We start from the raw sequence: 138,906 nt of genomic DNA, 5'->3' as shown, positions 1-138,906 counted from the left end.
AACTTTGGACACGTTGGTTACACATTAACACAATAGAGCAGGTCAGCCACTATCCCTGGTCCAACTGGGCTTAAGACCTTTGCCAGCCATGGGATTTGAACCCACAACCTCCCGGCTGTGACCACAGACCCCTAAGCTTAACACACTGTGGAATACACCGCTCCAGAATGTAAGAATGCAATCTAGATAACTGTGTGCAATCCCCTCATGATTATAAAATGCACTACTATGTATGGTAATTTTATTACACAGCTTATTAAGGATTTTAATAACCATTAAATTCAACACTGTTTTGTGCATTGAGCCCCTAATGACCACAATAAAAAAAAAAAGTTAATGAAAAAAACCGAAGTGCAAGTCAGCTTTTAAAGAGAACGGCCCTTTTCCCCGAGTCAGGACAGATTAAATTTACGTATTCTTAAGGGCCCTAAATACAGTATGCTCCATATTCAGAGACTACATACTTTCAGGTTTCTGGTCATTGAAACAGCCATAAAACTCAAACATATGAACTTGCTGAACTGACAATTAATATCTTATAGAGGTATTAGTTTGAGGGTGGGAAGGAAATGCACACTTGTGGTAAACACAATGCTTTTATCTTGACCTATCTGACAGGTCTGATAAGGCAGTAACACACAGGAGAGCCCACTGAGAGGGGCTCACTCAGGCTAATCTGACACGTCAGCGAGACAGAATTACCGCGGCTCGTTTTAGCTGCTGACCTTTGACCTCCTCTTAATCCCTCCTCCCTCCCTCACACTCTGAGCACCTACGCGTCTCCCAGGAGACGGCGGGGGCAGTGACCCTGTCCCCACACATTAACCATGACTACACAGCGCACGTATGTGGCATGAGAGTGTGCCATCTATGCCCATACCTTGGCCCCCCGGGTACATGCAGCGGAAGGCCCGGCCCAGTTCTTCAGCCTGTACCCGTCCCGTGGGGGTCAGCTCCCCCCCCCACTTCAGCACCAGGAGAAGAGAGGGTCCGTCCTTCCTCGTGTCTGGGTGAAAGACGGAGGGGCAGACTCAGACAGGCAGAGAGACGCACGCTGAATTTCTAAAGGAGCGATTATGACACATTAAGTTAATATTCCATACAACAGACGCATTTAAATGCGCAGCAAGCTGTCAAAACACAAGGGTCTGACTGAACACTGTGACACGTCACCTTCCTCCTCGCTGGAGGTCTTGGGCTGGCCGTGGGGAAGGTAGGTGAGCTGCACTTTCCTGTTTATTCCTGAGAAATGGCCGTACCTGCAGAGAAGACGACAAAAAAAGTCTGAAGATCTGAAGGTGTCCTTAGTACACGTGTGCCAATGACCTTCCGGAGGTGTCCTTACAACGGACTATGAAAGGGGACACAGCAGAGGGGAATGAGGTCTCTGCCACAGCACAAGTTTTTTAAGAGTTTAAATCTTAGCCCTAACAGTGATACCAACGGTACGGTCACAGTGGGGTGACTGACATCCGTCAGCTAGATCCCACTGAAATGCACCGACACAGTAGCCTGAATGACTAGCCTGGCATATGACCAAAATCACACGCGTCATGCATATCAGTGACGAAAGTCAACACAAAAACTGGTGCAGAGCCAGGGGGATGTCACCCAACACGCAGTGAGGGTTTTACCCGACCGATTCACTGGAGAAGCACCTCACAAAAATAAAAGATCCTCCTGGGACAGGGCCCGGTGACCTGCGTGGAACCATAACCATGCCACCTGCTGCCCTACTTGCAGAGCGCCCCCTTGGGGCCACGTGGTGCCATTTCTGGCTCGGCCGTCAGTGTGCAGCTCACATCTCCAGGACGGTTTTCAGCTGCTCTAGTTTGGACTTCTTCTCCTCGATCTCGCAGTCGTTGTGCTGTCCCAGTTCTGCCAGCAGCTCCCGGGCTATGTCCAGTACCTCCTGGGGAAGGGGGCCCAGGGGCAAAGAGGCACTTTTTAACGTAATACGTGTCAACCGCGGCCCAGTACTGACAGAATCTTATTTACTCAGGAGCGATCAGTGATTTATACCATTTGGTATTGATACAGTGCGTTTCTGAGCCTCACTTCATTAATTAACAAATAATTTTGCACCAATTACTGCCTGGTGCAGCCCACCCCACCGGTCGGTTATTTAATTGGCTCTGATTGGGCGACACTGTGATTGACAGCACGTGGGAAACCACCCCATCAGGGGTGTTAAAGTGTCATTTCTCCCACCATGACAAATGCTGCATAAAAACATTAATCCCTTAGAAATGCTGAGCCTACACTCGCAGGTTGCATGGCCTAACATTCACACTTTGGATAAAAACGTCCAGTAGATAAAAATAGGGTTGTAATGTTCACGCATCGTCAGTCGTACCCACCTGCAACTGCTTCGGTTTTTTGAGTTTCAGCTTCCCGGTCTTGTAGCCGCCATATTTTTCAAACATAACAAAAAACCTGGGGAAAAAAAAAACAGAAATGAAAAGGACCATTTGCAGAAATATATGCGCGTATTACACGTGAATGCAGACGGCGGGACTCACATGGGATTCCTCACTTCCATCTTCATTTTCTGCTTAGGGGTTCGATCGCCATGCCGGATGACAGCGATCACGCAACGGAGCTCCATCCTGACAGAGCAGACAGATGGAGCCTTTACCAGCCCTGACAAGCAGTTACCTTTTACCACAGCCGACAGCTGTACTGCCCTTGAAAGACACACTGACTACTGTTGGCTTTTCAGACAAATCAAAATATATTATTTCAAGGGAGAGGACGCTTTTACACGTTGTGATAGCGTAATTCCCCAAACACGCCTGTAGGGGGCAGTAGAGCAGCAGTTCTCTCACATTGTTCCTGACGTAGTCGGCACAATGGGAATATCCTCAGCTTCTGTCGGGATTGACCAAGGGATGTGGAGCTGGGGAGCCAGCTCCCGCATCACTATGTTCCTTAAAATGGGGGGGGGGGGGGGGGGGGAACGACAATAAGACCACAGTTTTCAGGGGAATACGGAGAATGGAAGCAGCGGGCAGGCCTAACCCCAGGATTTTGGCGCAGTCGTCGTAGTACTTCATGGAATTCTTGACAAAACTGAAACCGTTGACGTCACAGACGAAGGAGTGTCCATTGGCCCGGAGGAGGTCGAACCCGCACACGGTTTGCTGTGTGGGGACGGAGTAGTGCATCAGAACAATGTCTGTGCTGCCGTCGCAGGCCTATTTGTCCGCAGCACCCACCTTGAAGGCCAGGCAGACTTTGCGAGCGACCAGCTTCTCCATGGCGGTCAGCATCACAGGGTAGCGGATCTCCTTGCCCTCGCTGTCACGCTCCACCTTCCCGTCCAGGGCGGGCGACTTCCGAGCTTCGGCGTGGGCGTAGTCGGGACCCACTGTGTACACCTGCACTCAGGAAGGGATGCACACAAGCACACACACACACACACACACACATTTGTATTCATATCATTGTGGGGACCATCCTTGCATTACACTCAAATTCAACCTTAACTCCTACCCAGCCCTAACCTAACCATAAGTAACCAAACAAAATACAAGACCTTTGACATTCTTAGATTTTTGACTGCTGTCACATTTTTATAAAAAGTTTCCCCTTGCGGGTACTGAAAAAAAGGTTCCCACAACATCAGAATAATTGGTCCCCACAATGTACTATATACACATGTCCCACACACACACACACACACACACACACACAGTGAGTCAGCCGACGCCCTCATGTACCTTAACATCCGTTCCGTCGGTGGGCATGAACTCCTCGTAGATGTAAGACCCCGTCTTGCGCACGCTGCTCTCCGGGGAATAAACACTACTGCGACTGCCAATCTGGGGGGGGGGGGGGGGGGGGGCACACCGTCACACTCACATGCTACGCCGGATCAGCCCCTTACTGAACGGCCAGCCGTGTGGACTGCAGGTACTTACCACTCAGCTGACACGAATGACACTAGCAGTAAAAATACTCAGTAAGATCAGTAAGATCCATTAGAAACACTTTACTTAAAGCAGTCATGAAAATGTTGTATAGATACCTTTATAATGCATTATAATGGTCAGTATAAGTCATTAAATGCATGATGAAGGTATTTATAGTGCATTATAGATGAGAGCATCATAGAGCATTAATAATGCATAATAATGTGTTATACAAATGGCTATAACTATTTTTTTAAAGGCATAATACTTTCTGAAGTCATTATAATACATTATGAAGGTCTATAATGCATTATACGCAGGTGCTTTAAGTAAAGTGATCTGGTAAACCCAAAGAGAATGCACTGTTCTTCAAATTTACTTTTTTGCATCATAAATACTACAATAAACTGTGCTTAGGTTGGCCTGCTCTGTGACTGACTTTGAACTTTTCTGCAAATACACACACAAAAAAACCCTTTTAAACAGGAGCAGCAGGTCAGGCAGGGTTGCGTCCCAAGGAGGAGACACACAGCAGACTTCTGAGCAGGCACACGCTGGGACAGCCCCTCGGGCGAGCACGCTAACGGTTACACAGGGCAGAGCTAAAGCGCCAGACAGAAGCAGCGTTTCCCCTTTTGTGGGAATAAATCACTTTGGCAACTTAAAACGATTCCTGCCCCACATCCTCAAGACAGATAAAGAACAGACTTAGGCATGCCTAGATCTACGCCCCAAGTGCTAACCGACACGTATCGTGTCTTTCACCAGAATTCACCTGTAATTTAAGGGCCTGAACGACGTATTGTGTACTATTAAAGTCAGATCCCACCTTGGCTTTTACAGCTTTGGAAGTATAGATGAATCAAAACTCAAATTCAGTTGCGTAATACTAACCATTACATTAATCACTTCATGTTATGTTGCGTTTTTCTAAACGACGGCAGGCGGTACCTTCCGGAAAAGCCGCTGACTGCCTCCCCCGGCTGATGTCGGATAATAGATGTACACATTGTGGTCCTCAGCGCATACAGGCTTTTCTACAAATGGCTTCTGGAAGATTTCCCCGGTCACCTCGACGTGATCTTCACCTTCCACCAGGTTGCACTCTGACAGAAGGTAGAGCAGATGAGGGAGGGGGATGGTTAGAGCCCCAGTTAGGGAAAATCCTGGGGGCACAAATTCAAAACATGTAGGATAAGAGAGTTCACTGTTAATCCATGGACTGTAAACACTGAAGTACAAGATCCTTCCCAGTCAGTTTATTAGGGCTGTTACTATCGATTATATCTGGATTGGGGAACCTGTCCCATGGAGGGCCAGTGTGGGTGCGGGTTTTTGGGATGGCCTCTCAATCAGCCAATAATAGTGGGAGTTGAACACCACTGTTTTATTATTGGCTGATTGAGAGGCCATCCCAAAAACCAGCACCCTCACTGGCCCACCATGGGACAGGTTCCCCACCCCTGAATTTGATCAAAAACTGAGCAATGTACCGGTCAGTCCGACAAATCATCAAGTAATCATTCATATATAACATAACATAAACATAAAATTTACACATAAAACACAACACAACATAACACAACATAACACATAACATAAGCACAATGTAGGAATCAACCAAGCCCACTCAGTGGCGGATCTGATCAGTCTAAGCACACTAGTTCACTTAAGCTGCATGTTTTTGGATGGTGGAAGGAAAGCAGAGGATCCACAGAAAAGCCAAACGCAGAGTGAACATGCAAACTCCACACACACAGCGGCGGGGAGGCAACACTGCGACCCACAGCACCATTCTGCCACCCTGACAGGCTTGCACAATGTATGATATTAATATCAACATGGCATTTCATGCACATACAACGGTCACATCTCAAGGACCGTGAAAGTCTGCTGGCTTCAAGTTTCAATAGGCTTTGCAATACTTAGACGACTGCATTTTAATTCACTTTTAATGTGAATGAAATTATTTGGACCCTCATAGGCTCTGTGCAACTCTGCTAATTTGCTGAGTAATCCAGAAGGAAAACTTTAACTGATGCTTTTTAGTAATCCAGTAATTGAGTTTAATCGAATAATCGTGAAAAAATGAGAAGCTGGGAGAGATTTATAAAAAATAGTGTCTCTGTGTTCCTACAGCAGGTACACACTCACCCAGAGTGTCAGGGAGAAGAGTCCCGTAAACAACACCCGGGTGTCTGTTTACATTCGTTTCCCCAGGGAAAAATCTGAGCCAACGCTGGCGGTCCGTGTGTGAAAACACGGCTGCTTCAGTCACATTGGACACCTCAGAAAAAGCACGCAGGACAGAACGCAGTGACACGACACCCACCCTCCGGTTTGTCCGGATCGCGGTTCAGCACGACGTAGCGCGGTAAATCGATCCCCTCTTCCTGCAGGATCCGGTACACCTCTCTCCTGAGGAACACCCAAACAGACAGGACTCATGAGCGCTATTTTACTCACCAACTGCAGCCTTCAGATGAAACACTGCGGTTCTGTCTGCAGAAGCTCACCTGTCCTGTATGAAGTACTGCATGTTCAGGTCGTTGATGAGAAGCGGCTGTCTGAGCTTAGCGTAGCTTACGGCTTTGTCGAGAGGAAACCCTATAAATTTACAGACACACAGAATGCATGGGATACACTTAACCCTGATTTCTACACCACATTTCATCTAGAAAAAAAAAACATAACCCCCTATGCAAATGAAAAATAGCAAAAGAATGCAAGATTGGACTCGTACTCAAAATAAACAAAATCACTGAGTTGCCGTATGAAAATCATACTCCCTGACTGAACCCCCTAATTTAGTCATCGACTTAAAAATCTGCCCTTGATTCTGCTTTCTGATTAAATTAATTTCACAGTCATACCATGTTTAAACGAACCCACTGAAAAAGCAGAACTAGGCAAACCATATGTCAGTGATGTTCTTCATTTTGGGTTAAATAAGCAATAATAAAATAATAATCATTTAAAAAAATCTCATTGCAGCATTTATAACTGAAATACATAAGCGGTATTTATCAGGAGGGTTTCCTCTCCCATTATCAGCACAAGTCATGATTGGTCAAGTCGTTGCAGAGATGCAGCCAATAGCGTAGAGCGGGGGAGGGGGCTACCTTTGGAGTGGAAGGAGATGAGGCAGTCACAGAGGGGCCATTTCTCCACCGGCTCATTGAGAATGATGTCCTCCGGGAAGATGACGACAGTGATGTACTCGAATCGGCACAGTCGCTCTAGGATCTGCGTCATTGGCTTGGATTTGGATTTCTTCATCATGGAGCAGATTCCCACCACGATCTGCCGCTCTGGAGGCTGTGGCAAGTAACGGGACCAGTGTCAGGAGACCATAGTGGCTCCCAGAGGTCAGGAGTTATCAATGGTACCACACTGACACTCCCAGCAACCTCAGCGCCCCCCCAACCACTTCCAAGAAGAACTCCTGGGCTCTTATTTGCACCACCTGCACTGCCTTTCCTTCACCCCGGCAGTTCTTCCAAATTCCAGATGATAAAGTGCTGTCCCAATACCTTAGGGAACGAGTCATCGAGGGCTGATTTTCAATCAGTCACCCCTTCGCTGGGGGCGTGTGGAAGTCTAGTTGAGAGTATCCTTCGCAGAAGAGAAATTCACCCTTGGTGACACCCACACATGATGTGGCATTAAAGCTAATACTTCAGTGATGACTTCACACATACAGGAAGAGCATGGTAAGTCATCGAGGATGCAAGTGTGTCCCAATACTGCTATTTTGTCCATGCTACCATCCTTGCTCACTCGCTCATTCCTTCCGTCATCAGCTTCATGAACATTTAACTTTAGATGGCGAGTCATAGAGGGAGAGAGCAAGAGAGCCACCAAAAAAAAAACAGTTTTGGGACGTAGCCTTAATCTACAGACCACTGGTAACAGGTGCAAAATATCGATATGTTACCCAAACGGAACAGCTTTACAAACATGGACTGCGGTCGGCGGCCTTCCTCACCGAATCGGCCTCCTCCTCGAACAGCTCCAGCTCGGCGTCCGTCCTCATGCTGCTGCCCAAGCCCTCGCCGTCATCGTCCTCGCAGCCCACGAAGAATCTGGGAGCGCCACGCTGGCTCTCGCCGGGGCTGCTCGGCTCTGACATCACAGCCCACCGCGGCGACCCTCAGCGTCATGCCGCGCCATCGCAGGCTAACACTCCACGGGGGTGAGGGGGGTGGGGAAGAGGGGTGGGGCACCGCCAAGTCTCAGAGGGGGAGGGGGGCGGTTAGGAGCAGTCTGTGCCCCTAAACCAAGAAACTCTGAGCAGCCGGGGGGGACCGGAGGGCGGCTGGAGGGGTATCGTGATCTCTCTTTCTGCGCCACGAGAAGTCCAGCCTGAACTGCCCAATTCTGTTAGTTAGCAGGGGCTCTGTGAGTGACTATAGAAGCCTCCACCCTTCTGTCTGACATGGAAAGACACCACCTGTGAGAGAAAATAACAGCAATTAGCCAGCTGAGCCAAAAGGGAGTCCTCAGGCAGCCACTCACGGAAGGGAGTCGTCCCCCCACCCCCCCGATGACCAACACGCTCACAGCAGCCAACGCCCTCAGATCAAAACCAAGCATCCAACAGCCAGACTGGCCTGCTGGGGGCGGGCGTGGGCATCTTTAGCATTCGCTGACGTGGGGTTAAAAGAAAAAACAATAATAATAAAAATTAATAAATGACTTCAGGCACAGAGATGGCTGACTTGTCACCCGGAGCTCACAGCCTGCACAAAACTGGTATCACAGGAGATGCCAGCCAGTTGTTTTTGATGCCACACAGAAGTATCAGACAGCGTTCCTTCCCTGGTGTTTTTCAGACAGTAACTGCAGAGCATGAGAAGCTCCAGACAGACCTCTCAGCCAGGGAAGACGGTGTCGGCTAAACTCTCGTACTCTAACGCCAAGCCAGGCATGGTAACTACCACAGCAAACCTGTCGCAACCTGCAGAATTACATATAGGACTAGATCCCTATTGAAAGAAATGCTTTTGGGATAATCACAGCAATACAAAAAGATCTGCATGAAAATCAGAGAAGACTTAAGAGGTCTGTTAGGTGGATGTTACAAAATAAAAAATAAAAAAATGACACACAAGTAGAGTACTATTCTCCGACACATACAACCAACCTAACTTAACTGTAAGCCTGCTTCTACAGGCTTCCTTGCTCTACACATAATTCCTGCTGGACAATTAAACCTTATAACCATATACACCAAGTAAAAATGGCAGGATGAAAAAAGACGTTGAGCAGACAGGACACTGATTTGTTTATATCCAGTACATCCGGGGTTGTTCAATTTTACACTCAGCCACTTTTTAGTATGACTACATACTACATGTACACCAGCAGTAATCAACATCCCATAGAAATCAGGAACACATTAAACATGTATGAATCAATTTCTTTTGCTGGAGAAGACTGTAAAATAACAGCATTTCTTTTCCCCAACAGAAATGTATTTTACTTATTGATTTATTAGCAGATGATTTAACCCAAATAGACATACAGTTAAAAAACAAAGTCAAACAGTCCTGGGGAAGCTGGCTAGGGGTGAAGGGGGCTTCCTCAAGGGCTCAACAGGGAAACTGCTCTGCCATTTGAACCGGCGACCTTTGCGTCATGGATACGGTACCCAAACCCGCTGAACCACACACCCCCTCAGACATACAAGGCCTGGGGTGCAACCTCTCTGAGATTAAAGACACACACACAACACACACACACACACATACACACACACACACACACACATACAAGCGATTCTCACCCAGTCCTGTCCCAAGATCTTCACTGCAACAGTCTCTTACATGGCCTCTCACAGTTAAGTCGAGAGCCACAGGTGGAAATCCAATTTGTTTAATCTACCCAGTAGCAGATGACAATCAGTCCATCACTTTAGTGGAAAAGGATTATCAGAGCCCACAATGGACAGAGGACAGATACTGATTCTGGTAATTATCTATTTGATTAGCAAACAGACACAAAGGAAAGCCAAACAACACGTCACCTGCACTCAGGTACGAGGGAGACTGAGCACACCGTACTGGGACAAGCTGAGCAAAGAGAGCCGGCCACCTGGGGAGCGGGAGATTCAGGTGCAGCATGAGCATGAGTCTGCTGAAGGTCAGCGTCAAAAACATACAGGGGTTGCGCCCCCCTGCCGGCGCGGACATACTACAGGCTAAGAAGAAACACGGTCGCACTACTTAGTCAACGGCAAGTTAAAGGGCAGTCATGCTAGGAGGGATAGACGGGATAGACAGCGCAGGCAGAACAGTGACAGGAAGTGAGGATCTTTGTCTTCTGCTGCTAGATCTATCTTACACTCCCACCAGACAGGAGAAGATAAACCTCGTGTCAAAGTAACTGGAGGGAAGGGAATCACACCTAGGCTGAAGCAGGTTAACACACTCAACACCACTTACTCTACAGTGGGTTCCAGGAGAAGATCTATCTATCTTAACAAATACAAATTTCCAATCCACCAATACATAAGCCCCTCCATCCAATACAATATCGTCTCTGTGAGGAGTGGGGAAAATAATAAAGTTTTGCCGTCTGAGGACAGTCGAATCATTAAAAAAAAAAAAAAAAACACCTTGCAAGAGGCCGTCACGCCTCAGGAAGTGCGTAACTCCGCACCGCGGACTCACTGTCCAAAGGGAGCAGGTTGGCATGACGGCTGCATAATGAACCTTGGAGCTTCGTCATGCGGAGTTGATTAGGAGCCGAGAAGCCGAGATGTGCGGAGAGCAAAGGCAGACCGATGGCTCACGGTACAGAAAGGGACACATGCACATTCAGCCGAGATAACGGCCTCCTCAGGACTTACAAAGCATTCAGACCTGACCTTTCTCCAGGGAGGATGATTTCTGTTTAATTATACACTATTTTAAGCAGCAAAGAACAAAACATGTGCATTAAATAAATAATTAATAAGGGCAACTTGGAAGAGTCTTCCTACAACCAGTGCTGTACATGCTCACACCCTCCAGACAGTAAGTGACACTAGATCAAAGCTCATGCTGGGGGTGTCATGGATCGGGGTAGTCCTCAACCAGGAACAAAAAGCTTAAGCTACCAAAACAACGGTGGAGGAGGAAGCATCCGATCTTTAGCGGGAACCCACACCGACCACCTTCTGCTGCTGGGCAGACACCGGCGGACACCAGATTGACGCCTTTAACCCCCCTATCAAGAACATTAACATCACTGCCAGTACTGATGTTACCTTCTCCCGAGATCGCTGAGCTCGGCATTACTCCACAGATAATATTAAACCCTACCCTTCGATCATCAAGTACACGCCATACACCTGCCTAGGCGCCAATACACGCCTTCGGGGCATAAAGTGTGGAAAAACACGAGTCTTTAATAACAATGCAAAATGGACAACGCAACTTAGACGGGACCTGGCAATTTAATGTATGAATGAATCTGTAGAATAAATCCACATTATATCAGCACGCCAGTGCACAAATGCTTTAACTGGAAAGCAAGTCGAAAACATATATACAGTAATATTTAAGAAATGCTAGTAAACTGCACCTAGCTTGTTGACTTGTTGATCCACAGAGCGCTACACCGCCCCGATCGCGCAACGCTGAAGCCGACGCGGAGTCCACGGGACTCGGCGCTTACAGAGCCGCCCGCCGGCCGCCTCGTTTTATTCTCCTTTTATGTTTATCGTTAAAAGCCGGCGATCCGGACCCGAAGCTGTACTTACGGCTCCGTCGAGCGACTCCTGTTGACGTCTGTCCGCTTCCTCCCACCCACTGGAGGTGCGACATAAACAGTGACGCGGACCAATCGGAGCCGCGGACGCGCTCCGGTGGAACTGGCCGCCGGGCGCCCGTGCAGCCAACCCACGCCATCGGCGAGCGCATTTCCTGCCTCGGGTTTGGTGGCGTTTCCCGAGCTCCAAGTTCCTCCCTCCGTCGTCCCGTAGACGGATTTTGCAGGGCTCGTGTGCGCCGGGTTGAGGGCTGCGGCCTGCGGGCCTGAGCTCGGGCTCCGCGTCTAAAGCCCGGTTCGGCTGCTACTTTGTTTCTTCGCGCGTTATTCCGGTTTCACGGAAACCTCAGCGCGACACTTTCCCCCCTTTGCGTTACTGTAACACGCGATATTTTTGTACGCGCAAAATTAAGAAAAACATTTTAATGGATTTAATAAGATAAGATTTAGTTTACTGACTTCCGGACGATGTTCCAGGCTTATCAGGGACCACACACATTGTTCTATCGCAAAACATTATTCTTTGTTAAAATTCACTAAAACAAGAATTACAAATAATTCAAGTTACAAAATGAACAACGTGCAGTTCAGCTTTCTAACCGGATCAAACGAAGTTCACGAGTATTTCCATGAAAATGTTACCACAATTTACACATTTAAACACACGTTACATTTTTAAAAACCCAAATGAATTAGACCTACCTGTCATATAATGAACAGCCTTTAATGGTGCTTGAAACAAGTAATAAAACATACCGTAAATAAAGCTGAAATATCCGCTCAATAAAGAGTAGTCGATGCCCATGAAAACCGAGACGGTCATTATAGCATAGTACTACTGCGAATAAGCATGCTGACACAACAACAACGAAAAAGATTCATCAGCCGACAGCTAACCCCCAATTTAACGTAAAATTACAGTTTCCCCCCCTCTGCTGAGTGTCAGGCCATCAAAACCACAGCCGATCCCCCCAGGGCGGTTAGCCGACCATTCAGCCCGGGACAGCTTGTACCAGGACTACAGCCTGAGGAAGACCCCGCACGTTTGGAGGAATAAGCCTGATTGTGTTCTGTCCGTTTGCTGCTTTGCCTTTATTGGCTTGTTTATATGTTTGTTTGTTTATAGCATTTACTTATTGTTATTTATGTATTTACATAATTTATATATCTCTCTAGAAAGATCATAACATTCTTTTGCGTATGACCCACACTGTGATCTTCTTGGATATTTTTAGTGTATCGGTGATTAGGTTTTTATTTATTTATGTGGCTGTAGCTATAGCTGCCAGAAAACTAGAAACGATTAGTTTTCTTTATAAATTGCATTCAGCTTGACCCATCAGAGGTGGTCAGGTAGGGAAGTCAGGTGGAGAAGCAGTTTAGCTCTCACAGAAATCACTACTAAAGATGGCATGAGTCTTAGAGTGGGAGTAATGTGAGACTTCTCCCAAGGCTGCTATTTTTAGACTTAGACGGACCTTCTGCGATTCCTTTCATGAAAAATCAGAAAGGTCTCATCAGATGTCTTTGTTAAGCTTGCTTTCATGGGGTCAAAAATCTCTGATGACAGCCCTGCCGAGGGGCCCCAAGGTGACATTTTGTCAGGGGTCCAGAATTCCTTGCTATACCTCTATAAAGCAAATAGGTTTGCTTCCAGCAACATAAAAAAACACAAAAGGAAGGTGAGAATAAATGACAGTGTAAAGGTTACTGACCCTGGAGCGACTGGTGTGTCCAGGACAAGGAAAACACACACAGCTCGCCCAGAACGGTGAGCGACACCCGCCCTCTCTCACAACGACTGCCAGTGTCGCCCCCCCAGCGCCACAGGCCGGGCCTTGTCTGCAGCCGGTGCCCCAGCGGGGGCCCATATCGCCTGACGTCAGAGCACAGCCCCATTGTCCCTGACGTCCCCCCTTTGGGCTCTGTCTTGAAACAGCATCTGTCCATAGAGGGCATTCGTTTGGCTCTTGGCTCATTTGCCGTCCCCATGCTGGGAACTGTGGGTGCAGTTGGGTGGGGGCCTGTGGAGTGGTGGGGTCATAGTGGGCCATGTGCTTCGAATGAAAAGGGGCATTTCATAAACAGCTGATGCCGACAAGGCACTTCTTTAAGACGACTGGAGATAAAAAAGCACGTACATTATTTATGAGCTAATCCCATCTATAGCTACCTAAAATATCCAAGGCAGTAGCTGCCTGTAAATCTTCACATAAACTTTGTGGTGGGGATTGGGACTGAAGCAACTGCAGAACTGAAACAGTGTTTACGGCAGTGATCAAAGGGGCCACTAGATGGCAGTAGCAAACATCTTTCTCCCTGCTACTAGATATCATGCTGGCTGATTAACTGAAAGAGGCTTAAATTGCGTAATTTAATACAAATACTATTATTATTATCCGTCATCTAACCACGTGTCCTGGTCAGGAGCCGATCCCAGGTGACACAGGGCACCGTGCAGGACAGTACGATGATAATGCTGATGATGGACACATCACTGAACTACAGGCAGCAGACAGTGAGAGCGCTTACACTCACCACTGCCTCTGGGGGGCGCTCAAGGGTGCATCAGACCCCGCCCACTCTGGATATATGATCTGCTTAGTCTTGTCCGGTCAGAATAAAAGATACAGGGCCACACGTACCGTCTCAGACAGACTCTTCTGCTGGTTAGAGGAATTACTACCGATGGCACATTACCCCCTTCCCATCCCCCATAACACTGTGACTGACTGAGCCTTCTGCACTGTTTTTAAAATTTGTCTAGAAAGTTTTCCTTGTGGGGAAAGCCATCTTTTCTGGGACTGTGGTGCCCTAATGTTTGGGAAGCGTGCTTGTGATCGAAAGGCTGCTGGCTGAAATCCCTGACCAGCAACTAAAAAACAGCTGCCCACTGCTATGACCCATACGGCTTACATGCAGGAGACACATTTCACTGTGTGTTGTGGTGTGTCAACAATGACAATTAGTCATTTCACTTATGGCATCTTGAGTCACTTAAAACTCATCCCTCTTTACGTCGCATCTCTGCATGGTTAAGTCCCAGCAGGGCAATATATACAGAGCTTTTTTATGGAAAATATCTCCACCTAAATTCCCACAGATATATATTCCAATGTCCAATGTTTGTGTAGCACTTATTCATTGATTGTTATGTATGCATGTTCGTGGTTTTGTATGTTATTTATGTAATTACGGAGGCAGTTACTAAATTTCACTGTACTTGTGTAATCCTCTCGCACAACGACAAATAAAAATCCTTGACGGCTGCTGTAATGAGCTCCTGTAGCTCAACTAGCAGAGCATTATGCTAACAACCCAAAGATGATGGGTTCTGATTGCACCGAGTGCAGTAAATTGTAACCGTTCCCTCTGTTGTACGTCACTTTAGATAAAAGCATCCGGTAAGTGTAACGTCAGATGATCATCGGTGATGTTTGTAATGATGCACATGTGGGACTTTCAGTTGTTTTTTTTTTTTTTTTGAAGGTGGTCAGCAGACAGACGCCATACTTTCCATCCACAGGGAGAGAAGCCAGAAATATTTCCTGACTGCATCCACAAAGAGCATCTGTTCAGAGATTTGCTGGACCCCACCTTAAATGTGTTTCCTTGTTTAATAGGGTGACGGGTGAAGGTCAGCAGAGCCTGCGTGAGCCCATTCCCCATCCGCAAGAGCTGTCTGACCCCTGGGTTCTAGATAGACGCCATCTTAATCAGCACCCCTTTATTGTATGACTGGTGGGAAGAGCGCCCCCCGCTGGATCTCACATATCCAGTCTGGTTCTCTACAGTTAGAAATTCGATGCCACAAATCCCTTGTGAACATGCAGGATTAATAAAACTGCTGGCAGTATAGACAAGGACCTTTAAACGAATGTGGCACAATGGGGTCCGTTTCTCAAAGTACTGAGAGGTGATACCAAACACTGGGCTCTCTGGACTTGTTTTGGCGATCACTCAAAACTAAACAGCCGTAACCTGCAATAATGTGAGTTTGTTCTTCATGTATCACAGATTTAGGAAAACTAAACAAAGAGAATCTCTTAAAAAAAACCTCTTTTTTTATTCAGGACAAAGAGGTGAATGTGCTCCTTTTGGTCTTTATGGCCCCATTGAGCATCAGGGGAAAGGGTTGCATTTCAGCACGGCTTCATGGGAAGCAGGGGGGGCCCGGGGGGGGGGGGGGGGGATTGGTAAGCGAAGGCTAGGGTCTCTTCCTGTTGAGTTTGCTGGGGTCTTTGTGCTGGGCGGTCGGAGGATCTGAAGCTTTCTCCTAGTTTTCTGTACACCGGACAAGTTTTATGGTAAGGTGACCAAGGCGTTTTGGCAAACCGATGGACGTGGCCGTCTGTGGGGCTGACTTCTCCGTCCGATAGCCATCATTCCATCCCAGCCCCCTAAAAATGTGGTCTGTCTGGCACAGAGCTGGGAGGGAGCAAAAACGTGGACCGTCCGTGGGTCTCCGAGGGCCGGTTTGGGAAACACTGGCCTACTGTCAGCGTTCTGAAACGTGCTTCATCTGAGAGTGCTGCTTAGAGTAAGGTGGGGTGGGGCCAAGCTGGGGGTGGGGTGGCTGGCATTTTATTGTATGAATTTTTTGCAGAGCTGAAGTTTGACGTTAGCACATGCACGTGGGGGGAAAGACTCCAGGAGGCTAGTGAGGGCAAGTCAGGCTGAATTGGCCCACTGGGGTTAGCCATCCCAGCCCTGCTCAAGCGGGGAAGCAGCTCTTTGCTGATGGAGAAGGAAACAGAGGAACGGGCTCCAATGTGGACGCATGCCTGACCGGGTGGGAGCACACAGCCTCACTGAGTAAAACAGGTCTGGACGACACGTTCCCACTCTGACTGACATGCTCTCCCTGTCCAGGATACTCCTGGCTTTGGTTCCCTGTAATACATCTTGCTTTCATGGAAATGAGAGGTATGGCGTTCATGCAGAAAAGATTAAAGTCATTACTTGATTGGGAATATTGGAACAATGAGGTCTTTTTGGGAAAAAAAACTGCAGTCTACTGAACAACTCACTAAACACTCCAATATTTCATTACATTATATTTATGACAACTCTGTGAAAATGCCAGGTTTGCATGATTTAGTCAGCATTGCTTCATTTTTAGATGGTAGGAGAACTAGTGTGTCTTGTTCTGTTGAGACTGAGAGGCACTTGGTGACCATCTGACTGTCTTCCTTAATGTCACTCCTTATAGTTCAACGCTTGTGCGCAAATAGTTCCATCCATTTGTCCTAAAGGGTCGTGGGGGTCCTGCGTCCGTCCCAGAAACTACAGAGTACAACCCAGGGGGGGGGCACCAACCCATCACAGGCCAGGGAATAAGCCAGGGGGGGGGGGCACCAACCCATCACAGGGCTCACTCACTCTGGCGGCGCCACCTGGAGGAAACCTCACAACAACGCAGTGAGACCATGCAAATTCCACACACATAGAGCCAGGGTAGAGAATCGAACCCTGTCAGGCAACAGAGCTAACCACTGCACCACCGTGCTGCCCACATAAATAGATATTAATTTCAAAATTTAGGTCAAACTGCAGTCCTTCTGTGATAGCCATTGAATGCAACAGTGAACAACTGCCTGTTTATTGCATTTTGCATATTTTTGGATTATGTAACAAGATATCTGTACTCTTTAACAAGTTTTAATAATAAATGTTTGGTTACAAAACTGCACATTGGTATCAAACTGCACATATTATAAACTAAACAGTAATTCATTGTAAATGGTTGTTGAACAGTCTTGTCAGTTACAGTGTGTTCATAAATGATTATGGTTCCCTCATTCAAATCATTGGAACCAGTGTAGTTGGCCAAAGCATTATTAGGATTCAAGAGTGTATTTCTTCTTGTTAATTTTACTTTTTAATATTTTTTTAATAGAGAATAAGGAAGTACAACCAAACTTAGGTTTCAGATGCAAAAGTCATTATCATTGGCTCATTAAATGACATCATTCCAATATACCCACGTCTATGTCCTTGAATGACTTGGTAAATAAAGGTTCTCTTCCCCATCCTTCAAGACCCAGTCCTTCAAGTCCTTCTTTGTTTTTGAGCCTCTATGAAGTCATTTGTGTGGTTGTTTTGCCTGAAACCTGCTGACGGTCTCTTTTCAGTAGGCTGGCTACTGCATAAACCCTCCTACTGACCTATCAGCCGCTCGATTGTCTTTGACTGAAGTGTCACTCTGCCAGTCAGAGTCCCTGAAAGTCAACCCAATGAGATTTCAATGAAGGAGTTTACCTGAGAAACGGCAGCGCACACACTTTGATTGTTCTATGGTTTCTGAAAGGGTCTAATGTCGGCAGCCTTTCAGGGAACCACGGGGCCCTTCTTTCATGCTTTAAGGTGACACCAAAGGCCCAGTGGCCGCAAGATGAAGCTGGCGAGGCTGGAGAAGCCGGCGAGACTTAGCCGGAATGAAAAATGATGCCCCGGGGATTGTGGAGTTCGGCTAAAACCGCAGGCTGAGGAGAAGAAGAAGCGAATGGAGAGACAGCAAGAGCGAGACGGGGCGTCTCTGTGTGTCGCGGTCAGAGCGAATGTGCGGAGTCCAAGATCATCTTGGGCAAAACCAGCAAGTAAATGACTCTTATTGAGAGGCAGCCTTCTGCTCTGCTGTACTCTAGGAAAGAGCACAGTAATCCCCAAGCCGTGTAGTCCTGAGACACACACACATACACACACACATATATATATATATATATATATATAATTTTTTTTTTCAAAGTGATGGCCCAGAAACCCACAATGACAGCCTTCTTCAGGAGGAATCTACTTGCCCCACAGCGGCTGGCTCTCCAGAGCCTGACTGCATCATGCAGGAGGTCAGGCTGAGTTGAGGCACAGCTTGTCCCTAAGTGACTGCGTGCACAGTTCTGCATTAAAACACAAGGTGCTGAAATTTCCAAGAAGGGTCTCCAACTTCTCATTAAAATGACATCGATGCTCATTTCAAGCTGAAATTTTGTATCGACAGTTTGCTGACATCAATGGCACACATTGCGGCCCAAATCTGGCACAAGGGAACAGTCAGTCCGAAATTACTTCAGAGATTAAGTTTCGAGGTGAGGATGGAGAGGAGCGCAGTTTGCCTCTGTGGCCTCATGTCTCTGGGACTGAGGTTCGAGTCTCTGCCCCTGGCTCTGACTGTGGAGTTTGTATGTTCTCCCCATGTCATCAAGAGGTTTCCTCTGGGTTTCTCTCCCCCCCCCCTGAGGTTAACATGCTGAGGTTAATTGGGGTTACTAGATTGCTTGTGTGTGCGAGCGAGCGGGTATACCTATCCTTATGGGGACACAATATCCCCATAACGTGATAAATATCCTTTTTTTTTTTCCCTTATGGGGACCGATTTCTTGGTCCCCATAAGGGAAAACTCTATTTTATAAAAAACGGTGACTGCTATGAAAAAACTAAAAATGCAAAAACTCTTGTATTTTGCTTGGTTACTTATGGTTATGGTTAGGGCAGGGTGGGGGTTAAGGTTGTCATAGTTAGCATTAGCATTTTTCCCATAGAAGTCAATGAGCAGGCCCCATAAGAATAGGTATACCCGACATGTGTGTGTGCATGTGCGTGCATGCGTGTGTGTGTGTGTGTGTGTGTGTGTGTGTGTATACACCCTGTGATTGATTGGCGCCCCACCCTAGGTTATTCCCTGCCTTATGCCCATACCCCCCAGTATAGGCTCTGGACCCCTGTGTTCCTGTATAGGACAAGTGGGTACAGAAAATGAATGGATGGATGGAAGCTGTGAGGCTGTGGCTTTGGTCCTTTGAGGAGGCAGATTTCAGCTGCGCAAAGAAGCCCCTTATTCCAGCTTCTGGTCCGAGGACATGTCACTGACCACTGCTGCAGCACGGTGCCAAATGTATTTATAAAACAGAAAAAAACGATTTAGTCAATATTTAATAATCACTCGGGCATGCTGATGTAGGTAGACCGGAGGTCTCAGGCGTCGTTCCATAATATATCCATTCATTTATTGCTCATGAGAGTAGAACAGACACACACACACACACACTTTCCCTCTGGAGAAGGCAGGCACTCTGACAGACTCAGAGAGGTTGTGTCAATACTTTAGTGTGTGAAGGAGAAAGGATATGCACTCAAAGAGGGTCTTATTGTGAAGCTCCGCCCAAGGCGGCTCACAGGCAAATGACGCAGACGCAGACCCTGCTGTAGGCAGCACTGGGGCCCTCTGCAGATATGTTTGTATTTATTTATTTTGCTGCAGCTCAACTTCCTCCGGTTGCAGTGCCCCTGGTGGGGAAGCAAAAAAGTGCACGCTGGAGGCCCTGAAAATGGGAAAATTCTGATTGGCCTGATCTTCTTCTAATAGTGGCCATTTAATCATTCCTATCACAGTAATCATTACAGACAATAAATTCTTAGTGATTCCTACTGATGCATACATGTGTTTCATTACCCATGTTCATTAGGGTGTTTCATTTTCTAAGGCAAAAAATAAAATGTAAAATTTTTGCAGGCTTTGCTTACAGCCCGAGTCTCAGTGATATAAAAGATATATATGCCAAATTTAAAGAAGATTGGATAATATTTAGAGGTTGCACACTTTGATCAGTTTTGCAAAAGTAGGCAAAAAATACGATTTTTCAATGTTTATTACTTTTATTGGGAAAACTAGAAATCACAAACTTAAAATAATATTAAAACTAGACACTAAGATTAATAGGTAGTATGATAGGCAAAACGTGTTATATTAATCAGCTTTGAACGATGCAATCCCTTCTTTTGTTCGCTAGGTGATGACTTTTCTGTGATGCTCGACTAGCCTCAACAAGAATTGTTTTAGTTGTTCGTCCCTGACCGATTCGTTAAACTTTTTTATCAGAGCAATTCCTCTTTCTGCGGTATCATTGACCACCTTAAGAGCATTCACATGGCTTCTTAGAGAATCACTGCAGTATTCTGTCACGTCGTGGATCCCAAACAATTCAAAAAACGTCTTTATTTTATTAGTAACGAAATGGCTCAGGTCTTTTCCTTCAAAAACTAGGTTTTTACCCTCTAATCGTTTCATTTCCTTTTTCTTTGCAGGTTTGGTTTCAAAATTTTTAGTCATATTTTCCTTTTCAGCCTGAGTAATACGTTCGTCCAAAAAAGCCAATCCTACGTTTGTTTCTGACAGATACCAAAGGTGTCTCTTAGCAACTGTGAGAGCACTTTTTTTGACGTCTGCATCTGGGTAAATGCTCAGAAGCTGAAGCATATCCAAATCATTCTTTGGAGCCCATCGACTTACAATTGCCTCGTGCCAAAAGCGAAACATATATGAACTAGTTTGAGATAAAAGTGATCAATGTGTGCAACCCCTAAATATTATCCAATCTTCTTGAAATTTGGCATATATATCTTTTACATCACTGAGACTCGGGGCGTAAGCAAAGTCATATAAAAATCACATCTTTGGAAAAATGAAACACCCTAATGTATGTGCATGAAAGACTTACTTGAAATACCTATTCATGCGTTACATGAATTTTCTAAATTTTACACATTGAAGTGTTAAAATAGAGCAGCTTTTAAAGTCCTTCTTCATTCATTTAAATGCCATCTTCATTCAAAGATATTTATACTCGCACATAGGCATCCATTTTTTGGATAAGTATTTTGGTCACTTGTAAACTATTCTCACTAGTCACTGTGCGCCTGCAGGGCCTGCTGGGTAGTTGGCTGAGGACCAGGGGCTGAAAAAACCCAAATGCTGAATATTTGCCAGTTTCAGTGGCCAGACTGTGGAATATTCTCACTTAAAGAGGAGCCATATGATTTAGTAACACAAGCATAGATGCATACGGAGACGATGCACTAAGGACTGGCTTTGTGCTTGGTGTGTATCAGCGTGTCTTAAGAAGTGAACTAATTTCACAAAATTCCCTACAGGAACTTATCCAGTGTTCCAAACATGTTCTCCAAACATATCCAGAGATCTTTGAGAACTTTGATGAAAGAAAAGGAGAAACAAATACTGCACCTAATACATTTCCCAAGCCGTTCCAAAAGTTTTCTCAAGCTTCCCAGAGAGGTTTGCACGTGTCATTAAGTTAAGCGTCAGCCAGAGGGCTCCTACATCTTCTGCTGCAGCAGGTGGATGGACACGATAAAGGGAGCGATGGAGAGCAGGCGGAGGAGGGATGCTGTTCGTGGGCATAAAAAGGCATGGAGGGGGACTCACCGGCATCCCATCAGTGTCACGGAGGTCATGGCCCATGATGCATCTCGACCTTAGACGGCAGATACAAGCACGCATGGTTCTGAGTGATCAGTTTCATTGGTCAGTTGTCACATTACCAGCAAACCAACACGCCATCAGCCTGTGTAAACTTACCACTGGTGTCCCAAAACCAGACAGCTGGCCTTTTTTTAGGCCATTTGCTGACCTACGGCCTATTAAAAAGCTTTTAAAATAATATTCTCCGGATTCCAGGCTAGATCGTCAGCTCAACACCGAAAAGCTTGCAGACGTGCTATTTCCTCCGTCCCTTTGTATTCCGTGAAAGTGTCTGAACAGGCTTCTCTTTGCCTGGCCACAGATGATGTGAAGCAGATGATTGCACAATTTTAAAAATGGAGGTGCTACTTAAGGATTGTAAGACTTTGCATACCGTTGCAATAAACGTGTAAAAATATTTTTGCCGATGTATGGAAGATTTGCTCTGGTCAGGACGGAGAACAGAACCAGGTGACACAGGGACGGGAGGAAGAAATTTAGAAGTTTATCTGGGATGAGGACTGGAAAAAACATTTAGCAGCACCGTGGGAGGGATCAAAACATGAGAGAAGATCATTTCAGGAAATGCGCAGGAAAACGAAACAGGTGCTGGTTTCTGGGAAAGGGCTACACCAGGTATAGGCTCAGGCTGCAGGTTCTGGAGCCAGCAGAAAAACAGAACCACTTCTTATATGATGGGAAATCAGGCTCCGGTGCTGTGAATGAACGAACCCCTCACCTGACTTGGCCCCTCCCCGGATGTCCATATTGTGTTACGTGAGGGCGCATTAACTCGCCCGCACAATGTGGCTGTGGCAAAACATGATACCGGCAACCAAAAGTGGCAAGCAGTTTGCAATTCCACGTTAAACACTGGGGCTAAGAGTGAGTAGGGTCTGTGTTTGAATGATACCAATGTGGGAAAGGAGAATTACCTCACTGAAAGCATCCTTTTCATCTGCGTTCTTCCATTGAGGCTTATTTAAGCTTTGGCTATTAGCATGAAGCGCTCAAGCTAACAGGCTCTGAACTCTGGACAACCCCCTCGAGGGCAAGCCAGATTTTTTCAGCCGTAAGCTCGAGTTTGTCTTCAAATCCCAACCAGACAGAGCAGCCAAGCCCTTCCCTGGACATCAGCCTTGAAGTTAACAGTTTGTCCTCTCACTCAGTGACTCCTGTGTCCGTTCCCTTGATTGGTAATATATAGTGCAGGGCACGCTTCAAAACGCACTTTTTTCTAAAACAAGCAGCGGTTGGGGTTGCTCAAACAGTGACACGCCTATGTGGTGGTGAATCAGACGGCAAAGGTAAAGGTATGGAAGTGTGACACACAGCGCAATTAAAGAAGGCGAGAAAAGACGGTTCAGGTCAAATTTAGATAAAGGACAGAAACAGAACCATTTGCAGAGCTAAATTAATGCTGACGTCTTCTCAGATAGATGAGAGTTGGCCTCTCTTACCAATGTTGACAGTTGCTTAGATGAGACCCTTTCCCAGAATAACCTGCAGTTTCTCTCACTCATGCATCTGGATTTACACTGAGGATCGTCATCCAAGGGTCACACCTGGGATTGAATTCAGTAGTCAGCAGGTTTTTCATACCATCTCTTTCACTACTAATCTACATGCTGGCCGATGAAACACTTAGTTGTACTTTCAGGGTGTGTGCAAATAGCTAAGAGCCGAAGTGCTAAAATCTAACGTTGATACACTGCACACTTGGAGCCATAGAATAAGATATTCCAGTAAAGCTGGGAACTGCCAAAAACCCAGCAGGCGTACGACGCTAAAATGTTTATACAAATAAAATGTTGACTTTTTCCAAAATGAAGAAGATATGAAGAAGACCAGTTGTTAAGTACAGCTGGAGATGACCATAGGCATCCATTTCCATGACATATGTGATCCTTTATAAAAATGACCCCATTTTCCACCCTCAAGGTAGAGGGCGCTCTAACTTTCACCCAGTGCAGGAAAGAAGAGACTTTCAGGTTGGAATCACATAGAAATGGGTGCAAAGCAGAAAATCCATCTCTTTGACCTACAAACACGTGTGCAGATACAGGTGACGTAGCAATCCTGTCTTCTTCAAGACGGATTCATCTCTCAGCCATTGTCAAAACTCCCTATACAGGATCTTTTTAAAAGACATCTTACAAAACATGACTGAGAAATACAAAAATATCAATGATTCATGAATTCCAGTATATTATGATTTTAGGTGTGATTGTATTTAAAATTAAGATTTATATTTAGTGTAAAGTAACTAATAGGAAATCTGTTAAGTTGTCCCAGAGGCTAATAAGAACAGAAATCAATGATTATCAGAGGAATTGTCTGTTAGTATTTCCATGGAATTCTGGGTAATTCCTACAGACGTGTGCCTCATTATTATCAGATTAATTACACTTCAGTCACTTTAATTATATTTTAATCACACAGCCTCTATAGTACATTTATAGGAGATTTTGTAGATGTATAGTATACATTTATTTCTCTCTACAGTAGGTTTACAGTCATTTGTTGTTCAGAGGTCCAAAAAAAAATTATACTGGAGAAAAAATATTGCTGGTTGGCATTTTTTAAAATGCTGCCTGGACGCTGACATTTGAGAGCTGGATCCAAGGAGAGCTAAGTCAGACGTTAGTGTGAATAATGTTTTTAATCAGCCATGCCGCTATTTCCTTCCACACAGAGGAGCTCCTCTGGCTCGCAGACCCACGTCGGCGTCCACTGAAAGGACCTCTCTGTCCCGCCAGCTCCCCCCCGCTTGCTAATTGCAGCCAACGGATGGCAAAGGTTGGGACGTGCCTTTTTCACGTCTCACCCCCACCCTGGAAGCCATTTTGAAAAAAAAAAAATGAGGTAACAGGGTACAGAGGAAAAAATTAACTGCTGGTGAAAAAGACTGAAAATTAATATTAACGTTAAAAAGATAAATTGCCCTTCACAGTGCGATTAAGGCTGAAATGTTAAAGTGTAATTAAAATATATTCGAGTTATGGCTGATATTTATAAATGTCTTTTCAAAGGGAGGTGGGAGCACTGGGACCCAGAGAGTGTGTCTGCGAAACTTCATTCCTGAAAAGCACCCCTTTAGGTGGGAGAAATGGACCGGCCCCCACAGACACTTAAGGCTAAAGCAGGTCCCACCTCAAGGGGGTAAGAGGGGAGGTGGGAGGGTGGGGAGTATGACAATAAAGGCTCTCTACTCTAGAAGGGCTTCGGCCCTCATCCAGGCCCAGCGGCTGGGAGCTCAGATGTACAGGCCTGTCCTGTGTCCTCGGGGCTCAAAGGTAAACAGTCTCTCACTTTTGGTTGTTTCAGGGATGCATCATGGTGGCCAGCCTATCAAATCTGGGTGTAGGGGGGGCGGGGGGGGGGGGGGGTTATGTATATATTACATTGTGGGGACTGCCTTTTCGGTTCACACAAGGGGAAACTCAATCTTATAAAAATCTATGACTGCAATCAGAAAACTAAAAATGCCAAAAGTCTTGTATTTTGTTCAGTTACTTATGGTTAAGGTTAGGGCTGGGTAGTAGTTAAGGTTGTCATGTTGGCATTAGAGTTTTCCCTATAGAAATGAATGGAGAGTCCCCACAAAGGTATAACTACAAACCTGTGTGTGTGTTTGTGTGTGTATGTGTGTGTGTGTGCTTATGATAAAATTACTATAGAATTACTCTTTTTCTGTTTCCCCACATTTTAAATTGTTTCAGAATCAGAATTTTCATTGGCACCTGACCGAGGCCGAAGGAAGCTGCTGCCCTGAGACACCAAGGCAATAGATAATCACCAATTACAGCATAACGCAGACAGATAATAAATACAAGATACACAACACAGAGAAGCGGATGCAAGATATGTGATAAACTCGGTGGTTTGTGATGCAACTACAGTGATTCCTATTATGTAATGGGCATATTCTTACAACATCTTCTGGAGAGGAACTGATACAAGCTGGGACCAAAATCACTGCATGCCACAGTATTCAAGTCACAAAATGACACTGCACCAGAAATACAGTTAACCAGTGTTTTTCCCAACTTCAACACTTACTGGTTTTGCGAACATGACTGTTGATATAGCATTCACCACACTTGGTGTCGCCAAAACCTGCAGTTTTGGTTCTCAGGGAGCAGGGATCGGGTTATCCTGGGCAACCGAGCGCAGAGCTGGGCGTATATGAGACCCATTAAGCTCTCTGACAATCCGCGATGTCTACATTTTACTCCGTTTTAGTCTTAATCTGGGCTTAATTTTTCGTTTAAATCCATGATTTCCAATTCATGCAACTCTCACAAAACGTAAAGCAAAGCACAAAGGATCAATACAAGCAAGGAAACAAGTCAGCTAACAGGTCTCCGAAACCCAAGCAGGTACTGCCACCTGTCGAAAAATCTTCCGTACTGGAAGATTAGTTGTTACTGATAAATCTATGAAAATCACATGAAAATTAAATAATTAAAACCAACAAAACTAAAAATTCTAGGAAGTTGAATTATACGGATCTCCGACTGCATTTTATGTTTTCACTAGCAATCCTAAATGTTGTACTTTTTGAATATAGAATATAAATTGTGTAATAACTCACTCACCGCTACACATACAAATGCCCCTATATATATATATATATATGGAGGCGTGTTCGCAACCATAAAGCGCGCCGCCACCCTCCCACTTTTGGGGTTTCCTCCACCCTTCCCTCTCTGACAGCTAAAGTTGTCCCTGGTTTGAAAAAGGATTCTTTCTGCTCCTGAAACACACGCCAGCGGAGCGAGGCTGTACCTGCGCCCATCAGCCGTAGGGGCACATCAGGATTTTAACACCGCCTTGAAACAGCAGTACCACGCACTTTAAAGACTAAGCCTTCACTTCTGAGCAATTACAGGAGCAAGGATAAAATAACTAAGATAAAAGAAGACCGGCGTCATATAGCGCACCTGAAAGTTTCTGATTCCTCGAGAAAACAGTTTCAACAGCTCCTCACAGGGTATTTTATGGGAATTGGATTGCGGGCACAGTCCACCTAAGAAGTGCAGGTAACCAGAATGTTTTATTTGACACGTACGCTTTTAGTTGTTTGTAGTTATACGTGTCCTGTAATTTCTGGACCACATACACGTTTTATACCACTCGTCTGTACCCACTCGTCTGTGCCGCAGTGGAAAAGTATAAACTAAACTGAAAGGGAAAAAATAGTTAGAAAACAAAGCTCGGTTTGTGTTTCCAGACTTAGGGTTTTAAAGCTGCAAAGTGATGCAGAGCCTGTAATCAGGGAGGCCAGTGATGCCGATTTCTGAACCTTGTCTAATATATGCCGCTATTTGAGACGCTTTTTGGACGTGTGTCTGGGATGATAATTTTTTTGTCTAATTAATAACAATAATTCATGCTCACTGATCAACAACTAATTAACATTCATAACCAAAATTATCATTTTTTCCTGAATTAGTTAAATTAGCCAAACTAACTGTCCTGAATTAGTTAAATTAGCCAAACCAACTGTTACTAATTCTTACTATAACTTAGATGTCTATAGAACATATTTGAAAGTGCTGTATTTTATAAGCAGGAATACATAGGTGTATGAGATCTAGACGGCTAACCCTTCAGGCATAGGATGCCTCGGCCTAGGGGTACAGTCTCCAAACCAGGATGCAATGCAAAAGATGATTACGCCTTTACAAACATGCAAGAACTGTGGGAAACTGTGAGGTTCCCTGGGGCTGTTTTCAGTGGATCCTGGTCTATTTTGGCGGTGGCTGAGTCTCAGCACTGTAGTGAAATCTGTTCAGGATGGGGAATGGCGAATGTGTCCCAGCCACCAGGGCTGAAATCCACAAATATGAAGAAGACTTTTCCATGGTCTCTATAAGACATGTATTAGATCATTTTATCGATAGAAGTTTCCTTTCATGAAGTGAAACACAGCCCTGACTGCATATGAATGTCCGTGCTTGTGTAGGGTCTCTCCAGTTTGATCCCTCATCGTAAAGTGCCGTGCCTTAAGATGGCGAGGGATGTCTTGTGGTGTGTGGCTCAGCGGGCTAAGTGTCTGTGATCAGAAGGTTGTGGGTTTGAGCCCGGCCTCGGCGGAGTGGTTACATGTCTGTGGGCCCTCGAGCAAAGCCCTTAACTTCCAGCTCAACAGGTGCTGTAAGTGGCTGCCCTTTTGCTGTGATATGCGAGCTTGCTCTTGTGTGTGTTTTATGAAGAGCAGGATGAGGTGTGTGGAAAGAGATCTTCCCCCCTGCGACCAAGAGAGTTTCATTCTTCTTCAGTATGAGAGAGAGCTCCTGGATCAGGAACCATAAAATTAAGTGAGCTTTAACGGCTGTCCTTCAGCAACTGACAGATGTCTGAGATTCTTGTTACCATGGTTACTGCTTCTATAAAGCTGAAGTCAGGGTGAATTCTACAGACACCACAACTGTCATGAAAGTAAATGTTTCTACAGGATCATTTCAAATTCAGTCAACAGCTAGAAACTAACACAAGTAAACCATGTTTTGTTGTACTTGAGTGTACTATGAATAGTTTGGAGATGCTGGTCTCTGCCAGTGTGTAAGCCTAGTATCTCCTGAGAGTGACATCCTCGTGTGACCTTGAGATGAGAGACAAGCGGCCTTCAAGACATCTGTGAGTGTTGTGCTGCATCCTGCATCTTCTCTGTTTGTTTCCTCATCACACTACTCCTATGGAACGAGAAAACCGCCCCACCGTAATTACAGACCAGGCCGAGATCCAGCCATTTCCGCGTTAATTACAGCACTGCCTTCTTGGCTCATGTAGTTAACAGATCAAGGTCGATGGTCGGTTTGAATCAGAATTCTGGATTTTTAGACAGAATCAGAACTTGTGGCGATTAGGAATTCCAATAAATGGTCCTGGAGTTGATTTCAGTATGGACTACATGTCAATAGTTAATTTATACAGGAGGTATAAGGACTTTTTAAGTCATGTCTCAATGGTAGTAATTGTTTTAGTCAGTTAGAGTCATTCTTTCGTTAAAAGTATTGTAAGCAAAAGTAAGCTTGTGTTTTAACAAGGATGAAAGCAAAGTTGGCAAAAACTTCTAGTGAAAAATGTCCATGTAAGTACAGAATAAAAATGTGAATGAACTGATGTGACCATGCCCACTGATCGGGTGATGGGTTCATGTGCATCGTATTAAACTGAGCACCTCCTCACAGCGGAGCAAAGAGCATCTGACGCCATCCTCCGGGATACACAGCACCAGCTCGGGGGGGTCGTCTTGATCGTCACCTGTCTTTTAGGGAAGGTGGTACAATCTTGAATATCAGCAGAGAGGAAGAAAGGAGCATCTGTGTCCGAGTGGTTTGGTCCGATTTTTGACGGCCTTCTCCTGCTGATGTCCACCTGAATGTGGACTGTGTTGGGCTGGCACCTTGTGCCGGTGGTATGGTATGGCCCTTCACTGTGGAGCCTGGTACTGTTTACATTGGCCTTCAGTGCAGTGAGGTCCTATAATACAGACTCAGAAACAGCCCTGCGCTTACTGACTTATGTCTCAGAGGGAATGAAGCACTCCCCTCCTGCTGAATGGGGACAGTGTAAGTCACAACCCCCCCCCCTCACCCCCCAGCACGCTTCCCTATCCTAACGGCTAATGGTGTTACGTTTCAAATATTTGACTCAAATAATTTTTTTTAAGAAAGGCCCCGAGGAAAAGGTTTTTTTGCTTTATTAAAGTTTAAAGTTTTACAATCGGCCACATAACGGGACTTACTGAGCTGGGTGTTAATTTGTATTGTTTGATTACTGTCGGACAAAGTGTCCTGAGAGCAAAGGATGTGTCATTCTGAACCACATGGAATCAGAGAGAAGGAGGGCCCTTCTTGGGGAACGCCATCCGTCTGGGGGATGCATGCCTGATAGCCCTAACCTGTACACATGACCTTAACCCTAAAACCTATGCATAACCTTAACCCTAACAAAGCTCTGCTGCTGTTAAATTCCTGTCTTTCCCACCCTCTGACCTTGGATTTCCAGTTGAGGAAGGTGTAAGGAATGTCTTTCCGGGGTTATTTACATCTGAGCAATGATCTGTAGCATGTTCTAATTAATTAATCTGATAATATGATACTCAACTGCCCACAAATAACCGAATTTAATACCTCATGATTTATAGACGTTTTTAGTATTATGAAACCTCATTATTAACTGCAGAGTTACTTTGTGAGTGTAATAAATAAGTAGGAGCTACTTTAGCTGTATGTTGGTCTCTGTTGAACTCTTAACATCTGTAGTATTTTAATAATTATCATGAGGTCAGTTTAAATAGAGTTTTCAACATCCCGTTCAAATCCGAGTCAGACATGCGTCATTACCAGCGAACAGAGCAGTTTACTGTTTGCCACGTAAGCTGTGTTCACTTTTACCAACGTTTATCGACTCGTTTTCCGATCTTCCAACGTTTGGACTATTCCCCTATAAACCGGCTGTCTGGCAGAAAGTCAGTGTAATTTTTATTAGTAAAGATGAAGAATGAAGGGCCATATAAATTATGAAAGGGGGAAAAAAATCTCTTTGGAGAAAAAAAATGAAATGCGTAAGCAACGTCGGAAACGATTTGCACTGTCCGCCCCTTTAAAATCTCGGAGAAAACTGAGAATATTATTTATTACGGTACCGCGCCTTAGTCAATGGCAGCTCTGTCTGCAGCCGGAGGGCTGTGGAGTTGCCCAGACGCCCCACACGAACCTTTCTTGTCGGACTGTTTGCTCTTCTTCCCAAACTGAGGTTATCGTCAGTGTCTGAGCTTCTGACAGATGTGCAAATATTTGGCGGGGTGCTACCCTGCAGCGTGCCTGGTTCCCCGGAGACTCTGATCGCCAGCCCGACGCTGGGCCGCTTCGTGCTACACCTGCCGATCTCCATTCATCAACCTCCGCAGCGGTGCACGTTTCCATGCGCCAAAATGAGAAACCTGACAATGTATTTTTTTGGCTAAAGTAAACTTGTACGTTTACGATTAAATAATGGTTCCTTTAGAAATGACTGTCAGTAAAGTTGGGTAGCATTTTGAGGGGACACAAATCATGTAGTATTATGCTATTACTTATGTATTAATTAACCACATACTCAGTCTTAGTTACATGCTGATGTTATTAATTCATCATTAATAAATCGTGACGCATTTATCTCAAGCAGTTCTTACTTCTGTAAATCTTAGTGAACTACTGAAGGAACAATTAATGAATAACGTGTGAAACATTGATGTCGTTTGTTCATCTTTATTGAATCATGACATCTTTCATCTTAAGTAGTGACTATATTTGTTCATGATTTATTCATGATTTGTACTTCAGTAGTAACTAAGTTACTACTAAGGTTTTGTGCACCCTCAAGTAAAGTGATACCGAAAGTTGATTGCATTTTCCAAGGTTCAAAGATAGCTACATACTTTTTTTAACAGGTGATATAGTTAACAAGGAAAATATGTAAGGAAGAAGACATGTTTTACTCTTCAGTCCACTTTGCCCCGACCACGAGATTCTTTACTCTGATTAAGACCTTGTCATTCCACTAATGGTCACAAGGTGGCGTAAGAGCTTTCCTCACCCTATCAGCCAATAAAGAAGGTTTTAAAGCCTAGTGCAGGCCGCCTGGTGGAAAGAGGCCGCGTGATGTCCCAGGAGGAGCAGATAAACACTATGATGTTATATTTTAAAGGGGAGGACTGTTACCCTAAAATAACCGAACGCAATTCCAGAGCAGTAACGGAAACCCTGAAGTTTACTTTTAAAAGCCACTCTGAGCAGCTTCTTGTTGCCACTGGAGAACAGGTAGTTTGTGTGTGAGTGGGCGTGTGGGTGTGTGCTCCATGCTCACACACGCCCCCTCCCCCCCCCCACCAAAGACTGAACACCGCAGTGTTCGGCATGAAGCGGCGGTTTGTTAAGGCAGCGAGGAGATGAGCAGGGGAGGCAGTAAACAGCCTCGTCCTTATGAGCAGGGCCCCCCGGCCCCCACAGGACACAGAGAGCAGATTGCAGGTCAGCCATTTAACACGTTCGCTTAACACAGAGTCCCAGCTCCACCTGCTCTCTGCCGGTCTATGCAGTAGCCGAGTGAGTGATGACTGATAGAGGATGAAAACGGGTCTCAGTCGACGAACAGCCAGTTTTCTAACTTTAAAGCCCCTATTTCATTATATGAAATTGAGTTTTCTATTCCTGAAATGTGTCGCCATTATGTGTTGAAGAAGGTTGTCCTGTATAATACTAGTACACAGGGTAGTGATACTGGGGCAGGGGTAGCCAGCGCTGGTCCTGGAGTGTCAGTATCCAGCAGGCAGATAGTAACTCATCAGGTATGATAGAAAACCGGCTGGATGCCAGCATTCCAGGATCAGGGTTGTAGTACTAGGGTGACCAGATAATCCATGTCAGGACACTTTGAGCTACTTCAGGTTTTACAAGCTATTTTTCAACTGAAAGGCTCCTGTGCTCGGCTAAATAGTTCAGTTCTTCTTGTGCTTTGATTGGTTTGTTGTCCTTTGATTGTTGTTTGTCCTTGATTGAAAGACTCATCCAGCTGTTTCACATTAACATTAGTGACATATGCGTGATTATAGGAGACTGACCAATCAGCACACAGAAAGAACTCAGTGCTAAAGTGAAATCCAAGTCCTGTTAATTGAATTAGTAGTGTACACATACTGTCCTAGCTCAACGTGTCATTCTTGACATGGATTATCTGCTCGCCCTAATAATATACTGTTTAGCTAATGACACATGCTAATACATAACTAATTAATATACAAGCTAAAATATTAAATACTGCCTTAAACAATATCATATTGTCTCTTTTTTACATATGTATGTGATACGTGTCACTGCAGCTTTACATATATCGTAACAGTATGTTACCGAACTTACTGAATCCTCATTGTCTGTTTGTTTTGTTACTTTTTCCCTTTGGTGTGTTTAGGATTATTTAGGTGTCCCCTCCTCAGTAGTTCCCATGACGACCATCTCTGCCTCCCTTCCTTTTGCGATGGCTGCCTCTGAGCTGGGGGGGCTCTTTATAGCGGCAGCTTGTTGACTGTGTCGCCTCTCAGATCTGAACGTTCCTCACAGTTGACTGTAAACCTCTGCAGCTGAGCAGACTCTGTTCGCATCCAAAGAAATGTCTGGCCCCCATAATGAAAATCTGCGACTTCTTTCATGCCTACTGACTCTTACCATGCTGGTCCACTTCTCTGGCGATTTGACGTCTCAGAGTTACCAATTACCTGAACTAACAGTGTAACTAATAGGAAGATTTTATTTATTAGATGACAAGTGCATTTTCTTTCCATTAAGTAGCTTTTCCTTATGCCGCTGAGGGTCCTTCAGCTTACAAATGGGAGTGACTCATGTTTTCCTTCTTCCCGTCACCCTGAAGGCTCCAGCAGCCTCTTTGGTTCTTGTTTGGGGGTTCGACTCCTGCCCCCGCTGTTAGTGGGTCACGGTTATGGTTCTCCATGTGTTTGTGCGGGTTTCTTCGAGGAATTCTTAGAACACTCTGTTAGGGTGGATCAGGGTCTCAAAGTTGCCATAGAGTGTGTATGTACCTGGTTAACGTCTGATATTTCATCCACGCTGTTCCCGGCAAAGCGTGGCTCTGTGGATCAGGACTCGCTGGCAGGATGATTTCATCGTTAGGACCCTTAACCCCAGTTGCTCCAGGGGATTTCTGACCCTGCTTTCTCAGTTGTACGTTGCTTTGGGTAAAACCATCTGATAAATGTGTAAAAATGTGGATCAGTGTTTCCTGGGGTAGACTCACTGTCACCCTGCACTGGAAAACTAGCTATGAAGATAATCATTAGACAATTACATGTGGGTTGGTAATTTGTACAATAAAAGATTGACGGTAGTAATTCTGCACAGTGTTTGTTACTTTATAACTGACAGATACCTTCAGCCGTGCCAGGTGGGTCTCCATAGTGATGGACTGCTAGTTTAGGTTGGGCAATTAATTGTATATTAACTTCAATTACAGTTGTGGCTTCCAAAAATTATTTCCAGTAACTGTCAAAACGCAATAATTCAGATAAAATGATTATTGTGCCGCACTTCATTTTGCAGTGACTCCCCCTTCTGTCTTGTTTTATAAATGCAGTGCACCGTTCCGGCCACCTTATTATTTGTTTCTCTGTTATATATTTAGAGATTAAGGAAATCTACTGTTAAAATGAATTCAACAAATTCAGTGAGTTCAATGAATGCATAATATTTCTGAAGTCAATGAGGAATCATGTTAAATAATCATGGTATGATTTTTGCCATAATCGAGCAGCCCTACCGCTACTGCCTTCCAGGCAACATAAATGCATGAAATTGCCATAAATGCATTAAGAAGTTGCCGTGAGTTATGGCGTTGTCAGTGGCAACACTGGCACCGTGGACCGGAGCTGGATGTTCAATGAATCTGGAGCTTTCTGGGTAGCACATCAACATTTCCTAGCCAACATGTGTGGAAGGCTGGGCTCCAGAGAGGATCGTCAACCTCTAGAAATGTGGAAAAATCCCGTACAGTCAAGCAGCAATTTGTCCATTTGACACTGCCAGGAAGAGAGCGATATGGATTCTATAACGTTTTATTCACTCCCACAATGGTGATCTTTGTTCTGCAGACCGCTGTTTAAATTAGACCCCGTTTCTCTTGTAGTAACGGACAGACCCTGGCTTGACACCTGAACCACAGTCGGTCCGTTGAGCTGCTCATATCAGCGACAAATGCTTACATAAGCTGCCTCTAGGTGGCCTCCTCGAGCCAGCGGTGCCATCACCATTGACTGGAACGCCATTCATTGTTTTGTCTTAAATTCTTTGTTGTGGCTCTACATGGTAAATGCATCAGACGGTGTGTCAGGGAAAGCACCAGCCTGAACATACATTTTTTCCAGCTATTACAGCAGCTGTGGAAAGATCAACTGCTTTCTCTCACTTTTCCCAGATTACTAATGGTCTCCTTTAAGTGGAATGCTGTTTTATTTTAGTTTTCTATGTGAACTGTTTGTATACAGCATAGAAGGTGCTCTAAACTGAACCTTTGGCAGTTAAAGTAACTAAAAAGAATTGATGGCAGCCGCACTTTTTCCAGTTATTTTAAAATGTGTTGTCTGTCCAGTTAGTGATAAAATTGCCATCTAAGTTTATTCACCGAATCCCTCAGTCAGCGAGTTTTACGTGTTAATAAATCCCTGTGTGCTGTAGCCTCTCATCCAGCCCTCTTCACCAATTCTATTGGGCCTGACCTTGACTGCCTGCTGTTTACTCTCTCTTAAAACGTCCTCTTGCCTCATTGGTCCCTTGCCACAGTAACGGTTTGAACACCTGTGTCCCCACAAACAGAGATTCCTCAGTAGTTTGCTTCTATGCAGCGCTTGGGCGGGGGGTGTTATACGGTGTGATTAGTAATAAGCTAAATGCAGCTTATGGCTATTTACCCGAGACCTTGTAACCACTGTATTCTATACAGGGCTGTTTTTTTCCACCTAACTTTTTAACAAATACTTAGTTGCAAGCAAATGACTGACACACTTTTTCCTGTTGTACTTTTAGGTAAACTATGACCTCCTTGTTTTTGCTGTGTGCGTGTCTGCGTGTCATCGCAGCGACGATATACTATGAGGAATTGTCAGGAACGGGTGAGTGACAAACCATGGTATTCCAGATGTTTCTGTGTATCCTGCTTGTGATCGAATGCCGGTGTCGCTGAGCGACTGCATGTGGCAGCTGATAGCTGTGTTGATATGGGCTTGACTACTGGGTCCCTCTTTGTTTCTGTGCCCTGTAGACTTCGAGAGCCCGCTGAGTGTGAGCATTCCTCTAGAGCGGCCACTGCGCCCCCTGCTGGGGGGAAAGCTGGTCGTGCCATGCTACTTTCAGGACAACACTGTCCACGATCCCGGCGCACCCACCATCACCCCTCTGTCCCACCGCATCAAGTGGAGCCGTGTGACCAAGGACAAAGTGACAGACATCCTGGTGGCCATGGAGGGCAAAGTGCAGATTCAGTCAACGTATTTAGACAGAGTCACCATGGTCCACTACCCCACAGTGCCTACCGACGCCTCCATTGAGATCACGGAGCTACACGCGAATGATTCCGGCACCTACCGCTGCGAGGTCATGCATGGAATTGAGGACAACAATGATAATGTTGAGATCCAGGTGCAGGGTAAGCTTACACTGGAACTGTGTTCCCTGATGTGTCTTTGTCATGAGTTGATGGGATTCATATTGATTTACCTGAAGTGGTCGCCACCTCATCGGAGTGAAACAATCCCAGAGATGTTTCAAGTCGGCGACGCTGATCTTACAGTTAAATCTACATCCAAAGAAGTCTGCAGAGTCTGGCTCCCATAAAATCTTGATTTTGAATACAAAATATTAAAAAAGACAACATGGGCCATGCTCTTCCAAGCTGAGTTCTGTGAATATGTTTATTTAAAGTTTTTTTGTTGCATGTCTTATCTAAAATGATTTATAATGAAACATGTTTGTATGCACCTGGATGTTTTGCTTCACCAGCTAAGCCTGAACCAAGTCACAAAGTGAGCCTGAAATGGTCTTCGGTCTTTTTACGTCCAGGCTAAATTTGTAGTATTTTGAAAGACTCACTAAAAGAACTGACTGATGATTTTCCTAGGAATCGTGTTCCACTACCGCGCCATCTCCACCCGCTACACGCTGACCTTCGAGAAGGCCAAGGCTGCTTGTATCCAGAACAGTGCCGTGATCGCCAGCCCAGAGCAGCTCCAAGCCGCCTACGACGATGGCTTCCACCAGTGTGACGCTGGCTGGCTGTCCGACCAGACTGTCCGGTCAGTCACCTTCATCCAAACCACATGCGCTCTCAAGTAACACTGGCAGTTTGTAGACATCAAACAGTGACTTCAAAAAAACCCCTTTCCTTGTGACTTCAAAAAACCCCTTTCCCTGTGACTTCAAAAAAGACTTTTAGATCAAATTACCCAAGTGATATTAAACCAGCATGTAATACTCAGCTTAAGTGGTGGGTAAACTGTGCTGGTTGAAGGTTGTGCTTTTGTACTTTTAAGGTACATTTAAACCAATTACTATAGCAAACTGTCCCGGATTGTTGCGTTGGGTCAAACTACTAACCATATTTGCTATGGTTATTTTAAGTTGCATTAGCCTAATCGACTCTTCCAGTGGTTCACTTACCTTGGTCCACGCCGAGGGTCGAAATGCAGACCTCTTTCACGCTGACTTGAAAATAAGACGGCACTAGTGACTTCTGAGCCTGTCACTTCCTTTGCACACAAAAACCCTTTCTTTGCCTTTCCTGAAAACCTGCCGTTACACTGAGGGGTCTCTGTGTTCTCCTGTTCAGGGGTCTGTTTTTTATGACATCATATCCACTGCTCTCACACAGACACACAGCACATCAGTACTTGCAGAGACATGCACTGTGAACTTTACAGGCGATTTTATGCCACATTAACGGATGTATCTCTGTTCTATTCTCTTCCCCAAGAGAAAAAAAAGTTATATAACTTTATGGTATAATCAGAATTGCAGGACAAGGCATCATTTAACAATGTCTTTGTATAACCTAAAGGTACCCTATTCATGAGCCGCGAGAACGTTGCTATGGTGACAAGGATGAATTCCCCGGGGTCCGAACGTATGGAGTGAGGGACGTCAATGAAACCTACGATGTGTACTGTTTCGCAGAAAAGATGTCAGGTACGCAACTCTGCTCTATTCTCAAGCTCAGCAAAAGTCAGACACATATCATGCTACATTCAGTCCTTCTCCTGTTGCCCCCCATTGAATTCCAGGCAGAGTTTTCTACTCCTTCTCTCCGGATAAATTCACCTTTACTGAGGCGGAGGAGCAGTGTGTGAAACTGGGGGCTCAATTGGCCACAACCGGCCAGCTGTACTTAGCCTGGAAGGCAGGCATGGACGTGTGCAATGCAGGCTGGCTGTCAGACAGGAGTGTCCGGTACCCTATTAACATCGCCAGGCCACAGTGTGGAGGGGGACTTCTTGGGGTGCGCACGGTATACCTCCATCCGAACCAGACTGGCTACCCCAACCCAGAGTCCCGCTATGACGCAATCTGCTACGAAGGTAAATGACCCAGCCACCGAAGTGTGAATGTGGGACAGAAAGGTAGACCTAGTACCTAATGGTATGGTCCCGGTTCTCTAAAAGATGCGGCCATTTTGTTTTCTAGACGAAGAGGAGGGTTCGGCCATGACTATGACATTTCCAGACCTGCAGACCGCCACCGAGGCAGGCAGTAGCTTTGTCAGCATGGCCACTGTCACCGAAGGCCCTGAGGTTTTCCTCAGGAACGCCACCAGAGAAAGCGAGCTGATGGGCGTGGTGGCGACGCAGGAGCCAGTGAACATCACGGGCACGGAGGGATTGGAGACAGTCACAGTGGATCTCGTTGGCGCCGGTGACAATGTTACCGAGTTGCCCCTGTCCCCACCTCCGAGCTTCACTGAGGACTACCTGAACATCACCGACATTGAAGAGGAGATCATCGGTCAAGCGACTGCTGTGCCTGGGCTAGAGGGAAAGATTACTCCTGAAAATCACACTAAGTCTGTGCCTTCTGTCACCGGTTAGTCTTATTTTAGCCTTCTACTTGAAAGGCAAATAGCTGTTTGAGTGATGGACGCAGGTGCTGTACTATTGGTGCATTCTTATTTTGCAGGTGTTGTGTTCCACTACCGCGCCGGCTCCAGTCGCTACGCCTTCACCTTTGTGGAAGCCCAGCTAGCGTGCCAGAGCATCGGCGCCGTCATCGCCAGCCCCGAGCAGCTCCAAGCCGCCTTTGAGGGCGGCTTCCACCAGTGCGACGCCGGCTGGCTCCTCGACCAGTCCGTCAGGTGAGTGTGGAGCAGGACATTCCATCAGCCATCTTGCTCTTTCTCAGACTGAATGGCGCTCTTTAAATCCAGTCGATTACACTGTTCACCCGGGGATGGACTCTGGATCAGCATCTGAAAGAGCAGTTAATGAATTGATCTGCACTGACACGATCCTGGTGCTGTTTCAACTGAAGGTACCCGATCGTTTTCCCACGGGAAAAATGTTCGGGAGACTTGAATCAGGTGCCTGGCGTCAGAAGCTACGGCCTGCGGCCCGCTGGTGAGCGGTACGATGTGTACTGCTACACTGACAGCCCCAAAGGTGAGAGTCGCAGCAAAAACACGGACTTGGCCTGTCTCTGTGTAGTTCGGGGCCTCGATATACATCTGTGCTTTTTCAGGAGAGGTGTTCCATGTCAGTTCGAGCGAGGGCTTTACCTACGATGAGGCGGTGAGCCACTGCCTGGAGCTGGAAGCCGCTCTGGCCTCCACGGCTGATCTGCACGCTGCCTGGCAGCAAGGCTTTGACAAGTGTCGCCCAGGCTGGCTGAGTGACCGCAGCGTCCGTTACCCCATCACCAAGCCGACGCTTCAGTGTGGGGGAGGGAAAGCGGGGGTCCACACTGTCTATAGCTTCCCCAGTCAGACAAGCTACCCAGACCTGTACTCCAAATATGATGCCTACTGCTTACGGGGTAAATGTAACATGGAAGTGAAATTCATGTCACTGCAGTTCTGTTTGCTCTTTTTTTCTGAAACCCAGGGAATGAATAACTGTATTTCTGCCCCCCTTAGTTGATCTAATGGCACTTAATGAAACCAAATGGAACATTACGGGGATTGAAGAGGATCTGATCAATATTACATCCATAACTGATCTCCGAAAGCCCGGTAATAAACTTTGTCTGTCACTGTCACTCAAGGGTAGCACTGTCATGTTTCTTTGGTTCTACCCTTAAGTATTCTAGAACTTGAAATTTTTAATTTCGCCGTAGATGTTGTTGGTAATAGTTTTGTTTTGTAATGCTGTGATGTAATTATTTTTGCCTCGTCCCTTTTGATTTTCCCTTCACAGTGAGCCCCTCAATAGCTCCTCCTATCTCTGTTGATATCTCTGGCTTCGGTTCTACGGACCTGCCTTCTGGCACCAGTGGCAGTGGCATGTTGTCTGGCACTATATCAGGTCTGGGTGAAGACGTTTCTGGATCTGGCCTCAGTGGAGATGGGTTTGACGTTCGGGTTACTCTCCAGGGAAGCGGCGAGATGTTGTCCGGAGAGGGATCTGCATCTGGGAAGCTCCAGGAGGCTGGAGAAGGAAGTACTGGGATCCTCACATTCCCATCTGGGATGGGACCAGGAGACTTCAGTGGATTTCCTCCAGGATTCAGCGGGGACCGGTCAGAATCAGGCAGTGCTTCAGGATTCATTCCTGAAGATGGCAGCACTGCAATATTTAGTGGTTCAGGAGAGAGTGGAGACTTCTCTGATGTGGCATCTGGGTCAGGTGCAAGTGGGGACTTCTCTGGATACAGTGGGATACCATCTGGATTTTTACAATCTGGGGACATTAGTGGTTTCTCTGGAGACCTTGATGGTAGTGGGGATTCCATAATTATTCTGCTAGATGGCAGTATGGCAGATATATCCAAATCCCGGACCTCTACAGAAGAGGGTAGAGGGCAGGTGGAATTCAGTGGTTCGGGAGATATGTCAGGATTCGGATTGAGCGGCTTCTTCAGTGGGGATGTCACTGGCCTTGGATCTGGACTCAGTGGCTCGGCATCTGGAAGTGGCTTTGAATTCCCTGAAGTGACCTTTTTGGACTCTGACATCATTCAAGTGATAAAGAAACCAGTAGAAGGACAAGAAGCTTCTGGAATTTTGGACTTTTGGAATTCTGCCGACATGAGTGGATTTCATTCTGAGGATGTTTACAATTATTCTTCTGGGGCTTCTGGCATTCCAGAAATGAGTGGGATTTCAGGTCTCCCAGAAATGAGTGGGGCTTCTGGTCTTCCTGATGTGAGTGAGATTTCAGGTCTCCCAGAAATGAGTGGGGCTTCTGGTCTTCCTGATGTGAGTGAGATTTCAGGTCTCCCAGAAATCAGTGGGGCTTCTGGTCTTCCTGATGTAAGTGAGATTTCAGGTCTCCCTGAAATGAGTGGGGCTTCTGGTCTTCCAGATGCGCCCAGTGCTTCCGGCCTACCATCAGGAGAGATCTCAGGTGCATCTGCGAATGGGGATGTTGTTCTTCTTACAGAGGAGGAGATGGTTGAGATTTCCATAATCCCCAAGATTAGCCAGGAGCTCGGCAAGGGGCCGGTGGAGATCAGTGGCGCAGGTAGTGGATCTGTGTTTATATCTGGGAGCGGAGACCAGGTTGGTTCTACAAGCGAAGTCACATCGGGAGCCTTCTCAGGAGCAACTCCCCATGATCACGCATCGCTGATCCATTTCTCTGAGCCTGGGGAGCAGGAACTCAAAAGCACATTTATGGATGAAAATCCACAGGAATCTCGTTCAGAGTTGGTGGAATTTATTAGCAAATACTACGCCACTGCTCTGGTTCCCAGTGCTGCTCCCACGTCACCAACCGTCTCTCTACCAATCCCAGAAGTAATGCAGGAGCCTGCATTTGCAGATGGTTAGTTACTAAAACCTTTTGTATTTTAAAACCCTTGATCTTGGTCTCCTTATTCTTATGACAGCGCCTATTATCCTGAATTTTATCAGTATTTCTTAAAGATTAGCATGTCCAGTCTGACACTGCCACTGTAAGCTGGTGTTGATAAGATCCCACCTTGAATTCCTCAGCTTTCATCGACCCGTGTGACCCAAACCCATGTGGGCCTGGTTCGTGTTCGGTACGAGGTGACATTGCCCACTGCCAGTGCCCTCCGGGTGTCACTGGAGATGCCTGCCAGCTGGGTAAGTCATGATAATTTGATACGAATCACTATGCAGGGAAATTCAACCATATACAGAGAACACTTTCTGTGTTATAGAATAATATTACAGACAGTCTGCATACACTGTAATGAGGAAGGCAGAAGACTGAAGCTAATGCTGTGAATTTTATACGTGATGATTTATTCTGTAAATGATGTACAATCCTGCAATTACGATTACTGATCATTGCACTGCATCTTTTAGCGATTCAGTTTTGATGTCAAGTTTATTTTGCTGCTTAGTTCATATTTGCTTTTCAAACATTATCATACAGGTGTCTTAAGACTTTGAATTTAAAATTAGATTTTATTCATATCATTCAAGCCATTTCAGGGAAGCAATATCCATTCCTGTGTCAGTATATTTGGTGTGGTACTGTGCTCCATACAGCACACAGTAATACAGGAACTCTAAGCATGGTTAACATGAATTTACATCTTTGATTGTTTCTTCTTTGTACCTCTTTTCCATCGTTTGCTGATTTGTTCCTGTTTCTGGGCATCATCTTTGTGTTTCTCCGCGTGTTTCAGGATATCTGGCTCGTCTCCATGGATACCTTACTCTCAGTCAGCTGACTCCCTTTGAGACAGGCCTTGCGATGACCTTCCGCCTGTTGTTTTTGCCCGGCGGTGTCCCTCAGCCTGTAGGCACAGCCCTGCTCCTCCTCCCTAACCTTCCTGCTTGCTCGGTAACCCTCCTGCGGCTGCCTAAATCTCTAACCAGAAACCTGCAGAACTCACCGCTGCTAAACGCGTTGCTTGTCCACACGTCGCGCACGATGCTGCGACTCATTAGGAGACATCGTGCCTGGAATGGGTCTGGGGCGAGAAGCGGAGCTCCAAACATCCCGCGTAAATGACATGCGGCACCAGTGTCTATGTTACACGTTAATCTGCCTCCAGCATCGTATGAAAGCAAACGAAGGACGCAGTATGTCGGTCAGCGACGATGTGGACAGCAACGTTACAGTACCTTAAAAGTTCTGATTCTAACATCAATGCTATCCAATGCCCCGCCCCCCTTCCCTGCTAGCACAAGCTCCGCCCCCCCTTGGGGGTGGTAGAGGTAACAGCACACCTATTTTACAGAGGTGGATGAGTGCCATTCGAACCCCTGTGCCAACGGAGCCACCTGTGTCGATGGCGTGGACTCTTACAAATGCTTATGCCTACCCAGCTACGGAGGGGACCACTGCGAGATCGGTATGAGGTCGGCTTCAGCTAATCGCACTAACCGCCCCACAAAAACAACAGAACCGGTACCAACTCTCAAACAAACGACTCTCTGGAGTGGTTTGGTTGGGTCGCCGGGTGTGGCGGTGCGCTCTGCGCTGGTGTTTGGGCTCCTCTGGGCGAAATTTTCCTTTCGCACTATAGTGCTCCTCTGCCGGCATTTTGTTCTATCTTTTCAGGTGGTCTGATGTAATGGCCTCTTCTTCCTGGTGTACGTCAGGTGTTTGTTGTTGCTTTGTAAATTGTTAGTCATTACTTCTAGAATGAGAATACTTTCTACTGGAAAATTACTGGCGACGTAAAAGTCAATCCACCCATTGTGTTTTTTTTTTCTTTTTTTTCCCCAAAAACATGAATGTTTAGTGGCGGGCTTCGTGGAGGTATATGGGCTGGTGTTTATTTCCTAGGAGCAAAACAGATCTCAGGACACCAATCCATTTTCTTCTTGTTTTGTTGTCCCAGAACTTAAGTTCAACGAGAGGTCACATAAAAACCGACATATTAAAAGCATAAAGGAATCCAGATCAATAAAAGAGCAATTATTATGATTACTGGACATAAGAAAGTTAAATCCTGGTTCTATAGCTTGGTGCAGACTGATATTTTGCGCTGCATAATAATTGATGCTTTATTGATCCCTTTGGGGAAATTCTCTGTAGACGAGAGCAGGCTGGCAGTGAAGGGCAGCCACCCACAGCAGCACCCAGGCAGCTGGAGGTTAAGGGTCTGCTGATGGGTTGAACTGGCAACCTTTGGATCACTGGCAGAGAGGCATTGCCCCCTGAGCCACACACCGCCCCCTTGTTGCTCCTATATCTTGCATCTTTGTGACTTAAAAGTATAAAATAAATCTTGCAAAATCATTAAATACCAGACTGGTTGATGACAGTTTTATTAGATAATTTATACATTTCTTCTTGAATACATTACTGCCCTATTGGAGCTGCTCTGTGTGTCACATGGACAGCTGTGGACAATCTTTCTGTGTTGTTTTAGGTAAAAGGGACTACTGGAGGGGGAGGGGGTCGGGGTGGGGGTCACTGGCATCTGGACTGACCAAGACTCTTCGTGGCAGCGTCTAACGAAGGCCGGCCCGCTCTCCGTTCGGCTTGCACGTGGTCTCACTGTCGCCCCCTTGCTGTCACTGCAGACGTCCACAGCTGCGAGGAGGGCTGGGTGAAGTTCCAGGGCAGCTGTTACCTGTACTTCCTTGAACGTACGCCTTGGCAGGACGCAGAGACCCGCTGCCAGGGCCTCAATTCGCACCTGGTCAGCATCCTCACTCCAGAGGAGCAGGACTTTGTCAACTGTAAGTAGAGAGAATTTCTCTGCAGTGACCCAGTCCACCTCGGTGCTCTCGATTCACCCCCAAACCTCTATTTGCCCCCAAAGCCAACACACAGGATTATCAGTGGATTGGACTCAGTGACAAGGCCGTAGAGAACGACTTCCGCTGGACAGACGGCAGCCCGATGGTGAGTGTCTCCTCCCGCCCCCGACTCCTCGTTCATGCTGGAGGGAGGGGTTTCTTTCACAAAGCTCTGTGCCACTCAACTTGGCAGAGCCCAAGGAAGTGAGGCAGTCTCACCAACTCTTACGTCATATGTGTTCTCACTGTATCCCCCTCCCCAAGAAAACCATTAAGTGTTTAGATTTAATTTAATTTCAGTTTGTGCTGGTTTCCCTTCCCTCTTTTTCCATGAGTCAGCAGCAGCCTGGTCTCAAACAGTTATGTCTATGGTCTCTCTGTCGCCCCCAGCTGGTGGAAGTTGTGACTTGCAAGTAAACGGTACAGTTCATCTGAGGTTGCTCAAGTGCAAAGCCAGGATGTCCTTTTCCCACTTCTCAGACATTGTTTAGTTAGTGTATTGCTCAATTGTTTTGGTTTCATTCCTCTTCAGCAATATGAGAATTGGAAGTCAAACCAGCCGGACAATTACTTTAACTCGGGTGAGGACTGCGTGGTAATGATCTGGCATGAAAACGGCCAGTGGAACGACGTGCCGTGCAACTACCACCTACCATTCACGTGCAAGAGAGGTCCCGGTGAGAGGCCGCCGCATCGCACTGAGCCGCCGCCACGCCGCCTCAAGCCTCACTCACACCGCTCTGTGGTCCTCCGATCCCCCCCAGCCTTTTGCGGCACCCCTCCTGAGGTGAAAAATGCCAGAACATTCGGGAAGAAGAGGGACCGCTACGAGGTCTACTCGGTGATCCGTTACCAGTGTGAAGCCGGCTTCGTACAGCGCCACCTGCCTGTGGTTCGCTGCCTGGAGGACGGGCAGTGGGAGAAGCCGCGGGTGGAGTGCATAGGGCGTGAGTATGCGCCACCTTCCATTCACAACAGTCGTGAAACTCCGCCCACTCCTGCAACAAGCACTTACGTAGGTAAGGACAAACATGGGTGCACGGTTACAATCACTTCTCCCGAAGATCCAGCACCCTGTAGAGCTTAGGTACAGCCCTAATTTAACACGCCTGTCTTTAACAGCGACCAATAGGATGTTGATTTGGGTTCGCTGGGCGCAGAGGCTGATGGGAAATTAATCTATTTGTCTCTCCTTGCAGCGACGGGCAGCAGCAGTGGGCAAAGTCTACGGAAAAGGTCCGTCAGGACCCAATCAGAATCAGCCAGCAGCACATCCTGGGGAAAACTCCGCTAAGCAGGGGAGGAGAGAGGTTTAAAAAGATCAGTTTAAAAAGAACAATTATATAAGAGTCATTTTCTGAAAACAAAGAGATTATAACATAAGAGTGCCCACCTTGTATATACAAACACCGAAACAAGTTAGACATAATTGTGTAGTCCATTTGGGTTTCTGATTGTCATTCTTTGCGGATAAAAAAGTGATGATTTTAATTTGGTTTTCTTCTTCTTACACCTGACACACAAAAACACCTGTAACTCCTTCTTTCGTTATTTGGATTTTATTCTGAGTGTAGTAGATTGACCACAGAGCTTTGGAAAATCGTAGGACGGGTGTGTCCTGGATCTCGTAACCGCCGAGTGCCTCCCGCCAACGCTATTCCGGAACGCCATTTTTTCGGAACGAAGCCTTTCATGTTGACGTTCACGTAACAGCCGCCTCCCTCGGCCCGTACCGTCTGTGGTTACCAGACTAGCTGGCGCTTGGTAGTGGATCACCACCAACAGGAGACCAGACTTCCCAGTCCACGCAGAAGAGCAGGGAGAAGGAGGACAAGAGAATCTGGGAATCTGAAGGTGTGTGTCGAACACCTGCTGGCTCAGCCTGGGAACAGGAAGGGAGAAATTTTAGGAATTATAATATTATATGTACTAAATTAAGGCTTGGCAACAGAACAATGTTTTTGGGAACCGGGGTGGGGAGGGAAATGGGGCAGTAGATTCAGCACCTTCTACAAGCTTGTTTTATGTTAGCCTTCACTGGAACAACTTGTAAGTCCTGTCTGACAGTGATAAAGGGCATGGAAGGGACACAGCCGATTAATCTCAGCCTTCAGGGATCCACTCTCCTCAGTCCTCAGGCTTTCTGGGGGCAGGTAGGTCTGGAAATGTGAACACTGAATTATTTATTAATTAGTCCCAGTGCCAGGGTGTGATTGGCACAAGGGCCGATGGCGCCCTGCACTCTGCCGACCTGGCATGCCCCACTGCCCGTCTCTCACCCAAAGGTAGACCATTAACATGTTCTTTGTCTTTATTTCCATGTTTTTCGGAGTGGGATGCTTCCCTTCCCATTGTTATTTGTTAGACCCCCCGTTTTTACTTACCGACTCTTGGGGGGGGGGGGGGGGGGCTCGTGCAGTGCACAGCATTTCTCATGGGGAATCAAACAAGCCGGAATCCCGTTACAGCAACTAACCTATGCCTCCCAGCCAGCTGCAGCTTTCATTTCGGTTCCCGAGGCCATCAGACACTTTCTGAGGCCGTTCTAAAGCACGGGGGGGGGGGGTACCGGCTTCACATTTTCAGTGTACATTCCCAGCGCCCCCAGCCACGCCGAGGTATCTGACAGCGGTAGCTAGCCTACTTAGAAAAGCAATTTCCCAGCCATACTTTCGCGTCTGTGGAAACGCACTTGTTTATAGCAGTTGGTGGGTGGCAGGCCCGCCCCCGGACACCTAATACTCTTTGACACTGTATATACCGGTTCAGCGAGTACAGATCCTGTACTTTCCTTGCTTTTCGCTCTGTCCCATAGCCTGTCCAAGGATTTTATTACGTGTGGCTGTCATCCAAGATGGCCGCCACCCACCTGCAGTACATTGCATAGACAACGGGGTGACCAAGAGCACTCCTGCCGAAGGCTGTAATGGTGCGTTCATTTTCCAGGCATAATCTTGCCGTAGGTGGCTATGGCATTGCCTTCATGTCAGATCCCGGGGGGGCGTGGCTAGAGTCAGATGTGACTGGACCCCCATGTTGCCAGGGGTTGCTGTAACGGTCGCGGCTTTTCTGCTGCCTCGTGACGCTTGTGGTGCACAGCTGCTGTCGGCCAGCACCCCACCGCATACAGGGGTGTCCCCAGGGGCAGCAAGAGCCGACCTGTTTGTGCTTGAATATCTGTGTGACAATTTGCTCAGACATCGCAAATGATGCCAAATAAAATTTTCTGTATTTGACGCCAGCCAGAATTTCGCCTTGCTGTGTGGAGCCTAAACACTGAACTCTGTGTGTGTGTGTGTGTGTGTGGGTCATGTGTATATTACATTGTAGGGACCAAATTAGTTATTTTTACATTGTGGGACCACTTTTTCAGCCCCCACAAGGTGAAACTCAATTTTATAAAAATCTGTGACTGCAATCAACAAACAAAGTTTTGTTTGGTTACCTAAAGTTAAGGTTAGTGCTGGGTAGAGGTTAAGGGTGTCATAGTTGGGATTAAGGATTTTTCAATAGAAATGAATTGGATGGCCGTGTGTGTGTGCGTGTGCGCGTGTGCGTGTGTGTGTGTGGTGGCCTTTGATGTGGGCATCGATGGAGAGTCCATTACTACAAGCATCCTCTGTACACAAAGCAATGCAAACACATTTATCACATAATCTTCACTTATTTTGTTGTATGTTTCACAACCAAGACACAGAATATGACATGTGACGCTGAGACCCTCCGCCTTGCCCCGGTGTGACAGAGGGCACGTGGACGTCAGTCCGGCAGGTTCTAGACCGCCGAAGCAGCCGTTGTGCCATTATTGTGCGGCGACTGTGAAGAGCAGCGGTTTGTAAGCATCACTGAGGGTAAAAAATCAGTCAAGTGACAAACCTGCAGGCTCAAGTCGCATTCTGCCTGTTCGACATCCCCTCTCCTGCTCAAACCATTTATATGAAATAAACATTCACACCGTATAAGTTTGCCACAGTAGACACTTTCATTAATTTCAGCTGAAATGGGCAGGGTATGGAATAAAAGTGTCTTTTTCACCATAAGCTGAATTTCAGCAGTGTTTGTGAGGTGGGTCAGCATAAATAGAACGTGTCTCCTAGTTATAAGAATAACCTTACACAGGTTTTATTTGCTCTGCGAGGGAGGTGGGCCGCAGTCGCTAACTTCCCCCCAGGCTGAATGGAGCCCTTCTTAAGGTTCGCATACTGACCGTCTGTATGTTCCGGCCGTTTCACCCCGTTAGCCTGGAGCGCCTCCTCGCCACGCTGCCTCTACTGAGGGCCTACACTGCCCTCAGCTGGCGGATTCCAGAAGTGCACATAGAGTAAAACTCCCAACCTCACACAACTGCAAAGACCAGTGGTTCTTAAAATTTATTTTAACTTCATAAAAATATATGTAACTGGCATCCTGTCCAGAGTGCACCCCTGTGCTGCCTGGAACAGTCTGTAAGCTCCCCCCCCCCAGACCTGACCAGAAAACAGTCAGAAGACAGATGAATGAAAAATACACAAGTATCTTCTTGTAAATGGTATTCAGCTTTGTTTTCTCTGTATTTATCAAATCTCTATGCTTTTATTACAAGTACTTATTAACCTAATTAAAACCTGAATATTGCATATTTAATGTCTATTATATTACTGCAATACATTTTGGTATAAAGATGGATTCTACTATTAAAAGCTAGGTAATAGACTTTTCCAGAAATAATTATTGAGATACAATCACAGACACAGTGTCCAGTTATATGCTGTAATCATTCATCCACCCATATTCTGTACTGTTTAGCCAGTACAGGTTCACAGTGTATAGTAATAAAAATATAATATTTTGAAGTGTAAAAAAGACAATGCCATTGTCTAATAAAACTCCCTACTTCACCCAAAGGAGGCATAGAATATAAGGCAATAAATCAATTTCCTGTTAATCAGCAACGGTGGCTGAGCATTTTGTTATACAGATATAAGTATAGAACATTTCACTTTTTAAAAAGCATAGTATTTAAAAGATACTTCACAGATTATAATTCTGAAGAGAAATCAGGTTCTCTTTCTAAATAATCAGGTAATAACGGATTGGAAACGTATAGCAAACAGAAATTAATATAGTCTATCAGGGGCTTATTGGTAGTAAAACAAAGGACATTTTAAGGCTAATAATGTTGTATTTCACTCGTCCAGAACAGCAAAAAAAGACTTGTGAGGTGAAATATAGGTAGAACATTTTCAAACATTCAGGACTATTCTGTGTAGGAGATTTCAGCTACAATCCCTCGAAGCAGATGCCCTCTGGTTCTATTCATCTCCATCTCCAAAGTTTCCACTGGGAATGACATCAGTAGGATGGCGCTCTGTGAGTGGCGACACAACATGCAGTGCACCCAGGCGACCACCAGGGGCACCAGCGGTTAGGGGATAGTCCACAGTGCAACTCAGCAAAAGTAGAGAAAGGTTCAGGGTGATGTCACAGCTGTAGAGGGACTGTGATGAGGTCCTGGAGGCCCCACTGGTGTGGTGGGATGAGGCGAGCAGGGGCATTTAAGGGGCTCGGAAGCAGTACACGCCGTACTTTTGATGCTGGGTGGGGAAGCCCAAGCTGCGCACCCCGGGCCTCTGGAGGCCGCAGTTGGGGCGCGGGGTGGAGACCGGGTAGCGGAGGCTGCCGTCCGCCAGCCAGCCCGCGTCACAGTGGTCCAAGCCCAGGAAGCGCCAGGCCACATACAGCTGACCAACCCTGGCGATCTCAGAGCCGTCCTCCTCGCACGCCTGCACAGCCTCCGTGAAGTTCAGCTTCTGAGGGTGCTGCAGGAAATACACCTCACCTGTAGGGGGCGCAGCACACACACCAAGCATGTCAGCTCATTGGGAAGGAAACAGTCCACCAAGTTAGCATAAAACACATATATGTCAAATTGTGGGCTGAATATTTCTGTTGTTTTAATGTTTTTAAAGATACAGCCATCCTATTACAACCCCTGCTCCCCCACCCACTCCCATGGCTCCACAAAAATCAGACAGCAGGCAGGAGCCTAACCGTGCAGGGAAGGGGAGAAGCAGAATGCATCATACAGGTGCAGGCGCCGGTGACGGGCTCCATAGCTGCGCACACCGGGGGCCAAGTCCTGGCCCCCGCATGGTGTGCGGGACGCCGTGATTGGGTACTGCACCGTGCCGTCAGCCAACCAGCCAGCATTGCACCAGTCCAGCCCCTCCTCCCAGGCACTGAAGAGCTGGTCGAAGGTGGCCAGCATCGCACCCTGTTCCTCACATGCCTTCTGAGCTGATGAAAAGTTCATCCGGTAGCGCCCCCTGGAGGGCTGGTAGGGAAATACAACACCTACCGATAGGGTAAAATGATATTTTAATCACCACCATTTTCTAGCTGCATAGTTAGAAGATAAGTGCAGGTATATTTCTCTTTAATGGGTAACTTACTTTAGCACACATTGTTTTAATAACTAGGTTTCCTAATCTGAGATATATTTGTTGTTATTTACATGCAGGGGTGTCGTTAGAGATTCTGGACCCAGATCAATCATATTATGCTCCAAATTTTTTAGGGCCCCTGTTGCTCTGTCCCCACTTTACAGCGCCCCTGTCCACATCATTTTACGCATCTAAGCAGGTGCATATTTTACTGGGGAAATTCAGGCTAAGTATGTTTCTCAGAGTAACAGCAGACTAGCCTTTCCTGAGAGTTAACCCTGCCATCTCGGGGTTTAGACAATAGATCACCCTAGCCACCGATTTGCTGCTCCAGAGAGTCGGTTATAGCGAACGTCCATACCGCGCAGCTCCAGATCCACGACAGCGCTCTCGTCTTCCAGGCCGTCGATGACCTCGCAGCGGTAGCGCCCGGCGTCGCTGGTCCGCAGCTCGCCCATCACCAGGGACGCCTCTCCGGGGGGGTCCTGCAGCAGGCGCACGCGTCCCTGGAAGGCGCCGAAGGTGCGATGGCGATGGCCGATGGCCGCCAGCACGTCAAGCTCCCTGCCCCCCAGCGCGGGCACCCAGGACCATTTCACCCGCGTGCGGCGGGGGCTCTGCAGCTCAGGCTGGTAGTGGTACCGGCACGGCAGCGTCACGTTGCCACCCTGTGCGGCAAAGATGGACGACTCGGTGGTCTCCACGATGAGTTTCACGCCATTGAAGTGAACTGTCAGTACAGTGCAGACATAAAACGGTATCAGTGATGTGACTCGGCATGCCTTACTCACAGTAATAATGCAGACATGCATGGAGGGGGGGATTTCAAATATACATTTCATTCATGGGCAAACTGGAAAATTATATGATTTCATTGAACAGCCTGGATGACAGTGGAAGCCTGCAGAGAATATTAAATAAATTGTTATCCAACGGAGTCTAGAGTTTCCATGTTGGCGGATAACATTTCAATAATGACATTTTTAATTATTCTGAACCTCTGCAGCCTGTATTATTAGTTGTCGAAACCCTTTTCCCTGGGGTCTTACACAGGGAACGGGAGGTTCAGGGCTGCTGTATTGCATTACATTAAAACAGCTGCGTGTTTAAGCGCAGAGCTTAGTCTACATACTCTCTCCATTTCCGTTGCCGTTCGTGATGTCATGGTAGAAGAAGCCGTTGGAGTAGCCTGGGGCAGCCTGGCACAGGTATAGCAGCTGCCACAGGACAGCCAGCAAAAGGCCGCTCATGATCTGCTTCCGACGTTGTATGACTCTTCTGAGGTCCGACCTATAGCAGTAACAAATGCTGCGATTAACAATTCGCATCATATCCATCAGGAGACAACTTCGTCTGGAAAGGCGGGGTGTCACCAGCAGGGGGCAGCAGCGTGTCGTTGTTGAAAGATGTAGCCCACAAATCACCGTGCCTGAGAAAATCTCCAACATAAACTGTCCCTGCATTCGAGTTTACGAGCTACTAAAAATAATCGGTTGCACCACGCAAATGGTTTCAACGTATGATTTAAGTTACACTTAACACCCAACCTTACTTACACATAGCTGGTGCAACTCACTGCTAGTGATTTCAAACTTTTCAAATATATTCATTACACTCACGTATAACAGTTTGAGGCATGGACGTAAATTATGAGGGGAATGGGGGGTTAACCCCCCCCCCAATAATCAAAACCAGCAAATACTACCCCTTAAATGGGTGGAGAGCTCAACCCCCCTCCCAATGCTCAACCCAAAGTTATGCCTTTGGCTTGTACTCATTAGTACTTTTGACGGCAAGTACAACTTTTGGTTGATTATTTTAGAGCAGTGGTGTTTTGAGTTGAAGAGATTAAAAATATGGATTAATCGATATTTTAATAAAATATTTTAAAGCACTTTTGTTGTGTGAAATTAAGAATGAATCAATCCCCCAATTATTGCGGAATTTGCTGGGGCATGAAAGAAAAGAGCTGGCAGATTTCACTAAATCAGAGATTGTGTTTACAAAGGAGGGCAGTCTGAAAGAGCACCGTACAGCGTCTGATGGCTAACTGTCCAGGGCTCTGTGTTTGAGCTCCGCTGCGGTGCACTTTGGCAGCACTGAATAACAGGCCTAATGTTTAAATATTTTAGCTAAAAAAAGAAGCAGCGCTTCGGACTTACAGCAAACTCACCTTTATATAACCCTAGAAGGACTTCTAGCAGATGGATCTTTTATGAATAGACTACGTAATTTATTAAATACGTATTAACCTGTGATTACGTGACTAATGTTACAACTGAGATAAACACACGATACCTGCCAGTTAATGCCGATAATTGCTACTGGCCTTAAAGATCAACTTGTCATTCATCTGCAAAGCTCGCATGGAAGAGGTAGTTCAAATTGATATAATAAGAAATTCTGTCAGCTGCAACACCAAATGTACTCTATCGAGGTACCATTAGACAGGTATGATTTACTTTGCTTTTGCTCAACAGAAAAATCACCAGTAAATTGCAATATATCTAACATCAACCTCGCCATAGTCTTAGACAGAACAATTAAGTCAATCGAGTATGACATTTGATGCCATTTAACGTTTCCTAAACCTGAAATTATAGTTGTGTAAAAATTACGAAAAAGAAATTCATTAACACGTTGTTTTGAAAGTAATGTTATATAGGTTATACCTGCAGAAGTGAACTACAGTATTTATTTACAGTTTTATTATATATGCTGAAAACGTCATCGCAGTCAGTTTCCGGACATCAACGACACTTTACATAATTGATAATACATCAAATATATGACAACAAACTGTTGTATGTTTTCTTTGACCATTGAATGCATCGGCATTGCATTGCATCGGCATTGCATTTGTAAGAGTGATATGCTGTGAGCTACTCACAGATGTGCGAGCTGGAACCTCGGGTGTGATTCGCTCCTCCAGCTGTGTCTGAAAAGATCGTCTTGTAAACCACAGTCACCGCGTTGCTTTTAATTGACCTTTGAGTGAAAATAGTGTATTATGACGTCATACGCCGGATCAGCCCCCTTCCCTCCGCCACCTCCCCCAAACTGCGAGTTAACGCCTATTAAAGACGCAGCGTCTTTCCTCCAAGATATCACTATCACTATGAAACCCCAGTGCCATGTTAATAAATAGTAGCACTGACTTACGATTTCACCTGGACATCACTGTTTTATTGCCTAGATTTCAAGTGGGTGGGTGAACGCTGTCATTAAACTGAAAATACATTAAACGGAAATGTTACTGTTAATTCAATCATGACGCATGTTTTATCTAAAGCAGTTACTATATTCGTAATTGTATCTGTTAGTTCTGTAAACCTTTGTGAACTACTGAAGGAACAAGTAAAAAGCACAAGTTAAATACTGATCTCACGTTTGTTAGTCTTTATAATGAATTGTGACGCATCTTATCTCAAGTAAGGACTATATTTGTTCATGATTTGTTCTTCAGTAGTAACTGAATTATTGCTAAGTATTTGTGCCCCGTCAAGTGTTACCCCTGTGGTTTGAATGTCGTTAAAAACAGCGCTGTGCTATTTTGTACTTGGAGGAAATGGCTTGAAATCCTTTGTAATGCTGAATCGATGCAATGTTAAGGCTGCAAAACTTCAGGACAAAATTCCTCTATTACCACAGGACCATTAAAATGTTATTTTTAGGTGTGAACAGCAGAGTTTATCTGTTTCTCCAGATATATGTTTTCCTATCACAGCTCGAGAGATTAGCGGCCGCCTCACGAAAGGAAACAGCGACGCTCGCATTTGAACCCGGAGCCACTCGGAGTGAACGACCCGCATTCTGACCCCAGCCTCCTCCTCTGCGTGCAGCCGCTGTTCCTCACAGGTATAATTTTAGCGAAGCTATTGTCATTCACAAACGCGGGGGCCACCGCGGTCAATGGCTGCTTGTCAACACCGGGGGGAGCGAGGAAAAGGCTGCAGAGTGGCCTTTGGCGAGAGCAGGATGCGGCGCCCCGAAAGCCCAGATCAGTCCCGCACTACCATACCTGCTAACGTTAGGCTGTGTGTGTAATTATTACATTGTGGGGACCATATTTCCCCACAATGTGATAAAAACCTGTAACTTTTCACTTTGTGGGGACATTTTTAGGGTCCCCTCAAGGATAACCTCAATTTTATAAAAAAAAAAAAATCTGTGGCTGCAATCAAAAAACTAAAAATGCCAGAAGTCTTGCATTTTGTTTGGTTACTTATAGTTAATGTTAGGACTGGGGTCAAACCAAAACAGGTAAAAACAGAAGAAGAACTAAAATATAAGGAAGGGAAGCTAATGTTGGACATGCTTTGGGAAACACTGGAACGAAGACATACAGTAGTCAGGCAGAGAGTGATACAGAAGCAAACAGCAACCTGGAGCTAATGCAAGAACAATCACAATGATCAATGGGGGAACAGAGTAAAGGCAGGAACTGAAATACACATGATAGAGTAACAGGAGACAGGTGTGGGGCACTTACTGCTTACAGTGTAAGCTAGGAACACTGAACCACAGGTGAGGGCAATCAACAGACAAAGGGTCAAACACCAGGGAGTCCAGAATAACAAGGGCCACCAAAGAATACTACAAACATGGAACAACAGGGAGTAAAAATAAGGAACCGACAGAAATACACCAACACAAGATATATAAAGAACCACAGATGTAAAATGCTAAACATAGTTTGAACACATGACAAGAGAGGAGATTGATTATAAGCCACCCACGTAGCCCAGTTTGCTACACAGCGGTGTGGGGAACATGGGGAATACACTAGTAGGAGCTAGAGACCATGGGATGGCCAGCATCACCTGCTGGCCAAACAGGGAACTGACATACAGAAAGGGAAAAGGACAGGGACCGATCCTCACACCTGGGGAAATCTGGAGTGTTGGCATGTAATATTATATTACCGATGGCCCTGTGGCGCAATGCCAGCAGGGGGCGTTTCAGGGCCCAGGTTCCCCTCCCTCGTAGGCACAACTGACAGGTATGTTTGAAGTTCACTGTCCACCTATTCCAGAAAAAAAGACACAGATGAAAGTGTTTGCCGGGGGCCCAAAATGCCTGCACGGCGTGGATAGCAGGGATGTGGGAGGGTGTAATTTGCGCAATAAAATTCACTCTGAGAGGACACTTCATGTCGTGCAAGTATTTGGACGCAAGGCAGATTTTCACAGGGGAAAAAAGGATATGGGTGTGTATTGACCTACACAGAAGTTCCCCCTGTGGTGGGACAGTGTGACGGCACTCGTTTGTCATGCCCATAAGGCACCCTGGGACCCATATTGGCTTTGTAAAGAATTCTTCCCAAAAAGGGTGGAACAGTCATGTAATTAAAAGGTTTCAAACCGAACTGGAAGCCAGAGCGTTAGTCAAGGATGTGGGACTGCAGTGGCTGGAGGGTGTGTGTTTTTTTGTGGCAAAAACACGCAGGACTTTTCTAAGTGGAATGTTACAAAAATTCTGCTGGGGCTCAGTTTTAATGCCGGTAAGGTTACTGCGTGGCAGGGTGACCTCAGCTGCCTGCCTTTCAACACCAACTGGGTGAAAACCAGAGGTCCAGCCTCAGGCTGAAGGACCGAACCCTAGCCAGTGTTATTAGGGGCGATTAGGCAGTAACTCACTGGGGTCACAGATGCACCTCGTTTGCCTGTGGTGAGAGAGGCAGCAGCAGGACCGAGGCAGTGTGTAATTACTGTTCATAAAACACGATGAGCTTCTTTTTTTTCCCCCTGAAAGAGACCCTGTGGTAGCAGAGGGGTCTCCCTTCTGTGTGCTTCCTGCCAGGGGATTCGCTGGAATGTGTGCCCCCCCCCCCCCCCCCACCCTCCATTCCAACTCACGTGAGGAAGTCCCAGACCCAGAATTCCACACAAAACACGGCACCGGCCCGCTACCTGTGTCAGCAGGGCATGCTGGGAACATGGCGAAAGTCTGGTCTGGTCACGTTATGTGGGCTATGTGCGAGTAACGGCAACGTCTATGTAACTTAAACCTGGAAAAGCAGGCAAGAAATACACAGAAACTGACACATTTCTGAATCTCACCCCTCAGATCGTCCGTTTATTTCGACTAGCAGACACCTGCATCAAAAGCAGTTTGTGTTCCGTACAGCTTCCGCACAAATACAGCTGATGCTCGTTTAAGCCTTTCGCCGTTATTACTTCACCTGAAGGCACCGCAGTTGGCAGACTCACCTCTAAGTACGCCACCTGCTGGCCACAAGCTGAGGCTCGTTTCACCAGATATACATTAGTGTTACTCAAGAACAATCACAAGTGAAGATCAACAGGTAATAAAATCCTCAACAAATCTGCGACAATGCCAGCTGTCTAATAACAGCTACAACAAAGCATTTACACTAATAAATCTATTACTTCCCCCCAACCGATACATCTTGACTCTTAGTAATATGTAAGTATGAATCATATTAAACACCAGCAACAGGACTCAGGTTAGTGATTTTATCAAAAGATTTCTGCTATATTTAACTATAGTAACTAAACATGTTACTGTTTTAGAGTAAACACATTGAAAATTTCTCTTGCATCTCAGACAGCAGAACAATGGGTCACGTAACAGCGTATCACAGTCAGCCTGTGTGTTATACAGATCACTGAATTCCCCCATTTCAGGGTGAGTGCATTGTGTGAGGAGGCATTTCCGATTAAATTCACGTGACTTTCTGCACAGTCTGGGTCGTCCCTTTCATCTCTCTAACTGTGTGTGTCACACCCTGAAAACACATCCCCATCCAAGCCTTTCTTGTCACACCTTTGATTCTCTCCTGGTAAAATCCGTAAACTATCATCAATTTTGACCGACTTTTCAACAAGCGCAGCGGCGGGGGGGGGGGGGGGGGGGCGGCAAAGGTAACACGGAGGCCGGCACGTCTCTTTCCTCGGGGGCTGTGGATGACAGGCCGGGAGGCCGGTGGGGGTGACGTCATGCTCGAAGCATGAGCATTGTGGACATGTTGGAACTGGCAGCCAGACAGTGAAGCAAACGCAGAGGTGGAGCGGAGAGAGCGCCCCCAAGAGGACAACCTTCGGCATCTTTACACCAACAGCCGTCATTCACTGCAATTAACCAGAGCTACACTGAATGCATTGAATGGTGTCACAAAGCCCATTGCTCTGATCTACAACCTACATCAGTGACAGCCTTCAGTGGAGTGACATCAGAATTCTTAAGAGTATAAAACCTGCACCATCTGGTGTTTTTCACTTTGTCTTTGAGAAAGCCGTAAGGGACACCTTTGCGAGGGTCTGCTCGGAAACTCGGAATATCCCCCAGCCGACTTTCGGTCTAGGCTCTGTGAAGCCGTTCCAGCGGGAAGTTTACATTGGAGAAAAAAGGACGATGGACTTTGTTGAAAGCGCGAGGAGGACCACCATCTTTCATCTCTACCCAGGGCTGAATAAACTCCAGCGGGAGATATCTGTGGATGAGGCCGGGCCTGAGTGGAACCATCTGGCTCTATGAGCCTTTTTAAAATAAATTTATTAGAAAACATCTACCCTCTGATATCTACAATAATGATTCACTACATCACGATACAAGCTAGACAGCAAATAAAACAAGCAGCATTACGAAGTCCCTGAGACACGATGACAAACGTCTCAGCAAAGGCTGCATCACATCATGGTCCAGCCCTGAACAGCTTGGACTGTGTATATCATTAATACTCATCAGATGTTTCTCATTGAAAATGAGATCCTGGGATTTATTGCCATGATTTGAAGAGGAAGTTGAAGTTCAAAGGATGCGATCGGCTGATGAAACCTTCACAGGCAGCTGGGACAGGTGAGACTCTGCCCCCTGTGGTTGAGGACAGCAAGTGCAGGCATGGCAGGGAGGCAGCACTCAGAAGGCGGGGCAAGGATGGGGCGGAGACAAGGTGGAGGCCCTGAGTGGCTGGGCGTAGCTAGTCGTCACATCCCAGCAGCTCCATTCGCAGCGTGATGCGCTCGTGCCACTCCCACGGAAGAATGCGCACGAATTGGGCGTAGAAGGGCGGATCAAATGCGTTCTTCTTATGCACGTTGTTGTCAATGTTGCCTTGGAAAATCTGGACCAAACAAACAAAGTTGGTGAGGCTGAGGCCAGATGGGGCTTCACAGGATGGAGTAACAATTAGCCACATGTAGACAAACATGTTGACATTGGTTTTTACAAACTGGTCTTACTCAAGGGCTCAGTTTTAGTTCACAAAATGAGATTTAACCACATGGTTCATAGCACAGAACCCATGCCAGCAGTCAAAACCCAAACCAGCAAGCTCATATGCTCTCAGCCCATAGGATACTTCATACGAATACAGAGCACATCACCTGCCTCTGTGTGTTCCCGCAGATGCATGATGGGAAGTGAGGCACAACAGACTGCAGGCCAAGTTCAGGGATGAACCGTACTGACCTTATCTGTCTCAGTCTTCTGGTCTTTAAAGACAGTCCAGGAGTGCCCATCGTTGCTGTATCCCACCTTGAAGGCCGTAACAAACTGAACCACACCGAAATCTTTGGCTCCCTGGGTGATGATGCCAGTCAGTCGCTTCGGTGTCTCCAGGTCCACCTGCAGCAAGGCAGGTTAATGTGGCTGTAGGCGTGGCATGTGCACAGAATGGGGGCGTGGCCAGCGGGACCGAGCTCACCTGCAGCCACTCTGAGCGGTTGTTGCTGGCCGCGGACCAGGCGTTGGTCTTGCCCTGCTTGTCGAGCCGGGCGTAGTGGGGGTGCCACGTGAAGGCGTCGATTCCCCAGGTGCGGAAGGCGCTGGAGGCCGACAGCTGGCCGTCCGAGATAAGGCGAGACTTCATGCCCAAATGCTCAGAGCAACCTGCCATGTTTAAATACACTGTGAACAAGACAGTGAAGAAAGGATGATAGGGATGCGGCAGGCATGTGGGCACAAGCAAACAAACAAACAAACAAAATCACCAACATAGGAGCCGCCGTGCAAGCAGGGGCCATGCAAACAAACCCACGTGTCAGGCAGGCATGGCTGGCAGGCACAGGGCATTGTGAGTAGCGATGAATGAACGTGCAAGAGCTGTCACCAGCGAAACTAAGCTCTGCAAGTCAAAACAAGAAGCTAGATCTGGGCCTGTGACCCTTTCATCTCACTGCAGCTGTAAGACTGGAGCAGTAAAGCCATTTTTTACACCCTCACGTCGTTATCTGGGCCAACCAAAAGAATTTAAACCACCTGTCAGTGTTAATAAAACTACCAGATGTGCACAGGTCAGTACTCTTCTTTAACTAGGGCTTTTTACAATTACAATTAATGACAGATGAAGACTGCATGAGGGAACATGAGTGGCTGACAGGTCCGGAATTAGTGATGTCATCGGGGCTCCAGTGTCTTTACCGTTGAGCTCGCAGCCCATCAGCTCCATGCGCAGCGTGCAGGCCTTGTGGCACACCACAGGGATGATGCGCATGTACTGTGCCACCAGGGGTGGGTCCAGCAGGTTGGTCTTGACGCTGTCATTGTCCACGTTTCCGATGAAGACCTGCCGGACAGCTCATGCTTAGATGACTCACGGCTCCATGTCTAGATTAACAAGTCGAAAGGCTGCGTTTAATCACCTCCTCGCCCCCTTGGCTCTCAGACTGGTACATGGTGTACGTCACGCCATCCAAGCTGGAAGCCACCTTGAATGACTTAATGAACTCCACCATGCCCATGCGGCTGGCCCCCTGGGTGATGATCCCCGTCAGACGCATCTTTCTCTGCAAGTTTATCTGCGGGGGAAACAACAAGGAGGGGGGAGGGGCTGTCATGGCACAGAGAACTCTGGGAGGCATTGGGTGCGTGGAATCCTGGACGAGAGCCTGGCCCATTGGGCAGGAGGCTGAAGAGCTGTGTGAAAGCCACGCCCACTGGGCAGGCGGGTGAACAGCTGCATGAACGCCACATTCCCTAGACAGGTGGGAGAGAGCTGTGTGAAAGCCACACCCACTGGGCAGGTGGGAGAGAGCTGTGTGAAAGCCACACCCACTAGGCAGGCGGGTGAACAGCTGTGTGAACGCCACATTCCCTAGGCAGGTGGGAGAGAGCTGTGTGAAAGCCACACCTACTAGGTAGGTGGGAGAGAGCTGTGTGAAAGCCACACCCACTAGGCAGGTGGGAGAGAGCTGTGTGAAAGCCACACCCACTAGGCAGGTGGGAGAGAGCTGTGTGAAAGCCACACCCACTAGGTAGGTGGGAGAGAGCTGTGTGAAAGCCACACCCACTAGGCAGGTGGGAGAGAGCTGTGTGAAAGCCACACCCACTGGGCAGGTGGGAGAGAGCTGTGTGAAAGCCACACCCACTAGGCAGGTAGGAGAGAGCTGTGTGAAAGCCACACCCACTAGGCAGGTGGGAGAGAGCTGTGTGAAAGCCACACCCACTGGGCAGGTGGGAGAGAGCTGTGTGAAAGCCACACCCACTGGGCAGGTGGGAGAGAGCTGTGTGAAAGCCACGCCCACTGGGCAGGTGGGAGAGAGCTGTGTGAAAGCCACGCCCACTGGGCAGGTGGGAGAGAGCTGTGTGAAAGCCACGCCCACTGGGCAGGTGGGAGAGAGCTGTGTGAAAGCCACACCCACTAGGCAGGTGGGAGAGAGCTGTGTGAAAGCCACACCCACTGGGCAGGTGGGAGAGAGCTGTGTGAAAGCCACACCCACTGGGCAGGTGGGAGAGAGCTGTGTGAAAGCCACACCCACTGGGCAGGTGGGAGAGAGCTGTGTGAAAGCCACACCCACTAGGCAGGTGGGAGAGAGCTGTGTGAAAGCCACGCCCACTAGGCAGGTGGGAGAGAGCTGTGTGAAAGCCACACCCACTAGGCAGGTGGGAGAGAGCTGTGTGAAAATATTATGAACTATATTACAACAAATAGTGTCAACGTAAATGAAGCATTTTACATAAAAGCATGCAAAAAAGTATTTTAAAATTGCTTTTGAAATATTTAAATTGCTAAATAAAATATAAATAAAATTGTTGTAAATGGTCATTTTTTACCATGCATATAAAACTTTTGAAAATATTTTTGTAGGAATTTTAGAGTTTTAGCAGATTTTTATCCTTGGGTATATTACAGGAATTATCCAATTCAATAGCAGGCCCACTGCTGCAAATCTAACCACTAGGCTTCAGTATGTGTCTACAGGTATGTGCTCATAACCACCATGCCACCTACAGGCCACACACCTGTATCCAAGGATTCTTGTCATGCGTGGCAGAGGTCCAGGCGTTGACGATGCCCTGGTTGTTGAGTCGGGCGAGTTCGGGGCCCCACCGCTGCAGGCCCAGGACCCCGTAGTGGACCGAGGAAGCCGTTATCTGGGACTCAGAAATCCCACCCCCCTCCATCCCCAGCAGAGAGATGCATCCTGGGACAGACACATAATCAGCCTTGTCTCACTGCTAGTCTCAACCCCCATCTTATTCTCTTTAAACATCAACAGTAAGTAATTATTTTTCAGGCAGCATCTGAAAAACAACAGCTTGTCATTTGGCCCAAACATCCCGCTCAGTTCCCTCTAGCTTTTGTCACTAACACAATGGCCCCTTTGCTGCCTGAAATCAGCGATTAATCGTCTTACTGGGAAGCCCAGCATTCCCATGTATGGCCTGCTATTACCATCCTAGAGACATGGGCTTATTCCAGCAGGGAAAACTTTCAAGTCGCCCTGGTTCTCACTGGATGCCTCCCCAACAGCTACAAAAGAGGCTTAACTTGGAATACAGCTCAGTGGGATTATATGTCTGAGCGGTGGCAGGCCGTGCATATGGTGGGGGCAGGGGAGAGTACTTACGCAGCTGACAGTGTTTCCCAACGTAGGGCGTGGGACATCTGCAGCTAAAGTCCCCATCCAGATCTCGGCAGATTCCTCCATTCTTGCAGGGCTGGCTCACGCAGTCATTCACATCTGAGGGAGACCAGAGGTAGTCAAAAGCTTTTACAACAACATTTCCAGGACGTCTGTTTAGTTATGAGACAACTACTATGACTGGATAAAAAGCAGGTCCCTGGAAAAAAGTCAGAGGTCCCTGGGCTTTATGAATGTTCAGAGACCACCCCCCATTTACTTTGACGAAGGTAAATAGTGTCGACGGGGCCCACTTCGGGGCGAGGCTGGATATGGCGAATTTAATTAATTAGCGGCATTCATACACATTCGTGATTCAAAGTGCTCTACAGAAGGTTAAAAACATATATAACAAGAAAATTTAAATTGGCACAAAATGCCAGAAGTCTCAGGAGGTTAAAATGCAATAAAATGCATTAAGGGCAGCTTGTTACTTGCTAGCATTATAAATTTAAGAATATATTTATGTATTCATAGTATACATGTACAGAAGTATGTTAGTATGTTGTGTGGATTGCTTTTTTTTGCAAGGTGCCCTTGAATAAAATGTATTATTTTTTTATTATTATTATTATTATTATTATTATTATTAAATTGTTTTAAAAAGCCCTTTTTTAGCAGAGGCCCCTGGGATTCAGCCTGGGTAACCCTGTGCATTAAAGCACCCATGAAAACAGGATGATTATAGTCTAACACACCTGATGCACTAATCTGTTCCACATATATGTGAGTGCAAACCCAGTGATGGACTGGCATCCCTTTCAGTGTGTACTCAGCTTTGTGTTCAATGCTGCCTGGGATTGACTCTGTCCCCACAACCCTACCCAGGAAAGACGGATGGATGGATCCCCGCAAATACCCTCAATGGTCCACATGCTGCCAAACAGACACGGCATAACAGCCAGCTTCTGGCTTCTATCAGGAGGACCCGAACCCTAGGCAGCCCTGGGCCCCAGGTTAAGGCTTCCCTGGAACGGCCAAATTCTGGAAACTCAAGCCACCACAGCAGCCCATGACTCTGCATGTCCAGCCGCCATTCAGCAATAATTTCAATTCATGTTTATGACTCGTCGCTTGCTGCACTTACTTAAAGCGTCCACTGAGTGGTGCTCTTGCTCAAAACATTTCTGAAATCCTTAGGTGCCATTTACTCTGACTTGAGCTTTTAAAACGTACATTCAAAAACAGATGGGAAAAAAACATGAAAATAAACTGAAAACACAGTGGAATGAGCTGCCGAGCCACATCCATTCATCAGATCATCCAGTCAACACTCTCCATCTTCAACAATGCCCCCCGACCCATGTGTTCCATGAATCCTTATACTTTGCTCATCGAATAGTCTTTGCGTCGTTTGGAAGATGTTGTGTAGCTCTTTCTCCTAACTCTATTTGCACTTGTACCTGGGTATTCGTTGCAAGCTCAGCCTGGCTACTTTTATGCTATTTGATTCACTTGTATGTTGTGTTGCTAAATAAAACTAAATGTAATGTAAATGTAAAAATGGCATACACAGCTGCTCCTGTGTTTAAACATATCATAAATATAAATGAGTACCTTTGCCTTAAGCACAGTTCAGCAGTGAATTACACGCCTAGTGCAGACAGCAGACAGACCCAAACAGTAATCTGTTGACAGACGGACTGTGACGTCAGAGGTTCATATTGCTTCTTCCCCGGCCGGCTCGGTTAAGTGGATCTGTCTCGGCTGAGCGGCCACGTGTGTCAGCTCACGAGCCGCTTTCTCGCGGAGGCCCCCCCTTCCCCCCCAGAGAGGTGGCTCACTCTCCAGCCCAAGGAGGGGTCTCAGGCTGTTGGGGCAGTTTGGAGGGTCAAAGCGGGACTGTCAAGCGATACGGACATGAGACGGGGAGAGATGTCTGCTACGAACAATAGATGAGATGATCTACTGCCAGGCAGAAAAAAATACAGCCACGACTGTCCCTCTCCACACCACCTTGTCCCAGCTAATTGTCCTCTGAATTCTATCCAAAAAGAACAGAGCAGAGACTGCCTAGAGCTTATGTACCACAAGCAGAGCACATACACCCTTTTTTCATTTTTAGCTGCTACCCAGTGTGGGGAATCATGTATTCTTACCAATACATTGTTACACTACATTTTACACGTTTTCTACCTTGTATTTCTCCCTCACATGTGTTCAGTGATCTCCACACCTTGACACCTTTAACACGGACTGACTGGTTTTTTATAGCGCAAACAAGTTTGTCAGGTCTAGGCAAAGACAGATTTTTCCAGAAAAACAATGGGATGTATCCTTGGCTATAGAAGCTAAGAATTATATCTTTACACAGAGCCTCAGGCAGGTTGAGACACTGAAATAAAGAAGCACTCTTCTCACGGATCCGAGCATGTGCATCTTCTCATTTGTGTTTCATAATTTACTGTTTTATCTATTATATACATTAAAGTTAATCACATAAGCGGGTTGGAAAATGGATGGATGGATGGAAGTCAATCACTACAGACTAAAGACCAGCCGCTAAAGATCAGTGAAGATTTATAGATTTATAGTCTCATAATCAAGACTGACACAAAGTGTAGAAAGAGTCACACTGACTGCTGTTAATGGTGGTACGGAACTTTCTGGAGTGACAATCATTGTTGATAGTCTAAACAAACGCTTGGTTGATCACTTCAATCAAACCAAATTCCCAATCAACTGACAAAGTTGGTACTTGGCCATTAAACAACATCAGTCATGCTTGGGGTATGATTGATGGGGGGGGGGCAGCGTGTGGCTCACTAGGCTAAGTTTCTGTGCCTGTGATCTGAAGGTTGCTGGTTCAAGCCTGGCCTCAGCACATCTGCAGGCCCTGGAGCAAGGCCCTTAACCCCCACCTTACTGTGTACTGCTATGGGAGGCTGCCCTTCATGGTCAGCCTGTGCTCACCTATAGAGAGCAAGTTGGGGGAGACATAATCCCCACAGGTATCAATAAAAAAAGAGTATCAATCAATCAGTGTGCTTTAGGTTACATCATATACTAATCAAGTTGGGGCATTAAATGCAAAAAGAGCTCAACAGTGGCTGCTGATCTAGATACAGAGGAGAAGCAGGATGAAAATAATCATTGATTTTGACTATCTCTCTTAATTACTGAGATTGGCTTATCTGCCATAACTTGAGAAGGTCTGAAGGCCTGGTAACAAGAAAACTGCAGGGTCTTACACCCCACTGGGTTTTAGTAACTCTTGTTTTGACCCTAAAAGCTGCAGAATTCCAACTGTCAACTGGGTCTCAGGCACTAGCGTTGAGGTGACAGTCACTGTAGATTGTCCAGTCAGATCAAGTAGGTGATGTCTAACTTTAACTGGTCTTTATTATGCACCAGCAGACACTCATTAATCTCTGTTAAATTTTGCCAGCGTGCACATGTTAAGAAGTGAGTGAAGATGTGGTTCATTAACTACACGCACAGTCTCGTGCACCACAACTTAGATGAAATATCACAAGCTGCACGTTTTGATTCACTGAAACAAGCCTACAGGTTTCTCCTCTGAACTGTCAAATGCCAAAGAGAGTGAGCTCATCTATAAAAACAAGCACTAGATAACTTTGTGTAAACAATATCATTCATACTAATTATGAAACAAGACAGAGATTGGACAGTTATTCTAGCAAAACGATGAATATTAACTCCGCTGCAAACAGATAATAATAAAGATTACCAAAATGAAAACATATGCTCATCATCAGCTCCTATAGCGGCATATATTTTCTTACTGGGGGCGGTATGGGACTCAGCGGCCTGGGGGCGGTATGGGACTCAGCAGCCTGGGGGCGGTATGTGGCTCAGCAGGTTAGGCCCTTGGTGATTACCAATCAGAGCCTTGCCCGAAAAGTCATACAGCCATGGGCCCTTGATCAAGGTCCTTGACCCCCAGCTCCCGGGGGGGCATACACTGGCTGACCCTGTGCTGTGACATCCAAGCTTGCTCTCACCAGTCCTGTGTGCCTGTGTCTCATGGAGAGCAAGATGGGGTAGGCGGAAACTTTCCCACAGGGATTAATTAAAAATCGCTATTCTATTCTGTTAACACTGCACGATAGACTGTTTAGGAGGCTAAGTGGAGGCGGCCAGCCACGTCCAAGCAGGGCACCCCCCCGACCCCAGTGGGCCTATTGAGGAAGGCCCACGCCAGGCTGTGCCACAGACTGGCATTTGTGGGGGAGTGATGCCCAGCTGGCACAAGCCTGTGATCTGGCGTTATGCCACCTCACCAGGCTTCACACTGCTCACAAACGCCACTCTGTTAGTCAGGTAGAATTGGCATAATTATAAGTAGCATTGAGGCGCGGTTTCCGCTGCGTAACCCGGACAGACTCCAGTACAGCACATCTGCGGCAACCCAGAAACAGTGACTGGGATTTATGGGGTGGCACAGGATGAAGAAAAGGGCCATGAGCACCTCAGCCTGAGTCATCAAATCCCAGCAGAGGGGCGACGTCATTCACCGCGGCCACAAATTCTGTTCATTTTGTTCCTGAAGTTACCACAGGGGCAGTAAACACACAATGTGCCTGCTTTTTAATAGGCTTGAAGAATGTATTAAATTAAATAGGGCAGAATTGGAAATTTTGAAACAGAGACTCGTGGAGGGGAAATTGAAAACCGTAACATGACTGTGGGGTGGGGGGGGGGTGTCGACAGCTGGCGTTGACATGGGAATGGGAGGCTGCGTGTAGCTGGGAGAGGCTTGCTGCGTCTGCATCACGGCCAGCGTGGGCACTGAAGTGCGTCCGGACACGTTTTCCTAACCACGTGGTGAGACTTTTAAGGAGGGACTGTGAACCAAGCCTAGGAAAACAGACGTCTCTCAGGGGTACAACGTCACCTTCTGAAATTTAAATTTTTTTTTTGTTTAATTTTCTTTAAAAAAAAAAGTCTCAAAACTGATTCCTAAATCATTTTTGTATTTAGTGCGGGTGAGGCTAAGAGTCATAAATTAAATTAAAGAATGTGGATGTAAAATGATAAACAAATGAATGTGTGTCGGTGTGTGTGGTCCAGGTATACATTACATTTTGGGGATCAAATGTCCCGACAATGTGATAAAAACCTGTTATTTTGACACCGTGGGGACCAATTTCATAAAAATCTGTGACTGCAATCAGAAACCTAAAAAGGCCAAAATTCTTGTATGTTATTTGGTTACTTATGGTTAAGGTTCGGGCTGGGTAGGGGTTAGGGGTGTCATTGATGGGAATAGGGTTTTGCCCATACTAATGAATGGACGGTCCCCACAAAGATATGAGTGTGTGAGTGTGCATAGATCACATTTGAGGACAAAATTGTCCCCAAAGTGTAGTAAAACCTGAAATTTCCCTACTTTTGGGGACATCATTTGAGGTCCCCATTTGGATAACCTCAGTTTTATAAACATCTGTGAATGCAATCAAAAAAGTAAAAATGCCAAAAAGTCTTGTATTTGGGTTGGTTATTTATGGTTAAGGTTAGGGATGGGTAGGGGTTAAGGGTGTTGTGATTGGGATTAGGGTTTTTCCCATAGAAATGAATGGACGGTCCCCATTTAGATAGGTAGACCAACTTGTGTGTGTTTGTGTTTGTGCATGTGAGATGTCATATTGTGTAATTCTACCAATCACAGCTGGCAGTGCACTTGGTCAGCCACATTCTCACATCTTAAAAAAATTCTATAAATATAAAATCCAAATAAGCAGAGAACGAAGAGAACACTCATTAAAAGCAGCTGGCTTCACCTTCAGTTTCCGCTGCATGTCGTGCATGGAAACCTCACCGGCTGCTGTCCAGACCTGCCCGCCCAAATGACCACACCCACGGATTTTTGAAAGAAATGACCTCAGCGGGACCCAACTGACTTCAGAGAAACACGTCAGAAAGACACTTAAGAAGTGTCTCAACAGACTTCAGCAGGTTGTTGGTTCAAGTCCCCTGTTGGGGGCCATATCCTGGAGCTACAGGGAAACGTGCAGTTGAACATGCAGCATCGAATTATAAGCAGCTTTTTATACCGGTCCCCTTTGTAGGACTATGTAAAATATAAATAAAATGTTGACCGTTAGCTCTTACTGTTCTGGCAGTGCATGCCCTCGAATCCAGACTGGCACTTGCAGACGTACTGGCCGAAGACGTCTCCCCGCCGCGACTCGGTGGTGACCTGACAGATGCCGTCATTTTTACAGGGGTTGGGGCTGCAGGGGCCTAAGAGGGAATGCAACATATGGGCATATCTTTCAGTTAGCATGCCGTTAGCTTCGGCTAGGCAGAAAGCTGCCAGGTCTCTATCAGACACGCCTCATTTCCATTATAGGACAATAAGAGGGGAGAGTAAGCCCCGCCCATGGATACCGCTCTCTGTATCGTTGCAGGTGTCTCCTCCAAAGCCTTCTGCACAGATGCAGAAGAAGGGGTTTTCTCCCACCCCAGTAACACACGTCCCTCCATTCTGGCAGACGTTCACCTTGCAGTAGTCACCTAGGAAAAGTGCAGAGCAAAACCAGTCAGCGTGGTCAAACCACAATCAAACCATGGTCACCACTCGCCCCTGGCCAGTCTCTCAGTCGAAAATGATGAGTTACTGTCCATAAAACTACTACTGGTGCAGCCTTCTGTAAAATCTGGAAGACAGAATGTCACTGGGATGGTGTCTTCACTGCCGCTTGCTGATAGTCAGTGCTGGACACTGCACAGAAGCCGAACAGACCCAGGCATGTGTGTCTGACTGTCTGTTTGAGCCTGTAATTCCTGACTGTAACCACTAAATTATGTATTAAACTTAGGTTAACATCAATGAATACAAATAAACCAATTTTGCTTTGGATATTTGACAAAGCTGACCTATCACAGTGGTCCTTTATATAAAAAAGATGGCTTTTGTAGTTATGGTGGCAAAAAAAATCTATCAAACTACTTTAAACCACATACTTTAAATTAACCACCAATAACTATTACATACTGAACCCAGGCAAGGATTCTCAAACATCTCTCTTAATATACCTTATATATATATATATTAGGGGTGTGCAAAGCAGCCGGTATTTGTATCTGTATTTGTATTTGTTGAGGGGGGAAAAGTATTTGTATTTGTATTCGAGTAACATTCAAAATAGGCGTAAAAATCCAGTTTTTTTGCGTTGCACTTCTAATTTACGTTATAGTGTAAGTATTCTTTAATTATATCCATTATAATAATTATGGATATGCAGTAGACAGAGTAACTTAAACGTACCATATAACTCCTACAAGTGCATACAAATCGACACAACTACACAAGCATTGTTTTAACCTTTTTAACCAAATGTTAACGTTACTCTGTCAACAGCCTATTGTCTAAATTACCGAGCTAACAGAGCTACGTAAACAGAGCGAACATGAGAGCACCTGACTGCAGACGTCAATAATGCAGCGTAATGGAATAATCTCCCGATCAAACTCCGCTTCCCGAAAGTTATAAACTGCCTCCGGAACCCAGTTAAGGTACAAAAATCTATTCAACAAAAATAGTAATACAGTTAAGTCTTTTTTTTGCTCAGCCGAGCCTTCTCTGTTGCTGTGTGGAGCAGCCTGTGTCAGTCACCTCTTTTACTCCCCCCCCGACTCCTGAACTCACTCACTCACTCATCCGGGCATGCACTGCGGTCTCAAGAGGAAACGCAGCTTTTTGATATAAAGTTTTTCTTGTTCCCGAATACAAATATTTTTAAAAGTATTTGTTCGAAATAAGTATTCGTAAAAAACACATTATTTGTGCCTTTCCGAATACCGTATATGGGTTCGGCTCCACCCCTAATATATATATTTATCCCGCCCGCCATCACCATGTCCAATTGACCCTCCTGTCTCCTCCCGAGAGTGACCCTAACTAGCCACTCGTTTATCTTACCTCTTGTTCCTAACCCTTGTGTTAATCACTCCTAGCTGCCTCTCATTAGCTCCCTCATTAGTTTCGTTTATACGTGCTTCCCAGTCCTGTGTTCCCCAGTCCAGTCACTGACGTTGAACCCTCTTGTTGCCTGTGCCCTTCCCTGCTCTGCTCCTCCTGTTTCTGAGCCCTCTCGATCCTGTTTATGTCCAACCTCTGTTCTTTTGAGTTCAATAAAGCCCCTTTTGTTTTGCTCCCACGCCTGCCCTCGAGTCCTTCCTCCCACAAGTCATGACAAAGGTGAACCATAAGAGACTCAGAATGGCTGGGGATGACTGAGGAAAACACTGCAGTGGATCTTCAGTTTATCTCCTTAACTTGAAATTCTCCCTACACAGACTATTCTTACAGTCCAAGACAGTGGTCATCTCTGAAAAAATATGAAATGTATCTAACTCATAATTATACATCTTTGTACTTCAGGTACTAAGCTGCAAAATATTTAATTCCCCTTAAATCCACACAGTATCACAACAGTATCAGTATATTATTACTACCCTGGCCAGCCCTGTTTAATTATAACCTTGTTTGATGTTTCTAAAGTGTTCTGTCAGTATGAATAATAACAATAATTTTCGGGTATTGTGAACAGCTGAGAAACTTTGCACTGATTCTTTGGGAAGCCTGTAGGGTGTCTCTGCTATCTGAGGAACAGAGGAAACAAAGAGGAATCATTCCAGACTATGAACAAGATTATGAATAAGAATATCCTGTTTTGCTACTATATATGAATACATGTGCTGAATAAATAGCCTATATGTGATTCTGTTTCTGTAAATATTTACAAATGCTTACCAAGGCCAAGTCGAGAGAACAGAGAATATTCCAGAATCTCCCAGAATCTGCTTGATGTCACCCAAAGGACTGTACACCCACCCAGTCAAGGCATTATGTCATCACACTGAACTATGCTAGAATTACAAGTGAAAAATTACTTTGAAAATATGAATAGGCTACTTAATAATCTATAACCCAACAGTGCATAACTAAAAATTTGGTTAGTCCTTGTTATTTGGCAGTCAATAAAAGGTCCATATCAAGCAGGACTATGGCATCATTGTCTTGCAGCATTTTGATAGAATGAACGCAGAAGGATGGGGTAAGCTTACAGGTCAGAGGAGAAGACCTTGGCATTCCAAGTGAGAAGATTACTGGGCTGTCACACAGAAAACCTTTATTTTGCCACAAAGCCGAAAGCAAGCTCACGCCCAGCAAGTTTGTGTGGGAAGAGTGCATAAGGCAGCCAGAACAGATCAGGCTGACACTAAATAACAAGTCAGAAATAAATCAAATTAGAGAAGACACTAGAAATAAAGTACAACTGTTCTGAATATAGCTTCTGGAGATTGAAACCATCCCAGCTAACAGGGAACATTCCCAGAACTTTAGCTAATGTTAAGGTCTTCTCAAAATTGGCTGGGAGTGTTTTCATTTAAACATTAATGAAATGCTATTTACACATTTTACACTTCAACAAAGGTTCTGTCAATGTTAGCACAGAAACATTATTACCTGAGTATCTTTTTAGCATAATTAATGATGAAAAATGCTGTTTTGTAATAAAACTATTATTTTCTAGAAATGCAATTTTTGTGTACTGCAAATATATCACCCAGCCTTGAACCCATGACCATCGAAGCACAACAAAACAGCGCCACCTGCTGTTGTAACACACCCTTTATTCATTTTGACATTATTAGTCTTAGTTTTAGTAGTAGTTGTGGTAGTGGGATGACAGGAAACATAAGGAAACATAAGGAAATCTGCATGGACAATTTGAACATTTCATACCATAATCGTAATGGTCAGTAAAAGTTCCTAAAACAATAAATTGTTAGCTGGGATGGAGGCAACAAGAATAAAAATGACTGTCGGACTCAGGACTGGTTCAACACTTTTCAGGGCCCTGAGCTAAATTTGATTATTTTGTCATTTTAGGTGTGGAGGGGGAAGCTGGCCGCTGGGCCCTAAGCAGCCATAACAGTTCACTTATGCCTTGGGCTGACCCAGGTCGGATCACAGCGACGCTATTCTATTTAAATGGAAAATAGGCCTAGAACTCTGGAACGAGGAGAGAGCGCCAAGAAGGGTCTGGGCAAGATTTCAGGAAAGCTCGGGTACAAGGCTAGCACCGTGAAGTCATTTTCCTTTTCTGGTAAACTATACAGGGGGATGTCGGTTTAACATTAACATTTCAGAAAAGAATTTAAGCAAAATGCCAGACTATTTTCACTAGGACATGGGATGCATGACACAAACACATGACAATGAACATGATAAGGAACCGAAGTCTAGATTAAGATCAATCTATAAACTGTATAATCGGTTTTGTAAGTAAGTGTTATGTCATCGACATAAGCAGATGCTCACCTAAGTATAGCTCAGCGTTTCTTTATTGTAACGTGTACTTTTGCCATTTCTATTTCAATTATTACGGTCGTCTTCTCTAACAAGTTAATCATCAGTAGAGTATTTGTTGTTTTTTATTAGTTTGAATTATATGTTGCTTAGAAAACTTTATTCCAAAGTGAAGGAGTAACGGCGAGCTACTAAATTCCTTCTCCATGTCCGGTCATGCAGGAACTGAAACAGCCTTCACGAAAGACCGGTAACTGGAAACCAAACCAGTTACAAGCCTGGATCCCTGCCTCACTGGAACACACCGTTACCTCAGTCCGTAACGAAAATAGACGGTCATCGCATTAGGCTGCATGCTTGCCAAGTACACAAATAGGCCCAGTCTTTGAAAGCACAAAACTTACACATAAATTCTGCACGTGATGTCGCTTCTCCAGTGCATTGAGCATGGAGTCTTAATGGTGAGCTTTCAGTGTCAGAGTCAGAATTAGACCCAAAGTGTCACGAATCAGCATGGAAAATATTACAAAGGACACATGGAGAGCAGGCCAGAATCTTCACATCTCATGTAAGTGTTCACATAATTAGATGTAACTACACAGCTCTAGTAATTTTCATCATATTAATCATATCTTCCTTATACATATCGTCCAATTTTAGATACTGTGCAAAAGTTGAGGCCAAGAATTTGGTAATGATGTGGCATTGGTTTCAGCAGGGGTGTAGTTAGAGATTAATGGATATGGGAGGTTAAGTCTGGGGGGGGGCGGGGGGCTGATGGCAAACTCATTTATTACACATTTATCAGGAAGGCCACAAAACATTTTAGGGGGACTGAAGCCCCCCTAAAATAGACAAAACAACACCACTGGTTATCAGTATATGACAATAAAACTTGAAACTAACTCCTAAAGTCTGTTTATAAGATCTCTAAGGCTAGTAACTTTTACATTCCTGCATCTAGGAGTCTCTTTAAGAACACTTAAAATGCCGTGAAAAGCTGCAAAATACTATCTAATTAGTAAACCAGTACATATTCTATCGCTGCAGGTGCAATGAACCCGCGTTGCGCGGGAATATACGCTCTGAAAGGGAGATCTCCGTGACTGTCGGCTGCTTCACCAAACCGAGATCTACCTCTCTGAAGATGTTTGGCCCCAGGACCCCCAAACGTCTATGAGTTCCACTTGTTTATCATCCCAAAAACCTACGTCATCAAAGGACCATGAAATTACACATTGGCAAAAATAATCCGGGGTTTCTGTTCAAAGCAGGGTGCTGCACGTACGGTTATCCCGCAGAAGGGTCCTTTTGATCCCCCTGCTTACTGGCTCGCAGAACGTCCAGCGCATTTCAATGTTGCACTGTTTGTAGGAGGAGAGCGTCTCCCACTCATTTTATACTCTCCAAGGAACTTTCGAGTGAATGCAACAGAACAAAGGCGGAAATAGCTGCTTAAATTACAAATATAAAAGGCTTTTTACTTGGCACATAAAGGAGGTATTTAAACCCAAATATATATATTAAAAAAAACGGCCAAGACAATAACCGTTATACAGTAGTTGTCTCGTACAAAGGTAACCTAATTGTCAACGTTGTACCGCTTATAAACTGATTAAAAAAACATACTACAGTCCGGCGCGTAACGGATTAATTTATATTACAGCATGCAAATAAATAAATAAATAAAAAACAATTTCTTCATCAAAGAGATATGCAGAAAATATACGCACTGATTCCTGTCGGACATCTTGCTGTATTTCAACTGAAGTCGTGTCGGTGACATTCCTAAGGATCACCCTGTCAATCCGTTGTACTCAGCTTCGTAAGCACTTGCAAGTTTGGCAGTGTACACAACTGCACTATCAAACATTCATAAAGAATATTCCACTGTGGGCTATTTACAATTTCAGTGCATTATATGCATGAAATATGTATATGCATGAAATTTAAACCCCAAAGAAGAGAAAGGAAAACTTACCTTGGACTGTATAAAAAGCATTTAAATAAATACCTAAAAGTGCGAAGGAAACAGAGCAACCGCGACTTCTCATATTTCTTGGCTTTCACTTAGGCTATTAACTACCGCAGCTTTAATGTTTCCCGAAGACGCTAACGTCAGCGCGTCCGCAGAGCGGCCAGAGGTGCGCGTCCTTTCATCGAGCCCGACGGACTGACGGCGGACTCCATCCAGCGACTCTGCCTTCCGAGTCCTCGCGGCTGCGTGGGTGGGGACGGAGGGGGTGGGGGGTTCAATGCTGGACGTACACTGTAGCGGTCTTTTCTGTACTTATTATTTTCTGCTTAACTTTCCTTAGCAAATAAGGTAGCCTAAGTAGGCCTATAAAATAAACAGACTCTGTATGCAAAAAAGCCCCTTAGTGGATTAGATATTCAGAACGTTGATTATTTCCAGCACAAAGCATTTATAGGCCTAATCTATTAAGCAACTTAAACTGATTACGCTGTAGTAGCACTGCATTGTTATTTGTGAGATATGCAAAAATACAGACTTGAATTAAAAAATGTTGATTTGCTAATGTCATGTGTTAAGGTTATCAAAGCCTTCTGTGCTAAGGTTGAGAGGGAGTGCTACCGCTGTTTTAAGGACAAGATTATTTTCCATCAGTGCTTCCCTTCAGTACCAGTAAAAAGTTGTCTGCTGCTTCCCAGATGGTGTTTCAAAAACCAGCGATCAGAAGCGCGCTGCTCTTTCTGGTGTCCAGACGCGCAGGTGGCCGAGAGAAGTTTCGATCAACGCAGTGTTTCATGTTTTATTTGTCACATACACAATCATACACTATACTGTGTATTGGAAAGCTCAGCAGGGCCCAGTGAATGAATGTACTAGTAGTCAGTAAATGCACTTAGTCTAAAAAAGGACAAAAACGTTTATTATTGTGAAGTTTGTCCTTGTGCTAACGTATAGCGGATGATCAAAGTATATTGTTCAATATGAGTGCGTCAGAATTTAAAATGTAGGCCTATTATTAAACAGCCCTCGATTCTAACGTATAGGTAACGAGATACAGCTTAATGATTTTTGGCGTAACTGCCCCTTTTGATATTTGAATATTATTTAACCCAATGGGGTAACTTCAGGTTGAATATTGGGGGGTTGAGGTTTCCACCCATTTAGGGAAGTCTAGGGGTTGTATCGTCGGTTTTAATTATTGGTGGGTTACTAACCCCCGTAATTCCGTCCATGATTCTAAGCTATATATATTACAATAATACACCTTAGTTCTATCAGTACACGCTCCACCCTAACTGAGGCAAACAGGGCGTGACTTCACCTGTTTCACTACATCACGAAAATCCTGCTTTCATTGTGCTCAAAAGGTATGCTTTACATCCGATGTGTTCAGAACAAATAGCAGTCCATACTAAGAGACAAACAGTAGTGATGGGATTTATGGCTCTTTGAGGGGATCCGGATCTTGGCGATCCGTTCCTTTCAAAGAGCCGTTCAAAAGAACGGCTCTTTTGGCTCTTTTTAAATATTTAGTCAGTTTTAAGAAGCCAGCTTGGGGGCATCTCAGTTTATCCTGGAAATAATCACTGGGAGGAATGATGAGGTGAGATTTGTAGTCAAATAATTAAAACTCAGATATCACACACCAATATCTGAGTTTGAATTATTCTGAAATATTGATTATTACCTCATTTGTCATGTGTGTACTATATTCCATATGGTTGCACAACATCCCTCTGCTTAGACAGTGACATCACTATTTTGGATTTACCTTTAGTACAAAGTGTGTGTATGTGTAAAGCTACGTTGACTTATGTTATTCATACAATACCTACTCACAAATAAACATCAAAAACAAAGCCGGCTGCAATGAATTTCTGTGCAAAACAGCTTTTACTACAAACACTTCCACACAATGTGGAAGTAAAGGATGCGTGCACAACTATCATCATGCTGTTAGGCAGTAGCACCCCTGCGCTGGGTGCGCCCCTCCCCCTATAACTGTTCTGTCTCGCGGAGGAGCTAATTTGTGTGCATCTGTGTGAAACACGCATAGGAAAAAAAGAACGACAGAAAGAACGGCTCCCCTCCAGCCGCGACTCGGCTCCCATCGTTCATGTTTATGAGCCGTTCAAAAGAATCGGTTCGTTCGCGAACGTCACAGCTCTAACAAACAGCCCGTACATCGGTTGAATTTTCTACATTTTATAAATAAAGCAGTTACATCAAAGTGTACAAAATGAAGCACAAGGTGAATTTCTATGTGATTGAATATCGCCTCGAAGCGGCCGCCCGGCAGCAGCCATCATTCAGAAACATGCCCCAGTGTGTCGCGCGTTGAAAAAGCCAATTTGTCGTTTCAATGTTCATAGTCAGTTACTAATCACATCAGTTTGACACGGGATGCATGTGAAACAAAAGCAGTGAGTTATCCGAAACTGTTTTTTTCACTCCCAGCTACTGAAGTTAGGGCACAATATTGTATTTGAGCCTATATTCCAAAATTTAAATAAATGCAAACTGCTGTTAAAATCTGCTATAAAATAGCATTAGCTTTACACCAGTGTCATTGATGTGTTACTTAAGGAAGTCCAAATTCGAACAATGAAAAGTATTTTGCGTTGTAAATATTTTATGGGGCAGGCAACTGGCGATCCTAAAACTATTAAACTCTCAATGGAAGACAGGGCAGCACGCGCTCATCTAGTCCTTCATGTAGTTGCTGTAACCACTGCTGCAAAAAGTTTTGATGCAATTATTCCATACGCCAGGATCTTTGGTGCCTGCTGTAGGACGGGAGGGACTTTACACAGTACCGGGGTGTCTGGAACGGATTCGTGTATGACGTGATTGCGACTGGACCCCGGCTGAATACGATCCGGGTCGACTGGGCTGGAGGTGGGGGTTGTGGAGTGGGCTGCAAGTGTCCAGGTTCCGGCAGGGAAAGCGCTAGAGACCGGCGAAGGGCTAACTATGGATCAACATTGATCAAGCTGCAGAGGAAGGAGCGAAGAAGGGCTCTGGGGGAGGCGAGACCCGAGGGAGGTAGGGGCATTTTCAGAAGGGGGGACTTCCTGGGGAGAGATCGGCCCGCTGTGTAGCTGTGGTGGTGGGTGGCGCTCTGGGTTGTTATTATCGAGTGCGCTGTTGTCTTCATTTTTACGGATACATTGTAACGCTTTTTAAAGTGCGATTCACATATATCGCTGTTTCACCCCCGCTGGAATTGGCATCGCTTTCTATAAAATGCCATCTGGTTAATTCAGTAGCCTATCTTCCTTTGCGTTTTATTTTGCTGGTTAGCCAGGCAGAGTAGCCTGCCAGGGTCGTCAAATAAGTTGAAGCGGGAATGCAATGTCACATTTAGGATCTGAAAAGTAACCAGAACATATCATAATTTAACTAATGAATTGAGACAGGACCCCGAGGCGGATGTTAAAATGTCTGCCAGGGTGGGCTTGGGTGAACTGAAGGGGTGTCATAATTTTTTTTTTTACTGGTGTGGTTAGAAATGGCTAAAAGTCGTTTGTGTTAGTAACACGGTATACGGCTTGCATGTCCGACTTAGCAAACGCACGGTCGATGAATAATGTAACACGGAACAGACTGTTTCTGGGTGATTCCCAGTCGAAGTTGATTAATGTTACATACCAGTTGTCAGGGGATCATTGGGTGTATGCATTGTCCTAGTTTATTAGCCCGGAATACAAAATAAAAAAGAGACAGTCATCAGTTTACGCTCTTGTATGTGAAATGACGATTCTCTGGTGTCACATTAACTGACTAGTATCTACCTTGTTTTTCTATTCGCTGCCTGCTTCGGAGTCGAGCTCGTACGTTTAATGGATAATGTCCTGCGTGCGTCCGGCGTGAGCGCTCTAATGAGAACCCGCAGGGGGCGGACCTGCCTCTCGTACGCGGATATGAACGGCGTTACGAAGTTCCATCTCCGTCTCTCATTTTTACGCACTTGGGGGGAGTTTGATGGGACGGATTTTTACGGTTAAAGGACTTGTCACCATCAGGTATATCGGTTTGGTGGCCGAGCATCTCTGTGACAGCGCTTCGTCTGTGAGCTGTCGGCAGGTACGGCGTAAAGGAGCGCTGTTTATGCCCTCATTATCATTACAACATATTTCCTGATATTTCTGTTATGATGTTGTGAACTGTTTAACTGTCATTTATGAAATGATTTTATTGCTTTCGAATATTTTCTTAACAGAAGTTGCCTAATGTTAAATTTTCTGTACATTTTCTTTGGTTGTTGGAAGAACGTTTTAAAAAACTCCTGGTTAGGCCTGATGAAGAGATATGTTTGACGGGACCATATTGCTTTATTTAATTGTTTTTGTTTTTGTTGTTGTTTTTGTTTTTAAGAAAACACTGAAGTGCAAGTTAGCTCACAGCGGAAATTGGATGCGTTATAGTATGAAGTTCAGTTAGACGTTCAGTTAACCAAAGCGTACGGATTGTACAGCTTTTTGGATTTGGGGGCGTTTTTTCTTATAAGTAGGCCTATGCGTTATTAAATGTCTCTGAAGTTTTCTTGTTGACTGGTTTGATAAGGGGAAGTTAGTTGTTGTTTTTTTGGAATCAGCTTAATGATTAGGAAATGAAGGTATTGCAATAGGCTATGTAGCAACATAATTTACCCTGTAGTAATAATATGCTACTTTAATCAACTTGTTATAGGCTAAGTGAATAAAAGCAGCAGAGAATGAAATATTTAAGAGAACTTGTGGAACTTTCTGTGCCCCGGAAGTTCTCGTGTTAAACAGCTCTGTTCTCCATTCTAACTTGAGTTGGGACTTTATTATTTTGCCCATGCCTGTAGTTGTCTGTCCTGGATCTAGTGTTTACTGGATGCCGTGTTAATGTTTAATGTCCGCTTTCCGAGCCGTAGTAAAAGGCTGCAGTTTCAAAGGACATCGATAAGGCGCTTCTCGGCGTTTCCTTAGAGCCCCAAGGGAGGTTCTTAACCACCGAGCTCATAAAATGGCTTTGCCCGCAAATAGACGATTCAGATCGGGTGGGATCGAGGTAGCCTGTGGTCGGTAAACACAGGAAAGCAAAGGCACGCTGAGTCGGAGCCCCGGACAATCGGCTTTGCAGGAAGCTCAGCGTGTCCGGCCCCCTGCTGTTTGCACTTCGGCAATCGGCGACGCGCAAGGTCACCGGCGCTTCATTTTATCTTATGTATTATTATTTCGTGTGGCAAAATTTTTGTATTGCAGATATTTTGAAATCCATGTAGAATCGTGGTTTATATTACTATGTGTTTGTGTTCTTTTAGTATATGAGTTTTCCCCGTGTATGTTCTGATGTTTATGGTTTTCTTATCAAAATAACGCGTTGCTTAACTTGTTAAATTCCTTAAGTCATAAATGCAAATGGTTTCATGATTTATTCAGAAATTAATTCTGCTTCTGTATTCCTGGCCTGGCCAGATACCTTTGTAAATTTGCTTTAAAATGTTGACGTCAGTTAACCATCCCACATTACAAAACGCCTTAGTAAATGAGTGTTACAATGTTTCCTTGGAAAAACAGCCCCTTTCACTGTACGTGTCTCCATGCTTTATCTATGACGTTTGGGTTAGTCACAAAAAATACCCAAAACAAACTAGGAATAAGCAATTAAATAAATCTGAGCATTTCGACCTTTTGACATCCTGGTTAGGTGCTGTTCCACCTGACGATGATGCTTTTTGAATTGTCAGTCTCGACCGCTCTAATTATGGGGAGCGAATGTTTGTCTTTTGTTGATATTTAAGTCTGTGAGTGTTCAGAGGCATCCAGGTCAAGAAAGTCACCTCTGCTAATTAGGTTAAATTGTGCAGAAAATGGTCACACAGGAGAATGATTTTGTAGATTTATTTGCCTTTGCTTCCCATTTGGGTGGTACTGGAGAAGTACGGAGTCCTCAGTGTGGTTCTTAAATGTGACACGAACCCAGTCACGCAAACCTGATTCTGTAGAAGCAGTGAAAACTGCCAAGCTGCTGGCATGAATAGCAAAATACTTCTTGAAACTATTTGCAGCATTTCATTGCTCATCACAGACAATTTAGCTCACCCCGATAGTGAAGGCATGGCGAAGTGAGATTTCACAGGAAATCTGACTAGTCACAGAATCAAGTTGCTAGTGTGTTTTACCTCATGTATCTTGTTGACTTGACTGGCGAGCTGTTGGTTAACAGTGGTTCCATATAATGGGCACTGAGTTCATCTGAACCGGTTTTCTACCAGTCTCTGTGACTGGGAAATTGGCCGCACCACTACAAAGCCAGAACCTGTTAGGGAAGTTTCTCTGAAAGACTTCAACTTGTCTTAAGAATGTCCTCTAGTTCGGATAGTCAGATGTTTATTTGATTTTGTTTCTGTTTACTCGTGTGTGCGGAGAGATTACATGCTTACATACTGTGGGAGTGTGATTCTGCCAGTTGCTGTTCATCCGCTTGACCTGAGTAATACTGAAGTACTTCTCTCTGTTGCAGATTGGACCAGATCACTGTGACTCCACTCTACCCCGTGCTGGATGACATAGCAAAATTCAGGGAGAATCACCAGTAAGATGACCGGTGTTCCGTAGCTGTGCATGCGTTCTGCTGTTGAGTATGCAAATGTTTGTTTGGATCGCAGACGTTGTGTGATTCACCTTCCTGATTATCTGTCCCCCACAGTCAACATGTCTACCCAGGAGGCACAAGGCCACCTCATCTCCCCGGAGATGCCTGCCGTGTTCGACGGGATGAAGCTGGCTGCCGTGGCCACTGTGCTCTATGTCATCGTTCGCCTTCTGAATCTGAAGAGCCCCACGGCCCCCCCCGACCTCACTTATCAGGACACGCCCCTTAACCGCTTCCTGTTGAAGTCCTCCCCCCTACTGACCAAAGAGTAAGCCCATTTTCCACCTGCCCCCATACTGAATGAGTAAAGAAAATACCGCTATCATTGTATTGCTCAATCATTCCCCAAACAATGCTATGTTTTTCATTCCTGTGCTTGGATCCTTTTACTGGAGGACTCACACCCACGGGCTGTGGAACTATGGCTTCAAAATCCAGGACTGGACGTTCTTTGCTGGGATATTGTTTGGTAGAGAAAAGTACATAGTCTTACTGTGTTCTGCGGAGGGTTCAGTAGTGAAATGTGTGAAGCAGCGATGCAATGCCAGGGAAGCCGTGAGACGTTGCTTCCAACCTTGAGTTTCATCTCTCTCAGTAGAGATGTTCCTTTCAGTCACGTTTTCTTCAGCAGAATACAGATTTCTCTCTTACCTTACCTGGTTATTCTGATATGCTTGGATATGTTGAGACAGTACTCGTCTGTGACTAATAGACTTCGGTGTAGGTCATTTGAAGAGAAGGGTCTTTGACCTTTGTGGTTTCAGGCTTTTATTTGACACTTGCTCGCTGCTTTCTTTGGTGAAGCTTTTTTAATTGTTTCCATTAATAATGCAGGCAGTTTATTTGTAAAGGCAGGAATCCTCCCGCACGAAGATACGGAGAGGAACAACACTTATAACATCCTTCTTCTCAAACAGCTGCTTTGTTACACTCGTCGTTATCCGGTAGGCCGTTCTTTCACCGTGAGAGCAGAGCCTCCGTTTCCCAAAACTAAAGCGACTGGCAGTGTTATCAGTCAAATGGGCGTCTTGGGTCTTTGGCCCAGTTCCCACACAGATGATTACCTTTTAATCTCTTAGTTCAGCGGACTGCCCAGTGAGTGTATTATAGGCAAAAGGTCGAGATGACATGGATCCAGATCACGTTAAGTGCTTACATTTTTCACTGTCTGGCACACATTTTTTTTTTTTTGTAGTTTTGTAAACACCTTCCTTTTAAAGTTCACTTGCTCCTGTGAAATGCATGCAATGCAAACGGGTCTGGGAAAATGTCTGCGCCCTTTCGTTACTGCTGTCATTGTGAAGGTCCTACAAACATCTGAGTCGTCGGTGTCCTGATTATTTTGCGCGCCGCAGGCTCGTCCACCTCCGCAATTCAGCAGTGTCGAGTCATTATGGCAGCAATGTTCTGGTGCTCAATAACAAACTGTTTAAAATGTGAGTGACAAGAGACGTTGTTATGAAGACATTTAGGCTTTATTGTGCTATAAATGCAACCTCAGACTTCAAGTTTAATGAGGCAACATGCTAGTTTTGGAATAAAATAGTGTTCTGCACTACGCTAAGCACAAAGAATTTCACTCTATAACACCGGATTTGGTTTTATGGACTCATTTTCCGCAGGAATGTCCTGCCGTTCAGTGCCTGATCTTTGTGTGAACATGGTCAGCAGGTCATTTAGTGGGAAAACCATTAACATGCAAGCTTTATATTCATTAAAGTTTGAAACGAGGTAAAACAGATGACAGGTGAGTTGAGGATTGCCTGTTGGATAGGCATCAAATTTTGCTTAGTTGAGGTGGGGGTTTGCAAGGTTATGGCCATATGGGGTCACATGCAGGATTATGTAACTGCTAATGTAACCGTGGACTTGTTCTGCTGTGTGTGTTTGCTGTTGTGCCCCGTATCAGACTCCCTGCCTGTCCTCAGTGGGGGCCGCCCGGGTCTCCCTGCACCAATCGACGCCTCTGAGCCTCCTTCCTGAGTTTTGTGGAGCATCTTTCTGTAGCATTCTTACTTTTGCGTGTCCTGTGATAAGCAGAGGTGGACAGTTCAGGCCCAGAAAGTAAAAACCCAGGCCAAGATTCTATTTCAACCAACTAGTCCAATATAAAGAGTCACAGAGTACTCAGGTGGTTAGTTGAAACAATCTTTGCCTGGATTTTTAACTTTCTGAACCTGAACTATTCACTTGGTGATAGGTGCTTATCTTGCAAGGTGACCATGGAGTGTTTGTATTTGTTTTTTTTTGGAAAATGCTCAGAAGGTCAGATGTGCTCATGGGTGTGAATATATTGTGGTTTTCTCTCAGCTACATTCCACCTCTCCTCTGGGGCAAAAGTGGGCACCTGCAGACGGCTCTGTATGGGAAGTTGGGGCGGGTCAATTCACCCCATCCACATGGGCAGCGGAAGTATTTACCCATGCCAGATGGTGCCACCGCAACCTTTGACCTTTTCGAACCACTGGCTGACCACCTGACAGGAGGTAAGAAATCCCATGTGACCATTTTTTTCCCCTCTTTGCTACACTGTTGATGTTCTGTTACCTAGAAACAAAAATAACAACTCGCTGACGTCTCATTTCCTCTGTTGCGCAAAGGGAAATTTTTATCTAGATAAGAGGGCGGCTTTGCAGAACCTATACGGTTTGGACAACCCGACCCGTTAGTTTACATACGGGCGGACAGAATGGCTAATTCTGAGGAGTATTTGCATCGGGCTACAGGTGTTTATCCAGGCATATAAACGTCACGTGTCTGTTGCGGACCTGTGAGGTGACTCATGGAGATCTCTGGCACTGTCTTGGCTTTGTGCAAATACATCCCTGAACAGTTAGTATGGTCTTGCATGTCATTTCCCGTCCTCTCCATCCAGATGATGTTACCATGGTGATATGCCCTGGAATCGGTAACCACAGCGAGAAGCATTATGTCCGCACCTTTGTGGATTACTCCCAGCGGCAGGGTTACAGGTGTGCCGTTTTGAATCACCTGGGCGCCCTGCCCAACATCGAGCTGACTTCGCCTCGCATGTTCACCTATGGTAAGGCCTGCTGACGTTCTCCTGGGAGCACGTGTGGTCTTTGGTCTGCCGGCACGTCACATGCCGCACGTGACCTTTGGAACCCGCGTGCACGCTGCGTGCACGCTGTGCCCTTCCTGAACTGTCACCTTCCATTCAGGCTGCACCTGGGAATTCTCCGCCATGGTCAGCCACATCAAGAAGACCTTCCCAGAGACCCAGCTCGTGGTGGTGGGCTTCAGTCTGGGAGGCAACATCGTTTGCAAGTACCTGGGGGAAAACCACGCCAACCAGGAGAGGGTGCTGTGCGGCGTCAGCTTGTGCCAGGGCTACAGCGCCCTCAGGTGGATAACTCCCCCCACTGGTTGCCCTCACTGGCATTTTGCCTGATAGAATTTCGTTTTCTTAGTACCGCAGACCCGGGGTGTCACATTCGTGCTACTCTGACATTAGACCTTGTTGAGGAATGGGGTGCCCTGCTTTGGGGCTCGATGGGTCATCTGTAAATTGGGGCAGATTTTTCCCTGCAGGAACACTAAAGCACCATATGACAGCCTGCTGATGTTCTAAATTTTTATTAAACTTAGTTTCCACTTAACAGTCCTGCAAGCCCTGTGGTGATGTCATTTCTGATATAACAACAAATGCCTGAAGGGGCCGCATTCGTCTCTGGAAAGAATGAGCACCTTCCTTGGGAGACATGAGAGAACCTTGTGGAATGAGGTTGACATGAAGGGGCCGTCACCTTGCCGACGTCTCCAGCCTGCACGGCGTCTAGGGTGTGACCAGGCGTGACAGGATATACATGTACAGACGGGGCTGGTCCAGGCAGATATGGGCAGACTGCTCTGCTCATGATTGTAGCTGATGATTCACGGCCCTGTGTGCTACATGAGTGTAGATATATTACATATATATTAATAATGCTGCAGTTAAAAATGGCTGTAGGTGTATATTTTTGTCCTATGATGTTTTTGAAGTGTAGTTAATTTTCATTGTTTTGCTAGGGTAACTCTCCAATCTCCAAACCAAATGTTACTGGATGAGATCAGTGTCACTCAGAAGTTATCCAGTGGTCGCTATAGGCCTACGCGATGTCATATCGATATTATATCGCACATGTGCACTCAGAACCAGGGCTTCAGATGGTGGGTGAAACATGCTATACGGACATTTATTTATGCCCATAAATTGAGATGCATTTTGTGACACCCAAAAGTTAATGATCTGCATGCACTTGGTGTATGTTTATGTTTATTAAATTCGGTTAGCGGAGCACACCACATAATACTGTTCTGGTATACCATGGTTTGGTATACGTCAGTGCGACATGCGATATGCACTTAAGTGGTGGTGAAGAAAGAAACAGTCCAGCAGCCACATCTTTTAAAAAGGGGAGATATTATGGATAAACGATGTACTTTTTGCAGTTAAAAGTCTGACACGTTTATTAAACAAAAGGATTTGCTAAATTTTGATTGATTACTAACTTTTGGGTGTGATAAAATGCCTCATTAATGTTTTAGCTGTACTACTAACCTGCTTTACAAATTGTGGGCGTAAATAAACGTCCGTATAGCACCGAGAAGCTGGCGTCCGGCCAAATGTTTCACCCGCCATCCGAAGGCCTGCCGATCACTGCGCGAAGGCCTGCCGATCACTGCGCGAAGGCCTGCCGATCACTGCGCGAAGGCCTGCCGATCACTGCGCGAAGGCCTGCCGATCACTGCGCGAAGGCCTGCCGATCACTGCGCATGCGGCATATATGTTGTTTGTTTAGATGTCCTCGCTCCCTTCGGCGCTGTTACATCACAGGCACAGAAAATTAAATTGTTTCCTGATGTTTTCACTCAGCTTCTCATTTCAAATCCCTAATTTCCCCCACATTGCGAATATAAAACATCAAGCCAGGGACAGTGAACAGAGTGATGTGACACAGGCATGTGGGGCCTATGTGTCACGGAGCAGAGGAGACGCACAAAAGCGAAATATGGCCTTTACACTGTAACAGATGGGTATGGGGTTGAGACTCCTGTCTCCTGGGTCAGGAGAAAAAGGGACTGTAATAGGACCCATGTGAAGGAATGAATGGACTTGTCACCTAACCTTGATATGCCCTGGGGGGGGGGGGTTCACCATCTTACACTTCAAAGCTAATCTCCCCATGCCTTTTTAATAGATGTCTGTAACTGCACAAGCACGTTGAACAGCTGGTTCCAAGTGGGTGTGCTTCTTGGTGATGGGCCGTCCTGTTTGTGTTTCCCCCCCCCCCAGAGCCCAGGAGACGTTCTTCCAATGGGACCAGTGCCGAAGGTTCTACAATTTCCTTATGGCTGACAACATGAAGAAGATCATCCTCGCTCACAGGTACTGATGGGTTACATGATGAAGACAGACCAAATAAATACCACGAATGTAAATAGGCCCAATGACACGAAACCATGTATGAATTTCGGGAATAACAGGGTGGGGGTGTTTTAAAGGGTTTAAAAAAATGCCCCCGTGGTGGTTCTGGAAGCCTCTGTTCTGGGGCTCTGCTTTCACATGGTGATACTTTGGAAATATCCTCTGACTCTCTCTCTTTCCTCACAGGAGAAGCTTGTTTACTGGGTCCTCTAGCAAGATGACGGATGCAGACCTGGGTCACCTGTTCACAGCCACCTCGCTCACGCAGATCGACGACAACATCATGAGGTGGGGGGGGGTCCTGGCCCTCAGTTCTGGGGGGTTTGCAGGCCCTGCTGAGGTCATGGTGGTGTTAGGCAGTATGGTGAAATGGTAGCTGTTTCTTTCCTTTCCGGTAGAAAGTTCCACGGCTACCGTTCATTGAAGGAGTACTACGAGAAGGAAAGCTGTGTGCATTACATTCACAATGTGAGTCCTCCCGCACTTCACGAGGCCACAGGAAAAACACTTAATTTATTACGCAACTTCAAATGAACATTGTTCTAACATTAACATTGTTAGAATAGAACATTTTCAGATCCCAAAAGGTCACCTGACCCTCCTAATTTGCGCCCTCCCTTCTCCTGCCCCAGGTGGACGTACCCTTGCTGCTGGTGAACTCTGCCGATGACCCTCTGGTGCACAACTCCCTGCTCACCATCCCCCGCACGCTCGCAGGTTGGCTGCCCGTCTCCTTTCTGGCACCTTCCGTGCCCCGTTTAATGACTTTTTCATGAGGATGCTGTCCGCTTCAGTTAGATTGCATTTCCTGGGAGTGTTTATTTTTAAAGATTATTGGGAAACTTTCTGCGTGGTTTTCATTTTAATTTAAAACGGGCTTCCCCTCGTCAGGTCCTAAATTATACTTCGACCAGATGTCTGTCTCTCTCGGTCATGAGTAGAAGGGGCGTAGGCTCACAGATCCGGCCATGTGTTATTTGAGTCTGTAATTGTAGAGAGCTCTGCTCTGGGGACTTTTGGGTTTGTGCAGCAGCAGTTGGACCATGTTTCTGCGGCCTGGTTCCTCCAAACCTGCTCTCTCCAGCAAACCCACTGCATGTTAGCTGAGCTGAATCTGTTTAGCCTTGAGCAAAGGAGACTAAGGGGGGGACATGATCCAGGTCTATAAGATTCTAACGGGTCTGGATGCTGTTCAGCCAAATGGCTATTTCAATATTGGTTTAAATACTAGAACTCGTGGCCATAAGTGGAAATTAGCGGGAGAACATTTTAAAACAAATTTGAGGAAGCACTTCTTTACACAGCATGTAGTTAGAGTATGGAATAGTCTCCCTGCTAGTGTAGCGGAAGCTAAAACCCTGGGTTCCTTTAAATCAGAGCTAGATAAGATTTAGAATAGCTCTGAGCTATTAGTTAAGTTCTCCCCAAACGAGCTTGATGGGCTGAATGGCCCCCTCTCGTTTGTAAATTTCTTATGTTCTTATGTTCATATCTCTGTCATTTCCGTGACTCCGCCATCCTTCCCACATCACCTGTTGGAAAATGGCATTTTCAGGCAGGTGATCCACCTCTAATGTGCTCTTGCTAATACAGCTGTGTTGAATTTTTCACAGTGGTGTGATTCTGCTGTTTTATAGGGCTTTGCTGATTCAGAAAAGGGCTGCTTGGTCTCCCAGTCGCCCCCGGTTAATGTGCCATCCTGTAGGACTCCTTCCTGTACCACTGGTGGTTCTGGACCACTTCTCCAGCTATGCCATAATCACGTGCAGATTTTCGGTCCGTGAGCTTTGGTCCAAACCACTTAACCTTAAGGAAATCCGGGACATGATATGTTCTGCCATTTGGCCACGTGAGTTGGCATAAATGGAATTTCCTGATGGTTTGTCTAAGAGACATTGATAGTAGCTGAAATTAGATTTGGCAACTTCAGCTCCCTAGAACATTACTGGCCAGCGTTTCTTCCTCATGCCCACTAGCTGCCTCCATGTCTGGCCTCGTTTCCCCCAGAGATCAGTTGTCTGCAGGGTCCCCGCACTCCGTGGCTGTCCGTCGTAGCCGTCAGTGGCATGGTGTCTGGCATCTTCGTTTCCGTTCTCAGTGTCACTGAAGGAATCCGCTTCTCTGTTTTCAGTCCATCCAGGGATTGATCTGGGCACCCCAGGTATATGGTAACAGATGGGCCTCGGGTGTAGGGTGATAGAACCTGAAACGACAATCAAATTGCTTACCCTTGAGTGTCCATCGCCTGGCCGATGGGGGATGATGTCAGTGGAGTCATTGTTTGCCTAGAAAGCTTTGCTGAGTGGTAATCATAGGGAGGGGGGGGGAGGGGGGGCATGCTGGCTGTGCATTCCCCCATTCTGCAGCAGTGCCTTTTGCTCGCTGACCTGAGCTCCTCTCGCCCTTACAGAGAAGAAGCAGAACACCGTGTTTGCCCTAACTCTGCATGGAGGCCACCTGGGCTTCTTCGAGGGCGCTGTGCTGTTTCCACAGCCGCTCACCTGGATGGACAAGGTGATCGTGGAGTACGCCAACACCATCTGCCAGTGGGAGAAGCGGAAGCAGCCATGTGGGGGTGCGCAGGGCGATGAGACCGAGTGCTCGGAGGACTCCTCCTAACCCCGCCCCCTCCGTCTCTCTCCTCTCCCCTCCCCCCTTTTTCATTGGCTCTCACAAGGCCCACTGCTCTGCACTTCCACCGTGTCATGGTGGCTGTGAGGTCACTGCCAAGTCTGGTAAGATGTTACGTCTCCAGCTTGGTGACTGAACTGTGAGGGCAGGGGGGAGGCCAGGCTGGCTTTGACCAGGAGGGCTCCGTCGGGAACCTGACTACGTCACTCAAGCCTGTTGGGTTTGGTGGCTTCACTCGTGGTGTCCTGGACTTCTCCTTCATGAAGACTGTTCTGACAGACAGGGTAATGGGGCACAAACAAACGGCTTGACTGCAGCCAGTTGCTTTAACCGAGCTGAGCTCCTTTCAGCAAATCCTGCAGGATCCAGAGTCTTTCCCATAATGCCTTCAATGAACCCCTATCCCCCCCAAATTCAACGTAAAGTGCACTTAATGCTTTTTATTTGACTGGTGGTGGGGGTGAGCTGAGGAATTAGATGGATCCATCAGCATCCCTGAATATCCCCTCTGTCATCCGAAAAAAGCACCTAACAGATAGATATCGCCTGACGCAAAGGGAGGTGACATGTGAGAGTGTTTGTCTGTCTCTGAGCAGGTGGGGGGGGGGGCATACTTCCTAAGTTGTACTGTACTCAGCTGACTATGATGTTTTTAAAGCTCTTGGTGTGTGAGCCTTTGTTTCTTCAGTTAGCTAGCTTCCATCTGACTGAAACTGGCTTCCGATTTAGCTTATTATTCCATTTTTTTGAAGATGCTACTTTTCAGACCAAGTTGCACAACTCATGGTTAAAGGGGTGGTCCAGCGGGAGATTAGCCGGGCCCATTTTTTTTTCTTCTTTTGTTTTTTGAAGCGCGCAGGACAGTCTAGCCCTTATGCTGTGGTCTGCTTTGTGTGGTCATTGCTGTTTAGCCAAAAACGAAACCAAATGGTTTTTTTTCTCCTTAATAACGCTGCACCTTTGTGTGGGTTTGAGGAAAGGGGGTGTTTTCGGCAGTCGTGAGGAATTTCTGGTGTTCTGACGTGAAGGAAAAGCAGCACAGAAGAATGACTGTTAAACCGAGAGCGTTGCATACGGCTGAAGGGCTTGCTGTTCCGCGCTCCGGTTTCTCTCGCATCTCGATCTCCTTGTCGCCAAAGAGCCGTGGGTGTTTGTCAGAGAGTGTGCATCTTCAAGCCGATTATTTAATGTTTAAGCCGGCAATTAAACAGCCATATCTTTATTACAATTCAAGCTTTATTTAAATTAACCTATTTTCAGTATAAGCATTATGTAAAGTGAATGTATCTGTGCATGTCTGTGAAGGGGAGTTTGACAATCCGTTAGATTTAAAACAAAAATTGCTGCTGGTAGCTTAAAATGAGACAATTCAATTTAAACAAAATATTTTTACGTCAAGCAAGGTGTGTGAGTTTTTGTCTTTGAAATCTTGTTAAATATGAAAAACACCGGATTCATCATTATTTTTTTTTCCCTCTGAAATTATTCTAATATTAAATTTTCATTTAATATACAACAAGTGGACACAGCAGGCTATAAGAAAGGGTTTTGTTTTTGTCTGTGTTAGGTGTCCTGTGTCTGCCCCCTAGTGTCAGTAATGTATAGTAACACCCACCAAAGAGTGTTGTGTATCATCAACAGTGGCACCTTTAGCCCCCAAGCACACAAGCTGTCATCCTCATGATTTGCTAGTCAGTCATCCTGTTAATGTACTACCATTAAGTCTCCTTTATTTCCCTTGCTCAGTGTATGGGACCCTCCTATCAGTTGTTTATGACATTTATCTGAATTAGTTGCTGTTCATGCTGTTATAGATTTATATGCAACTTCACTATTTAGAATGGTTTTGTATTTTTAAATAATCTTTATTACTTGTATACATATTTCGTGTGTGTGTGTGTGTGTGTGTGTGTGTGAGTGTGAGTGTGAGAGAGAGAGAGAGAGAGAGTGTGTGTGTGTGGTCTCTTTCTGTAGTAATTCATGTCTCGTGTCTTCGTTGATTCAGATGAAGGGGACCAGTGACGATCTTTTCGATGGGTGGTGGTCTTATTTTTCCTTAAGACTTTCCCCCTTGGTGTATCCTAATGGAAGACAGTTTGTGGGCTGGGTCACAGCTCACGTAGCAGCAGTGTGTACAGAAACCAATTTACCATGCGGTGCGTGTGACAGTGAATGTCGAAAGTCTCACTGTGAGCTTTAAGCCTTTTAGAAGTCCTTGTCTACTAACTGCAGGTGTATGTACTTACGTGCTGGAATAGGATGGTGGCTTGCTGAGATTTAAAAAAATATATATATATATATTTTGATGACATTTACGTTGGGCCCTTTGCCACTGTCTCGGGCGTCTTTGCCTCGCCTGTGCTGTACAGCTGCATTTGTCAGTCAGCCGTAGACTATAAGCTGCTCCGTTTCCATGGACCACAGAGCTGTTCCGGAGTCTCCAGTCCACCTGCCTGTTCAAACACTGTGATGGTCCCATTTTTTAACAACCATTAATATAACAACATACTGTGGCCTTATCTTTGCTTTTGTATTTCTCATATATTTGAGTCATGACAACATCTTCGGAGGGGTGACAACCTCACAAGGCGTGGCTTCAGGTCACAGGTGGTGTGTGAGGTATATCTCTGGGATGAGGGGGAGGACTGTACAATAATTATATTCTGAAATAAAATTTTTCTTGTACATTTTCTCTCCTGTCATTTATTGGAATGCCCCTCATTAAATTAATATAATGTTTTGGTTGATACATTGGAAATTGCATGTATAGTATAAAATTCAAGATGTAGTTTTTAAGCTACTTAAGGGTGTTCAAAGGTCGGATGGTTGAACAGTAAGTTGGTTGACAGTTGATGAAACTGTAGTAGAAACTATTTGAAAATGGGAAGCAGTTTACAGAAATTGGGAGAAAGACGTTTCAGTGAGTGGATTTATCGCATCTGAGGGAAGCATCCAGCAGAGGGTTGGGCCTGGGATTACAGGAAATGGGAATCATTAACCTGATCTCTGTATTGTTAAAGTGGCATTTTGAAAACTAAGCGGGAATTGTGTGTGGCTAACTGAACACAGAACTGAAATGTTTTTGAAAAAACAAACAAATGTGTCCCTATCTCTGTTAAAAACTGGTGTGGGTGGGAAGTGGAGTTACACTCTGGGAACTCGTGTGACACGGGGAGAACATACACTGGCCAAACCTGTGTGGGTAGGCCTAGCTGAAGCCGAGCTGAAGCCGATCCGTGTCCTGAAGCTCCCTGCAGTGCAGTTTCTCAGGAACACATTTTGTAGAATTTTAGCAGAATTTCAAAAATCTAGCTCAATAGCTCGAGAGGCTGATTTTGGCAGTAAACTACATTACCTTGTGTTTCAGGTTTGACACAAATGTGGTTTTTAAAATTCCTGTTGTCAACTATCCACCCATTTTCATGTAAACCAGTTTGCCCAGTAGGAAAGGAATGGACCTAAAAAATGTCAAATGTAAAGCCAATCTAGTTGCACCCCAACCCAACACCCACCCTTCACATATATGTAACTCAACCTAACTCCTCCATCTGAACCTACTTCCATGTGGCTCCCAATACAAATTATTGAAGCTCACTGTCCTTTGAGAGTATGCTAATTTATACCGCTGGGGTTTAGAACAATGATTCTCAAGCCCATCTTTGGGGACCCTCAGATGGTTCACTCTTGTGGACTGTCTGGCAAGGAGCTGGGAGAGAGCAAAAAATGCGGACCGTCTGGGACTCCCCAAGGACCGAATTGTGAAACACTGCTGTAGTGCATTAATGAGTGTATGTGCCCCGTATCGGACCGGCATCCTGCCCAGAAGGTTCTGGCTGCCTGACCTTTAATGGCAACCATTCTGTGACCCAGTCCAAGATAGTCCATTGGCTGATTAGATGGGTTTTTTAAGAAGCCATTAAGCAATATTGTATATGCAACAGTTTTTAGATTTATTTTTTTTTTAATGAAGTCACACATGAGTCATGACAAATGTTTATATACATTTTATTGTAAACATTTCTTTAGTTTGTGTCAACTGCAGTTTGTTTCATCTAAGATGTTTTACTGTTCACTTCCTGTTGGATACAATATGTGTCCTTGCACAGTGAATATGGGACTTATCCTTCCTAAATTAGGGCAGAGGAGGTACTAGGCCCCTACATCTGTGGTCTGTCTGATTTCATTGGCCTGAAGGAAGAAGGTCAGCTCATGAGGTGACCAATAGCAGCTGCAGGGCCCTTAGGCTTTAACATTAGCACACATGATAGGCTAGAAGCATTAATATGTTTCATTGGTTGTGCTTGTTACTGTGGTCAATGTTGCAATACAGAACTACCATGTTTGCTACACATTCAGATGTTTCCATAACGCTTCCTTCCAGTCCTCCCATTGACCAGGAACCTATTTTCAGCACTACTGCACTGGTTCTGTTGAGAGCAGGGTTGTGCGTTCACAAAACAAGGTGTACATTATACCTTAAAAACACCATTAAATATAGTATGTATTTTTGGGTACCCAGTAATTTGGTGAGATCATAGGGTTACAGAGCAGTGTCAGACCCAAATAGCTTTTCTGCGGTTGCTTTGCCGTCATATTTGGCACCCTTCCCATCAAACTCCGCCGGCAGGATGTCTGCATCAAACTCCTTGAAGTAATTTTCCAGCTCATCGCCGTGAACAAACACCTTTAAACAAGTGAGATTTGGTGCATAAGTACCTGCACAGTAACATTCCAATGTGTGCTGAGAGCAGCGTGCTTCACTAAATGCTAATGTCCCTGACCTTTCCTACTCACCCTCTCCAGTAGTTTGCTCTTCATGAGGGGCTTGACCACATTGTAGGTGGTGGTGAAGTACCAGGGCTGGTGGATGAAGTGCACGGCCTTGAACCGGGCAGGGAAGGAGTCCTTCTCACAAAAGAGAAAGACCGTTGTCACATAAGGTCACGTCAACCCAACATGTAGCTGTCAGAAAATGCAATTTGGGAATGAGGCCATCCACCACACCTGCAGCATGTCCACCATCTTCTTCAGTTCATTGGCTTTGATGCCTGATGCCTGCTGCATAGTGAAGCCCTTGAAGTTCTCGATGATGCAGAAGCCGTTGATCTGGGTCTCCTCATTCTCCAGCAGATTCTCCAGGATGACACAGTAGGCGCGCAGGATCTGTGCAATATAGGCAAGTGGTCTTCTGGAAAATGAGCAGCCAGTAGTCTGGACACCTAATGGCTGTTTTTGCATGACCCAGAAGAGGCTGCTCTGAAACTTTGAACAAGGTACAAAATCTGAAGTGGTCTGGGGAAATATCCAGACAAAGCTGGGAGTTAATTTAGAAAATAGCCTCCATCCACAAGCACTCTGTTACTGACATTGAAGTCTGTATTAACACCTTCAAAATATAAACATAACACCAGACACCAAAGCTGGGCCACATCTGAAACCTGCACTCTCTCAGCCTGCAGGATCAATTCAGTGGTGACATTTGTAATCTGTACAATGTTGACCTAGATGAGCTTCTAAAAAGAGCCATGGCTCATACCTCATCAAAGGTGATCTCCTCGTAGTCCCAGTTCTCGATGTTGAAGAGCAGCACGACGCGACCATACTTGTCCCTGGTGGGCAGGATGCCAGGATATCCGGCCTCGATGGTGTTGCGCACAGCCTCTGGGGTCAGGTTCTCGAACAGCTCGGGGTACTGCTGCCTGAACCGTACGTAGCCTGCAAGAGTTGATGGGAAATGGCCGTGCAGTCTTGGTTGGGACAGGTCACAGCCCAGAATTTTCATACAGTGTTAACACAATAGCAGTCTTGTCTCATCTGGGGTTCCTGCTGTAGCCATCAATGCCGAAAGGCAAATTAAGCTTCAGCCTTTGTACTTCTGGAGCTCCCTCTCGAGCTGTGAGAGCTGCTTTGTCTGGGCTTCATCACTGGTTTTACATACTTGCTATACAAAAAACTTAAAAAAAAAAAAAAATGATACTTTTTTTTTTTTTTACTTAGCAAGGCAAATAAAAAATCTAAACTGAAAAACTGAGACAGCGACGATACCTCCGGTAACCACGTCAGGAGGATACTGCAGAAATATTTCAACAATTTCTTATGGGTCAAGATTACTGCTGAACAGCTTAAAATGGATTACTTCTGGAATTAGGAATATGCAGCAGAAATACAGCATGAGAAACAGAAAAAAAAATTAAACAACACGGCTGATAGAGGTCTCTCCACCCTAAACCAGACCAACACAAGGTTTGTTCGTAGTTTAATCTTGCGGCCGGACTCACCCTTCATGAGCTCATAGGCTCTCTCCGTGTCATATTTACGGGCTCGGACGAACCGCACCAGCACCTTGTCAGATCTGTCCCCGAAGGTGTCCAGCACACCCTTGGACAGCTCGTCCCCGTTGTCCGCCTTGTTCATGATCATGCGCAGCTGTGCCACAGCAGCCACTCGCTTCTCCTCGGTCTCATTCAACTCGTCCTTCGCCTGCAGGGGGCGATGGTAAACCATCTGCTCACATTTTGGGGATTATCTGAATAATCTGGCTTTTTGGCTTAAACAAGACATGTGGTTCACAATGAATAAGAGCACTTCAATAAATGCTCATTTGTGGCCCAGTCAGGTCTTCATGGGATAGAGGACTCTGGGTGCCAGCCAAGCGACTACGGTACCTTCTGGGCTGTGTGGTCTGGAAGCTTGGCACAGGGTCCAAACACAGGCCCATGATCCTTCACAGTTAGTCTTTCCAGTTTGGCACGCAAGGCCTGTTCCTCCTCAGATACCATCCGGAAGTTTCCACCCTGCAGGACAAGTAAAGTGCTCAGACCCACTGGTCACTTGTCACTTTAGTGTGGGTCCCTAACAGTTTTGAAACAAACTAATCCTCAACATAGCGTGAAAGCTGCCTCCGAATTGCTGCTGACTGTTAAGCAGAATCATGGGAGCACATTAATCTCACAAGTCTTCAGAAAACTTGATAAACCTCTTTCTGACAGCAGTGATTCTGAGTCCTACCAAAAAGAGGATGCCCTTCTTAACAGAGCAATCAAGGACTAGCATCTACTCCACTGAGTGCTTTGATCGACGTCTACCCATCCATCCATCTTCCACGTCTTATCAAGTACAAAGTCACTGGCAATTTTTCCCAGTAAGCAAAAGGTGTGACGCTGGGGATATCAGCAAGTTCAAAAGTGTAATACTTAATAAAATCGAATACAATTTAAGTTTTCAGTTACAGCGTAATTGTCAGTGAAATATTATTGGATATACAGTACATGGATGTTATCCAAAATGCTCCCAGCCTAATTCAAAATATCCCCATGATCCGTAGCTGTTCTTTAAACTTCAGTGGAGCTACATTCTCAATGGAAAACCATGACTTACAATGACTGCCATGTCCTTGGATTCTTATCACAGCTTCTCACACGGCAGAAGTGGGCAAGAGATGCTATTTTCAAGGAGAAAATCTCCTGCGGAACAAAATTCAATAGTTACACCCCTCCAACCCTGAAGATCTTGGAATACGGTTCAGCGATATGGTTTGAACATGGAGAACCATCGTAAGTTCACCAAAGTTACTTCACTCAACATTAAATCTCCATTGACATATTTAGCAGAGTCCTCCAAGACGTAGAGCCTTACCTCCGAGAGCGAGAGCTGGGTGTTGGGCTGGCCAGCAGGCCGGGAAGCAGCCAGTGAGGAGGGGGCAGGCTGAGAACTTTGATTTGTAGCAGAGACCCGACGAGATTAGCCCGTCACATGGTATTACTCAGCACAGATTTTTTTTTTAGCTAATTGGTGTACAAATTGCAAACAAAAAGAGGGGAGATGGATATAGGCCATTTCCATGCCAGTCTGGGGGGGGGAGGGGGTGGCTTAAAAAACCCAAGGTGGTTTGGAGAGGGAGGAGGGAATTATTACTCAGAGAAGCCTTGTTGACTTCTCACAGGTTATCGAAGCTGAGGAATGTTGAGAAATTGATTCCTCTTTGTCTACCGCGTGAACAACAGGCTGACAGCGGACTTTGGTGTTAAGCAGCAGCATGTATGACACTGACCCTACCTCTGCAGAAATATCAACCCCAGATGGGCCACATTTTGAAGAATTTAGCAGCATTTCAAAAAGCTGCTAAACAGCCCGAGCGGCTGATGTCATCATTCTGACAGTAAACCTCATTACCTCGTGTTTCAGGTCTGACACAAATGTGGTTCTTGAAATCCCCGTTGTCAACTATCCAACCATTTTCTTATAAACCAGTTTGCCTGGTAGGAATGGAATGGACCTAAAAAAATGTCCAACATAAAGCCAAACTAGTTGCACCCCACCCCAACATCCAGCCATCACACCTATGTAACTCCACCTAACCCCTCCATCTGAACCTACATCCATGTGGCTCCCAGTACAAATGTTGCTGAAGCTCACTGGTTTTTGGTGGCATGCTAATTTATACCACTGGGGTGTACAGCAGTGTTTCTCAACTCAAGTCATGTTCATGTTTCACTGAGCTCTGTCCTTTCATCTGAAACAGAAATATTTACACCCAAAAATGGATTCAGGAGACCTTTTGATTTAACTAGTGTATTTTTGAGCAAACTGGGACAATTTTAACTTCCAATTTTCACTTCTGTTCATCAGAACATTAAATGGATTCACAGGCGTATTGTGTATGGAACTCCTACGCAACACCCCGGTGTACATATTACAACTTAATCTCCAACAAACATGACACGTGTTTGTGTTTATATCGAGTCAGAGCAACAATGAAATGAAACCCGTTCCTTCCTCCTACAGCTGTTTACAGCTCAGTAAATGGGAGAAATAGCCTGTCGATTGCTAAAGACATAGCTGACTGCTGGCTCTGAAAATGACGGCACATGGCAGGTGCCTTTGTCCGCGAGGCTGCAGGCTGTGGGGCTTGGTCCTCAAATGATTCACTCCTGAAGTCCTGGATATCCGTAGGCTTCATCTTTTGGAGTACAGGGTCACCAATACGGTCAGGCACATCTGATTATCTATAATCAATAATAAATATTTAAGTCTGAAGGGGGCCATATTATTTTATTTCAAGACTGGGATTCTCTGCATCGTATAATGGCCTTCTTTGCAGTCACAGGATGAAACTCTGATCCCTTTTCTCTTCTCTAAGGTGAGCTCTGAACTGAACCTACCGCTGCAAATGTTTAAATCTTTTAAGACCAGGAATAACACTAATCTCTGTCATAAGAGCTTTATGCCCTTTATGCAATACCAGGCTGTCCTTAGCGTATGTAAGGCAGAGGAACCTCCTGTTAAGGTAAAGACAGCAGAGGGTCAGCTGATCAGTCACATGACCACCCACTCGGCGCAGACGAGGGAACAGTATCAGCTAATGGGAACCAAGGCTTTGGGGCTGCTCGGCGTTTTGTAGGATAGGTGCAACATAAACCTTATGAAACCTCCAGTGGGCGATTTAGAATTTCCACAGATTTGTGTCAGTTAAAGATTATTCAGGCTTAGATTACAAACCCATTACCTTACAAAAGCACAGTGGACAAAAGAGTCCTCACCCTTTTACATGCCATTTCCTAAAATCATTTGACGTTAAGCTGTAATTTACATATGCTGAAGATACTGCATGACCCACTTACAGATGAGACTTTATTTTATTTAGCAAATGCTTTTATCCAAGGCGATGAAGTCCCTGGAGCAATGAGGGATAAAGGCCTTGCTCTAGGGCCCAATGGTGAGTCAGACTGTCGACACAGAGATTTAAACCGGCAACCCTAACCCAGAGCCACACACAGCGGCCTGTGAACGCTTTAAACTCTGGGCCAGGAGCCATTACACTTAACCTGTGCGAAATACTGCTGAGGAACCACAGCAAATGTGAGTCATCCTCCCCGCACTCGCTGAACACCCCCAGCTCAGTTATGCGCCCACCTGGCCTAATTACGCCCTGGTAATTATACTGGGGAAAACAACAACGCAAGCAGAAAATCTGACCCAGTAACAGCATGAAGAGGACTGAGAGTGAAGAAAAATACAGGGATTTACATTATTTACCAAGTAAGTAAACACACTGGGAAGCCTAATTATTCATGGGGGTAGAAGCTATACAGTTTGTTCTTGGCTGCTTTCTAAACGTCTAAATGTTTCATTGTAATATCTCCACCTACTGGCAGGATAGCGGCAGTGCAAGATACAATTATGGAACTGGGGCATGTCAGACAAAGGAGATAAAAAAGATATATTATGTTCAGGGAAAAAAACAAATTCAGCAAGTTTAAGCAATACACATGGAGTTTACATCAACTGTAATGCCATTTTTTTTTTATTAAGTTAAATTTTTAACAACAGCTTGAAGTCCAACAGTTCTGGAGGGATGTTCAGCCACGGAGAAAGACTAACAGTCTTTCAGCATGACACCAATTCAGCGAAGTGCACCTTGTGTACTCTGAGAACCATATACACAGTATACAGACAAGAAGCTCGACAAAGTAGGTCCCAGATTATCCATTACAATCTGACAATTTAAGATGAAACGCCTTCATTGCCGCATTAAACAGCCTAAAATTATTACATTTGCTCCAATGAGTTATATTTCCTTAAAGATTTAATTAACTTTGCCAAACCAGTGGTTATAAAGACCAAAATTTATGATAACAGTGGAAAATTGGACAACAAATTACAGATCTTCCGTATGAGCAAGGATATGCAATACAATGCATTCAGTTTTTATTCTGATCTTTTCAATCAGTCACTCCTTCTCTAAACAGTGTGCATTCTGGGAATACACACATGTGCAGATAAAGCAACGCCACAATGAACCTGCACCTGCTGAGGTTAGACTGCCCTCTAGTGTGAGGACTCAGAACTACAGTACATCATTCTCACTAAAGCTCAGATCTCATCTATAGCAGCTTCTGTTGAGGATTACTGAGACACTAGTTCCCCCGCGGTGGGTGGGGTTATTATTTACTGCTGCCAATCACCAGAGGCTTTAACCCACTTCCCATTGTTCAATTCGAACTGGTTTCCATTGGGTTAAACCAGCACACAGCAAATTCCCCACCCAGAGTGGAAGTCCCGCTGTCACCCCCCTTACTTGCAGTCATTTGAAATCTCTTCAGGCCAATACTGGTCCTGCATGTAGTGACTAGTGGAGGATACCACTTCAGAGAGGGAATCCGTATCCAAACCCGGACTCGCGTCCAGCATATTCCGCTCCCACTGCATCTCCACGAGCTTGTACAGGTCCATGGCTGCGATGGCATCCTCCACGGAGCAGTGTCCCTGCTTGCTGGTCTGTGATGAGGAGCAAACAGTGACGTCGCACATCTGCCCATGCTAAACCTCAGAATGGTCTGCGACAGTTACATACCAAAAATAATGATCTATATCACACAGCTCTACTACCGCCAGTCTCAGAACGTGAGCATCATTACAGCCCTCTCTGCCTTCTCAGGAATGCAGGAAAGAAAGGCGTTCTGCCAGATATTGCATTCAGAAACATTTTGTGCAAAGCGTACCCTCTTGTGGCAACGGGCGGGATATTCTCACCTGAATTTTTCTGTGTAGTAGGGTCTTGGCCAGGTTTTTCAAGGAGACGCTGCCCCGGAGCGGAAAGTCAGACAACCGCCTGAGCTCACGTGAGCGGCCCGTGTCCCTGATCATGTGCCGCGGAGGAGCGAATCCTAAGGCGCGGAAGTCATTGTGCAGGGCGTGACCGATGACCACCTTCCCCTTCAGGAGCTGAAGTATCTGTCAGTGGAAACATACAGAATCACGTCATCCTGGGAAAGGTGACGTCGCTGACGATAAAGGCCCCCACTCTGAGTCCAGCTCTGAGCTCACCTCCCGATGCGCCCTGTTAAAGGGCACCGCGTTGACCAGGTGGTGCTGGGAGATACCGCTCCAGCGAGTCCGGTAGTTCACGACCGGCCTCAGCGGCTGGATGTACTTGTCGTACAGCACCTCCCCATGGTAGTTCACCATACTGCAACGGGCCACCTCACTGAAGCGACCGCCCGGGCCAGTGCCCACCATCTCGCAGTCTATGGCGACCAGCTTGGCTGGATTCACGCAGGGGCAGGGGGAGCTACGGCCGCTGACGGGGGGGCTGGCTGCCGAGGAGACCCCGCTGTCCGTCTCCCAGCGCTCACCAATGGAGGACATCACCCCAGCTTTGGACGTTCCTGACTGGTGCCAGGCAGAGGTGGCAGCCACCGACAGGACGTCAGACGGAACCTCAGTCCGTGGGGGTAATGAAAAGTCCCCCCAGATCCCAGGGTCCGGGGATAACACGATGGAGCCCAAGCCCCCCCGGTCTCTGTGCTTGTCCTTCGCTTGCTTTTTCTTCTGCAGGACCCCACTTTTCTCCAGTGCCGCCCTTTTTGCCTGTATCCGCAACCATTTATTTGTTGCTGGGTTTTTCTTCCCGCGACACTCCGGAGCCCCTCGAGGACTCTCAGCTAAGGAAAAGTCGACAGGGCCTGGAGGATGGGGATTGTGGGAGCTCCTCATATTCTCTAAGGCCATCTCACAGCAGCTCAGACCGGGCATCTTCCGACCTCCTCTCTAAGGACACCTACCAGAAAAACAGAGAAACACCAATTAATTAACCCAATGTGCCTAAAATTTTTGATCCTTCAAAATAAAAGAAAGACCTGAGCAGTGATGTTTCATACTTAGAATAATACATAGAACCAAGTGTAATCAAAAACTTTAACATGCATTAAAAGAACCATTGCAACAGGCACGAATGTACATCATATGCACCGCTTCCACTGGCATTTCCATCTATGTATTTATCCTATTTATAAAGTACCGCTTCAATACGAATCACCCCAATTGCTCGTGTCCCGCCCACTTCACCCCCCGTCCCTCTTGAATATCGCGTTACTGCATGTTTCACGCCCTTGTTAAAACCACACGTACATACATACATAAAATCATCGTACGCAGCTCCAAATAACGCTCGCGCATACAGTACTTGAGGAATAATATAACAACCATTAAGGGCATTCTCCATTTTCGGATAGGCACAAACGTATATATAACACATCACATGATCTTATTTCGTAATAATTATGCATCTTGGACTAATCATGCACTTGACATATATAAGATTACTCAGTAATTATGCAATACATTATGTATGTCAAGAAACTGGTTCGAAGCAGTTTACCACATCCATCCCCACGACACAAGTGTATTTTGACCAACCCTGATCTAGCCGTCAGCTAACCTGCTCCGCCTCCGCGTCGAAAGAAAAATAAAATGACCAACAAAATATCAAGTAATCGAATTTTGTTTAATATCTGAAGACCTTATGGTGTAAATATCTTTCACAAACGATATATACACGACAGTCCACACATAAAACTTAGTAAGCTGACACTGTCGACCTGTCATCGACAACTAGCCACATAACCACGGAGCTAATGGTAATACTGCCGCTGTCATTGCGCTCGGACGGCTACATAGTCCTCAGATTTGAGGTTTAATTGTGTAACAATTTATTCGTATTACACGCCACGTATTTTTACTTTATATCTGACATATGTATATATATATGTATGTATGTATATATATGAGCTTATATATGTATATATAGAGCTTACCGGCACGAGCACGTGGAAATCGGACGGCTCTCTTCACATGTTCAGGCTTGCTCCACAGCACTGCGCTTCTATTGGTTGATTTTCACTCAAGACTGGTCAGATCCAAAATGGCGACTCCGTTACCGCGTCTCAATGAGAGACCCGTACCGCCATCTGCTGCGCTGGAGTACTATCTGCAAAGAGAAACTAAACTCTACCCAGACCGACTTTCAGTACTACCCCATCAGGTATTTTACGGATTTGACGTAAATCACTTACATGAAGTGATATGTGTTGAATGTTTAAATTTAATAGGTGTATTGTTCAAAGCAGCAGTCACTGAGGTGCTATTTTAGAATGAGCAGGTGAATAATGACCTACATTAGCCAAACAGTATTTGTCTAAGGAGTGGGTATCCACATGGGCGTCATTAGGTCCAAGCACTGGAGGCTATAGCCGGGAATATTTTAAGCTTAGCCCCGGTGCCAGTCTTCCTTCAAAAAGAGTCAAGCCCTGGATAAACTTTAGCCCTGGATCTTTTAATAGCAAGAACACCCCTGGGTATCAGTGTTGATCTCGAAGTGTTGGCATAAACTGGTATATTAATTATCTTCAGGAGTAAGGGAGGTTCAACCACAAAAATCATTAACTTGCCAGATTCAATCAACTATAAAAAAGTCACTGACAAAAACAGAGACGTTTCTCCTGTCAGTTTCGGTTATTTTTGCATTCTATTGTCATTTCTGTCAATCCATAGAGTATTTCCCTACTGGAGCTATACAGCATCAGAAAGTGTGCAGACAAGATCACTGCAGACACTACCCACCTCAAATCATATCTTACAAGCCCACCCTGATCACACAAAATTAATTTGGTCAGTCAGAACTCACAGGGCACATCTCTTATGAACCTAATGACCATATTGTAGGAGTTTGTCACGATTCTGCAATAGAAAGAAATAGGACTTTATGATATTCAATGGTCAGCTTTCATACCTACTTATTTATGCAGAGAGGGGGAGAAAAAAAATAAATGTAAAAACGAGCCTCCATCACATCAAATTCTGTGTACATTCAGTAATGTGGTGCCCGCATCTGTTAGAAATTACCCACTTAAAACCAGTAATCAGTACCTTGTCTAAGTCTAAATGGAGCTATTAGTCAAACCAAAACACAGGATCATTATTGACATTGTAATATTAGCAGATTTAAATAACCCAGAGGTCTTTGAATTGTGTGGCAGTAAATTCACATCAGTGAAGTAGAGTTCGGGTCCATAACTTTTATTTCACATCTTCCAAAATTACAAAAGTGATTAAAAAAATAAAATAAAAAAAAAAATTCCTCCCCCACAAAAATCGTCTAGAAAAAAGGTAATCCTGTAACATCAAAACAGTGCATCCATTTGAGAGGGAAACAAACAAACGCTCTCAAACTTAGAACAGCCGCCTTCTGGCCAACTTGATCTTTCGATACCACGGCAGCTTAAGTGCACATGGACTTGGAGTCTTTGGCTCCAGAACTCATGCCTTCCACAGATCTTCAGCTCTACAACTCTGACTTCTCAGTCTCTCCGACCACCAAGGGATTGGTGGCCTCTCTCTTTAGATAGGAGATGAAGTCGCTGATCTCACGGCCACCCTGGAGGGGTAAGAGACATTTATGACCATTACTATGAAGACAAAAGCAAGCGGTGCATTCACACACATAAGCCAGGCAGCCAACCCCTTCCACATGGGGAAGGGGGTGGTTAGAGATACAGGCCCCCCCAGTGATCTGGAAAAACCACATTAAATGTTTTGCGCTCCTTGGCGAGCAAAGCAAAGCAAAGCAAAAAGATATGAGAAACACAAGATATTATGAGAGACCGTCATAAACGGACTTGGCATCCTTCAAACCCGCACTGCACATAGACTTTATGTATGCGTTACTAAAGTTTTTGGAAAACTCACAAAAAAGAAAAAAAAGCAGGATCTGCAGAAGAATTTCTCAAAACCACGATGCAGAAAGTCATGATACAGAAGGATCAACTGTAGTCATTGAATAAACAACTCCAGAACAAACCTCATATCTCTGGGGATCTTCCTTCCTACCAGCTGGGGCGAAATAAATGGTAGGGAACCTATAATAGAAGCAATTTTAAAATTTTCAGACTTATCTAAAAGATCAATGCAGGGCCAGTCAGTCCCTGGTGCAGCTGGGGGTTAAGGGCCACCTTTAAAGGGCCCAACAGTGATTTGAACCAGCGACCTTCCCAACACAGGCACAGCATAATAACCCACTTAGCCACCCCCCGAAGAACAATGTCTCCATCTTCAGGAACCTAAGTGAAGGTACATCTAACAAATGATGCTGTGAACATGCTCCTTTATTGGCATTAATACATAAAAAACTGCATGCATTTAGATAAATGTGTTTGAATTTTACAATCCACTCTGAGCTCAGGGTTGGAATGCAACACTTCAGTGACTGGTGAACTGAAATCCTTACCCGCTGACATCATAGGGTGAAGGCACATCATTGGCTGTGGCATCCATTTTTGCAATGACAATGTTGGGATCACCAGATAGCTATTGGTTGAGGGAGGAAAAAGAAAATAATTGTAAGCAGTTCAGTGTGAGAGACAAACAAAACATCGCATCTTAACTTACCTTTTCACCCAGCTCCTTGTACTTTGGTTCCAAGTTTTTGCAATGGCCACACCAAGGGGCATAGAACTCAATCAAGACATCTTTACTGTCATCATTCACAATCTGATCGAAGTTCTCAGCAACTACAACCTACAATGAAATGGAATATTAAGCATGATTTTTGGATAAACTATGGAGAACCGAATACTGAAATCACAATATGAAGTCACCTTCACTGGGCCGTCATTGTTTTCAGGAATTGGCTCAGACTTAAGGTAGCGTTTAAGCGTTCCAGCAAAGTAGTCTTGCAGAAATCGTTCCAGGGCCTTCCCGTCACGTCTGCATGAGATCAAAGACTTGCCATCATGCTCGATTAACAAGTTGAATAATTTAACAGATGCCATAACAGAGATGCATTTCTGGGAGTCCACCAAAAACTCACGAGAATTCCTCTTGCATGACATATTTGTCTCCATTGGAGGAGCGAATTCCAACGACTGGCAGCTCCCCGGTGTGGGAGTCCAGCCCAAATTCCGACAGGTCATGGCTGAAGACGTTTTTATTAGCGACTGCAAAGTTCATCTGCTTCCCCTGATCCAAGAAGTCTTTGGCCACCTTCATGACCCTACATGAAGACATTTCTGATGATTATGCAAGCTAGTTTCTGAATCTGTAATTACAGTAGGCGGCTGTGGGGTATCTACCTGTTCCTCCAGTAGTTGGAGCCCTTAGGATTCATCTCATAATCCACATCGTAGTAGGCCACCATCAGATCTTTGCCCTTGATCAGGTCCTTGTTGTCTTCAGTCATGTGGGGACACATACCAAAGCTTCAAACGGATAAGACAAGATACAAGTTTGCTGTGATGTGAAGGTTAACTTTGGCTGTACAACAGAGAACGTTTTTGTAATAAAGTCAAAAGTGCAATTTTAACATACATTTAGAACCACATTTGTTAGCAAAACATGCAAAAACCATATTTTGACAAAAATATTGGAAAAAAAAAAAATAGGTTGCAACACCCATCTTGAGGGGTTAAACAGTCTAAAAAATGGCATCAGCTAATTAACCCTGAAAATGTCAAATCCATCGTCGTTGAAAGAAAATGTTTACTACCAAAAAAACCTAATTCATACATGAGCAGAAAAGCACTCTAGCTAAACAGAGGAACACATTTCCGGAAGCTGAAACCAGAGAAGAAAACCTCACATGTTATCTTGGATGAATTTCTTGATCTTGTCACTGGTCATCGCATCCTCACTGAACCTCACACTGCTCTCTTCAAATTTATTGCTGAGGCGTGCAGGTCGAAACAGGATAATTCCTCTAAGGAACGAGAGAGCAGCAGAGTGGAAATGTAAGTTGTTAGACAATTGCATGGCTGATCGTTGTTGATTAATAATGCATGCAAGGTAATCACCCACTCGCTTTCTATGTCATATTTCTTCAGAAGCTCCTCAGAGTTTGTATGTGCAAAGCGGTAGAAGTCTCTCTGGGAATTGGCAGACTTCTGGAAGTCCGCCTGCGCCGAGCTGCCACTGTCCGCAAAAAAGCCTGACCAAATGCAAGACGATCAGGCTTCCTGACACTCAACTGATGCACGAGTCTCTCAAAGGGGGCCAGAATATCTCACCAATTACACTTGCATCGCGATCTCCAATATACTTCTCAAACTCGACCACACTCTTGATCACTGATGAAGCGGGACCAGCTTGCTTTTTCATGTGGCTCACGATTCCATCTGAAGACAAGGTACACAGTTCAAGATTCAGTTAAATTATCTAGCCAGGGATCCAGAACCCATCCCAAGCAGCTATGAGTACATTTTGGAAGCACCTGAAATCCACAAATGTATCACAGAAAAGAAAATAATCAGCTCGCTGAGGAAGCACACAGAGTACCGAATTAAAGTCTCCATTCTGGCCAGAGAGGCCAACCAAAGCAAAATATAGGTAGGAAAACTCCTACTTCCATCAGCCGAGATGGATTCTTCAAAGAAAGCCTTGAGGAAACAATTACCAGCGGTTCGAGGTCCATCATAGCTGCCGGAGTCTTCTCCATCTTTGAAAATCTTAAGGGTTGGGTACCCACTCACACCATATTTATTGCAAACGTTGGAATTTGCAGTGCAGTCAACCTAGAGCAGAAGAAGCACAAGCCATGTTAAAAATAGTCAAGTGTCAACGCAACACTGGAGGGTGTTGAGACAACTGACATGTATACGGGTAACAAAATTATAGCATGGTTTCTGGAATTACACTTAGCAGTTGAAAGCAGAGCATATTTGCTTTGAAAGGAGATAATACTTGATAATTGGTAATAAAGTAACAATGCTACAATTTGAGCAAAACAACTACAAGAAGCTTTTTCATTTTGACAGACTGACAGATTGCAAAGACAAAACGTATACTGTCTCAGAACATACACTGGCTGAATATCATTTGCTGTAGGTTTATGCAAAACACGGTGCTTGTGTGTGGTAAGAACAGGAAACAAAGCATAAACCTTGTCACCTTTGAGCAGAACTAACATAACGATCTTCAGCACATTGTCCTTCCAGAGCACACGTTTAGCCCCCTACGCAAAGCCACCCAAGAAGTACTCCAAAGTACCTGCACTCGTACGTGTGCAAATGGCAAATAAAGCATAATTTCAGCATTTAGTGTTTTTCCACCCATTTTCAGCAGTGACAGATACCCAGAGGCAATCCTAGGGTCTGTTGGGGCCCCAAGCAAAAATTCACTGGAGGGTCCCCCTCTAACCAGTTTTTGTCATCATTTTAATAAATGATCGCCATCTAGTGGCTTGGGGGCCCCAAGAAGCTGCCTGCCCTGCCTGCTGACAAGATGCGCCTCTGCAGATACCTTTGCCAAGGCGACGATGCTTTTCAGACGTGTTGCTGCAGCTTCATACTCTGGAGCAAGTCGCTTACAGTGACCACACCTGTGAATGAAGAAGTTTCAGCACAGCAGAGCAGAACTGGTAAGCACTGGGGAAACCTACTCGGTTATTCAACCAAGCAAAGATTGTGGTTTTCTTGATAAATATGCATGAGATTTAATCATGGAGTAGAGCTGTATCGCAGATATACTGCAGAGTCGAATGCATAACTTAACCATTTTTCATAAGTTGTGCATGTTATAACTGAATGCAATTTATTACAAGAAAGACAAATCCTCTAGTAGTAGATGTGTTGGGTTTGTTACGTACTATATGAATTACAAAAATGAAACTCTGGCAAAGTGCATTGGAAGACTAAGTTTCTAAAACCTAGGGCAGGTACCGGTGTTGACGGCACGTATGAAACAAACCCAAGGAGACTAGGCTAGAATAGAGTGCCCATAAACACGGTTTATACAAGCGCTAGAAAACCAGAGACATCCGTTTTCGTGGGCGTTATACCTCGGAGATATGCGGCCAAACTCGTTAGGCTCTGTGTAATCGTCATCCAACTGAAATACCCCAAAAGGGACGACAGAAATGAAAGTTTACGTTCAGTTTGATATTTAGAAACCCGAGAAAGACTAGAACAAAATTAGGTAAGATTGTTGGCGTGAGTTCAGATAATCGCCTGACCGACTGCATTGGTAGAAAACGAAAGCGACGCCTGATTTAGTCATCTGCAGCAAAACGAAAGTGCATGAGGCCAGAAAGAGGCGTCTCGATGCGGGTCAGGGAGAGCTCACCAGGGTGCAAAAAACTCCACAAGGATCAGCTCATGGTGGCCGATCCTGCTGTCAAAGTCGTCATCCGTGAACTCCAGCACGTCGCTGGCCCGGGTGACCGCAGCCAGGGCAGAGAGAAGCAGCAACTGCAGCATCATGGCGTGGAGCAAATAAGCAAGATGTCGGTCTTAATAAAAAAAAAACCCCGACGGATAATAAATAAAACAACTGATCGGTGGCTATTTAGGCGATCTCCTTTGGGGAGGTAATTCGGGGATGCGTTACGAGCAAGCGAGCTCTCGGATCACATGCACCAGGCATGCAAGCGAGAAGGACCGATTTCTGCGAAAGCCTTTCAGTACCGGGTCCTGCTGGAGGAGCCAAAGTGTGTGGCGCCTCACCATTGGGTTTTTAACAGGGTTACAGCGCCCCAGCCAGCCAATAACATTCAGCACCTACCAGTTCCTGCTTTACTCAGAGTCAAGTTCAAGCGCGGCGACCGCAACAATAGCGGCAATAATGAAAATAAGTCTGTACACGTAATGATTGCTGACTTGTATTTATAATGTTATAAATATATGTTTTATATATATATATATATTTCTTTGGGGGGGGGGCGTGACTTTTTCTAGTAAGTATCTGACATCATGCAAGCGAGAAGATATTACTGTGTAGATCATCGGACCTTGCATTTCTTCCGATGTCGTATTGCTTTGCGGATTTTTGTTAAAGTAACACAAAGTTACCCGCTTCATCTGATTCTTCACAGTGTGAGATGTAACCATGAACAGGGATGAACATAAGAAGTACGCAAGTACGCATTCACCTTTAAGAGCGATAGGCCTACGTACGTGTGGCAATCGATTGTTGTAACAGCGCAAATGCACGTAAAATTTGAACAATCGAGTATCCGCAGCTTTGGACACACTGCGCATGATCAATTCGCTGGCGTCCACTTTAAATACCAACACGTATACTTTTGATGAGCGTTGGAGTAGTTTGCTAACCCTACAGACTATTTACAAGGTAATAAAACTGTTACATACATGTAAATGCGTGTGCAGATTTGTCTCGAATCGAAAATTTCACGCCCTCTCGGGTTAAATGCAGTAGACATATTTTGTTGTGGTGTGTCATGAATAATCACTTTCATACTGAATTAGGACAGGATTTGTAAAGCACCATTTTAAATAACAGAACCTGGATTTCACTTAAGTACGGAGTTCTTGTGTGCTAATTGGTCAGTCTCCTAAAATCATGCATGTCGTTAATATTAATGTGAAACAGCAGGATGAGTATTTCAGTCAAGGAAACAAACCGCAAAAAGAACAGAACAGAACTGTTTAGCCAAGCACAATTTGTAAAACCTGAAGTAGTTCAAAGTGTCCTCCCTGACGTGGATTATCTGGTCACCCTTTTATATAGTAGCCTGATACAGGCAGTTGAGTTACACATGCAGGTAAGTATTTTGTTCCCTTAAGCCCAAGTCTATATGTAGATTCATCTTTAGGGTGAATTTTAAGGAATCACTTATTATAGAGGACTGAATGTGGCTCGGTGAATTAGTACGCTGTGCCTGCAATTGGAAAGACGGTTGTTCAAACATTCAGGCTGATAGAGACTGGACCCTTGAGCAAGACCTTTATCCCTTATTGGGCCCTTGAGCAAGGCCATTATCCCTTATTGGGCCCTTGAGCAAGGCCATTATCCCTTATTGGGCCATTTCTCAAATATCCATCCCTTCAGATGAAAGCATATGCTAAATAGATTAGCCAAAACTTCTAGTACTATTTGTACTGATTTCACAGATTCAAAAAAATCCCTTTGCATTGGGGGGAGATTATCCACATATAATCCAAAGCTTTTGTCACTGTTTCAAACAACGGGGGGAAACCAACTATGACTATCTGCATCCACAGACCAAAAGCACACATGGAAAAGTAAATGAACTACCTGCCAGCAGCCTTCCACTGATCATGTACTTTTTTTTTTGTTGTGGGATCAACAAATTTGAGGGCATTGGACTTACATAATGTATTTTAAGAGGTATTGTGGTCATTGTCCTGTAAATGACCAGCTTTCATGAATACAGATAATAAGCTTGTTTTTATGGTCATTTGTTTGCAACAGCCTGAACAGGTAATGTGAAATAATTAAAAAATGTTCTTAAAAACATAAAGACATTTTTGGCATTATACAAGGACCAACAGTTGGATAGTCTTGATATCTGTCCATTTCCATGATGTTCAGAAAACAGGTTAGTTAGAATATGAGGATTTTTAGTGGTCTTTAACACACATTACCCAATTAAACTCGATCCCTTCCTCTAAAAGAGAAAAATAAAATACTACTATGTGGTGTTAAAAGGATTAATTAAAAGTCTTCAACAGCTGCTACATCTCATTTCCACCAGTAGAGTGAAAAGTGTCTCAGGAACGAGCACAGTCACCACTTAACCACAAGCCACACCAGGCAGTCTCCAACAGTGCAAAGACCACAACCACCAGCAGGGGGTGCCGGCTCAACCCAGGAGTGCAAGACCTGCCATGACGCTGAAGCCCACCAGGATGAAGAAAACTTTGATCAGCTGTCTCTCGGGGGAGTTCAGCTCGTGGGGCAGGATTTCCAGGAAGGTGATGTAAAGGAACGTTCCGGCAGCCAGTCCCTCCAGCACGGCCTGGATCAAGGCCCCAAACGCAAGGCGCGCCTCCATCACACTGATGCCCACGCCGATGCCCAGTGGTGACATGAGCGCAAACACGGTGATGTAGGCTGCCACCCACAGCGGCCGGACCTCACTCTGCACCAGCTTCACAGACAGGCTGAAGACTATGATGCTCTTGTGAACCAGGATAGCAATGCAGATTTCAAGCACCTGGGGTAGAGACAGACCCAGAGGGTGTGTTCAGAAGAGGAAGACATGTTTTGCATTTCTGTGTGTGTGTGTTATGTATATATTACGTTGTGGAAACCAAATGTCCCCACAACGTGATAAAAACCTGTTATTTCGACATTGTGGGGACCATTGTTTTGGTACCCACAAGGATAAGCTCAATTTTATAAAAGTCTGCAACTGTAATCAAAAACTAAAACTTATAAAAGTCTTGTATTTTGTTTGGTTACATATGGTTGAGGTTGGGAGTGGGTTGGGGTTAAGGGTGTCATGTTGGGATTAGGGTTCTGCTTCACCCATAGAAATGAATGGAGAGTCCCCACAAAGATACTGATATACAGATTTTGTGTGTGTGTGTGTGTGTGTGTGTGTGTGTGTGTGTGTGTGTGTGTGTGTGTGTGTCCTGTGACAACAGCCAGGCATATTGTGTCCCACCATGTGATTCCTGAGAGCCTCCAGGCCCTCAGCAACAACACACGGGGGGATATGGACAGATGGAAGGATAGATTGATGGGTGATTAATTAAACGAGGGAGCACACCATCGTGTCGCTGTCATGTAAGGGGACCCTGAGCACTTGGCTCGTGTCAAAGATTACAAGTGCAATTTCTCAAGTGATGTAGCAATAAATTCAATTAGCATAGACGGATATCTTGTACTTAACGTAATTAATCAACGTAATTAGTGCTGATGACTGCACCTTTCCATTATTGTAATTAATCAATGTAATAATAAAGTATTCTCATTGACAGCTGTACCTTGTAATTAATATATTAATGTAATTAGCACTGATGGATATGCCTCGTAATTTATGTGATTAATCACTTTTAATTCAATTAAATATGACATTATTCTACCAGCCTTACGGTACCTTGGAGTCTGTCGTCTGTAGGCCAATAGCCAGGCCCTCGAAGACCGAGTGGAGGGAGAGAGATAGGAAAAGCATGAAGGAGCGGAAGGAGGAGTGCGCCTGCAAGTCCACATGCACGTGCTGGACGCTGCCTTCCAAGTCACCGCGGTCATGGCTGTGCCCGTGGCCGGCTGCCGGGAGCAAGGGGGCACTCTCCTGACCTCTGGGGCCGCTGAAGTTCAGAACGACTCTCTCCACGATGAGCACCATGAAAAAGCCACAGGCCATGATGAATTCAGCCAGGGGGAAGCTGGTTGGCTGGAAGACAGCAAACCCAATCAGCTTTGTGTTTGTTGCAACTGCTTCTAAAGCACTGGGGGACGGTTACCAAAAAGCTGCTTTTTACCAAAAAGCAGTTGCAAATTTTAGCAGCTTACATACGCATCGTTGGAACCATGCAACTGAACGATTAAAATGATGGAAGATGCTAACAGGAGCTTTCAGGAAACATCCCCCGGGGCAGGTTCACGGCACTCACATTCAGCCCTTGGGTGCTCAGCTCTGTCCCAATGTCAGACAGGTAGTCGGGGATGATGTCCAGCAGACAGGTAGCCAGAAACACACCACCAGCGAAACAGCTGATGAAACTCAGCACCACTCTGTGGGTTTCTGCGAAAACAGAGGCTTCAGGATGCATGAAAACCACAAAGGCCCCTGCAATTTCACCTAGTTTCACCAGTCTGTGGCATTTTGGTTTCCCTTGTTGGCCATAACTTTGTAGCTGCCGCCATTGACTATATCAGCGAAAACATTACTGTTAATTCCGTTGACCCTTCTGCATCTCCACTTTGCCCATCGCTGTTTCGATATATTGCAGGGTCAGCAGAAGAAATTAACTGGGGATTTTTAGTTGTTTTGACCAGAGGTGGAGATGTCAGGTCCAGAGAGTACAAATCCAGACCAAGACTCTGTTTCAACCAACCAGTTGAGTATAAAGAGTCACAGTCACAGAGTGCTCAACTGGTTGGTTGAAACAGAGTCTTGGTCTGGATTTGTACTCTCAGGACTTGACATCTCCACCTCTGGTTTTGACACGGTCAGCAGACACACAAGAAGTTGAGTTAAAAAGTCGCAAATGATATCTAGCAGTGATCTTGCAATGATCTCGCAGTGACTTCGCAGTGACCTTCGTGTCTTGTGTCTCCTATCTTTTCGCTTTGCTTTGTTTGCGATACGGAAGAGCTGACTAATACTGCCACACAGCTTCTTGCTTGGCGTACAGCTCTGCTATGTAACTGCTGTGTGAATTTTAGCATCTCCTGTGATCCCATGATTGCATCACATTTAGAGAAGTGAATCACTTTGTACCTGTTTTTGACCTTTGTTCTTTATCTGATGCATGGACTTCTCAGAAAGCCCCCGCCAAATAAATAAAGCAGATATTGTACTGATTTGATAAGTTTTAAACGTATCCAGCCCCCCCGATACAGGATACTGTGGAAATGCAGTGCTGCTGCAATGACAACGGGCTTGTCTCTCAGCAAGAAAAGGCTTGGGAAGCTCTGGTTCATGTACAGAGATCAAATCAATCATCCTGGTTAATCAGTTTAGGAAGCTTTTGCTGCATACTGAGGAAAATGGCCTCCTTGCTTTCTTAGCGGCAGCGAGATTAACGGTTACCTTGCGAGGAATGTCGTTCAGTGCAGATAAGGATGCCTGAGGACATTTTTATCAATGCCATACAAACAAAAAAAAATCGTTTTTGAGTGAAGAAAACTATCAAAGGGCTGGAATGGCTTACAACTGACCTCAATTAAATAAATAAAACAACAAAACATCCAAAAAATAACACCAATTACTACCATTAGGGAAGAGTGGTATTCCTTGGAATTAATGGAGAACAACATGCTCATAGCTATTTTCACAATTCAAAGACACTCTTGTGTTTGTGCAATTTGTCCTCCTGGGATAGACATTCAGCATCTGTGTCCACACAGGAATATCTAAATAACTGGTTTGAATAGAGTCACCACCACATCAGCTGACATAGCCCAGTGTGACTCTTTGGGGGGAGCTTCTTGCACGATCTTATCTTTTCATAATCCCTACTCCACCTAACATTTCTATCATGCTGCATTTCTGTGAAATGTGGTCATCTCTCACTATCCATTTTAAGAGTCGGAATAAATCATACATATGGTCCCAGATTGCAGATCTGTACGATTAAGTTCAGTACTATTAAGTACTATTAAGTATTAAGTAATAATATAATAATATTATTTCACGACCGGGAAGATGTAGGTTAAAAACAAATGTTACAATGTATACTCATTGAGGCAAGGCAGGTTAAACGCTTATTCTGACTGACAACCAAACACATAAGCATGACAAACACGAACCAGACCGATCTAAGGGGAAACGAAACGGAACAGAGGGACAGCGCCTTAATACTGGGCCGCTCCTGTTTCACGTCTTAATAAAGTTGACCGGCCAATGGAAGCACGTTGATCGGATACTCAGCTGACACTCCCAACGCATTCCATTACCTGTTCCGCTCGACTCCCGGAACCATTTCAAGCGGGCCGGAATGAAGCCGAACAGGAGCGTGAGGACCAGCAAGCCCACCAGAGAGCCCACCTTAACCTGTAACAAGTACTCCATTTGCGAACCCTAACTCAAGTAAAACCTCCTATGGATGCTCCTTCAGGAATTAAAAAAGTGCATTACGCGAACTGTAAAAAAAAAAAAAAGCTACAAAAATAAAGAAAACACCTGTAGCTACTTGTTATTATGATTATTGACGCAACGTAACTAACAGCAGCCCATTCGCGGTACCTAGCTGTAGTTTTACGGTGTAATATTGCAAGCAGCAGCTTCACCCATGTCGCTTAACAGCAGCAGTCCAGACAGTTTATATCCTGGGCTAAAATGCTGCATTAGTCAACACGGCTGCCGAAGCAGGACGTCGGCGCCCAGCTCTCTTTTATGGCACCCGCCTCTGAACGCCACAGTTCGATTTGCTGGGGTGGGCGGATCCCGCTCGGGATCACCGGAATTGCGTAACAACACCGGCTCTCTTACCGATTTGCAAGAAACAGGGAAGGGCTGCGCCGGCGCGTCTCACGTGATGCAGGCGCTCGGTTATCCTATCCGGTTTTAAACTCACTCTGTGGGGGGGACCCACGCAGCTTTCGTGCAACTCTGAAATATTTGCCCGTCTTTTGGCTTCACCGATCGCGTGGTCTTGCGCTTTTGAATTCCTGACAGTGGCTGGCAGCTTTCAAGGCGTGTGACTTTATACCATATCAGTTCAAAGTGATTGTTAAAAACTCGAAATAGCTGTGCATCGTGCGAAGACAAAGTGATGTTTCTGCATATAAACGATTGCACGAAACCCCAAGCAGGCCAACCCTGTTAATTAGTCGCAAATATTGAACTGTTAGTCTGTTTTGAATAAAGCCAAGATTGCGTTTCACCCCGTATAGACTTAAAAACTGGCAAACCTCACGACGCACATTACAATTTAAAAATGTTTAGGCTATAGCTTTATATCCCAGCACGTAAGTTGTTTTGATCGCAATGTATAATGAATATAATGTTATGTTTTTATAATCAGTGGGAGAGTTTTTATAGATTGTGACGCATTTCAAAAAACACGTATTCTGTTTTCACGTATACTGGTCGCTTCAGCCACTCGCAGCGCCCTTAGAAGTGAACTTGGTAAAACTGAAGCCGTTCTGTGTGCTCCGGGGCGGGGGAAAGGCAAACGGTGTTCGGTTTCTCATTTTGTATTCCTGCAGCCAACTGAGCCGCTGCTTGTTGAGTGACTGCTGTTCCCTGCGGCATCAATTATAAAAGAGGAAGTTATTGTTCCGTCGCAGGTGACAGTGACACAAGATTAAGGGTCCCGTGTGGGGGTTAAGGCGGGCTTTCACTACAGAGACTCGGGTTTCAGCCAGTGACAGCGCACAAACACAGGGGGAGACATGACTTCTGTATCAGAGGCCTGATTGTCTGGTCCTGGTGACAGGGAGAGGGGCCTGTTTGTGCCCTGACAACTTCAGCAGACCTGTAAAAAAAAAAAAAATCCCCCAAGGACAGTGCTTAAAGTTACCTGGCAAACCCCAGTGAGATGGCTGCAGTAGCTACAGGAAAACCATCATCATGTCACGTACTGTCCCTATTTATTTTGAGGATCTCTGGTTCTTACTTGAAAAGGCAATAGGATATATTTATTTGTAACACACTATGCTAATATGTATTCTTGTTTGATGTACCTTGATGGTGTGTGGTTGGTGCAATAACAACTGAGGAGCACATTCCCAAGAGCTCCTGCTCACATCCCGAATGCTGGTCCCCGGCGTCTGCCGCAAAAAGCCAGCTGGCACATGACAGCGTGATGGCGCTGAAACATGAAGCTGGGTGTTTGTGCAACCAGCTGAATCTCAGAGGTGGGGAGGAGGAGCAGGTTTGGGGGGGGACTGAGAGGGGGGGAGAGAGGGAGACAGAGAGGGATAGACAGAGTGGCAGGTATAGAGTTAGAAAGGGAGACCGAGAGATGGGTACAGAGTAAGAGAAGCGACTTAGGAAGAGAGAGAGATACAGAGGGGAAGCAAGCCTGTCCATTTGCTTCAGCAAGCTGACGGATGCGGCAAGTTTATTGATGGTGACAGCTTCACGTTCAGCTCTGAAGATCCAGACACAGCTGAGCAAAGAATTTCAAACCTATGAATGGACCAGCTTTTCTGTAAGTACGACGTTTTTCCAAATGTAAAGAGTGCTGCTTCGTTAAAGATTTTTTTTGCAGTGTGAAAGCATGTCATAGTTACTGATTTTCATATTTGCCTTACCACACTGCAAAAACTTTACATTTTGCAAGTTCCTTTACAGGAGACCATTACAGGTGATTTGAGCGAAAGGAGACAGCAGTCAGATTAAGTGTTGTTAGGTGCATAGTAACTGGCTTTTTTGTATGTATGGTAATCAGGTGCCCGGCTGATCATTAACATTGCATGTCCATCCTACAGGGTGACACGTATCTCACTGCTCCTGCTGCGGCCAGACTCTGGTGCACCGGCAGAGTAGGTTGCGGTGAGCCTCAAGGGATGCGGCTCAGCCCGTCGTGACCCGCGGTCGGCAAAGAGAGGTGTCAGGATGCCGAGGCCCGGCATGGCCGTGCACATCACGCTCCTCGTTGTCCTCGTAGCTCCAGTCCCAGTTTTTGGCAGAGGTGAGTGTGTTTTTTTACGCTGCCCCATTCCCCAGAGGTGAAGCGGATGTCCGTTCTCCTTTGGCTGTGAATTTATCGTCCCACTGCCTTTTTCGATCAGGGAACAGCAGGGCGGCCCAGACAGAAGCGGCGCTGAAGGACCTGCTGCATGCCTGGCGCAGTGGTGGAGGCTGGCAGCCCTACAGGGGAAGGCCTTCGGCAGTCAGGGCTCAAAATCAGCAAATCCACTCCGCGGTGAAGAACATCTTTGGGGGGCTGAAAACACTGGGCCTGCTGCCTCGGGGGAGCGCCCCCCAGCCTGGAATGGACAAGTCGCTGGACCGGAACCGGCTCTCGGGTTTTCTGTATAATATCTCCATGTACCTGCAGGGGGTGGGAGAGGCCAAGGACAACCCCCACCCATCAGATCAAGACCAGTTCTGGGAGAATGTGCTCTATTCCTTTCTCCAGCTCAACCAGGAGGGGCTGTACTCTACTTGGGATGGCAAGGTGGCACCCAGACCAACTTTCAAAATGCTAGACCTCTTCCTGTCGCTGCGAGGCAGCCCTCACTGGAACGGGCTGCTGGGCCTAGTGCAGGCCATTGCCAGCCTCTCAGGGCAGCAGAACCAAAGACATCTGCTCACGTTCTTCTCGCAGAACTGGAGGATGATCAGTGCACTGCTGGATGCCACACTGCAGGGGCTGCTCAGCGGCACCTACGGCCAGGCCAGTGCTGGGGTCCAGGGCTTCATTTGCATTCTGAAAGGGCGTGACGACTGCGCCTTCAATGTCGGCTGGCTCCAGCAGCTCATGGACTTCCTGGAGACGCGGAACTGGAAGCCCGTCATCAACCTGCATCCCGCAATACTCGCCGGAGAGCATCACACTGGGGCCCCCTCAGCTGGACGATTCAAGCCCTTCAGCATGCTTCCGGAGGCCTTCCGAGAGGACAGCCACCCAACCAACCAGACAAGGCCCAATACTGAGGATCTGGGATCAATGAGCTCTCTCCTCCTGCAGGCACTGTCAAGGTCCAGTCCTGCAGAGCCGGCCAGCCGACTGGCTGAACCTAGCCCTGTCCTCCTGAAGGGATTGGATGGTCTACGACGGGGTCTTCTGCACAGGGTGGGAAGCTCAGTCTATGGCAACCTACGAAAGAAGGTGTCCCATGTGACCGATGCCCTGCTTGATGAAGTCAGCAGTTTGGTGGGTGTACCCCATCCTAACCAGCATGGGAAATGCTCTGTAGGCAAGTCTTCCATTCTTTATATTCAAAACCTTTATCTTCACGTGTTAGGATCAGGGAAAACGCTACTGGTTTTTATTCAAAGAGAGTATAGATGTACACACCCAGCTTTACATAAAACTTTGGATTTGAAAGATGAGAATTGCTACTTAAATCAGCACGTCCACTTTAACGATTAAAACTTTATAGCGTAATTGATGTTTTGTCCAGGGAGAGACATGCTACTAGAAATCCAGGAGTGAAGTTAATTTGCTTTCCCTTTTCAAGGCTGGCAGTAACCGAATATCCCCACCATTGTGCGCTTAGAGATGAGGTTACATAAACCCCAATTGTGTCCTTACAAAGACTTGCTCTTTGTTTTTCAACAAGCCTTCCTAGGCACTTTGTGATTTGTTGTTTTTCTTAAATTATTTTCGTTTTTGCTTTTTTTAAAGGTGACTTAAGACAGCTAATTCTGTGGTAAGTAAAATGAATTATACAGCCAATTTTATAAAAGTTTTTTTTTAGTTTTTAAAGATATTACATTACAGTGAAGTTGTAAAATTTGAGAATGCATTTTAATTCATATATAATCTATGTAGCTGAAAATTTAGACCAATAGTGCTGAGAGCATAAACAAGGTCTCATTGTTAACCAGCTGTTAATGTGGACCAGAAGATTCTGGAAGAAATGGTCTATCTGAGTCAGGCTTGTTTTCATCCGGCAGGGGCATCAGAAATAACCTGACCTGGAATGCCCAGGCTTTGGGCTTCATTTCCCAAGGACCTCCCACTAGGCCCCAGTTTCGGTCCTGCCCCTCATTCCAGGAAGATGGAAGATCATCCAGACCGCTGCGTCCAGCTCAAAGGCCTCGGTCCTTCAAGCCTCAGCCTTCGAGGAGAGCAGCCTGGAAGCGGAGGAGCTCTGAGTATCTCTCTTCTGCAGAGATCCTGGAGGCAGCTTGTAACGACTCCATCCCGGGCCTCAGCGGAGTCTCCAACTTCACCGTCTTCCTCTACTGCAACCTGTTCGAAGGAAACGACGATGGCACCATCGCTGAAGCTGGTCACGTCGGGCCGGACCTGCACACCTCATGCTCTGACGCTGCCTGGTACCTCTCTGCTGCGGAGGAGGACTTCTTGTGGGTGCACGTGTGCAGTGAATTTTTCGCCCGCGAGTTCAACAACACCGTCTGCGCCAACTCCTCCTTCTGGCTGCGGCGAGCCCAGCAGGTAAGGAAGCTGGCCGCTCTTACGCTACTTGATTTACTTTATAAAGTGTCTCAAGCCAGTTAATTTATCTGCAGCCGTCTAGATTTGTTTCTAAGAGAGTTCAACTGTTTGCTTGTGTGACTACGTGCTCCTAAATCTACTTTTGCTTTAGTCGATTTGATAACTGAGGGCCTTGTTGATCTCTAGGCATCTATGACCCAAGATTATCAGTACCTCAACCGGTCCAGCATCGATGAACTGTGTGTGCAGCTGTCCAGTAAGACATCAGGAGGCTCAGGCCCGGATCCTGATGATGAATGCCTCATGCAGCTCCGCACTCGCTCCCTCAGTGCTCGGGACTTCAGGAGGTGCTTCCTCCCAAACAGCTTTACCCTCATCACGTCCCTCTGCGGGAACGACTCGGAGCCCTACCCCCACGGAGGTGGCTGGGCAGCAGAGTACTGCTCTCGAGTTCTCCACAACGATAGCTCTGCCCCCTTGGGGCAGGAACCCTGTGACTACGAGCACTGGGGGGGCCAACGCTTCATGAACCACACCCTGCTACAGCTGTGCGCGGAGACAGAGGGATTGAAGGAGCACGTTTGCCTCAACGCCACCCTGCTCCATCCGTTGGCGGCCGCCCAGCCTTGGCTGCTGGGTTGGTGCTCTGACCTGGGGTTGGAACCAGCTGGGGGTGGAGAGAAATGCTTCCTGCAGCGGGTTTTCGATATGCTGCCGGCACCCTACAACTTCGACACCTCCCGGCTGTGTGCCAGCCCCGCCCCCTTCCTATTGGAGGCGCTGTACAGCCTGAGTCAGTGCGAGGGGGGGCGGGATGAGCGGGTGGGCTGGCTGGGTGCGGTGCGGTATGTGCTGCGCGTGCTGGACTTCGTGGTGGGCATCTCCGCGGGGCTAGAGGAGGGCGAGAGCGACGTACGCCAAGGTTTAAGCCAGGCCATCCTGCTCTCCAGCCTCCTGGACAACACCTCCTTCTGGGGCACCCTCCGGCCCAATGCCTCCCTCAGCGTTCTCCACACCATTGGGCTCTTCCTCAGAAAAGAGCAAGACCCCTCCCTGAAGGAGGACCTGTTGAGCTGCTTCAGTGTATGTGTCATGTCATCGATGACATCCCTCAGATAACAATTGTTATTGTTTTAATTTTGTTAAGAAAAGAAAGTCAGCAAAGTAATGAGATCGCACCGCCTCAGGACAACTTTGGTATGTTCTGTGGAAACCAGTAAAGTGGAGAAAATGCGGATCATTGTATTTCCATCCTGTTCTCTTGTTGTATCACTTAACATTAATGTTCTCACACTGATAGCCTCTTAACCATAGATTATCCATATACAGCTCTGGAAAAAATTGAGACCACAGAAAAACCTTTAGCTTTCACTCTTTTCTCAGTTTATGGGTAGGCGCCTTTGTGAAATATAGACTTTTTCCTCTGGCATTAGAAAGTTGCTTCCACCGATTACCTGGGTGGTTTCTGGTTGTTCCTGGTCGTGTCTCCTGCTTCACCTTGTTCTTGTGTACTGCTGTCTTAGGAATTTTGGGCCTTAAAGCAACCTGCCGCTCAGTGTAACCTTCTGCCAGCAGAACCAGGATTAAACCAGGATTTAAAAATGCATATTTTAAAAAAACATAGAGTGGTCTCTTAATTTTTTCCAGAGCTGCACATGGGTATACAGACCCTTCGACAAGCTTTGATTGTGTCTCCAGAGTGTCAGAATGGCCAAGCAGTTTGTGTTGTCCTCCTACAGCCGGTTCTGTGGGACCTCATCCAGAGGGAGGACAACTCGTCAGCCCTAAGGGTCCTGTTCCAGGTACGTCTACTTTCCAACAAAACAATGTAGCCACTGCAACAGTTCCGGGGCATGAATCTGAAAGCAGGAGCCTCTGTTGTCCAGGAGTACCTGCAGATGCCAAGAGAGAGCATTCGCACGCTGGTGATGACCGCTGAGAAGGACGCTGTGAAAAGGTTCCTGTCCCACGTGCGGCAGAGCTGGGACCAGCTGCAGGTGGAAACAGCCCAGGTGGGGTGCAGAGCTGTGAGTGAGTGACATTTAGCGGGCAGAAGAATTACTAGAAATACCTCAATTCAGAGAAGCACTGACCAAACAGAGCGGGTACTCACAGACAAGCCTCGGTCTGCTGTATTAGAGCGATTACCTGTAGAGATGGGGGGGGGGGGGGGCTCAGGTGCCACCGTAACAGAAGAGTTCAGTCTCATTGAGCTTTAAGCCGAACATTTTGCATTGTTGGCGTTTGTATGTTTTTCCCATCTCTGTGCTGGGTTTTCTCTGCATGTTCTGCCTCCACGCCATAGTCTAGATAATATGTGTGTCCTGTCATGGAATGACATCCTTACTGAATGGGAGGATTGCCATATGAATATGAGGTGCTGTGTTGAATTTATTTAAATTTAATTAGTGTGTTTGACTTGACTGTTTGTTCTTAGGCATCCCAGAAGGAACAGCAAGCCATGGAGACGATGACCTCTGCTTTCATTCACAAGTTCACCCGTGTGACTCCTGACCTCTTTGTAGACCTCTCACAGTTCATCCCATTCATGTCTGTTTCCGATATCATGACCTTCCCGACCTCCCTAATGGTCAACGATAGTGTGTGAGTGGATGTACTTCACTGGATGTTAGACAATAGTGTGTCAGTTGATGCACTTCAGTGGAAATTAGACAGCAGTGTGTCAGTGGATGTACTTCAGTGGATGTTAAGCCGCAGTGATTCGGTGGATGTATTTCACTGGTGTCAGCCAACACTGCATTAGTGGATGGATGTACTTCACTGGATGTTAAACAACAATGTGTTATTGTATGTACTTCACTGAATACATGAATAAAAGAGACCATTTTCCCACTGGTGCTCTTCTGTGTATTAGGCTAATGGCTATTCGTGATCACAGCTCTGAGATGAAGTCTCCACAGAAAAGAGCTTTTGTCAAGCGGCTCCTGCAAACCAAAGTTGTCGAAGAAGTCCCGTCCTGGCCAGCGTACTTCCTCAGCTCCATCCTCCCGCTGCTTCCATACGTCCCTGTCTGCTACTTCCAGAGGCTAACAGTGCAGCAGGTCAGTTCCTTGGAATGCTGCTGTAACGCCATACCCCTGGTGTCCATCTGAAAATGAGTCTTGTATACAAAAAGATCCTGATTGATTTTTATCCTTTAGCTCAGTCCCCTGGTGGAGGTTCTGGGGAACAGCAGCCTGGATGCCACCAGGGGGCGCCATGTCCTGCGCACCGTTTTCAGCAAGAGTAAGAACCTGACATGCGTGGATGTGAGGTAAGAACGCTGCCCTCTGTCCACATGCGACTCAGCCACTTGTGGCCAGATGAGCTCAGGCGCCTGCTTTCTCTCCAGCCGGCTCGGGACTCTGGCCTGTTACCTGAACCCTGAAGAGCTACACCAGCTTCTCATGGTTTCGCCGCCGCTGTGGCGCCAGCTGGGCACGTGTGTGTCAGAGGGACATGCCAGCTCCACGGGCCGGGTGAGATGGGGGGGGGGGGCAAGTCACCACCACGCAATTCGCTCTCACTTATCTCCACACCCAATGCATCCACTCTCTGAGCTTACACCAGCTGTGAAAATGCTAGCTTAGCCTTAGCCTCTGCTCCACACTACGTAGCACATGGAACTTTCTGAAGGTACAAGCAGGGTCCACTAAGACCTATCAGCATGTTATTTCTGCTTAATCAGGCCCCGAGCGAGCCTGGGCTTGGGGTAATGGAAGGCCAGTACAAAAGGACGTCATGTTTACAGCTATGACATGTTGAATCAGCTGTTTCCTCATGACATACTACATCCTCCAGTGTTCTGTCATCAGATAACACCCACAGATAATTTGTTATCAGGTATCATTCTTAGATATTGTAACTGTTCCCCTAAGCCCTAACTGTCGCTCTCCGCTACTGGCTGATCTTCTCAGCTGTCTCACTGGCTGGCCCTCGCTGTCAGGCATCTCGACGCCAGCAGCCTGTCCCCACAGGAGCTGAGCGCACTGCGCGGCCTACTGCCTCATCTGGGGGCCTCTTTCCTCCAGCCGTTTTCCACCCCCAGACTCCTGCAGATCCTCTCCCAGCCCGGTCTGCCCAGCTACCCCCCGGCCCAGGTAAGGGTCACGGAACACTGTGCTGTCCAGACAGACATTGCCCCGTGGGATGGGAGATATATTGATCAATTGCAGAGGCTCCAGACAGCTTACTGTATTTCCCAAGAAAAATTACATGAATGTGATTTTAAACACGCGTTGAAAGGTCTTGGATCCAGCAATGTCGAGACCAATGCACTGCTGCATAACAGAATTTTCCGGATAGTAGAATATCACAAAAACTCTGAATTGCAACACATTTGCTACACTCACTTTAATCCTTTAATACACACAATAATAAAAGTGTGATATTCGTTCGTTCATTCATTCAGTGTGACTGCTTGAGTAGGGGTGGGCGGTACACCGATGTCATAGTCATTACCAGTGTTATTGTGCTGTTTAAGCAGCCCTTTTATTTGCACTAAGGCGGCATCAGTGTTAATAACGGCAGCAAATCTAACACCCTCACCCAAAAAGCCGTGATGCTCCTAACGGAGTGGCTTCTGTGTCCTGAAATCCTACAGCTGAAAAGTTTTCAAATGCATTATTTTATAAAATGTTTGATAAATAGACGTAGTTATTGATGACTTCATGTTTTACATTATTTAACAACCATATAAAGTTCTTTTTATACAAATTAACTGAGGTTAAACAGTTAAAAAACATATGTTTTCAGGGTTGCACCTGGCGTGACACGCCTTCCGCTCACGCAAGAAATTGTCCGGCAAATTTTTTATATTCCAATATAACCTAAAATTAGTCACAAAAGCGTTGGGGTAGTTAGCAAACCCTACAGACCATATACAAGGTTAAAAAAAAAAACTCTTACATACATGTACATGCGTGTGCAGACTTGTCTCAAATTAAAAATCTCACTCCAGCCAGCTGACCAAAGTTGGTAGCCCTGCGTTTATTTAGAAATGAAAGGTAAAGTGCACTGTTCACTTTTTGTATTGTTTCGAAATAAAACCGCCCAAACCCAACTCTAATTAAAATGTAAATTAGCAATTAAAGTGTACTTCATATATATTAAAATATTTCTTTCATTTATATAAAGGGACAGGACATACTAATAAAACTTGGGAAAAAACGAATACCGTGATATAATACCATCACCCTCCAAAAAGTGAAGAATACCGTGATAATAATTGTAGGTCATATCGCCCACCCCTGCTTCTGAGTCTTTCAGATATTTGATATAAGGGATTGCGAGGTAAAAAATACCAGAACAAATAGGAAGGCAACTGAAGCATGCCACCTCCTAGGCATGTACAGGAACTGACATTTGTGTTGCACTATTTTTTTTTTTAAATATATTTTATTATTTTTTAGTTTGTTTTAGTGTAAATTCTTAATAGAATAGATATTACAAATGAATTTTTAATTTTTATACTGGTATTTTAGAATCGGGGAGGCATGGTGGTGCAGTGGTTAACTGCACCACATGCACTGCACTGCAAGTTGCTTTGGATAAAAGCATCCAATAAATACACTGCCCAGTCTGCCCAGTCAAAAAGTGGCCCAGTCAAAGCTGCCATTTGAATTTAAATCAGGAAATTCTTAAAAGCCAATGACTGGATCACTATTACAGCTCTGCAATGTTATGCAGCAATAAAGTGAAGTCAGCTGAGTACCTGAATCTACTGAATTGCCAGGTTACACCTCCATCCATCATCAAAGAATTTTTTTCTTCGCTAATGGCATGGGCATATTCTCAGGCTCGAATTGTGGATGAGGGATCATTTTCACACATGAATTGGCCACCACAGAGGCTTGAGCTTGAGCCCATTGAAAGTCTTTGGGATGTGCTGAAGAAGAATTGGCGGGGTGGTTCAACTCACCTATCATCGATACAAGTTCTCCATGAGAAATGAATGCAAATCTGGATGAAAATAAATGTTGAGAGGCAACGCAAATGTACACCATAATCAAAGCTAAATATTAAAGTGTGACTTTTTTTGGCCAAGCAGTGTATGTAAAATGTAATCAGGACACAGTAATCTATCTTAAATTTTCTAAGTACGACCCTGATTTTTAATGGTATATTTTAATGGTATATGCTGTAGTCACTTTTAAAAGTAAACAAGTAACGGTTTCATGTTTAGCCTCTCTAACCAACTCAGCTACTGCTGTTTTCTCAGGCTTTCAGGATTTTAACGAAGCTAACTCAAGAAGTAAATGTAAGTGACCAGCTCACGCCGCTATGCTCTGTCGTCCTGCTTTCCAAAGAAACATCACAGGGTCTTGAAGGAAAACAGTAAAGGTCTCTCTAGATTGCTCTGCCTTTGGATTCTAGTAGGTAAATGGTCCAGGTCCTTTACTACATCACTGTTTGTCCCGGCGCTGCCCCCTCTGCAGCTCCGGCTGGGTGAGCTGTGCAGGCTACAGCCCCTCCTGAAGGGCCTGTCTCCCTCGGTTCTGAGGGCCCTATCCGGGCCCACGCTTGGGGAACCGTCCCCCTGTCGGTGCTGGAACACTCTCCTGTCCAGGCTGCCGACGCCGACCCAGAGAGCCGTACTGCACAGCATCCTTCAGGAGGTACCCGCGGGTTTCTCTGAGTAGCTTATCCCCTAAACCTGGGGTTTCCAAACTATATTCTGTAGCTGTTGTCCCCTTGCAGTGTGTCACCGTCACCACCTGCTTTACAGTTTCCACAGCTAAATAGCTCCACTGATCCTGATTCTGCCCAGATGCCACCATCCAGGCACAGCTGACCGCCCCCCCCCCTGCCCCATCTGCCCAGTGATTTCGCTTCCTGTATAGGACAGTCTCCGTACTCATTGTGTTTTCAAAGGCGTTGGAGAAGATCTCAGGAAACACCAGCCTGCGACTGCAGTGTCTCCTTCCCTACATGCCCCTGAAGATGCTGACTCTAGCGTTAGATGGCCCTGCTGTCCTGAGGTCCATTACCACTTACAAACACCTGCCCTGGTCTCCCCAGCAGGTAGCCCCGCTGACTGTGACACGCCTTCCCTGCCACTTGCATTGACTGTATTTATTCCTGCCTGGTGAAGCTGGTTTATTATTTATTAACAATTTATTAGTGAAGAACACGGCACATTGCTGACTTGCTATTGAAAGAGATGCTTTGCTGAACTACAGCAGACCTGAAGGACTTTGTAAATTACTACTGTCAGCTTTGAAGGGATTTTGTCACAGAAGATACTTAAGTTTTCCTCAAACTTTATCTCTGGTCCTCTGCTCAGGCTCAGCTCCTTTTCAAGAAGATCCTTCAAACCACAAACATAACAAGACAGTCTGTAAGGTAATCAAAGCCAGCTTGGCCTAATCCTACATTCTCGGCTGCAGTTGGCTATTCTCCCTTATAAGACAAGATTTCCGATCGTGTGAAAACCATCCATCCATAAATCCATCAATTCCGCTTATCCAGTACAGGGTCGTGGTGAATCTATAGCCTATTCCAGGAAGCGCAGGACTTAAGGCAAGGGTCACCCTAGACAGGCTGACCTTTTTTATAGCTCTGCTGTGATTTGCTAATGAACTTTTATTTAATTCAGTGACAAATGCTGCACTCTAAAATTTCTGCATCTTCCTTAGACTGACATGGTTTATAATCTGATCAGTTAACCGTCTTCCACGGGACACTGCCACCATTAATCTGTGTTCAATTTTGGTCCAAAACACATTAAATGTACATAGAAACCATAACAGATTTTCAACGCATTGCTGGCCTTTCGTTTATTCCATCTGGTGGTTTTGACTGTAGGGCCCTGGGCCGTATTGCCGGTGGGATGAGCTGTGATTGGTTCAGGCTCTGGGCCAATGAGTCTGATTTCTTGGAGTTGCTGTTCCTGGTCACTGAACTGCCAGGAGGGATGACACCATCTTTGGTACGGAAATTCACCATGACTCTCCCTCAGAACATAGCATGTACAGTATGCATACATTATATGCATCTTGTACATCCTTTTAGGATTTCAAAACATTCAAAGAACACTTCTAATATATCTTGAATTTTTAAAGATATGTTCGTGCAAGAATTGCGACTTGAGTGTCAGATATTAACAGTCCAAACAAAGTATGTTTTGCAGAAGGTGATTTTGTTCTTCTGATTCCTCTGTTCCTTCCAGAGAAAATGTGTTGTGGAGGAGCTTCTGAAAAGACCAAGGAGTGATTTAAATATCCTGCCCCCATCCTTCTCTGCAGGATTACCGTAAAATACATTCCCATAATTCCCGTTTCTCCGCGCTTTTCTCCTGCACTGCTTTGACAGCTTAATCATCTCACTTATGTCTCTGGTGGCTCTCAGAGTGCAGCTGCTTGAGAGCCTCTCTAATGCGTCCTTCATGGCTGTTCTCGACCACATGCGCCGGGACATTGGCAGATTCCTCCGGTTTCCACGCCACAAGCAAGCGGCTTTGGCAGAGAGGGCCGTCGCCATCCTGGTGCGTAGAGCATCTTTGCGGGATCCACAAATGAAAATGTGACAGTGGGGAAATCTCTTCTCACTGGGGCTTTCTGAGTTTATAAATTGAAGTGGTTGCTCATGGGAACGCCCTCTGATGTCACTCTGTGTTTATAAACAGGATTATTTAGAGCTGTCCATTATCAGGATCATGGTCATGGTAAGCCCGGAGCGTATACCAGGATATACAGGCACCAAGCAGCCAATAACAGGGAACACAAATCCACAGAATCGTCATTTTTGAAACAACAATCCGCCTGAATGACAACTTTTGAGCTGAAGCTATATACCGCGTTCCAAATTATTATGCAAATTATATTTTTCTCTGATTTTCCTAAATGGTCGATGCAAATGACAGTCAGTGTAATTTTCGAGTCATCAACCATTAGAGTATAATTTGAATGTTACTGAACAAACCTCCCAATGATAACAGTATGTTTTTCAAAAATAAAAAAACTTAAAATGCACTGTTCCAAATTATTATGCTCAACAAAGTTTCAAAACATTTTATAGGTTGTGAGGAACTGAAAATGGTCATTTGTTGAATTTGCAGCATTAGGAGGTCATATTTACTGAAATCAAAAGCGATTTCAATCAAAAACGGCTTAACAGGTCAAGTTACATTTTAACATAGGACCCCTTATTTGATAGCAGCTTCACGATTCTTGCATCCATTGAACTTGTGAGTTTTTGGAGAGTTTCTGCTTGAATTTCTTTGCAGGATGTCAGCATAGCCTCCCAAAGCTGCTGTTTGGATGTGAACTGCCTCCCACCTTCATAGATGTTTTGCTTGAGGATCCTCCAAAGGTTCTCAATAGGATTGAGGTCAAGGGAGGACGGGGGGCCACACCATGAATTTCTCTCCTTTTATGCCCATAGCAGCCAATGATGCAGAGGTATTCCTTGCGGCATGAGATGGTGCATTGTCATGCATGAAGATGGTTTTGTTATGGTTCTTCTTTTTGTACCATGGAAGAAAGTGGTCAGTCAGAAACTCCACATACTTTTCAGAGGTCATTGTCACACCTTCTGGGACCCTAAAGGGGCTGACCAGCTCTCTCCCCATGATTCCGGCCCTAAACATGACTCTGCCACCTCCTTGCTGAAGTCGCAGCCTTGTTGGGACATGGTGGCCGTCCACCAACCATCCACCACTCCATCCATCGGGACCATCCAAGGTTGCACGACACTCATCAGTGAACAAGACTGTTTGAAAATTAGTCTTCATGTAGTTCTGGGGCCACTGCTGCCCTTTCTGCTGGCTGGTGGCCAGATAGAAGGTCTATGCATAACTGCAAGCCTCTGGAGGATCCTACACCTTGAAGTTCGTGGGACTCCAGAGGCACCAGCAGCTTCAAATACCTGTTTGCTGCTTTCTAATGGCATTTTTGCAGCTGCTCTCTTAATCCGATGTATTTGTCTGGCAGAAACCTTCCTCATTGTGCCTTTATCTGCACAAACCTGTCTGTGGTCTGACTCAGCCACACATCTCTTGACAGTACAATGATCACGCTTAAGTTTTTGTGAAATATCTAAGGTTTTCATACCTTGTCCTAAGCATTCAACTATTTCTTACTTTTCGGCAGCAGAGAGATCCTTTTTCTTTCCCATATTGCTTGAAAATGGTGATCTGCTTAATAACGTGGAACGTCCTTCTTCAGTAGTTTTTCCTTTAATTGGGCTCACCTGGCAAACTAATTATCACAGGTGTCCGAGATTTATTTCAGTGATCCAAAGAGCCCCGAGACACAATACCATCCATGAGTTTAATTGAAAAACAAAATATTTAATCTTTATGACACTAAAATGCAATTTGCATAATAATTTGGAACGTGGTGTAGTACTGTTATGAGTCTCAGTGCAGTGCTATTGAGCTATTTTTAGGGTTTTATCTCTACAGAGTTAAATTGTGGTTACACTCTACATCAGTGTTTCCCAACCAGGCTTCCTCCCAGCACACTTGAAACAGGCATTCAGCGATTTTGATTGGCTGGGAGCTGGGAAGGAACAAAAATGTGGACTGTCTGAGGGACCCCAAGAACTAGGGCGAGAAACATTGCTCTACATGATAAATATAGTTAAGGTTTACGTCTGCTTGTCTCTGTAGGCTATCTCTCAGGAGGAGGATGTCTCTGGAGCTGCTCTAGACCTCCTGGGTCCACTCATGCCCTTCTTGGACAGGGATACGTTTGGACAAGTGGAGCAGGAGTCTCTGAGGCTGAGGCTGGATGAGATGAAGGGCTACTGCCTGCCCCAGGACACCATGAAGGAGATGGCCAGGATCCTCACCCAGAGAGACCTGCTGGGGTGTGGAGACTCTGCCCTTCCCTACTTTTCATGACTTTTATTTGACCGTATCAGATGGGTTTTCTTGCTTAGCCAGATAACTTGTTGGATTTATGGTACCCCAGTTTAAATGGACTTTATCTTTGTTCATTTAGTCCAGACTACCTTAAATCCGACGTTATCCAAACTCCTTTCATTCAGCGTTTGTCTGTGTTTACTTGTGTGCTACAGGGACCCAGCAACTTGGACCATTGAAGAAGTGGAACACACTGGCAGGCTGCTGTTTGCCCTTTCACCCTCTCAGATTGCGTCGATTCCCCTGGTGAGGACATGGCTTGTCGTCATGGTGATGCCCACACCCCACCCTCGATAGTGTGTCTGCTGGTAATGGACCAGTGGTGTATTCCCATTAGGATGTGCTGAGACCAGATGTGGTGGAGCAAGTCTTGGAGAGTCAGAAGAGCTGGGAGGACAGCGAGGTGGGCCAGAGCTGCAAGCCTCTGGGGGAGCTAGTTGAGAAGAGAGAGAATCTGGTCCGGGGCATCGTCCGGAGAAGGGGCAGGCGGAGGAAAGGTGAGGAGGCACCTGACTTTGTTTTTTTGACATAACCTATTTTGATGTCTGATGCCCTGTAAATGTATCGGCAAGCAGAACCAGTCCCGGGCTGTGCAGATATCAAGGGCACGTTTCCCTCGGCCTGGTCAGCAACTCAGCTGGGCCGGATGGAGGAGGAGGAGCTGGCCAACTGTGTGGAGGATCTGGCTCAGGATGATTCCCTCAGTCCCGAACAGCGTCGGGCGCTGTGGGCACGACTCCGCCAGGTCTGTCCCCCACAGTGATACTTATAACAAACAGGAAGCAATCTATCTGACGCTGAGATGAATTAATGTAATGCTTGGACCTTACTAAACAGGTCCTTGGCTTGACATGCTAATAATAAATTTGCATGGGTTCGAGGGTTAGCCTCATATATTCCACTCAAGATCAACATTTTTGTTGTTTTTTGCTTAAATTGTTCTAGAAACAGACATAAAGAGACAAAAGTCTGGGAAATCGCTGCAGTCCATAATGGCTTTGAGCGGAATGGAGTGTAGTGGGTGGGTTTTGTTTTCTACAGTCCTACGGTCCAGCGAAAAGTCTGACCCGTGAGCAGATCTTGGAGCTTGGCTGTCTGGTGATGGAAATGAGCGAAAGGGAACTTCAGGACGCCAATCTGGCAGACCTGGGGACAGTAACTCACCTGGGTGCCTGGAGGGGTTGGACACCTAAGAAGGTGCGGAGACTCTTCTGCTGCAGTGTACTGAGTGTAGTGCACCACTCCACTCAGTACACTTATCTGTATGTCACACTCCTTGCCATCTTTGCATCAGGTGAGGGCAGCCATGATGAGTTTTCTACGCCATAGTGACCTGAAGCTGGAGGAGCTGGAAGCTACAGAGTTGGCGTCTCTTGGGAACCTCCTGTGTGGACTTAGTCCCATGGAAATCAGCCGCTTGGACCCCAAACATCTCAGGTCAGACAAGAAAGAAAGACCAAAAAGTCTCAACAAACTTTTATACGGTTAATTCTGGCAGCCCCAAACGAGGCTCTTAGGAATGCGGTTGTTTGCCTTTTGGTCAGCATGGCGACCCTGTTCCTGAGAGAACTGCACCTACCGTGCTCCGAGCAGCAGATGGAAGCTCTGCTTTCTCAGCTCTCACGTCCTCAAGGCTTCGGCTCCATCAGCAGCTGGGGACCTGAGATCTTCACCGAGATCGGAAACCTGGCAGGTATGCTCCGGCTGACCGCTGGTGGGGGGGTTCACTGGAACCAGCATGGGTGGCTCAGATGAACCAAGTGCACCTGTGCCTCCCCCATCAGTGGGACTACCGGACATAGTGCTGTCTGCGCTGGTGAGGGAGCAGGTGGAGGGACTGACCCCAGAAGTGATTGGTCTGATCCCACCCACCAAGATGGCGGTGAGTGCTTTCAGATCCGTTATGAGCCGCGGGTCTTGAAATATCTTTCTTTCATATAGCTGACAACTAGTACTGGGAGAATCCATTTGGCTTATTGACATCCAATGTGTGCGGACCAGCACTGAAAACCACTGGATTTGACTTATAATACATAATATGTATAAGAATTCCACACACATTCCTGAAACATGTCATATTTCACAGTAGACATTTTCTTCTGCCGATGAGAATTGTCCTTCCTGGTTTAGTATTACTGTGACCTCAGATCACATGGCTGGGAGATTATATTGGCTGCGTAGAAAAGCTCTCTGTAGGAGTTCCCCCGTAATAGAATCTCCATGGCAACAGACCCCATTCTCTGCCAGAGCTGGAAGTGAAGGTCTGCTGCAAGATTACACACAGGGATCCCTACAGCGTTCAGAATTCCAGATCTCTCCGCTTTTCACCGATAAGAAAAACAATTCATTGGCATTCATAAGTGGCCTATCCAGCTCATTAATTCGGAATGCAGATTGAATAATGAATGAATATGTTTTAGTTGCAGTAAAATTGGTAAATGTTTTGTCACTAAACAGTGTAATATTTGGGCAGTAATAATAGGTCGTGTAATTATCTCCATTTAGACATAGACATAATTACTGTACCCAGGAATTTAAGAAAATTAAATGGGAATGATCTTCTGTACCTAGTGTTTCTTGTTTTTTTGAATGTTGGCCTGCAGGTGGCGCTCAGCTCTCCCCAGTTCTCCTGGCTGACTGTGGAGCAAGCATCTGCTGTGACTGAGGAGCAGTGGTCTGAGCTGGGGGGCGAGCAGAAACGGGCCCTGGCTATGGCTCTCTATGAAGGGGACCTCCCCCTGGAGCACAGGGGTGAGCACACTTGTGGGGGGGTTGGATGACTCAATGTGTTTCCGTCAAAGTAACAAAGTGCAGTCTAATTGTCAAAAGTCTCACAGTCCTCTTGTATGTGGGCCAGGGGATTTCTTAAGGTGGAGATCGTAAGAGGGGGGGGATAATTCATACAGATTCATTAGCCAGTTATATGTTTTGAATTAGTGAGTGACAGGAGCTGCAGCCCTTTGGGGCCAATCAGCTTGTAGCTGGGCCCACTGCCCCTATGGCCCCGCCCCTGTATACACACCTGATGTAAGCATAGCTCTTTAGCTAACGATGTGTCTGTCTCTGCAGGGAGAAACCTGGCACCTCTGGCGTGGTCTCCTGATTGCCTTACGGTATGGCTGTTGTGTTTGTCCTATTTGTTAAAGAATGCACTACTGTTGCCCTAGTGTTGCTCCACCCCAGGAAAAAGCATTTGTATTGAAAAATAAACACCATGTTTTTGCCACTGTTCCTTTTCCTTAAATAAACTGTTTGTATAATGTATGAAATCTCAGGTGGTAATATCCCTTATCCCTTACTGAATATCCCTTATCCCTTACTGAATATCCCTTATCCCTTCGATAAGGCTTCAGTAGCCCATGTGCTTCTGTCCAAATCCATAGTCTGCTGACCTTATCTCTGAAGGGCCCAAATGAAGCAACGCAGTTTGGCATGCAGAAGGATCCCCACAGAGCTACTGCACAGTCTGGATAAGCAGAGCCAGATGGAAACAGGCTCCAGGCTGGTGGCTCAGGGGGCATTGTTGTTCCTTCACACCTCCGGAGCCCCCTCTTTCGGCCTGGCCTTGGTGCTCTCTGGTGCTTTCACACCACCTCCCTACATTAGCCTGTTCATTCCCTTCCTTCCAAAGCCTATTGCTCCAGGAAGGTGGTAGCTCTAAATGGAGGGTTTTCTGTCCCAGCAGCCCATCTGGGCAGTTGGCAGCCCCCGTCTTTGTGCCTGTGTTTCCTGACATAGGCTCTCATTACAATGGCTGCCATTGGACGAAAAAGGTTCTTGAAAACCTGATGGATTCTTTTAGGTCATTGTAAAATCTGTAAACTCTCCTCAAAACATGCATTGTTCTGATGAAACATTGTTTTTAAACTGTAGAGTCTTCCTAGAGTGTTCCATTGCTTAGACTGAAAGAGATGTACAGACACCTTCAAAACCAGGGCATCATTAAACCTCAGGGCCGTAGAAACAACCAGCCAAAGACAGCAGATGGCAGAGTATATGAGGCCCTTACCCCAAAGCACAAAAATGTTGATACGGTATGTTTATATCAAAAATAACTTCAGAAACAGAAGACTAGATTCACAGTGCTACATCAAGTCAAGGGGAACAAGACAAACTCTCAGTTCTCTGTGGAACTATTCAGTATTCATGATGTCTGAATCCTCAGAGGAGTAATGACATCACAGTCACATGACTGGGGCACTAGTGGTTCTAACTGAAAATGGCTCAGTTTCCATGGTGACCGTGCTGGTTCTGAAGACGAGGCATTGCAGCATGCAGATAAGGCTGGGTGTTTATAATAAATAATATGAAAAATATATACTGTTAAATATGTTCAAAATTAATTTTATGACCAAATACATCATTATGAGCCAAACATATAAAGTATGCTATTAATTCCAGTTACTACAAATAAGACCCCGTTTAATGGATGGACAAATCAGTTGTAATGGAGAGCTGAGTGTGGGGAGATCCAGCGGAACCTGGCTAAGAAGCCCTGAGGTGGAGCATCAGCCTGACATAAGCCACCAAAGGTGCAACTAGACTGAAAGGCTTCTGATTGTGCTACAGCTGATTGATAGGAGATGGGATCTGAATGTATGTAGATCTGTGGGTAAGACTTCATTTCAGGAGGCACAAATAATATGCTATTATACTCTAAATGAATCATGAAGTAACTCTTACTTAATGTATTAATTAACCACAAATTATCCACGATTTGTACTTTAGTAGTAAGCAAGTTGCTACTTAGTTACTAAGGAACTGAATTGAAAAGTGTTGCCATAGTATATTGTGTGCCTATCTCGAGTAAAGTGTTACCAATCTGTGGTACGGTTTTTATGTGAGTCAGCAGTCTGGGCTGAATATTTTGCTGACTTGGTGATGAAATTGCAGCTCAGCTTGGTTTATAGTATTTACACGGGTCATTGCCTCAATAGCTTTTATTGTGGTTGCATGGTATGCTGAAATTGCCTGTATGAGTCACTCATAGGAAATGTCAAGGCAAATTAATTGGTCAGTGTCAGGGCACAGCCATTGATTTGATTTGGTATGAGAGGAAACATATTTTGAGTGCATTTCTTTCATTGCAAGTGGTTGTTCTGTTGATACCTTTTAATTAATCTGATTTAATCTGTAGTTGTATAACTGGTCACCTGCATGTGCTAGTTATCATGCAATGGCTAAAGCTAGAATTTCTATAAGACAATTGCTGAAATGCAGCCAAAAAGTCATAATCACATGGTCAAGAACAAGCCCATTGAAGTAACTATCTTTCCAAATAGAAAGTGACACAGATACCTGAATTACATCAGAGTGTGCAGATAGAGAGAGAGAGAAAGACGAAAAGAGCAGGGACATGCAACCGAAGACGGCCCTGGCTTGCTGAAGCTGTCAGTGTTGGATGGAGAGTGAGGAGATATTTATCAGGGCATAGTAAGACACTCTCTGTTATTTATAATCAGTTTGCAAAAGCACAGGCCTTGTGCCATCCAGATATGAAAGAAATGGGAGCTTCCAGCGGGAGAAAGGATTCATTTCTCTACATGATGACCATTTGAATATGAGGATATGAGACACTAGTGTGTTGAGTCATGAGCAGTTCGTATGTTAGACGTAGTGCTGGGTTCTTTCCAGGATGAGAAGCGGGGTACGAGACTGCCACTATCTTGGCCTAAAGCCATTTAGTTTGAAATCTGATGATCTAATAGCTTATTTAAAACTCATCAGTTTAGAACTCAATATACTCAAAATCGCTGACCCAAAGGTTTTGATGAGCACAGAGAGATCAAAGTTGGTGGTTAGAATCAGATCATTCTCTGTACTAACTTAATGGATGGGCTTTATAAAACAGATATTCACTGTTAACCTGATTGGGAGATTTCAGTTTTATTTTTTTGGCAGATGGGTCCCTCGTGGACAATCTGTATTTGTTTCAGCGTCCAATGATAGTGTCTCTCTCTTGGGAACATGCTGTTGTCTTTGAGTCTGAAGTACCATGTAATCATGAACGCAGCGTCTGAAGTCTCCCCCCATGTCTCTCTTTTAGGATACATATGTACAGGCTGACTCGCTTTCCTCTCTTCGTTAAAGTGAAGCTAAAGGCAGCTGACCTAAGCTAATTCTGTTATAAGCCATTAGGAAGTCAATGCAGGACATGATTGAAGTAGCTAAAAGCTAGTGGTGATCTCTGGAACAGGGAATTTCAGGGCTTGGCCTTAGCATGGTGATTGATCACAAGGGCACAACTTGGGGTTGAGCATCGGTGGGGGGGGGGGTTGGGGTCTAAACCCATTTAAGGGTGCATCGGTTGGTTTTGATTATTAGGTGGGTTACAACCCCTCCCATCCCCCACATAACTCACACCCATGATTGATCAGCATCTCTATATCCACATGCATTCCACTGATAATGAGATCAAGCTGGTCCTAATTGGATAAACTGGACTTGTAGGAACAAATGCAGAAGATGGACATAAATGTAAACAGAGTAGGGAGAGAAGTGTGTCTGTGGTATTTATGGAGTATTTGTAGTAATGAAAATCACTTGTGTTATTTGTTGTTTCCTGAATTCAATTATTGCTGTAGGGATCTTGTTCTTGTAAAGTTTAACAAGCTGCAGACAAGTTTGCTGGCAGGAAACTCTATATTTATTTAAATGTCCAGTGCATGTTATATTTTGGGAAGTATTTCTCCTCATGCTGACCTGATTTTTATTATTAAAATGAATTTTGAGATTTTTCTGTATACAGAACAAAAATGTGAAGGAAAGGAGGTGGTAACGGCAAGGAATAATTTCTGGGATCTGTGATCTCTCACCAGCAGGAGGTCAAGGATGGACAGGTGCAGCAGGTGGTAATTAAGGACCAGGCTTCTCACCTTGTAGAGGGATTTCTCATACGATATAGTTCTCTGGAATTTCAGCTGCTTCATCTAGCTGAATTCCAGTTATGTATAAGTTCCAGCCATCTGATTTCTGGAATCACTGTTGGGGAGCCTGGGAATTTTCCTGGGAAGACGTGGGGGACACTTTGTCCAAGACGCCAATCTGTCATGGGGTGGACAGACATATTCACACATTAAGTGCAATTTAGACACCCAGACAGGGAGGGACTGACCATCCGGTGTCCTGTCCTGTCATGGCAGACCCCAAAGTTCAGGGCATGGACCTAAACA

The 138,906-nt window shown here is 45.6% G+C and overlaps 10 protein-coding genes and 1 long non-coding RNA gene across 28 annotated transcripts in view; 4 read left to right on the top strand and 7 right to left on the bottom strand.

The window, feature by feature from the left end:
- LOC111844998 (inositol hexakisphosphate and diphosphoinositol-pentakisphosphate kinase 2) overlaps positions 1-12,626 on the bottom strand; it is a 28,745-nt gene extending 16,119 nt beyond the window's left edge. For 9 of the 11 annotated variants that reach the window (XM_023814007.2, XM_072717884.1, XM_072717880.1 and 6 more), the window contains exons 1-15: positions 11,484-11,676; positions 7,903-8,367; positions 7,037-7,232; positions 6,431-6,521; positions 6,247-6,332; positions 4,866-5,020; positions 3,723-3,824; positions 3,219-3,380; positions 3,022-3,143; positions 2,829-2,930; positions 2,523-2,609; positions 2,361-2,436; positions 1,803-1,912; positions 1,174-1,259; positions 881-1,006 (exon numbers count right to left, since the gene is read on the bottom strand). In XM_023814007.2, the coding sequence (XP_023669775.2) occupies positions 881-1,006; positions 1,174-1,259; positions 1,803-1,912; positions 2,361-2,436; positions 2,523-2,609; positions 2,829-2,930; positions 3,022-3,143; positions 3,219-3,380; positions 3,723-3,824; positions 4,866-5,020; positions 6,247-6,332; positions 6,431-6,521; positions 7,037-7,232; positions 7,903-8,046 (1,645 nt within the window). In that variant the 5' untranslated portion in view covers positions 8,047-8,367; positions 11,484-11,676. Of the gene's footprint in view, positions 1-880; positions 1,007-1,173; positions 1,260-1,802; positions 1,913-2,360; positions 2,437-2,522; positions 2,610-2,828; positions 2,931-3,021; positions 3,144-3,218; positions 3,381-3,722; positions 3,825-4,865; positions 5,021-6,246; positions 6,333-6,430; positions 6,522-7,036; positions 7,233-7,902; positions 8,368-11,483; positions 11,753-12,371 lie in introns of those variants that run through there. The other 2 variants (XM_072717879.1, XM_072717878.1) reach the window with 2 other exon arrangements.
- A 14,049-nt stretch (positions 12,627-26,675) lies between these two features.
- On the top strand, positions 26,676-46,734 carry acanb (aggrecan b). The gene is made up of 18 exons (XM_023813923.2): positions 26,676-26,969; positions 35,508-35,593; positions 35,743-36,126; positions 36,598-36,772; positions 37,534-37,661; positions 37,757-38,050; positions 38,157-38,552; positions 38,646-38,820; positions 38,997-39,124; positions 39,204-39,497; positions 39,598-39,693; positions 39,878-41,446; positions 41,617-41,730; positions 44,134-44,292; positions 44,376-44,458; positions 44,885-45,029; positions 45,117-45,299; positions 45,552-46,734. Exons 2-18 carry the CDS (start codon positions 35,515-35,517, stop codon positions 45,644-45,646), a joined length of 4,497 nt encoding a protein of 1,498 aa, XP_023669691.2. The 5' UTR covers positions 26,676-26,969; positions 35,508-35,514; the 3' UTR covers positions 45,647-46,734.
- A 1,975-nt stretch (positions 46,735-48,709) lies between these two features.
- Positions 48,710-53,822, bottom strand: hapln3 (hyaluronan and proteoglycan link protein 3). Its single transcript, XM_023813914.2, has 5 exons — positions 53,665-53,822; positions 51,907-52,064; positions 51,136-51,504; positions 50,383-50,685; positions 48,710-50,170 (listed from the first exon to the last, which is right to left on the bottom strand). The coding sequence occupies exons 2-5, from the start codon at positions 52,022-52,024 to the stop codon at positions 49,887-49,889; spliced, it is 1,074 nt and encodes a 357-aa protein (XP_023669682.1). The 5' UTR covers positions 52,025-52,064; positions 53,665-53,822; the 3' UTR covers positions 48,710-49,886.
- A 3,000-nt stretch (positions 53,823-56,822) lies between these two features.
- On the bottom strand, positions 56,823-75,151 carry LOC111845045 (lactadherin-like). 2 transcript variants are annotated; one of them, XM_023814102.2, is made up of 10 exons: positions 74,908-75,151; positions 68,996-69,121; positions 68,717-68,848; positions 62,588-62,701; positions 61,980-62,161; positions 60,380-60,535; positions 60,159-60,303; positions 59,443-59,645; positions 59,208-59,363; positions 56,823-58,860 (listed from the first exon to the last, which is right to left on the bottom strand). In XM_023814102.2, the coding sequence occupies exons 1-10, from the start codon at positions 74,978-74,980 to the stop codon at positions 58,717-58,719; spliced, it is 1,431 nt and encodes a 476-aa protein (XP_023669870.1). In that variant the 5' UTR covers positions 74,981-75,151; the 3' UTR covers positions 56,823-58,716. The 2 variants fall into 2 exon arrangements, with proteins under 2 accessions (XP_023669870.1, XP_023669871.1); XM_023814103.2 differs by having other exon boundaries at positions 59,443-59,627; positions 74,908-75,150.
- Positions 75,152-77,600: 2,449 nt separating this feature from the next.
- LOC111845059 (monoacylglycerol lipase ABHD2-like) lies at positions 77,601-92,272 on the top strand. 4 transcript variants are annotated; one of them, XM_072717877.1, is made up of 12 exons: positions 78,001-78,987; positions 79,279-79,327; positions 81,397-81,468; positions 81,583-81,796; positions 83,839-84,014; positions 84,404-84,571; positions 84,711-84,894; positions 86,825-86,917; positions 87,143-87,244; positions 87,355-87,424; positions 87,589-87,673; positions 89,367-92,272. In XM_072717877.1, exons 4-12 carry the CDS (start codon positions 81,588-81,590, stop codon positions 89,573-89,575), a joined length of 1,296 nt encoding a protein of 431 aa, XP_072573978.1. In that variant the 5' UTR covers positions 78,001-78,987; positions 79,279-79,327; positions 81,397-81,468; positions 81,583-81,587; the 3' UTR covers positions 89,576-92,272. The 4 variants fall into 4 exon arrangements, with proteins under 4 accessions (XP_023669913.1, XP_072573978.1, XP_023669914.1 ...); XM_023814145.2 differs by lacking the exons at positions 78,001-78,987; positions 79,279-79,327 and adding an exon at positions 77,601-77,946; XM_023814146.2 differs by lacking the exon at positions 79,279-79,327.
- Positions 92,273-93,624: 1,352 nt separating this feature from the next.
- On the bottom strand, positions 93,625-97,281 carry rlbp1b (retinaldehyde binding protein 1b). The gene is made up of 8 exons (XM_023814150.2): positions 97,223-97,281; positions 96,965-97,050; positions 96,253-96,381; positions 95,866-96,067; positions 95,124-95,302; positions 94,592-94,750; positions 94,382-94,492; positions 93,625-94,271 (listed from the first exon to the last, which is right to left on the bottom strand). Exons 2-8 carry the CDS (start codon positions 96,974-96,976, stop codon positions 94,128-94,130), a joined length of 936 nt encoding a protein of 311 aa, XP_023669918.1. The 5' UTR covers positions 96,977-97,050; positions 97,223-97,281; the 3' UTR covers positions 93,625-94,127.
- Positions 97,282-99,867: 2,586 nt separating this feature from the next.
- isg20 (interferon stimulated exonuclease gene) lies at positions 99,868-103,324 on the bottom strand. The gene is made up of 4 exons (XM_023814148.2): positions 103,183-103,324; positions 101,414-102,146; positions 101,120-101,320; positions 99,868-100,864 (listed from the first exon to the last, which is right to left on the bottom strand). The coding sequence occupies exons 2-4, from the start codon at positions 102,119-102,121 to the stop codon at positions 100,661-100,663; spliced, it is 1,113 nt and encodes a 370-aa protein (XP_023669916.1). The 5' UTR covers positions 102,122-102,146; positions 103,183-103,324; the 3' UTR covers positions 99,868-100,660.
- Positions 103,325-104,427: 1,103 nt separating this feature from the next.
- On the bottom strand, positions 104,428-109,854 carry LOC111845058 (protein disulfide-isomerase A3). The gene is made up of 13 exons (XM_023814144.2): positions 109,478-109,854; positions 108,656-108,734; positions 107,811-107,928; positions 107,425-107,532; positions 107,216-107,345; positions 107,001-107,117; positions 106,495-106,620; positions 106,233-106,415; positions 106,021-106,129; positions 105,812-105,940; positions 105,651-105,730; positions 105,225-105,282; positions 104,428-104,801 (listed from the first exon to the last, which is right to left on the bottom strand). Exons 1-13 carry the CDS (start codon positions 109,612-109,614, stop codon positions 104,709-104,711), a joined length of 1,467 nt encoding a protein of 488 aa, XP_023669912.1. The 5' UTR covers positions 109,615-109,854; the 3' UTR covers positions 104,428-104,708.
- An 81-nt stretch (positions 109,855-109,935) lies between these two features.
- On the top strand, positions 109,936-113,136 carry LOC140593428 (uncharacterized). The gene is made up of 2 exons (XR_011993750.1): positions 109,936-110,915; positions 111,870-113,136. It is a non-coding gene; the product is annotated as an uncharacterized lncRNA (long non-coding RNA).
- slc39a1 (solute carrier family 39 member 1) lies at positions 111,544-116,429 on the bottom strand. Of its 2 annotated transcripts, none has more exons than XM_072717876.1 (4): positions 116,280-116,429; positions 113,737-113,867; positions 113,220-113,516; positions 111,544-112,331 (listed from the first exon to the last, which is right to left on the bottom strand). In XM_072717876.1, exons 3-4 carry the CDS (start codon positions 113,484-113,486, stop codon positions 111,978-111,980), a joined length of 621 nt encoding a protein of 206 aa, XP_072573977.1. In that variant the 5' UTR covers positions 113,487-113,516; positions 113,737-113,867; positions 116,280-116,429; the 3' UTR covers positions 111,544-111,977. The 2 variants fall into 2 exon arrangements, with proteins under 2 accessions (XP_072573977.1, XP_023669917.1); XM_023814149.2 differs by lacking the exon at positions 116,280-116,429 and adding an exon at positions 115,745-116,233.
- Positions 116,430-117,706: 1,277 nt separating this feature from the next.
- LOC111844962 (stereocilin) lies at positions 117,707-135,003 on the top strand. Of its 3 annotated transcripts, XM_023813919.2 has the most exons (30): positions 117,707-117,945; positions 118,226-118,428; positions 118,529-119,659; positions 120,091-120,115; positions 120,363-120,867; positions 121,054-121,950; positions 122,607-122,669; positions 122,754-122,879; positions 123,305-123,471; positions 123,743-123,929; positions 124,029-124,141; positions 124,220-124,346; positions 124,785-124,967; positions 127,088-127,126; positions 127,305-127,484; positions 127,741-127,890; positions 128,153-128,211; positions 128,674-128,797; positions 129,038-129,120; positions 129,217-129,352; positions 131,480-131,679; positions 131,890-131,980; positions 132,072-132,231; positions 132,310-132,479; positions 132,776-132,931; positions 133,029-133,171; positions 133,279-133,427; positions 133,519-133,616; positions 134,338-134,485; positions 134,804-135,003. In XM_023813919.2, exons 2-30 carry the CDS (start codon positions 118,353-118,355, stop codon positions 134,899-134,901), a joined length of 5,784 nt encoding a protein of 1,927 aa, XP_023669687.1. In that variant the 5' UTR covers positions 117,707-117,945; positions 118,226-118,352; the 3' UTR covers positions 134,902-135,003. The 3 variants fall into 3 exon arrangements, with proteins under 3 accessions (XP_023669687.1, XP_023669688.1, XP_023669689.1); XM_023813920.2 differs by lacking the exons at positions 133,279-133,427; positions 133,519-133,616; positions 134,338-134,485; positions 134,804-135,003 and having other exon boundaries at positions 133,064-133,171; XM_023813921.2 differs by lacking the exons at positions 127,305-127,484; positions 127,741-127,890; positions 128,153-128,211; ... (1 more) ...; positions 129,038-129,120; positions 129,217-129,352.
- Positions 135,004-138,906: the final 3,903 nt, after the last annotated feature.

Source organism: Paramormyrops kingsleyae, chromosome 11 (genome assembly GCF_048594095.1).
Source record: "Paramormyrops kingsleyae isolate MSU_618 chromosome 11, PKINGS_0.4, whole genome shotgun sequence".
Taxonomy (NCBI): domain Eukaryota; kingdom Metazoa; phylum Chordata; class Actinopteri; order Osteoglossiformes; family Mormyridae; genus Paramormyrops; species Paramormyrops kingsleyae.
Note: the sequence above shows the minus strand (reverse complement) of the source record. Positions and strands in the feature narration are given on the sequence as shown.

Bases quoted from the DNA above. Each gene is read 5' to 3' on its own strand.
- acanb (XM_023813923.2), top strand. From the start codon at position 35,515: ATGACCTCCTTGTTTTTGCTGTGTGCGTGTCTGCGTGTCATCGCAGCG. The intron at 37,662-37,756 runs GTACGCAACTCT...ATTGAATTCCAG, and splicing joins TTTCGCAGAAAAGATGTCAG to GCAGAGTTTTCTACTCCTTC. The intron at 41,731-44,133 runs GTAAGTCATGAT...CTGTCACTGCAG, and splicing joins TGGAGATGCCTGCCAGCTGG to ACGTCCACAGCTGCGAGGAG.
- hapln3 (XM_023813914.2), bottom strand. From the start codon at position 52,024: ATGAGCGGCCTTTTGCTGGCTGTCCTGTGGCAGCTGCTATACCTGTGC. The intron at 51,505-51,906 runs GTATGTAGACTA...CTGTACTGACAG, and splicing joins CGGCAACGGAAATGGAGAGA to TTCACTTCAATGGCGTGAAA. The intron at 50,686-51,135 runs GTATGGACGTTC...CCCTATCGGTAG, and splicing joins CGTGGATCTGGAGCTGCGCG to GTGTTGTATTTCCCTACCAG.
- LOC111845059 (XM_023814145.2), top strand. From the start codon at position 81,588: ATGTCTACCCAGGAGGCACAAGGCCACCTCATCTCCCCGGAGATGCCT. The intron at 84,572-84,710 runs GTAAGGCCTGCT...CCTTCCATTCAG, and splicing joins GCCTCGCATGTTCACCTATG to GCTGCACCTGGGAATTCTCC. The intron at 87,674-89,366 runs GTTGGCTGCCCG...TCGCCCTTACAG, and splicing joins CATCCCCCGCACGCTCGCAG to AGAAGAAGCAGAACACCGTG.
- slc39a1 (XM_023814149.2), bottom strand. From the start codon at position 115,859: ATGGAGTACTTGTTACAGGTTAAGGTGGGCTCTCTGGTGGGCTTGCTG. The intron at 113,868-115,744 runs GTAATGGAATGC...CTGTTTTCGCAG, and splicing joins CCGGGAGTCGAGCGGAACAG to AAACCCACAGAGTGGTGCTG. The intron at 112,332-113,219 runs GTACCGTAAGGC...TCTCTACCCCAG, and splicing joins TACAGACGACAGACTCCAAG to GTGCTTGAAATCTGCATTGC.
- LOC111845045 (XM_023814102.2), bottom strand. From the start codon at position 74,980: ATGAGAAGTCGCGGTTGCTCTGTTTCCTTCGCACTTTTAGGTATTTAT. The intron at 62,702-68,716 runs GTAAGAGCTAAC...GGTCTCCCTCAG, and splicing joins GGGCATGCACTGCCAGAACA to ATGTGAATGACTGCGTGAGC. The intron at 60,536-61,979 runs GTGTGTGGCCTG...TTTCCCCCGCAG, and splicing joins ACAAGAATCCTTGGATACAG to ATAAACTTGCAGAGAAAGAT.
- rlbp1b (XM_023814150.2), bottom strand. The intron at 96,068-96,252 runs GTACCGTAGTCG...CGCCCCCTGCAG, and splicing joins CAGACCACACAGCCCAGAAG to GCGAAGGACGAGTTGAATGA. The intron at 94,493-94,591 runs GTGTGGTGGATG...TTTTGTGAGAAG, and splicing joins AGATGGTGGACATGCTGCAG to GACTCCTTCCCTGCCCGGTT.
- isg20 (XM_023814148.2), bottom strand. From the start codon at position 102,121: ATGCCCGGTCTGAGCTGCTGTGAGATGGCCTTAGAGAATATGAGGAGC. The intron at 101,321-101,413 runs GTGAGCTCAGAG...TTCCACTGACAG, and splicing joins TTAACAGGGCGCATCGGGAG to ATACTTCAGCTCCTGAAGGG. The intron at 100,865-101,119 runs GTGAGAATATCC...TCCTCATCACAG, and splicing joins TACTACACAGAAAAATTCAG to ACCAGCAAGCAGGGACACTG.
- LOC111845058 (XM_023814144.2), bottom strand. From the start codon at position 109,614: ATGATGCTGCAGTTGCTGCTTCTCTCTGCCCTGGCTGCGGTCACCCGG. The intron at 107,533-107,810 runs GTAATTGTTTCC...CCTTGTCTTCAG, and splicing joins TGATGGACCTCGAACCGCTG to ATGGAATCGTGAGCCACATG. The intron at 105,941-106,020 runs GTGACTTCATAT...ATTTCATTGTAG, and splicing joins ACAATGACGGCCCAGTGAAG to GTTGTAGTTGCTGAGAACTT.
- LOC111844962 (XM_023813919.2), top strand. From the start codon at position 118,353: ATGCCGAGGCCCGGCATGGCCGTGCACATCACGCTCCTCGTTGTCCTC. The intron at 127,485-127,740 runs GTACCCGCGGGT...GTGTTTTCAAAG, and splicing joins TGCACAGCATCCTTCAGGAG to GCGTTGGAGAAGATCTCAGG. The intron at 127,891-128,152 runs GTAGCCCCGCTG...TCCTCTGCTCAG, and splicing joins TGCCCTGGTCTCCCCAGCAG to GCTCAGCTCCTTTTCAAGAA.